The 134861-nt window shown below is 48.9% G+C and overlaps 4 protein-coding genes and 3 pseudogenes across 7 annotated transcripts; 3 read left to right on the forward strand and 4 right to left on the reverse strand.

Annotated features, from left to right (window-relative positions):
- Nucleotides 1-6041: 6041 nt before the first annotated feature.
- LOC129030011 (olfactory receptor 7E24-like) lies at nucleotides 6042-6681 on the reverse strand (annotated as a pseudogene).
- A 20260-nt stretch (nucleotides 6682-26941) lies between these two features.
- TEX261 (testis expressed 261) lies at nucleotides 26942-35898 on the forward strand. The gene is made up of 6 exons (XM_054474957.1): nucleotides 26942-27167; nucleotides 28079-28158; nucleotides 29876-30029; nucleotides 32026-32093; nucleotides 32825-32927; nucleotides 33131-35898. Exons 1-6 carry the CDS (start codon nucleotides 27098-27100, stop codon nucleotides 33244-33246), a joined length of 591 nt encoding a protein of 196 aa, XP_054330932.1. The 5' UTR covers nucleotides 26942-27097; the 3' UTR covers nucleotides 33247-35898.
- On the reverse strand, nucleotides 35118-43533 carry ANKRD53 (ankyrin repeat domain 53). Of its 3 annotated transcripts, none has more exons than XM_054474953.2 (6): nucleotides 42948-43533; nucleotides 42501-42747; nucleotides 41984-42183; nucleotides 39746-39910; nucleotides 39148-39268; nucleotides 35118-37236 (listed from the first exon to the last, which is right to left on the reverse strand). In XM_054474953.2, the coding sequence occupies exons 1-6, from the start codon at nucleotides 43112-43114 to the stop codon at nucleotides 36502-36504; spliced, it is 1635 nt and encodes a 544-aa protein (XP_054330928.1). In that variant the 5' UTR covers nucleotides 43115-43533; the 3' UTR covers nucleotides 35118-36501. The 3 variants fall into 3 exon arrangements, with proteins under 3 accessions (XP_054330928.1, XP_054330931.1, XP_054330930.1); XM_054474956.2 differs by having other exon boundaries at nucleotides 35118-37701; nucleotides 42948-43369; XM_054474955.1 differs by lacking the exon at nucleotides 39746-39910 and having other exon boundaries at nucleotides 35899-37236; nucleotides 42948-43327.
- Nucleotides 43534-56340: 12807 nt separating this feature from the next.
- ATP6V1B1 (ATPase H+ transporting V1 subunit B1) lies at nucleotides 56341-85740 on the reverse strand. The gene is made up of 14 exons (XM_054476297.2): nucleotides 85554-85740; nucleotides 77957-78012; nucleotides 63647-63745; nucleotides 63365-63458; nucleotides 62693-62770; nucleotides 61722-61861; nucleotides 60776-60877; nucleotides 60104-60201; nucleotides 58858-58981; nucleotides 58446-58596; nucleotides 58105-58187; nucleotides 57224-57328; nucleotides 56902-57031; nucleotides 56341-56809 (listed from the first exon to the last, which is right to left on the reverse strand). Exons 1-14 carry the CDS (start codon nucleotides 85657-85659, stop codon nucleotides 56646-56648), a joined length of 1530 nt encoding a protein of 509 aa, XP_054332272.1. The 5' UTR covers nucleotides 85660-85740; the 3' UTR covers nucleotides 56341-56645.
- LOC129030682 (elongin-C-like) lies at nucleotides 65494-65887 on the forward strand (annotated as a pseudogene).
- A 2423-nt stretch (nucleotides 85741-88163) lies between the features above and the next one.
- VAX2 (ventral anterior homeobox 2) lies at nucleotides 88164-120972 on the reverse strand. Of its 2 annotated transcripts, none has more exons than XM_054476299.2 (3): nucleotides 120641-120972; nucleotides 100282-100469; nucleotides 88164-88843 (listed from the first exon to the last, which is right to left on the reverse strand). In XM_054476299.2, exons 1-3 carry the CDS (start codon nucleotides 120885-120887, stop codon nucleotides 88406-88408), a joined length of 873 nt encoding a protein of 290 aa, XP_054332274.1. In that variant the 5' UTR covers nucleotides 120888-120972; the 3' UTR covers nucleotides 88164-88405. The 2 variants fall into 2 exon arrangements, with proteins under 2 accessions (XP_054332274.1, XP_063504663.1); XM_063648593.1 differs by lacking the exon at nucleotides 120641-120972 and adding an exon at nucleotides 119623-120554.
- Nucleotides 91195-91307, forward strand: LOC129031007 (small nucleolar RNA U13; annotated as a pseudogene).
- Nucleotides 120973-134861: the final 13889 nt, after the last annotated feature.

The following is a 134861-nucleotide window of genomic DNA, read 5'->3' on the forward strand; positions in this document are numbered from 1 at the left end:
CATGTTAAGAATAAATGAGGAATAATTCATACTACTATTATGCCCAATACCTCAGTGGGTGTACACCCACGTGTGATATTGCTCCTAATAATGTCCAGGGAGGGAGAGAGCATGATATTACGTTCAATATCGCAGTAGGTGTACACCCAGCCGGTGATATTGATCCAAATATAATCTCCAGGGGTTGGAGTATGACGTTACTCCCAGTATAGCACTGGGTGTGCATCCACCCGGTGATTTTGCTCCTAATATTCACGGAAGAAGAGAATGCTATTACTCCCAGTATCCCAGAAAGTGTACAACCCTTCTGTGACATTGTTCCTAATATCCGGAGGGGGAGAGGGGATACTACTCGCAATATCGCAGGCTGTGGACCCCCACCCTCTGAAATTGTTCCTAGCAGCCAGGAAGGGAGAGGACGATATGACTCCCCATACAGCAGGAGGTGTACACCCATCCTGGGATATTCTTCCTAATATCCATGGAGAGGAGAGGCTGATATGACTCCCAATATCGCAGGGGGTGTACATCCAGTCTGTGATATTGTTCTTAATATTCAAAGGTAGAGAGGTTGATATTACTCCCAATATCACAGAAAGTGTACAAACCCGTGTACTATTGTTGCTATTATGCAGAAGAAGACAAGATGATATCACCCCCCCATCGCAGGAGGTGTACACCCACTCTGTGATATTTTTTCCAATGTGCAGGGGGATAATATTCTTCTTAATAGTACAGGGTGTGTACAGCCCCACTGTGATATGGTCCTTAATATTCCAAAGCGGAGAGGATGATCTTACTCCCAATACCGCAGAAAGCGTACACCACCCCAGTGATATGGTTCCCATGATCCAGGAGAGAAGAGGATGATGTTACTTTCAATATCGCACGGGGTGGACACACCCCCAGTGATATTGTTCCTAATTTCAACGTGGGAGAGGATGATACTACACGGAATGCCCCTAGGGGTAAAAACACTCCTGTGATATTGTTCTTAATATCAAGGGGAAAGAGGATGCTATTACTCCAAAGAGTGCAGAGGATGTGCACCCGTCTGTGACATAGTTGGTAATTTCCACAGGCGGAGAAGATATTACTGACAATAACGTGAACACGCTGTGTGCCCACCGTGGATCGTCATATCCAGGGGGGGAGAGGAGGGTGATATGACTCCCCGCATCGTGGGGGCCTCACCCCCTTGCGATGGGGGTCCTAAGAGCCAGGGGGGGATAGGGGCTGGCTCTTACTCCCCGTATCGCAGGAGGTGTGTACAACCCCTGCGATATTGGGAGTAATATCATCCTCTCCCCCTGAATATAAGAAACAATATCACAGGAGGATGTACACCCCCTGCGATGTTGGAGGTAACATCATTTTCTCCCCCTGGGGATATTCGGAACAATATCACAGTGGGTGTGTACAGCCCCTGCGACATTGCCGCTAGTATCTTCCTCTCCCTCCCAGGATATAAGGAAGAATGTCTCAAGGGGGTGTACACCCCCTGCGATATTGGCTGTAATATCTTCCTCTCCCCGGCTGCCCTTTAGGAGCAATGTCACAGAAGGGGTGTACACCCCTTGCTATATTGGGAGTGATATCATCCTCTCCGTCCCTGGATATTAGGAACAATATCCCTAGGGAGTGTACACCTCCTGCAATGTTCAGACTAATATCATCCTCTCGCCGCCTGGCTATTAGGATCAATATCACAAGGGTGGTGTGCACCCCCGGCGAAATTGGAAGAAATATTCTCTCCACCTTTGGATGTTAGGGACAGTATCACGGGGGACGTCTCCACCCCCTGCGATATTGGGAGTCATATCATCCGCTCCCACCCAGGATATTAGGATGAAGATGACCGAAGGGATGTACACCCACTGCGATATTTTCAATAATGACATCCTCTACCCCCTGGCTATTAGGAGTAACATCATAGAGGGGTGTACACTTTCTGCGATATTGGGAGTAATATCCTCTCCCCCACGGATATCGGGAACAGTTATATTAATTATTAATATTAATAAATATAATAACAATTAATAGTAATCATCGAGATTAATAATTACAGTAGAGACAGTAAAACTTAGGACGGATTAAAAATATTAACGGTTACTATTAATAATTAATAGCAATATCACCATTAATAATAAAATAATGATATCAGTAATTAATGTTATGTCAATCACAAGTGATGTTGGTAATAAAACAATAATTAATATTAAGATTAATAACTATATTAAAAGTGACATTAATATTAATTCATTTTAATCATGCATAATCATATCTTGAAAATAATCATTAATGATTAATAACGTTATACTATTAATTAATATTACCATTGATAATTATTAATAAGACTGATGTTTAATATTTCATAATATTATTACTGCTAATACCGCAGGGGGTGTACACCTACCTGTGATATTGTTCCTAATATCCAGGGATGGAGAGCATGATATTAGTTTTCATATCGCAGTAGGTGTACACTCACCCTGTGACACCGATCCTAATACCCAGCGGGTAGAGTATGACATGACTGCCAACATAGCAATGAATGTACAGCCACCCGGTGATATTGCTCCTAATATTCACAGAAGCAGCATATGATATTACTCCCAATATCGCAGGGAGTGTACACCTCTTCTGTGATATTGTGCCTAGTATCCCGAGGGGGAGAGGATGATAATAATTCCAGCATCACAGGCTGTGTTCACCCAGCCTGTGAAATTGTTATTAATCTCCTGAAAGGGAGAGGATGATATTACTCCCCATAATAGATAGATATGACTCCCCCTGATAGAGCAGGAGGTGTACACCCACCCTGTGATATTCTTCCTAATATTCAGAGGCCGAGAGGTTGATATTACTCCCAATATCGCAGGAAGTGTACACCCCTGTGTGAGATGGTCCTTAATAATATTCCAAGGTGGAGGGGGTGATATGACTACATATATGGCAGAAAGTGGACACCCCTCAGGGATATTGTTCCCATGATCCTGGAGGGAAGAGGATGATATTACTTTCAATACGACAGAAGGTGGACACGCCCTCACTAATATTGTTTCTAATTGCAACGTGGGAGAGGAGGATATGACACGCGATATCGCAGGGAGTAGAAACACCCCTGTGATACCGCTCTTAATATTCAGGGAGGAAGAGGATGATATCACTCCCAGTAGAGACGGGTGTACTCCCTCTGTACACCGAGGGAGTACACCTGTCTGTGAAACAGTTCATAATCTCCAGAGGGGGAGATGATATTACCCACAATATAGTAAACAGGCTGTGAGACCACCGCGGATCCTAAGAGCCAGGGGGGGAGAGGGGGCTGGCTCTTAGGACCCCGCATCGCGGGGGGTGCCTCACCCCCCTGCCATGTGGATCGTCATATCCGGGGGGGGATGGGGGGTGATATTACTCCCCGATTTTTCCTAGGATCCTTTCTATACTGCCACCCTCAGTTCACACCCTGGGACGTTATCTTCCATATTCTAGCAAGATGTGGCTGCTAAAGTCGCAGGGGGTATACACCCTTCAATATTATTCGTAACTTTGTAGGGGAATGTTAAACCTGATGTCACAGGACTCTGTACACTGTGATGTTATTCCCAATATCCTAGCTTTACCTTAATAATAATGTCACATTGTGTGTACACCTTGTGGTGTTATTCTTATTCTCCTAAGGGGAGGTTGCTTTTATTGTCACATGGGGTATGTTCCTTTTGATATTATTCATAATGTCCTAGAGAGATATCACTCCTTATGTCACAGGGTTTGTACACCTTGTCAAATTACTCATATTATCCTCATAAGATGTCACTCCTCATATCAAATAGGGTGTACACTCCATGATATTGTCGTCATATTCTAGGGAAATGTTACTTTTAATGTCACAGAGGGTGCACACCTTGTGAAATTATTCGTTATAATTTTGTGGGATGTTACCCCTAATGTCACACGGCATGTATACACAGTGATGTTATGTGCAATATGCTATGGAAATGTTACTCGTAATTCACAGGTCCTGTACACCCTTTAATATTCTTCGTAATCTTCTAGGAAAACGTTACTGCTAATGTCCCAAGGCCTGTAGACCCTGTCATAAAATTCCTAATATCCTAGAGGGAGTTCACTACTAATTTCACAATGCGTGTACACCCTTTGATATTATTCGTATTGTCCTGAAGAGATGTTACTACTGATGTCCCAATGCAGGTACATTCTCTGATCTTATTGGTTATATCCTCAGGGGATGTTACTTCTAATGTCACACGGGGTGAACTCCCTGTGTTCTATTTCATAATATCCTAGGGCAATTTTACTTTTAATGATGCAGGGGGTGTACACATTGTGATATTATTCGTGATATTCTAGAAAGATGTTACTCCTAATGTCACAGTGCTGTACACCCTGTGATAGTATTCATAATTTCCCAGGGGTCTGTACTCCTATTGGCACAGACAATAACACCCTGTGACATTATTCGTAATATTCTAGCGAGATGATACTCCTCATGTCACAGGGGGTGTACACCCCGTGTTATTATTCTTACTATTCTAGGGGGATGTTACTCCTAATGTCACAGGGATGTACGCCCTCTGATATTATTCATAGTGTACCAGAGGGATATTAGCACTAATGTCACGATGCGTGTACACCTTGTGATATTATTTGTCATATCCTAATGTCACAGGGGGTGTGTTCCGTGTGACAGTCTTCCTAACATCCTAGACGGATATTGCTCCTAACGTCACAGGGTGTGTACACCTTGTCACATCATTCATAATATCCTAAAACTACGTTATTCCTCAGGTCACAGGGGGTGTTCACCCTGTGATATTTTTCGTCATAGTTTTGTGGGATGTTACTCCTAAAGTCACACGGGGTGTACACAGAGTCACACAGTGATATGAGTTGTAATATTCTATAGACAAGTTACTCGTAAGTCACAGGGGCTGTACCTCCTGTGATATTATTCGTAATATTCTAGGGGAATGTTGCTACTATTCTCACGGGGGTGTACACCGTGTGATATGACTCGTCATATCCCAGCGGGATGTTACTACTAATGTCACAGTGCCTGTACACCCTGTGATATTATTTGTAATATCCTAAAGAGATGTTACTACTAAGGTCACAATGCATGTACGCCCTCTGATATTATTCGTTATATCCTCAGGGGATGGTACTCCTAATGTCACACGGGGCGTACTCCCTGTCATATTATTCGTAATATCCAAGGGGGATGTTATTTTTAATGTCACCGGGGGTGACATTACACATTAAAAATGTGTATTCAATGCCTGTGATACTATTCCTAATATCCTAGGGGCATGCTCTTCCGAATGTCACATGGGGTGTACACCATGTGTGTACACCTGCTGTGATATTATTCGTAATATCCTAGGGGAATGTTACTCCTGATGACGCAGGTGGTGTACACCATGTGTGTACCCCTCCTGTGTTATTATTCATAATATCCTAGGGGGATGTTTCTTTTAATGTCACCAAGAGTGTACAAAACGTCACAGAAGGTGTACATTTTGTGACGTTATCTGTAATACCCTAGAAGGATGTTACTCCTAATATGTCACAGGGGTGTACACACTTTGATGTTATTTATAATCTCATTGAGAGATATTACTTCAAATATCACAGTGGATGTACACATAGTGTATACCCTGTGGTAGTATTCATAATATCCTAGGGAGATACAACTCCTGATATCACAGTGCGTGTACACCGTGTGTGTACACCCTTGATATTAGTCGTAATATCCAGGGTAAATATTACTCCTCATATCACACAGTGTGCACACCCTGTGATATTTTTCATCATACTTTAGGGAGATATTGCTTCTAATATCACAGTGGGTGTACCCGATGTATGTATACTCTGTGACAGTATATTCTATATCCTAGGGAGGTATTACTCCTAATATCACAGTGGGTGTTCACCCTGTGATATCATTCTTATTTGACCTTGCTGCCTTTTTTAACCCCCACTACAAAAGGAATGGAACAGATAAGAAGATATTGAGATTAGACCGTGCTGCCGTGTGGCCGCCGCAGGACACTTTTAATATCCCTGTTTCTCAGGCTGTAGATGAAGGGGTTCAGCATGGGGGTGAGCACCATGTACATCATTGAGGCCACTGCAGACTTTCTCGGGGAAGATGACACATCTGAACTGAGGTACCCTCCAACGCCTGTTCCATAAAATCCGCAAACAACTGACAGGTGAGACCCACAGGTGGAGAAGGCCTTATACTTCCCACCTGATGATGAAACCCTCAGAATGGAGGAAACAATTTTATAGTAAGAGAAAAGGGTCCCCGAGATGGGAAGAAAATCAAATATGGCAGCAGGGAAATACATGCTTATGTTATCGGTAAAGGTGTCACAACATGCAAGATGGGGGAGTTGAGAAGGGTCACAGAAGAAATTAGGAATTTCCACATCCTTGAAGCAGGTCATTTGTAAGGCAATCAAGTTGTGCAGCTGGGCATCTAAAAGACTGAGAAAAAAAAAAAAGACGACAAAACTGGAAAGCCACAGAAACACGGGTTCATGATGGCTGAATGATATAGAGGGTGACAGATGGCTACAAACCGGTCATAGACCATCACACTCAGGAGCATGTCTCTCTTCCATGCCTCCAAAAATGGCAAAGAGAGACATCTGAGTCAGGCAGCCTGCCTAGGAGATGACTCTGCTGTGAGATTAGATGTCCACAATCATCTTGGGGACCGTGGTGGAGGTGAAACTGATGTCAGGCAAGGACAGGTTGGAGAGGAAGAAGTACATGGGGGTGTGGAGGTGGGAGTCAGGGCTGATGGCCAGGATGATCAGCAGGTTCCCCAGCACCGTGACCAGGCACACGGACAGGAACAGCCCAGCAAGGCCCAGCTGCCGTTCTGGATCCTCTGAGGTTCTAGGAGGAGGAATATCGAGACATCTGTTAGACTCTGTGGGTCTGTAGAGATTGGACACCTTTTGCCTAGAAAAGAGGGTTGAGAAATCGGAAACAAGTAAACCAACACCCAGCATCGTGTCTGCATTTTGGATAGAAGCAATTCACAAGTAATGTTTTCAGATTTCAGAGCAATCCACACTCAGTAATATTTTGCAGTTCTGACAAACTCAATTGTCTTCTAATGCTTTCATCATTGATTTCTGTGTTATTCACTTCTTGCTGTACACACCTGCCTCGGAGACATTAGATTCAAGAATGTTCCAAGAACCAGATCATCATATATAACAAATTCCTAATTGCTAGAAAAGACAGCCTATCTTTACCAAAGGAAGCTATGTAATAAAACCATTCTCTTCACTTTAAGAAAAAGGTTATCCTAATTAAAGGAAATTAAGAACTTAAATATTTTATTTTATTCGAATAGATTGATACGAATTCCCTTGATTTAGAACATCTGTAAACACTGTATAACTGCTGAGACCATGCCATCTGGAAATGAAATTAAAGTTGATAGTTCATAAGCAGAAAATAGTTCCACAGGCCAGTTAGGTCCTAGTGATTTCATCATTATGTTTTCTGACTTTTCTCCTTCAAGAGAGTAATTGCTTACTCAAATCGGTGGGTCTTGTTTTAAAATTCATGTAAGCTATAACTCCTGTCCTTAGCTTCGGTGGACTTAGAGTTTTCATCAGAACGTTTGGCTGGATGCGGTGGCTCACGCCTGTGATCCCAGCATTTTGGGAGGCCGAGGAGGGCGGATCACGAGGTCAGGAGATCAAGACCATCCCGGCCAACATGGTGAAACTCTGCCTCTACTGAAAATACAAAAACTTCGCCCAGTATGGCGGCGTGCACCTGTAGTCCCAGCTACTCGGGAGGCTGAGGCAGGAGAATGGCTTGAACCTGGGAGGCAGAGGCTACAGTGAGCCGAGATCACACCACTGCACTCCAGCCTGGGCAACAAGAGCAAAACTCCGTCTCGAAAAACAAAAAAACAAAAACACACGTTCTGTCACACTGACGTCACACTGATGACAGCCAATTTTTGTGAACCAAGGCAGTGTCAATTCAATAATTCACATAGATGTTTACTTTTGCTATCTCCTTTGTGCCAAGCAAGATATAGGCTCTGGGGAATCAGAAACAAAAGAGACTCACTTGTTCCTCTCACAATACTCAGTACTTACTGAGATAAGGACAAAATAAAATGTCCTGTCTGGAATGCAGGGAAACCAGAACTTCAGGTCAGGGGATATTTCCGTTGAACCGTATGGAGTTTAAGCTTAAAATATTAATGAATGTAACTAAAATTCACTTTGCCTTTACTTTATGCATCCATCACGTAGAGATCACGCAGCGGGCACCCACGATCGGTTAATCATCGCTCACTTCCATTGGATCAACTAGAAATCAACTCAGATGAGAGCGCTGAGTCTCAGAGGATGGACGTCTCACCCCTTGCCATACAGATAAGTAGAAAGGGTGGTATTGAAAATTAATGGCCAGACTCTAAGTCCTGGACACCTTACTTGATGGTCTCCCAACCCTCACAATGTTGTGGGTTCTTTTTTGTTTGTGTTTTTGTTTTTGGTTTTGTTTTTGAGACGGAGTCTCGTTCTGTTGCCCAGGCTGGAGTGCAGTGGAGTGATCTCGGCTCACTGCAACCTCCGCATCCCAGGTTCAAGCTATTCTCTTGCCTCAGCCTGCCGAGTAGCTGAGATGACAGGTGCCCGCCACTACGCCCGGCTGATATTTTTCTCTTTTTAGGAGAGACGGGGTTTCACCATGTTGGCCAGGCTGGTCTCGAACACCTGACCTTGTGATTCGCCTGCCTCAGCCTCCCAAAGTGCTGGGATTACAGGCGTGAGCCACTGTGCCCAGCTTCCAAAAGTTTTCAACAGAGCTCAGAGGTCTTAACCACGGGCACATCTGAGGAGCATTTTTGAAATGGTTTCCAGCTTCCTCAATTGGAATGGAAGCCAAACCCTGAATTGATGACTCCTTTGAGGAAGTCGAGAGCTGTAAGGAAAGCCAGGAACAGGGGCAAGGGAGAGATGCATCCCGAATGATCCTGTGCCAATTCTTTCTGGAATCTTTGATGTGATCTCAGCTGCCCTTGCCATACTTGAGACAGTGATTGTGGCACCCACTGGTCTAGCTGTGCTCTACAAGGAACCCCCAAAGGGAAGGGCACAGTGAGCAGGGGCATCGGCCTGAGTGACAAGGATTTGAGAGAGCAGGTTGGATGCAGGGAGAGGACTGGCCAAATGCCATGTGTCTGGCCTTAGACTGCCTGGTTCAAATTGGGCTTCACCCTTTTTGACTTCATGATCTGGTACAAGTTATACGAAAATGTGTTGCTCTTTTTCTAATCTGTAAAATAATCATGAAATGTGCACCAATAACTGGGAGACTATGCAGATGAAATGAAACAAGCTGCATAGAGCACAGAGCTCAGAGTCTGGCCTTTAGGAAGCCCTCAGTAAGGGTTCATGATGCCATGGTGTCTGTCATCATCCTCTTTATCCTCATCATCACCTTCATCATCTTTTTGTTGTTCTGAGGGAATAGTTTAGAGGGACTCATTCCCTGCTATCGTGGGTGAGATGTCTATGAAAAGGACAACCAGTGGGGCAGGGAAGCAAAATTTTGAAGAAGATTCCTGAGAGAGACCCCCCACCACAACCAAGAACAGAAACTCCACAGTCCGCTGAGCTGACAGTTTGCATATTGGTCTCCTCCCATCTGCCCACGGCACTCTCCTGTTTGTCCTGAGGATGAGGAAACAAACAGGGCTCCCGACCGTCCCTCAGCACTCACTGAACTGCCCTTCCCCTCTGTTGGGCCATGACCACGGAGAACAGGTCCACTGTCCTCCCTGCGTGGTGCACATTGGAGGCTCAGACTCCGTCCTCAAGGCTGGCCAGAAGACAGGGTGAGACATGAGCCTCCTGATACAGGTGACGGTTGTGGAGCCCACAGGACTGCAACCTCACACTGCAGGGCTGGAGGCACAGACGAGTATTTACTATTCTATGGCCTGGGGGGCTCAAGGCACAGAGCTCCTCATTAGCCAGAGTAACCCAAGTTCCCCAAGCTCTAAGGATTTCCTCATCATCATGCAAGAAGAAGAGAAAAGTGAGTGTCCATAGAAGCTCTGGGGCTCTTCCTCTAATCAGGAGAAAGCTTGTGTGTATTATTCGCTTCTTTCTTTTCTTTTACAAGATCCAAGTGCTTTAATTTTCATCTTTTATTATGGGAAAATATACCACGTATAAATGTTAAAAATTATAAATATAGATTATTTCATATAGAATGGCCAGTATAAACATTTACAATTTCCACTCTTTTTCAGTTTACAGTTTAATCACATTAGGTACATTCACATTGTTTAGCAACCATCACTGCCATCATCTCCAGAACAGTTTTATCCTTGAAAATGGAAATTGCACCCATTAACCAAACTCTCCATGCCTCTCTCTCTCGCCCACCCCTGAGGGCCACCATTCTATTTTGCAACTCCATAAGTTTAACTACTCTAGACATGTGATATAAGTGGAATCATACTGTGTTTAATTTTTTTGGTTTGTTTGTTTTGGAGACAGAGTCTTTCTCTGTCACCCAGGCTGGAGTGCAGTGGCGTGGTCTCGGCTGACTGCAACCTCCACATCGTGGGTTCAAGCGATTCTTGTGTCTCAGTCTCCCGAGTAGCTGGGATTACAGGCGTGCGCCACCACGCCCAGTGAATTGTTGTATTTTTAATAGAGATGAGCTTTCACCTTATTGGCCAGGCTGGTCTCGAACTCCTGACCTTAAGTGATCTGCTTGCCTCAGCCTCCCAAAGTGCTGGGGTTACAGGTGCGAGCCACTGAGGCTGGTCGTCTTTATCCTTTTGGGATTTATTTATTTCACTGATGAAGATGTCTTCAAGGTTCATCCGTGTTGCAGCCTGTGTCAGAAGTGCCTGTCTGGTTGTTTGGGTGTTTTTTTTTTTTTTTGGTTTTGTTTTGTTTTGTGTTCACATGGAGTCTCACTCTGTCGCACAGGCTGGAGTGCAGTCACACAGGCTGGAGTGCACAGGCACAATCTGGGCTCACTGCAACCTCCGCCTCCTGGGTTCCAGCGATTCTTGTGCCTCAGCCTCCCGAGTAGCTGGGACTATAGGCACACGCCACCACGCTCGTCTAATTTTTTGCATTTTCAGTAGAGACAGGGTTTCACCAAGATGGCCAGGCTGGTCTTGAATTCCTGACCTCAGGTGACCCGCCCACCTCGGTCTTCCAAGATGCTGGGATTACAGGCGTGAACCACCGCACCGGCCAGAAGTGCCTGCCTTTTTAAGGCTGAATAGTCTTCCATCGCATGAATGAACTGCAGTGTGCTTTTTCATTCATCTGTCCATGAACCCTTGGGTTGCTTCCACATTTTAGCTGTTGTGAATAATGCTGCTATGAATATGGGTGTACAAATCTCTCTTCCACTCCTGGCTTCTAATTCTTTTTGGCAGGAACCCACAAGTGCAACTGGGGGAACATCTGATAATCCTGTTTCTACTCTTTCCAGTACACGCCATGCTATTTTCCCTGTTCCTTCACGGTTTTACATTCCCTCCAATCAGATTGGAGCATTCCTACTTCCCTCTAGTTTCACCAGTGCTTGTTTGTTTATCATATCCATCCTAATGCGTGGTATCACATTCTTGGTTTGATTTGCGCTTCCCTATGATTAGTGATTTTGAACATCATTTTAGATGCTTATTGGCCATTGCTATATCTTCTTTAGGGACACGTCTACTTGAGTCTTCTGACCGTTGTGAATGGGATGCTTTGGGTTTCTTGTTGTTCAGTTCTAGCTGTTCTTTGTATATGATGCATATCAGCCTCTTTTCAGAGATATGATTTGCAAATATTTTTCCTAATCCATGGGTTATCTTTTCACTCAGTTCACAGTGTTTGCTGATGCACAAAAGTGTCTGTCATTTAGATGTAATCCAAGGAATCTAATTTTCTTTTGTTGCCTATGCTTTTGGTGTCATATCCCCGAAAGCATTGCCCAATCTGATGTCATAAAAGTGTGGCCAATGTTTTCTTTTAGGCATATTATACTTTTAGCACTTGGGGCTAGGTCTTTGATCCAGTTTGTGTTAATTTTTGCACCTGGTGTGACATAGAGTCCACCTTCATTCTTCTGCATGTGGAAATCAAGTTTCTCCAACACCATTTCTTGAAAAGGCTGCTTTTCCACCAATGGACTTTCTTAGCACTCATGTTAAAAATCATTTGAACATATAGGTGAGAAGTTATTTCTGGGCTCAAAAACAAACAAACAACAACAGACAACAGATAAGGATACAGCATGGGCCGGGCGCGGTTGCTCACGCCTGTAATCCCAGCATTTTGGGAGGCTGAGGCGGGCGGGTCAGCTGAGGTCAGGATTTCAAGACCAGCCTGACCGACAGGGAGAAACCCCCATCTCTACTACAAATACAACATTAGCTGGGCGTGCTGGCGCGTGCCTGTAATCCCAGCGACTCGGAAGATGGAGGCAGGAGACTCGCTTGAACCCAGGAGGCAGAGGTTGCGGTGAGCCAAGATTGCACCATTACACTCCAGCCTGGGCAACAAGAGCGAAACTCCATCTGAAAACAAAAAACCAGCATGATTTCAAGAGCAGAAAGAGAATAGCTGAAAAACCAGCATAATGAGAAAGTTAGGAAGCTTCTTACCAAATCATCTGGAAATATGCAAGAAATTCTTGTGAACTAAAATTTTCATACTGTACTATGAAACACTAGAACTCACTTATTCCATCTTTCTGTATTGTGGGACTCAATTATCCACTTCTCTTCATTCCCCATCCCACCCCTTTTCTTCCTAGCATCTGCTAACCACCTTTATACTCTCCACCTTCCTGAGATTCCTTTTGTGTGTAGGTGTGTGATGGAGGGGCACCGTGACAGGTTATGCACAGATGCTGGGCTTGGGCCCTTCATCATACCCTCTTTATTACACTACATCCGTGGGCAACAACTCAGCCCAGGGCCAGTCTTGTTGCTGAGCTGTCTCTGCTCTCTCTCAAGAATGAGAGGGGCTGGAGCCATCATCCAAAAGCCTGGCTGGCCCAGTTGGTCCCATGTGGCCAGGCATGTGCGGTTCAGTGGCCTGCTGAGGACTAAGTGGAGGGGACAGCAGCGCCTTTCCTGAGACAAGTGGGAAGAAGGTATCAGCCATGGCTGACCGAGCGATGACCCACGGCCCAACACAGAGCCAATTAGCAGCCACCACAATGGCGGTGGGCTCGCTGCAGCTTCCACAGGAGGTCCCATGTGCAACCGGCGTGTCAGGCCGAGTTAGCACCAGGAGGGCTGAGCGGAGTCTGACTGGAGGCTGCCTGAGTGGGAGAGTGTGGGTGATAACGCTTCTCTCAGGCTCTCAGGAGCTGAGCCAAGTGAGACTTGTGAAGGCCTGGGCTCACGAGTGCGTGCGGGGGTGCATGCATGCATGTGTGTTGTGTGTCTGCGTGTGCACATGTTTGTCGTGTGTCAGTTGCATGTGCATGCTTGCTCATGTTCATCGAACATATTTAGTGCATGCCTACTTTGTTTGCACTGGGAATTCTGGGACTAGACAGGCCAAAGTCCCTGCCCTCATGGAGTTCACATTCCAGTGGGAGAGACAGAGAATAAATGAACATTGACTATATTGTCTTGTAGTGATAAGTGCTATGAGGAAAGGTAAAGTGGGGAATGGGCTGGGGGCTGCTGTTTAGCTAGTGTGATCAGGGAGGGCCCCCCTGAGGAGGTGATCTTGGCCTGAATGATGCGGAAGCAGCCTGTTGAATATCTGAAAGAGGAGGGCTATAGACAGAGGGCAGAGAGCAGGGCCAGAGTGAGAGAAGCTGGAATTCTACTCTGCTGTGTGTAGTGTGGACAGGAGGAGAAGGGAGATACCATATCTGGGGTGGCATCTGACAGCCCAGATGGGGGCAGCCCTCAGTGAGAACCTACTTGCCCAGCTCAGCCCTGAGAGGCAGCTCCGACCCCCTCCCTAGGCTCAGCTCCTCTGCCTGGCACACATGGGCCTCCCCTGCTTGTGTAGTCAGTGCCTGGGACCGCCCCTGTGGGTACCCCTGGCTCTGCAGATCCAGCTATGTCCACATGGTGTCTAGCTCCAAGGGATGCCCAGGAAGAGTGATCAGGGCTCACACAGCCAGGCTTGACCCTGGGACCAGAGCCTGAAGCTGTTCTTGAAGCTGCATTCTAGTGGCCAGAGTCACAGCTGCCCGTGGATGTTCTGGTATATAGGACCCGCTGGCAAATGATGGGATGGGCCTGCCCAGAGGCCTCAGGGGACCCTGGAGACTCCAGACCAGGCTCTTCCAGCCCCCGCCCCCAGACTTTCTCTAGGGGGTCAGAGGCCTGATGTGGTGTGCAATTCCAGCAAGTGAAGCAGCCAGGGCTGGGGCCTGGGAAAGCTGGGAGGCCTTGCCTGCCCTCACTGTCCCAACCACCTCCCCTCCATGGAAAGGGCAGGCTCCAGCCCCCAGCAGAGGGGTGGAAAGCCAGTTTCCAACTTTGACCTCCAATCTCCCAAACCCCACAACCCTGGGACAGAGAACCTCTTAGGACTAGGGCAGGGGAAGCTCAGCTGGCCCCACTTCAGGTGACCTCAAAAAAACTGGGTAGATGCAAAGAAAGGGAGGTGAGATGGGTATGACAAACTGCTGTCACTGCACCAAACCAGCCAAAGGCTGCCTTTGACTGAGGAAGATTGATTTGGGTGTCTCAGGAGGATGTCAGTTGTGAAGCTGTGTCTGTGGGCATGGTACCTGTGTGTATTTGGTGTCTAGGTTGGTCTGATACCTTCCTGCTTGCTTAAGTGTCTGTGAGTGAGTCCTCATGTGCCCACATGTTTACCTGTGCACTCCCTGGGACCCCTGCAGTGCCAGCTTGTATGTGCCTTTCTTTGTGTGAGATGTCCCGAGGTTTGTGCCTGTCAGCCTCTGATGTCTGTAACACTCTGTTCCCCAGCCTTGCCCTGAGGCTCTCTGGGGAGAAGCTGCCTGCTCAGCTCTCACCAACACTGCATATGCGGATGGCAAGGAGACTCAAGAAGCTCTCGGGAGATGCAATTCTGCTGCTGTTGGCTGACAGAGGTTTGCACTTAGCTTTGTCTTCACTGTCATTACACACACACACACACACACACACGCACACACACTACATGCAGCCAGTCAAGCCAGCAGCCCTAAAAAAGTCATGCATTGATTTTGGTCTCTTACTGGCCTCTGGCTGTGGTTTCAGACTCACATCACTGCCATTGCCCACCCCCAGCCCCCTCCCCCTGAAGGTGCATGGAGAATGGTGGTGAGTAAAGACAGGCAGCTTGGGTGGGACAGGCAGTGTGGCTGACACAGGAAGCTGATCTGGTGTGCTGGGCTCAGAGATTTCAGATTTGGGATGAAATTAAGAGGTAATCTAGCCTTTCCCATCCCTCTACCATCTACTGGTGCCATTAGCCACAGTTGTGTGTGTGTGAGAGAGAGAGGGAGCCTGTTCCCATCCAACCTGATTCTCCAAGGACCCTTCTTAGGATGGGCCCCTCATTCCCCACTCCAGACTGGGGAAGTGGGAAAGTGGGGTGGGAGTATCCACTGGTGCATGGACTCCTGAGCATCTCCCTCATGCCCGGCTCAATATTTGGCCAGGGTGTGGTGAGCAGACAAGGGTCTCACAGACTGGTCAGTGAGGCAAGGTGTTAAAGACCTGGAAAGTCAGAAAAGAAGCAAGAGAAGTCACAGGGAGTCAGTGAGTATGTCCCATGAGGACCGTGAATGCTGGGTGCAAAGAGGAAGCTAGAGAAGAAAGGGTTAGAATGGACTGGAACAGTCAGGAAGGCTTCCTGGAGGCAGGGATGTTACCTAGGTCTTGAAAGACTGATAACTGGATAGGCAGAGAGAAGGGGCAGGAAGGGCGCGTGGAGTGATCACGGGTGGCATGGAGGAGGGGTTTGTGCAGGAGGCAGGGACACAGGATGGACAGGGCTCTTCAGAGTTTCAGAGCCATGACTCAGAGTGTCATGGCTGACTCTGACCCTGTGTAAGACCTGGGGGGAGCTGCACCAGGAGGGATGGACATGCTGCCCAGGAAACTCTGGCAAAAAAGAGAGGAGGCTGGCAAAGAGACTGACACTTGTCTCATATGAAGAATGGCTGTGAAAAGACATGGTCTGGAAGAAGACTTGGGGGCTATGTGTGTGTGTGTGTGCCTGCATGCGTGAGCATGTGAGAAACATTTGAAGAGTGGACGTTCCGAGGCAGTGTATTTCAGTGGGTAAGCATGTGGATGCTATTGCCAGGAAGACTGGGGCCTGGAGTGACCAACTTGTGCCAGTATGCCGTGGCTTTCCTGGCGGTAGCACTGAAAGTCCAGTGTCATGAGTATACTAGTATGGATTGCCCTATCTGGGACTTGCTAGCTGCTACCTAACCTCTCTGTCCCTCAGATTCCTCCTCTGTAAAATGGATCTAATGGATACCTATTTTGGCTGGGTCTGGTGGCTCACACCTGTAATTCCAATATGTCATGCATGCGAGTGGTGGGTGGGACCAAGACAGCTCCAGGGCTCACCTTTGCTGGGTAGGGTTAGGAGGAAGAGGAGGAAGGGCAGGCTGGGCAGGGCTGGCCTCACTTGCAGCCCCCTCCACTGCCGTCATCTCTGTAGCTATGCATAGAAGTTGGGTGTTGGTGCTCAGGACTCTAGTGGCCCAGTGTTCTCCTGTGCTTCTCCTTCTCTAGGGCTGTGTTCCATCCTGGCTGCCTTGTGGAAACCCTGAAGAAATGGGACGTGGCCCTGTGGAAGTAGGTTGACTTGAAGAGCTGCTGATGCTTGAGCCCATCCTGGAGAGTCTGATTCAACCTGTCTGAGTTAACTACAATGTACAGCCTCAGCTGAGAGCTACCGGACTGGGAGTTGGGGGACAATGAGGGGACATCGGTATGGCTGGCTGTGGGACAGGTAGGCCCTAGACTCCAGGTCAGCATCTGTTGACCCCTGGGAACCTCCTCTCCTGGAGCAGTTAGGACTCTTGAGTTGCAAGAAATAGAAACTAAGTAGTGCCTCAAAGAACCCAAGGGTGCTGGGAGCAGCCGGAACAGGAAGGGTCTGTAAGGCTGAGGTCACACCCCACTGACTGTACCCTCCTCACAAGCATCAGCTAGGGCCTTTTCACCATAGACTGGCTTCCTCTCTCATTGCCACATGGCATGAATGTCCACCAAGGGGCTCACAAGCTGCCATCGAGATGGCTCAGTGCCACACACTGCACACAGGCCAATCCGGCCTCGCTCATGTCCGCTCTCCAGTTGTGGGAAAGAGCCCATTTAGCCAGCTTGGGTCAAGGATCTCCACCTCTAATGGAGGGAGGGTGACCTGGCAGAAATATGGCTTCAGAGGCCATCCCCATAGGCAGGATAACTCCTGCCCACCTCACGTACCTCTTTATGCCAGGACATGTGCTGGGAACTGTGGACACAGAGGTGAAGACACTCCATGGCCTACTCAGGAAATATTTGAGCTGGGCTTTGAGAAATGGGTGGGTGTTTTTCAGGTGGAGAGGTGGGCAAGCGGTAATGCGTGAGGGGGGATGCTGTGTCTGAAGATGCTGTGTCAGAAAGAGAAGATAGCGCCCAGCTCTCTCTCCTCTGTCTGGGTGGAGTGGAGAATGCCAAGGCATGGAGGGACACCCAAGGGAGACCATCCTAACGTGTTGTTTGGATTTGAGATTCACTGTGCATTTTCCTCCTCCTGCCACCACCCACTGCCCCAGAATCAGACCTTCCTCCTCCAGTGGTTGGGCTGAGGGTGATATGTTCTATTTTGTGTTTGTTTTTTTAAAAGCAGGGCACACTGCTGCTCTAGACAAAATAGAGGCTCTGCTGGGAAGGAAAAAAGGAAAATAGGACTTTGGGCACAAACCCTCAACCTACGGACATGGTCCCCTTGATTGTCAGCATCTGACTCTGACTCTGCACAAGACCTGGGGGAAGCTGCACCAGGAGGGACGGACATGCTGCCCAGGAAACACTGGTGAGAGAGGGAGGAGGCTGGCAAAGGGACTGGCACTTGTCTTAAATGAAGAATGGCTGTGAAAAGGTGAGACATGGTCCAGAAGAAGACTTGGGGGCTATGTGTGTGTGTGTGTCTGCGTGCGTGTGTGTGTGAGAAACATTTGAAGAGTGGACGTTCCACGGCAGTGTATTTCAGTGGGTAAGCATGTGGATGCTATTGCCAGGAAGACTGGGGCGTGGGGTGACCATCTTGTCCCAGTATGCCATGGCTTTCCTGGCGGTAGCACTGAAAGTCCAGTGTCATGAGTATACTAGTACGGATTGCCCTACCTGGGACTTGCTAGCTGCTACCTAACCTCTCTGTGCCTCAGATTCCTCCTCTGTAAAATGGATCTAATGGATACCGATTTTGGCTGGGTGTGGTGGCTAATGCCTGTAATTCCAGCATTACATGCCTGTAATGCCTGGAGGCCGATGTAGGCAGATTGCTTGAGTCCCAGGAGTTCAAGACCAGCCTGGGAAACATGGCAAAATCTTGTCTTTATGAAAAAATACAAAAATCAGCCAGGCATGGTGGCATACTCCTGTAGTCCCAGCTTCTCAGGAGGCTGAGGTAGGAGAATCACCTGAGCCTGGGAATGTCAACACTGCAGTGAGCCGTGATCATGCTACTACACTCCATGCACTCCAGCCTGGGCGACAGAGTGAGACTCTGTCTCAATGATAATAATAATAATAATAATAATATCTACTTTATAGAATTATTGTGGGTGTTAAACAAGAGAGTGTATAAAGATCCTAACCCAGTGCCTGGCAAAAGACACGTCCAACCAATATCATCTATTTATAATAAATTATATTAGACATATAGGCTTTTTCTGGGCAGTCCCAAGTGTGGAAACTGGACCAATCTGTTTAGTGTAAGGAAAAATTTCCTCACAGATCGTGGGGTAGTGAATTGTCATGGTGTTCAAATATAGGCTGATGTAGGGCCTGGTCGTGAAGTGGAATGTAGAGCTAGCATCCCCCTGATCCAGAAATTTCTTTTTTCGTTTGTTTGTTTTTTTGAGACATGGTCTTGTTCTGTCGCCCCGGCTGGAGAAGTTGCTCAGGCTGGCAGAAGTTTCTTAGTTCCCTGATACATTCAATGTCATCCTCTTCTCTTTGTTTCTTTCTTTTTTCTGAGGAGAGGAGCTAGCTTGTCAGAGAGAGCTGCACCTTTTCTTCTCATCAGGAATTCCTGTCATGGGAGGACTCCCTGGAGCTGCTTGGATAAAGACAGAGAGACACTTCAGCCGAGATTCCAGTGATCCGTGTTATGCTAATGACAGGAGTGACCATGAATGGCTCTCTGCTGTCCTGGCTAATGGGGCTGCCTCAGGAGAGGAGCTGCTAGCCCAGGGTGGCTGGACTTCCATCAGCCAGCTGCCCGCCTCTCTGCGCCCCAGGCTGTGGGACTAGAGCAGCCCTGCCCAGGGGCTCTGCTGCATGCATGTACGTGCATGTGTATGTGCGTGTGTGTGCATGCATGTGTGTGTGTTCTTCCCTCCCCACCCGTTCCTTCTTGTCATTCCCCAGCCCCACCCCTTCACCCCCGCCCCACCCCCTACCCTTTATCCTCTAGTGGTGTAACTGAAGACAATGCTGAGGCAATTAATAGTGCCCTTTGAGGACTTGTCACTAGAAAGCTTTTTAACCCAGCCACCTGAGTTGGGGCCCCAGGCATGTGACAAGGATGGGGGGGGGGGGTGCCAGGACTGTGTGGCAGCTGCTTGGGTGAGGCACAGGCACCGTGTAGAAACCAGGTTGGGAGGCCTAGGTTCTCTGGATGTATAGATTATGTGGACATAGCAGGGGTCATTGTTTTTCATTGTAGTTGGTCTCTCACTAGAATTTTGGTCTTGCTAGCCGGCTGCAGAACCAAGATCTTAGAGGTGGAGTGCCAAGCAACACACCTGCCAACTACAGGGGCCATCACAGGAAAAATTTCCCCCGGCATATGGCACCTTAAAGAGGGGATATCGTGTGGTGGATGTCATGTGTTAGGGTGCAGTGGGGCGGGCGGTAACCTCTCCTCAGCTCTTCCTACCCCAAAGCTGTGCTCCTGGGAGGCCTGGGGAGCTGGTGGGGAAGGAGTTCAGGTCCAGGTAAGAGCCACACAGCGGGAGGAGAAGACTAGGCGGAGGGAGGGCCCTGGGCCTCCAGGCCTGTCTCTGCCATGTCTGATTTCACAGTGTCTCTCACACAACAACCATCGTCTGTAGCCAGACCATGCCGGGGCAGCAGGAGCCCCGATGCCGAGGTGGACCCTGTCTACAATTTTGTGTACTCTGTGTGTGTAGTGGGTGGGTGTCTGCTGTGTGTACTCTCGGGGCCTGCCCACCTGGCCTTCATGAGCCGGGTGGTGGGATCCCCACTGTCTCTCAAAACTCCTTTCCATAAGCGATGAACCTGGCTTTGGTCCTCGCCAGCTCCTCTGGTCGCCACTAGAGGGCAGCAGCCAACACAGCCTGGCAAGGGGAACTTTGGCGACCGACTTCTGGCCCTACCGCCTCCGACTTCCACCTGTCCGCACCTTCCTAGCCCCTGGGGATGTGCAGGTCCCCAGCGTGTGGGTGGACCACTGGGACCACAGGTCCTACTAAGGATGTCCTTGGCCTCAGGTATAGTGAATGTGTAAGTCTGTTAGAATGAGAAGGGGAGTGGGTGAAGACAGTGGAGGGGACCAGGGATGGTCAAAGCCAGAACCCTGAGGTGTATTCATTTGTTCCTGCAAGGATAAAGGCAGGGGAGAAGAGGAGAAGAGGCTGCCCGGGGGACCAGGCAGCCTGCGGGGAGATGAGGCAGGACCCAGCCCACTGGCCAAATGGCACCTGATGACAAGGCAGGCAGAATCACCCTAACTGCAAAGTCAGGTGACTCAACTCAGAAAGACCAGAGAAAACCATGTGGACTCTGGAGCCAGCCTGCCCCGGTTTGAGCCCCGGCTGCTTAAAATATTAGCGGTATGACTTTGGACATGATATTGAACCTCTCTATGCCTTGGTTTCTTAGCTGTGATGGAGACAATAATAGTATCACCTGTGCTAGATGTGTGTATTAAATAGGTTAGTACATACAAATCACTTAGAACAGTGTCTGACACAGAGAAAGAACACTATAAATGCTAGCAGTTGTTGCTTTCTGCACTTCATCTTAGCCAAAAACCTGAAAAGCAATTTGGTCTTTGTTTTCTGAAGTAGAGACACCTATTATGTTGAAATAACTAGTTTCCCCTAGAACCCTCTCATGAAATATATGGAGTTGGTCCCTCACCCTACAAACATTAAACGGTAACATTTGTGTTTTTTGTTTCTTTTTCCTTTTCTTTCTTTTTCTTTTTTTTTTTTTTTCCTTGAGACGGAGTTTCGCTCTTGTTGCCCAGGCTGTAGTGCAATGGCTCGATCTTGGCTCACCTCAACCTCCGCCTCCCAGGTTCAAGTGATTCTCCTGCCTCAGCCTCCTGAGTACCTGGGATTACAGGCATGCACCACCAAGCCGGCTAATTTTTTGTGTTTTTAGTAGAGACGGGGATTTCTCCATGTTGGTCAGGCTGGTCTCGAACTCCCGACCTCAGGTGATCCGCCCGCTTCGGCCTCTCAAAGTGCTGGGATTACAGGCATGAGCCATCGCGCCCAGCCCTTGTGGGGTTTTTTGGAGACAAGGTCTCACTCTGTCACTCAGGCTGGAGGGCAGTGGTGCAAACATGGCTCATTGCAGGCTCGACCCCCTGGGCTCAAGGGATCCTCCCACCTGAGCCTCTCAAGTAGCTAGGACCACAAGTGTGTGCCATCATGCCCAGCTAATTTTTTTTATTTCTTGTAGAGATGGGGTCCCACTATGTTGCCCAGGCTAGTCTTGAACTCCTGGGCTCGAGCAATCCTCCTGCCTCAGTGCCCAAATTGCTGGGATTACAGATGTGAGCCACTATGCCTGGCCACCTGTCAATATTTAAATCAACAAACTGGTCAGTCACCTTTGAACCTCCAAACCCTTTCACTCTTGAAATGAGTCCCTTGAATTGAGTGTGGGGACCTGCTATCCTTCCTTCCCTCCTTCAGGCAAGGCCTGGGTTTGCTCCCCTTGTAACTCCTTCCCCAAACACAGCCCAAGGATCCTCCCTGAGCCCCGCCCTGTCCTGTTTGGTCCGGTGGACCTGACTTCTCACCACTCTCAGGAAATGGTGGCTTCTCTCTTCCTGCCATTGGAGGAAATTTGAATCCTCAGCCTTACCTCTCTCAGGCTACTTTTGGCTTTAAAACTGTGGGAAGTGAAAGTGCCCAGCCCTGGAAAAACAAGGCTGGTTCAAAGGTGAAAGCACTTAACCTTTTGGGGCCTCCAGTTTCCCCTATCTACAATTCTGGAGAGGGATGGGGGATATTTTTATAGTTTCCTCCTTCCCTGGGAAGATGTTTAGGGAAAAAAGAATACCAATTGAGACTTTACTGGTTGGGTGTGGTGGCTCATGCTTGTAATCCCAGCACTTTGGGAGGCTGAGGCAGGCGCATCACTTGAGGCCAGCCTGGCCATCATGACAAAACTCCATCTCTACTAAAAATTTAAAAATTATCTGGGCATGGTGGTGAATGCCTGTAATCCCAGCTGCTTGGGAGGCTGAGGCAGGAGAATTGCTTGAACCCAGGAAGCGGAGGTTGCAGTGAGCTGAGATTGTGCCACTGCACTCCAGCCTGGGCAACAGAGCAAGACTCTGTGTCAAATAAGTAAATAAATGAGAGAGACAGAGAGAGAGAGAGAGAGAGATACTTTACTGTGCCTCTACTCACTGATGCTTCTGTGTCTCCAGTACAAACTCCTCAATAGAAAAGATCTGGACATGAAGCTCCCCTATTGGAACAATCAGGGATGACCAAGTCCCATGACCTAAGGTTAGCAAACTTACTAGTAAGGCACCACTCAATGGTTTTTCCTCACATAGGGACTGGGTAACAACAGGAAATTGGAGACATCCTAGCAGGCTCATCATATTATGAATATTTTAATTGTAAACTTCATTTATGAATAGGTAACACCTTTCCATATCTTTACATAGTTCAATATTTTAAGGATATAAAAAGACGTACAGTGGGAATGCTGTTTCCTACTCTCAAACCCCACCCCTTCTCTTCCTAGGAAGCAAGCAATATTACTGTTTTCTAATGTATCCTTCCAGAGATATTTTATAGAAAGAAATGTGTAGCCTGGGTGATGTGGCTCATGCCTGTATTCCCAAAGTACTACTTTGGGTGGCTGTGGCAGGAGGATTGCTTGAGCCCAGGAGTTCAAGACCAGCCTGGACAGCATAATGAGACCTCATCTGTACAAAAAATAAAAATAAAAAAATCAGCCAGGTGTTATGGCATGCACTTGTAGTCCCAGCTACTTGAGAGGCTGAGGTGGGAGGATCTCTTGAGCCCTGTGTGTCGAGGGTACAGTGAGCCATGATCTTGTCACTGTGCTGCAGCCTGGGTGACAGAGTGAGACCCTGTCCCTCCCTGCAAAAAATGTGTATATAGATTCTTTTCCCCATTCTTTTGCTTTTTTTCAAAAATAGTCCTATATAGGTACATAAAGAACACCCTCATTGGCTTTTAGGGCTAAATATACTTAACCAGTTTCCTATCAATGAACACTTAGGTTGTTTTCAGTCTCTTACAGTGCTGCAATGAAAAGCCTTGTAAATAAGCATATGGTGAGGCCAGGTGCAGCGGCTCATACCTGTAATCCCAGTACTTTGGGAGGCCAAGGTGTGTGGATTACTTGAGGTCAGGAGTTTAAGACCAGCCTGGCCAACATGGCGAAATCCCATCTCTACAAAAATACAAAAATTAGCTGGGTGTGGTGGTGGGCACCTGTAATCCTAACTGCTCAGGAGGCTGGGGCAGGAGAATCGATTGAACTCAGGAGGCAGAGGTTGCAGTGAGCTGAAATAGTGCCACTGCACTCCAGCCTGGGCAACAGAACAAGACTGCATCTCAAAAAAGAAAAAAAAAAGCATATAGCCCTTTAAGGTCTCACTCTGTCACCCAGGCTGGAGTGCAGTGGTGTGATCCTGGTTCACTGCAACCTTGAACTCCCAGGCTCAAGCAATCTCCCACCTCAGACTCCCGAGTAGCCAGGACTACAGGCACCATTGCACCTGGATAATTTCTAAATTTTTTGTAGAGATGGGGTCTCACTTTGTTGTCTAGGTCAATCTTGAACTCCTAGGCTCAAGTAATCCTCCTGCCTAGGCCTCCCAAAGTGCTAGGATTATAGGCGTGAGCCACCCCACCATGCCCCATATACATATCTCTCAGGTATTCTTAACTGGGGGTACAGGGACCCCTTAGAAGTCAGCAGGTATAGAATTTAGGGAGACAATTTCAAGATGCCTGGAAACTTGGAAGGAGAAGGATAAAAATATATATTTTTATCTATAACTCTCTCATATGATTAATGATATCTTGAAATATCATTTACACTCACTCCTACTTTGTCATTGTGGTAGGTAGCTATTAGATTTTGCAATAGGCCTGCTTATGTCATATATTAATAGAGAAGCACATAAATTACAGAATACATTTGGTTTTCTAAAAATAGTTTAATACTTGCATTTCAATATAATTGGTTTGCTTTGTAATCTTTTTTATTTTTGTTTTGTTTTTGTTTTTGTTTTTATTTTGAGACAGAGTCTCGCTCTGTCTCCAAGGCTGAAGTGCAGTGGCGCGATCTCGGCTCACTGCAAGCTCCGCCTCCCGGGTTCACGCCATTCTCCTGCCTCAGCCTCCTGAGTAGCTGGGACTACAGGCGCCCGCCACCATGACCGGCTAATTTTTTTTTTTTGTATTTTTTAGTGGAGACAGAGTTTCACCGTGTTAGCCAGGATGGTCTCGATCTCCTGACCTCGTGATCCTCCCGCCTCGGCCTCCCAAAGTGCTGGGATTACAGGCGTGAGCCACCGCGCCCGGCAACTGCAATTTTTTTTTTTTTTTTTTTGAGACAGGTTTTAATTCTGTCATCCCAGCTGGAATGCAGTGGCCCAATCATAGCCCACTACAGCCGCCATCTCCTGGACTCATGTAATCCTCCTGCCTCAGCCCAGAGTAACTGCGACTACAGGTACGCACCACCATGCTTGGCCATTTTAAAATTTTTCGTTGCCCAGGCTGCTCTTGAATTCCTGGCCTCAAGTGATCCTCCTACCTCAGCCTCCCAAAGTACTGGGATTACAGGCATGAGCCACTGTGCGCAGCCTGCTTTGTAATCTTTTTTTTTTTTTTTTTTTTCTTGAGACGGAGTCTCGCTCTGTCGCCCAGACTGGAGTGCAGTGGCGCAATCTCGGCTCACTGCAACTTCCGCCTCCCGGGTTCACGCTCTTCTCCTGCCTCAGTTTCTTGAGTAGCTGGGACTACAGGCGCCCGCCACCAAGCCTGGCTAATTTTTTGTATTTTTAGTAGAGACTGGGTTTCACCGTGTTAGCCAGGATGGGCTTTGTAATCTTATGTATTTTGTTGGGGGGAGGCGGGAGCTATGCATAACATAAAATTTACCGTTTTAACCATTTTACAATTCTGTAACACTGTATACAATTCAGTGACATTAAGCACATTCACACTGTTGTGATGCCATCAGCACCATCCATCTTCCCAAACTGAAACCCTGTATCCACTAAAAAGTAACTCCCCATTCTTTGTCCCCCAGACCCTGGCAAGCACCATTTAACTTTCTGCCCATGATTTTGACTACTCTGGGTACCTCATATAAGCGGAATCATACAATGTGTGTCCTTCCCTATTTGGCTTATTTCACTTAGCATCATGCCTTCAAGGTTCATTGATGTTGTAGCATGTGTCAGAATTTCACTTCATTTTAAGGCTAGATAATATTCCATTGTACGTTTATAGCACTTTGTGTCTATCTTTTCGTCAACCGATGGACATTTGGGTTGTTTCCCTCTTCTGACCATTGTGAATAATGCTATGAATATTGGTATACAAATGTCTCTGCTTTCTCAGTTCTTTTGGGTATATTCTACCCAGAAGTAGAATTGCTAAATCATATGGTAATTGTTTTTTTAGGAATACGTATTTTTATGCAGGAAAAATATGATTCTGAAATAAGCCTACTAGACTCTTGTTCTACATACTTTATTTTGCATGCCTGTCTCGGCCACTAGATGGGAGACTTGTTGACAAGGACTAACCGGTTCCAGGTGCCCCTCAGGAACCCTCCAAGAGGTGTAGTAAATGCATCCAGTGCCTAGCGGACGCCCTGCGTGCCCGGCACGGGGTGAGGTGCAGGCGATACAAAGGTGCAGAATGTACCCCAAAAGAACAGCCTAGAGGGGAATTAGGCCGGAGGATGACCGATTGAAATCACCCCAATTCCTGATTATGCCGCTTCCTATGTGCATGACCCAGGGCAACTTCCTTTGGCCCCAGCTTCCCCATCTATAAAATGATTTACATCATCTACTCAAATTTCCGACAAGAACACACCTCACCTTTATCATAGAGTGTGGCACATATTAGGAATTCAATAATTTTATCCCTGTCACCTGCGATAGCAAGACACAGACTTGTCCGCAACCTGCCGGGAGGCAGGTTCTGGGGAGGTTGCTGGGTCGCGGTCGGGCGGCCCTGTCCCGCCCTGGACCACCTCCAGGCTGGTGCGGGAGTGCACAGGGAGGGGCTGGAGGCTGCACTCCGAGCCCCAGTATGGGCGCCTGGTCGTCTCCGTCCCTGGGGACCGTCCCGCCTCCCCCTGGCTGCAGCCGTCTGCATTCGTTCCCCTCAGTTGAGCGGGGGATCCTGGAGGGGCAGCGGCGGTTGGCCCTCCTCTCCGGCGGGCGGCGCTAGCGCGAGCCTGGCCCCGGGCAACGCTCGGGCCGGGCTCCTCTCGGCGGCGGCTCACCGTCGTCCTGCCGTCCGCGGGGCGGGGACGCGGCGGCGGCGGCGGCGGTGGCGGCTGTGTGTCGCCGGAGCCGAAGCGCGCAGGCCCGTCCCGGTGGCCGGGGAGCGGGCGGGTGGGGGCGCCATGTGGTTCATGTACCTGCTGAGCTGGCTGTCGCTCTTCATCCAGGTGGCCTTCATCACGCTGGCCGTCGGTGAGACTGCACGACCCCTGCCCGCGCGGGCTCCCGCCCCGGCATCGGTGCTCGTAGGGGGTCGCATCGCGGGGGTTTCGGAGCCACTCGGGGGACCACTGCCTGGCGCTCCCGGCCTTCGCCGCCCCAATCCCATCCCGCTGATCCTGCCCCTCCTGTCGAGCCTGGCAGCCCGGCCTGACCGCGGCTCCTTCCAGGTGTCACAAAGTCCGCTCCGGCAGTGCCCGAGAAAGCGTGACTCGAGTCCCGCGCCCGCGCCTGCGGACCGCTAACCGCTGCGGCTCCCACTCTTCGCGAGCCTGCCGCGCGGAACTTTTCCCCAACGCGTACCGCCGCCTTTGCGCCTCTGGCCCTTCATACTTCCTGCTCTCTCCACCTTTGACACTTCTCCTCTGGCTAGTTCCCATTCGGCCTCAGTTGAGATGTCATCTTTTCCGGGAAGTCCACAGAGGTTGATGGTCCAGCAGTGCCCTGTCCTTTCCCTAAAGTAGCATTTCTCACACTGAACTCGTCTGTCTGTCCCTACTGTTCCCCTTCCCTTTCCCAAGCTGGGTCAGGGAAGGACCTTTGTCTGTCTTGTTCAGCTGTATTCTCAGCCCAAGGACCTGGTTCATGCCAAGTGCCCAGCAGGTGTTTATTGAATACGTGAAATTCCGTTTTCTGAGCCAGAGGTTATCATTGTACTGTGGCATCAAATGCAGACTTTCATTGATTTTTATGAGATTTGTCCTTAGTTGCCCTAAGAAAGTTTTACTTCTCCAGACTTGGAAGGGCAACACATGGGATGTTTGGTTTGTTCTTGACCTTCTGGGGTCCATGAAGGGTGGATGGGGACTGGGCTGCAGAGAGAGCGGTGACCAGGATGGTGGGAGTGACCCTGACTGATTGTCTCCCTGCCTCCCACCCTGCAGCGGCTGGACTCTATTACCTGGCAGAACTGATAGAAGAATACACAGTGGCCACCAGCAGGATCATAAAATACATGATCTGGGTAAGTGGCATCTTTCTCCAGGAGTCCTCCTCACTCTTTTGCCCTGCCTCAAAAGCAGGAAGTGGGGAGAGTTTGGCATGGATGATGAGGCCTGTGTCTCTGCTGTTTCCTGAGCATACACTCTTACCTCCTTGCCCTGAACGCTGTCTTTTGGGTCTGCACTCCTGGGCCCAGATCTTCCCTGGCCACCTTCCCCAAGTGGCATTGTTTCACTGCAGGCCTTGTCCTCTAGTCCTTAAGGTGACAGCCAAGTGTACTTCTCTGTTGACAAGGCCATAGATTTGACTTTGCTTAGCTCTCTCCCGCTGTCTTTAGCCCTTTGCTCTGCTCACAGCATTTAAAACTTAGAGGAGCCACAAGACAGTTTTGCATATATGTTCATTGCCATCTTTCTAATCGGATCAAGTGATTTGTCCTAAGATCGGCAAAGCTTCGCTGTTCTCGCCCCTCCCTGGTCTCATGGGAGGCTTCTCTTACTGAAGACACAGTCCTTGCCACTGATGTCAAAGCCATAGGGGTGACTGCTGGTGGACAGACTTCCTTCAGCTGCAGGAAAGGCTGGGGGTAGGGCTGCCATTGGAGAGAAAGCGTCCACAGCCCCTCAAGTCGCCTAGTGTCAGCAGCCACTTGCACTCTGGGCATGGCTGAGGTTGGGAGTTCACAGTGGAGGCAAGACTATAGCCCTCAGCTCTGGTCCAGAGGTCCAGCTTGTGGGTGTTGGCACAGTAATTAGCCCTTCATTCAGCCAACTGTCATCTGCTAAGCACTGACAACTGTAGGTCCTTATCAGCAGTGTTTTTCAAACTGTAGGCATGATTCCTTATTTGGCTGTATATTTAATTCAGTAGGTCACAATCAGCATTTTTTAAAAAAAGGAACATAAATAGAATTGAAATTTGAGCTTTGAATCATATATATGTATATATGTGTTGGGGTCACAGTGTAAAATGTTTTTCTTTTTTTTTTTTTTTGAGATGGAGTTTCGCTCTTATTACCCAGGCTTGAGTGCAGTGGTACAATCTCGGCTCACCGCAACCTCTGCCTCCTGGGTCCAAGAGATTCTCCTGCCTCAGCCTCCTGAGTAGCTGGGATTATAGGCATGCGCCACCACGCCTGGCTAATTTTGTATTTTTAGTAGAGATGAGGTTTCTCCATGTTGGTCAGGCTGGTCTCAAACTCCCAACCTCAGGTGATCTGCCTGCCTTGGCCTCCCAAAGTGCTGGGATTCCAGGCGTGAGCCACCACGCCTGGCAGATGTTTTTCTTACTGTGGGTTGTTGTCAAAAAGTTTGAGAAATGGGCTGGGTGCGGTGGCTCACACCTATAATCCCAGCACTTTGGGAGGCCGTCAGAAGTTCAAGACCAGCCTGGCCAACATGGTGAAACCCCGTCTCTACTAAAGACACAAAAATTAGCTGGGTGTGGTTGTGCATGCCTGTAGTCCCAACTACTCAGGAGGCTGAGGCAGGAGGATTGCTTGAATCCAGGAGATCGCGCCACTGCACTCCAGCCTGGATGACAGAGTGAGACTCCTTCTCAAAAAAAAAAAAAAAAATGTTGCCTTTTGGGAGCAGATAACCTAGCTGGGGAGGCCAGACCTGTGAAATGAGGAGATTGAAGCATGAACCTAGTGCTGCCCAGAGCGGGCTGGGGGTTGGTGAGTCCAGGAAAGTTGCCTGGAAGAAGCGCCCTGCACTGTCTGCCTCTGGTTGTTTCAGTTCTCCACCGCTGTACTGATCGGCCTCTACGTCTTTGAGCGCTTCCCCACCAGCATGATTGGAGTGGGCCTATTCACCAACCTCGTCTACTTTGGCCTCCTCCAGACCTTCCCCTTCATCATGCTGACCTCGCCTAACTTCATCCTGTCGTGTGGTGAGAGGGGACAGAGTTGGGGAGGCAGCTGATGTGGTTGGGTGTGCCCATCTCCATCCTGGGCACTAAAGGGGATACAGAAAAAGCCAGCTATTGAAGTCCTCCAGGAAGCCAGGCTAGTTGGGAAGATGCGGTTCTTACTGCTGAGGACTCTAGAGCCCACCTTGGCTCTAGTGAATAGAATTTGTTGGGGCTGGGGGCTCAGACAGGGAGGGCTTTCCCAGAGAGGTAAGTTGGAAGGAGAGTTTGGGAAAGAAGAGGTTGTGGATTGGCTGAGGCAGGGCCCCCAACTGAGCAGTTCCAGCCTCAAAAAAACCACTTGGCCAGAAAAAGCCCAAAGCCCTTCCGGTAGGCAGGCAGGCAGGCAGCTGTCCGTCCAGTCCTCTGACCCAAAGTCATGGTTGGGACTGGAGCCTCGTGGGGCTGTGAGCACCTTGCAGACTCTGGCCTGTGAATGCCTCCTGGGGGCTGCAGCTTCTCATCTCATTCTTACTGGCTGCCGCTGCCTCGGGCTTGAGCCCGGATGTGGAGGATCCAGTCTTCTTGGCGTTGTCCTGCCACTACTTTCTGACCTTGGGGAATCATTGGCCCTCTCTGGGCCTTAGCTTCTCCATCTATTCAGAGAGGATGTTTCTGAAAGAACTATTAGGAGACTCAATGGGCATATAGTAGGTGCATATAGGTATTTACAGATATTCCTGGAAAAGGCTTCGGAAAATATTTTGGTTGCCAAGATTGCCATTGCTCCTGTTCATCATTGCTGGCTACCCTAGCTTTCAGTCAGGGTATCAGATGGAGTTAGGGGTTTTTTAGAGTGATTTTTCTATTTTCTATGAGAGAGCCTAGAGAGTGAATATTATCCACACAAAGGGCATATTGTTAAAGCCAAAACTGGTTTCTTCCTTGGGTGTTGGCATGATTTCACCAAAGAATTTGTTCAGCAGAGGTTTGTTTAGGGAGCCCTTCCATGGAGACCAGGCCCCTCTGTCCCAGGGAAGAAGTCCTGCCCCCAGCCCCTCAGCAGCAGGCTCCCCTGACTTCACTCCCTTGATCTGCCCTTTGATGCCTAAAAGAGTATTTCCAAAAGATCTTGTGGGCACCAGGCACTATCCTACCTCCCATTATCTCTTAGCCCTAGAGTGTGGCTAGGCATAGCAGAACTGTAGTCTTTGCCTTAGAATGGGAGAGGCAGGAGAGAAGAAAGGAGACATGGGAATTGCTGTGAGGTATGTGTGAGGGGACAGTCAGTTTCAGGGGACATGTTCTTTCTGGTGCCTCCCCTTCATCTCACCAAGGGAACCGGCAGGATGACTGTGTCTTGAGCAGCCTGTGTCCAGGATATGCACACGTGCCCTCTTTTATAAATTCAGTTACACACCAAGGAGGGGTGGCTGTGTGTGTGTGTGTGTGTGTGTGTGTCCAGAACGTATCAGTTCACACCGGTATGCCTTACCTGGGGGCAGGATGGGGAGGGACCCCCTCCCCCAGAATGTTGAGGAACCTGAAGACTGCACCTCAAAGCATCTAGCAAGTCTTGCCCTTTTATTCCTGAGGAGTGAGAGCCTTTTTATTTGAGCAGGACTTCTCCTTGCTGCCCAGTTTGGAGTAGAGCCTCTTAGGGGCATCTAGTCTGCACACCCATGATTTCTCCCCACCTGTCACTGTGGGAGAGCTTTCTTTAGCACTCACATCCACTAAAAACGAGGTTCATTATCATGATGCTTTGGATTATGTAACATAGAAGTCTAATTTTTATAACATGCAAAGAGCCTTCTTCTAATTTTACTCGGAATGCCCTGTGCAGTGGGCAGGTTGAAGCTCATTCTCCCATTTTAGCAGATGGGAAACAGTTCTAGGCAGTAGCCTACTCTGAGTTGAGTGTAAAGTCAGGCCTAAGACTCCATGGAGGCTCCCAACTTCTGAGGGCCTTTTGAAGTTAAAAGTACAGCTTTCTGTTATTCCCCTTAAACTGACTGACTCTTCATTCCCTCAACAGGACTAGTGGTGGTGAATCATTACCTAGCATTTCAGTTTTTTGCAGAAGAATATTATCCCTTCTCAGAGGTAAGAAGTGTCCGGCGCATTCAGCTGTTAACAGGGACAGGGTAGTAAAAGGGAACTTGCATGGTTTACTTTGTGAACTTAGCTATGATTTGAAACTGAATCTGTTCAAGGATTACACGTTGGAAAAAAACAAAACATAGATGGTTTGAGAAAGCAGTGTGGATGGGGACAGACTGTGCTCCTTTGGCCGAGGTGGGGAGGACACTGCTCTTCCTCAGTGAGTCATTTGGGTCCCCCTGGAGGGGTCATCCTGAGGTCAGGAAGGGGTCCTAGGGTGACCTTCTCTGACACAGTCCTCACAGGGCAGGGATGGACTGCACCCCTGAGCCCCAGCTTTTCCCAGTGACTGCCAAGGTTTTCTTCTCCCACGATTTCTCCACACCCTGCTGCTCCAGTTTGAACTTCTGGGAAGAGCAAGGTCACTTCTTTGGGGAGTGTGGGTCAGTCAGTCATGGCTTAGCACTTTGTCTGCCTCCTTCAGTCCAGGGGAGTTGCTTGTCCTAGTGACCAAGATGTGGGGTTTGTGGCCACATTCAGTCATTTTCAGCCTCCACCTTTCCCCACAGAAGGATTTCCATGTCTGAGGGTGGCGTTCCCTGCTTCGCAGGCCTGGGCCGCCTTCGGAGATCAGGTGTGGCCCCCTGTGCACTCTTGACCAACACGCAGTCACCACACCCAGCCCACTCTTGGCACCTCCGGGGCACCCTCTTCTCAGTCTCTCTTGTTGCCAGGTCCTGGCCTATTTCACTTTCTGCCTGTGGATAATTCCGTTTGCATTTTTTGTGTCACTTTCGGCTGGGGAGAACGTCCTGCCCTCTACCATGCAGCCAGGAGGTGAGAAGGGATTTGTAAGGGGCTGAGGTGGGGGCAAGCCAGCAAGGCCTGGGTTGGCAGGGGTCCACTGAGGGAACTGGAGTCTAGCCCTGTGTTGGAGACACCTGGACTCGGGGTTGGGAGGGCCGTGTTCACACACACACATGCGCACACACACACACTCTGTCTCTCTCTCTCTCATATTCTTGCCTGTGTTTCCACAGATGATGTCGTCTCCAATTATTTCACCAAAGGCAAGCGGGGCAAACGCTTAGGGATCCTGGTTGTCTTCTCCTTCATCAAAGAGGCCATTCTACCCAGTCGTCAGAAGATATACTGACCCCCATGCGGGCAGGATGTGGGGGCAAGATCAGGAGAGTCAGGCCCCTGGGCCTCTATGCCAGGTGGGGACCGGAAGTCGGGAAGGCACCTACCACCTGCCCTGGATTTCCTCCCCTCAACTCTGAAGCCCCATCCCCACCCTCCTTGGGGGGCTCAGCTTGGCTCAGATCTGATGCTGCAAGAGGCTGTAACCTCAAAGGGCACCAAGGAGGGTGGCAGAGCCTGCTTAGCCAGGAGGCCGAGGTCCCTCAGTCCTCCCCTGTCCCTTCCAAGGTGGGTCAGGAGGTTCTGGCCCTGCTGGGGCAGGCAGGGCAGGGTTTGTGAATCTTAAGAGCAGATGGTGACAAGTTCTCTGGGCAGGTGGCCATGGGGAGGGGCCATGGCTTGGCATGTCCAACAGAAATAGTTTTTGCTGTTGAATGGTGATTTCTGTCCAAGTGCGGATTTCCATTTGAATAAAGCTTCTAGGTGGCACTGTTTGCCTTAATACCCTGACAGTTCATCTTCCTTTCTTCCTGCTAACCTTCTGCTCTGGACTGGACTCACTTTTCTGCTCCAGGGACTCCTTTTCTGGGTTTGGGTCTTGCCCTTCCCAAGGGGCTGTTCTTGTGGCCCTTAATGGGAAGGGGACAGGGGTGAGGAGCTGAGCCTGCTCAAGGAGTGGGAAGTGGGGCTATAGGCAGCCTCTCTGATGCACTCTCTTCCATCTCTTTCCCCAAGGCTCCATGACTGTCAAACTGGGAGTAGGAGAGGGGACAATTTAGGACTGGGCTAGATTTTCAGAAGAACATCTACAATATCCTATTTATAAATCTTCCTCTGGGAAAAGGAGTGGTTTCTGGCTGAATACTATCTTAGGCTCAAGGAGAAACAAAATAAAAATTAGCTTCCAGGCAGCCTGTTTTTAAAGAAATGGGACTAATGGGAGAAGCTGTTTGTCACTCTAAGAGCATCCAAGGCCTGGCCCTCTTCTGTGCACTCTTGGCTCCTGGGGAGATATATCTGCCTTCTAAGAAGGCAGGCCAGGTCTTGGGCACAGACCTGCATTTGTTGACCTTGCACTCCAACTATAGTGCCTTGCAAGTGCTCAACAGTACATATTGGAATGAAGTCCCCATGAGAGCCATTTCTGGCCATGTTCTATACCTCAAAGTGAGGCTGGCAGGTACAGAGATGAACTGTACACGTGATACATTTAAGCCACTGGAAAAACCCCTGTGCTTGAAAATATTTCCTCTATATCATGCCTGGAGTTCCATCATAGCCCTTCATTTCCTTGGCTTTAGCATTTACCTTCTCTTAAGAATACCAGCTTTCCCCTTTCCCTGAGAGGAAGAGCACATGTTGGTCTTCTCTTAGTGTGAATGAGATTGCCAGGCCCTTTTCTCCTATGCACACCAGGATGGACAAGGCAGGGGATACTGGCAGCCTGCACCATCCTGCCATTGGGCTGACAGCTGGCCCTACTCTCCTCCCTCTGCTGCTTGGTTCCTCACCTTGATGATGTGGCTTCGCCCCCTCCACTCTACTGCCAGTGTTCTCCCAGGGGTTGCTAAATCCAGCAGACCCCTTTCCTGTCTTACTAGATCTGGGCAGCATTTGACATGGCTGATCACCCCTTGCTTCTTGGATGGCACTTCCCTGGCACCTCTGTGGCTAGTTGTCCTGCCTCCCTGGCTGTTCCTTTCAGGCTTCCATGAAGGCTTCTCCACTTGCCCATGCACAGTAGGGTCTTTCAGGGTTCTGCTGTGGGCTCCCTAGGGAAGTCCATCCATCTGGATGGTTTCAAGGACGGTGAGGAATTTAGAGTTGACCTCCAGCCCCAACATCCTTCCTGATCACCTGAACCACAGTTTTGCTGCCTTCTAGGTGCACAGACAATTCAGGTCCATGGCCCAGATGGTACTTGCTGTCTTCTGCAAACCTGCCCCTTCTGGGTACTTCCCTTGACCCCGAGATCACTCAGGAGTCAGACAGGAAACTTCTTCTATTCCTGTTTTCTCTTTCTGCCCACCATATCCAATCTCTCAAAACGGTCAGGTCTACCTTAACATCTCTTGATTTGAGCCACTCCCACCGTCATCAGCTTTCACCTGGATTATCGTGACAGCCTCCTACTGCTTCTCTATCCCGTGGCCAGAGCTATCTTCCTAAAATGCATTGCATAGTTGATCAAGTCACTCTCTGGCCTAAAACCTTCCTTGGCTCCCTGCTGCCCTCAGGATAAAGTCTGGACCCCTCAGCATGGCTTGTGAGACTCATGGTGTCCTTGTCCCTGCTCACCTCTCTGGTCTCATCATTTGCCTTCTTGCATTCTGGGTCCCAGCCTCCTGTATCCAGAGATGCAGTGGCTCTCCATTGCCACTCTGATTCCTCCTTTCTTTTGGTCACAGAGAAAGGGTACTTTCTCTGTCAAATCTCAACTTACACTTGACTTCCTCCAAGGAGCTTTGGCTATACCCTCTCCTCCCGACCCCCACCCTGGCATACTACACAGATCACTCTGGGCTCACTTGCCTGCCTAATGGTCATCTCCCCAGTAGACTGTAAGCTCCTTGAGGGCAAGGATTGTGTTGGAATTTTTGTATTAACAGTGCCTGGCTTGGTGCCTGGCACCTAGAAAGCACTCAATAAATGTTTGTTTAATGAATGAATTGTAGTGATTTGTACAAGGGGATACAGGGAAGCCAGTTAACTTCCTGGAGGAAGTACAAGTGCTTTCATAGACTCAAATGGAAACCACACATCCCTCCCCTCCCTTGATGTACTGCCCATGCCTCCCTGAACTGCAGAAACCTCAGTGGCCGCTGGGAATAAGGATGGCAGCCCAGAGTAGCAGGGAAGCCCGTACCAGGGGGACATATTAGCTGCCCTCCACCCCATTCTGGGTCTCAGCTTAGAGCCTGCAGCAGGAAGGGCTTAATCTGAAAAAGAAACAGAATTTCCCAGTGGGTCCTTCCATCCTGGAAGCCTGGGCCCTTAGGGCTGGGAGGGCAGTGGGGGTGCCAAAATGTGACAACTTCTACAATGCCAAGGTGAAGGATAGTGTCTGACCACCCACTCTGAACCTAACTTGGATTTCCTGGTGGCGGCGGGGGAGGGGGTGCCAAGAGATTTATTTGCAGAGAAAAGGGAGGCCTGGGGTCTGGGCTTTTGATTGGGAAGGGGGACTTCTATTCTCAAGCTTGGGAGTGGGAAGCCCATAGGCACCCCTCCCCCTTTCCTCGCCACCCACAACGCGAATTTCCACACTTCAGCCTTCACTGGGCTGCCTCGGGGGAGAGGTAGCCGTAAGAACTTTTGGGTTGGTTTGTGGGGAGGGCAGGGTGGGGAGTCCTTGATGAGATCGCACAGCTGCCAGGAAGGCTTCATCAAATGTGTCACGCAGGTTCATGGCCAGAGTGTCGGTCCAGAAGGTGTTGTCACCCAGGTGCCGCTTCCTGGGCACTTCCCTCATGCCGATGGGGTAAAAGCCCTGGGGCACCTTCATTCTGTACGGCGATACTCGCGGGTACAGCATGCGGAGCAGCACCTCAAAAGGCAGCCGCGGCACGGGCGCCACCCAGTGGCCGTCCACTGTGTGCAGCTGCGCACCGCCGTGCCCATCAGGCCTCACCTCCAGGAAGCTGCTGAAGTCGTGCTCCGGAGTGGGGTCTGGATGCACGCCCAGGCGGATGCCCTGCGAGTGGCTGATCTGGGTGGTGGGGGGTCTGGTGGGGTTGTTGCTAACATTCCACATCGTGGGCCGCTTGACCGTGGGCTTCCTGTAGATGGGCTTGGGCATCTCCGTGGGCTGTGGAATGCATTGCAGGCGCGCCTCCACAGAGGGGTGGAAGCTCCTGGAACGCTGCGATCCCCGTTGCTCTGGGGTCTTAGAGAGGGCGGTGGCCCGGGCTTGCTTGGTATTAGAGACCAGAGAGTGGCCTGGGTGCAGCTTGCCGTGGAGCCACTTTCTGATAGCAGCTTCTCTGAGAATTTTGTGCTCTTTCTGCAACAACAGAGGGCACAAGAGAGTCATGGAGGCCTGCTGCCCTCTGCTTCTGTGCAAGGAGGTCCTGTGGCTGTAGCTTTCAGAAACCACGGTCTGAAGGATGAGGGAAACTCTGAGTCTGATGGGAGCAACACCTACCTTATGGGAGCCAGTGTTCCGATGGGGGAGACAACTTTTTCCATAAGGGAGCCCCTGGGCTGAGTGGGGAGACAAAGCACCTCTCCCAAAGGGGAGATCTCCAATCTGATGGGAGAGATATAGCCTCTGCCCTAGGTGAGACTCCAGCTTGACATGGGAGACACAGTCCCTGCCCTAGGGAAAATCTCAAGTCTTACAGAAAGACAATTCCCTTCTTCTCCAAAGGAATCCACAGTCTGATAGTAGAGACATGTCCTGCCATAAGAGAGTCTCTGGTGTAATGGGAGAAAAGGAAAATGGGAAGTGCACACTGCATCCTTGACCCTGGAAAGAGAAAGCAGAAAGGACCGGATGGCCTGATGTGGACACACTTCTTGGAAGTGGTGGGCCTTGAGAAGTCATGTAGGGAGGATACAGTTGGCTGGCTCTCCAGGCCCAGTGGCAGCAACTCAATCTAGCTCTGTCCTTGCCTCCACGGAGCCTTCCATATATTGTCATAGAACCTGCCCCACCGCCATTGTCTCACTATCTCACTCCCAGACTGCTGCTAAGCAATCAGAGGCTTCGGAGATTGACCCAGCTCCAGGCGCAGGCTCTGACTGGGCTAAGCCAATCATAATAATTCCATCAGACCTTGCCCCAGACCTAAGTCAGTCAGCATATGGCTTTCCTTTAGTTCTAGCTAAAGGAATGAGAATGGACACTTGATCGAATTGAGGCCATAAGAGATGAGGGGAGATGCAAGGAGCTTCTGGAAAAGGTTAGAGCTACAGGAAACAGATGGGCCTTGCCTCCTCTGGACAGTGTGTGACTCTGAGGACTGGTGACCCTGACATCAGAGGAGGAGAGGGCTGAGAAATGGAGAGAAATGGAGCTGAAACAGACCTGGTGTGCCAGATTCAGCAGCCCCAAAGCCCTCCCCACTTCAGGATTCACTTAAGATTCCCAGTATCTTCTGAGTTTTCTGGGTTTTGCACCCTATGTAATTACACCTGCTTAAAATCCCCTTTCTTCCCCAGCCAAGGTCCTTCACTGATGTGGGCCCCTGCCAAATCTTGTCAGCCTCCAACTTACATCTGATCCCTAGCTGCTCTGAGTTTTCATTCTCTGCATACATCATGTTCCCAGGTGCCTCTATGCCTTTCCATGCGGCTGCTCTTTATGCCTGGTTAGCCCTTCCCTCCTTCATATAGCCAACTGCTGCGCATCTTTCAAGACTCTTCTTAAGCATCATGCCTCCTGACACCCTCCTGGACCCTCTCCTCCTTGATGGGCCTGTAACCTGCCTCCTCTGCTAGACTCTAAGCTCCTTGAGCATGGGGACCACATATTGTTCATCTTTAGACCTCAGGGTCTAGCAGGTTCCTAGCACAGAGTGAATGCCCAGTGCCTGCTGGAAGGAAGGGTGGATCTTTTTAACCAGAGTGTGAGCCCCAGTTACTGGCAGGGCCTTGGTCTCATTGAAGGTTCTCATCCTGAAAGAGGCTGTACACTAGGAGGGGCCCAGAAATACTTGCGAATTTAAGCTTGCTTAAACTGGCTTTCTAACACAGGATAAGACTTTTGACCAAAAGACTGGCTTATTTAAAAGAGCGGAATTTCAGAGTACACGGTGGGAGTACAGGCGAAAGGGTGGCTCTTTCAGGGTGGGAGTGCTTCTAGCCACTCCTCCACAATATGTGGGTCACTGCCCCCTCTGCTCACATGCCTGGATAGCAGCTGTCCCCTGGCCCCCCTGCTGTCCCCCGGCCCCCCTGCTGTCCCCCTTACTTGATACTCAATCAGGTAGTTGTGCTCCATGAGGGTCAGCTGGATCTTGAGCATCTTCATTTTCCTCATCTCATGGGCAAAGTCCTTCTTGTCCTTTTTCCACATGGCATCCTTCAAGAACCTGGTGCCAAGGTCAGGGCGGGGGTGTCATCCCACAGTGACAGAGCTTCCACCTGGGCTGGGAAGACTGGCTGCTGCTGAGGGCTTGGATGGGGATGAGGGGAGTGGCCAGAGGGAGATGAGCAAGATGAGCCATCCCCATTGCCCGGGGCCCTCTGGCTCTCTACTTCCTTTAGGTGAAAGAGGAAAGTCCTTGATGACCTGGTCACCACCCTCCTGCTGAGAAGCCAGGGGCCCCAGGGCAGGAAAGGAGGGCAATGATCAACCCAGAGAGCTGGGGACCTGGGCAGACTTACCCCCCAGCCCAGGTGATGAGGTGATTGCCTCATCCAAAATATCCTGGACAGTAGACACATCCTCCAGCTGTCTGGCTTCCCAACCCTCCCCTTAAAGGCTCAGCTGTGGTGAGGGCCCTAGGGAAAAGGCTGGGGGGAGGGGAAGGGGGTGGGCAGGCTCCAGGTGGTTCTCACACTCTCACCGGGCACAGGCACGGTGGTTCCATATTTTGCAGAAGTCAATGGGTTTGTAGCCCATGGCATCTTGGGCATGGACGTTGGCGCCACTCTGCACCAGGACCTTCACACAGTCCAGCAGGCCGTCACAGGCTGCCAGGTGCAGGGGCGTGGAGCCGTTGCATGTCTGACTGTGGAAGGCCCCGCCAGTGGGGATGAGGGCAGAAAGGAAAGACAAAGAGCATCTGCCCATCAGATAGATGGACACACCAGTTTCCAAGCCCTGCTCTACCATCAGTCCACTGGGTGATCCTAGCTATGTCTCTCCCTTTCGGCACCTCAATTTCCTTTACTGTAGAGGGAGGAATTGGACTAAGAACAGTAAAAATCTGACTTTAGAAGGCATGTGACAGTTAAGAACTGGTGGAAGGAGAGCTGGCTTGGTTCAGAGACCACTAACCTCATCCGCTCTTAAACCAACCAGCCCCCTGCCCTTTCCCTATGCCTCACCAGATTCCGTATGCCCACAAGATCTGCATGACCTGGGCCTAATCTCCTCGATCTTATCCTTTGACTTTGCCCACTCTTTCCCAACACATGGTCTTTGCATATGATGTTACCTCTACCTGGAACACTTTTCCCTGGCTCTTTGCATGGTTGGCTCACTTTGTCTTCAGGTTCCAATTTAAATGTCACCTCCTTAGAGGTGATTGCTTCATCCAAAATAGATCCTCTCCCTACCTGCTTTACCCCCTACACCATCACCCTGTTTATTTTTTTCATAACCACTTCCCATGCTCTGTCAGGATTCTGTTCATTTATTTGTTTGCTAATTCACTGTCTGCTCCTGCACTAGAATGTCAGCTTCATGAGGAGAGGGACCATTTCTGTGACTCTAGCATAGTGCTTAGCACATAGTGCATACTTCATACTTTGAATGAATGCAGTCTTCTATATGCCATGCACTTTTTTCAGTGATCACAGTAGTCCCATGTGATAGGTACTGCTACTCTCCCAAGTTTCAGTTGAAGACACTGAGATGGAGGTTCCCAAACTTAGCTGCAAGTTAGAAGCACCTGGGGATCTTTTCTGACTTCCAAAGCCCAGGTCACACCACAGACCCATTAAATCACAGCCTTTGGATTGGAACACAAGTGTTTATATTTTTTAATTTTTTTTTTTTTTTTTTAGCTGGTGTCTCACTCTGTCACCCAGGCTGGAGTGCAGTGGTGCGATCTCGGCTCACTGCAAGCTGTGCCTCCCAGGTTCACGCCATTCTCCTGCCTCAGCCTCCCAAGTAGCTGGGACAACAGGCACCCGCCACTACGCCCAGTTAACTTTTTTGTATTTTTAGTAGAGATGGGGTTTCACTGTGTTAGCCAGGATGGTCTTGATCTCCTGACCTCATGATCTGCCCGCCCAGCCTCCCAAAGTGCTGGGATTACAGGTGTAAGCCACGGCGCCCAGCCTAATTTTTTTTATTTTTTATTTTTTGAGACGGAGTCTCGCTCTATTGCCAGGCTGGAGTGCATTGGTGCAATCTCGGCTTACTGCAACCTCCACCTCCCAGGTTCAAGCAATTCTCCTGCCTCAGCCTCCCAAGTAGCTGGGACTATGCCACCATGCCACCCGGCCAGGTGTTCATATTTTTTAAGCTCCCTAGGTAATTCCAATGTACACCTAAGTTTGGGAGCCAGAGTACTGGAGCTTAAAGGTTAAGTGACTTGCCTAAGGTCCTGCTGTCTGCTACCAAGTTGCAGAGCTGGGATGTAGACTAGGTCTGTTAAAGGCCAATCTTTTTTTTTTTTTTTTTTTGAGACGGAGTCTCGCTCTTGTTGCCCGGGCTAAAGTGCAATGGCACCGTCTCGGCTCACCGCAACCTCCACCTCCCAGGTTCAAGCAATTCTCCTGCCTCAGCCTCCCAAATAGCTGGGATTACAGGCATGCACCACCACGCCCTGCTAATTTTGTATTTTTAGTAGAGATGGGGTTTCTCCATGTTGGTCATGCTGGTGTCGAACTCCTGACCTCAGGTGATCCGCCTGCCTCAGCCTTCCAAAGTGTTGGGATTACAGGCGTGAGCCACCATGCCTGGCTAAAGCCCAGTCTCTTTACTACACCATGTGGATTCCTGACTGCTTTATGTGGGACCCAATCCTTGTGACCCCCAGCAGCCCCTCTGCTTGTCCTGCATGGATTTGCCTGCCTGGAAGTGGGGCTGTGCCCGTGCCCAAAGCCTCCCTCCTGAAGTAGGCTGGACTCACGCATTGAGGGCTGCGCCTTTCTCCAGCAGGTAGTAGATGCAGGGGAGGGCCATGGTGGTGTTGTCCCTGTGGATGACTAGGTGCAGGGGTGTCTGGTTATTGTTGGTCAGCAGGTCCACGGGAAACTTGTACTCCTCTACCAGGACCTGCAGGCATGCAAGCTTACCCCGTCGGGCGGCGAAGTGGATGGCAGTGAAGCCCTGTAAGGTCCAGAGCAGGCAGGAGGAGGCTGAGTGGGACTGAGGTTCCAGGGTCCACAATTTATATAAATTTATTAGGGTTACCTTCACTCTCTTCCCTGTGTCCCCAGGAATGCTCACACCCTTTTGCTAATTAACCAGTGTGTGTTCATCAGCCCACCCAACCTCCCTGCCCCCAAAATGGTCCTTCCACAGCCAGAAGATGAGTTAAATTAGGAAGATCTACCCAGAAAAGGACATCTTTTCTCCAGGTGACCACTCCGAGCAGGGTAGCGGGAGAGGGACCTCTGTCTTTGCCCCCACCCTCAAGACCCTACCTTGTCGTCGGTGGGGATTTCCCTGAGGCTCTGGTTCAGACAGAATCGCAGCCATTCCACGTTGCCCACAGCCGCCGCGAACAGCTGGTAGTAGCTCCCGATCGCGGTCTGGTCGATCACCGTCTGGTCGGACTCCTCGCTGGGGCTGGGGTCAGCGCGGGGCAGGGTGAGCGAGGTAGGGCGGCGCGGCGTGTCGAGGGCAGTCGCCTGCGCACGGAGGTGGTCGGCGAGGTCGGGCTGGGGCTGGCTGGTGGGCAGGGCAGTGGGTAAGCGACTCTGGGCCACGGCCCAGGCACCTCTCGGGAGGCGATCCCTGGCCCCCGCCTGGCTCTCCGGGCTTCTCTGGCCGCAGCCTCCGCCCCCGCCCGCTCCAGGCCGTGCCCACCAGGGAGGCGCTGGGCCGGGTTCTCGCTCCCCGCAGCCAGGACACCTTCTCCCGCTACCCACCTGGGCTGCTTGGACTTCGCGTCAGTCCAGGTGGCCTTCAAGGAGACTTTGTTCGCCCGCTGCATGGAGCCACGTGGAGTTGGCTGCGGCCGAGCACCTCTCCCTTCCCTTTCTGAGTGCCAGCTTCCCGAGCCCGCCCGCCGAGTGGTGCTGCCCGTAGAGGCCATCACGGGACTGGAACTCGGACCCGGGCCGGGCAGGCTGCTCACAAACCCGCCGGCGCCCCGCCCTCGGGGGCCGCTTCTTGCCCGCCGGCAGCGGTTTCCTGGCCCCTTCCAGGCCGCTAGAGTTCGACCCCCTCTCTAGCTGGAGGGGCAGAGCCCGGGCGCCTCCGGGGACCCTGCCCGCCTGCCGCTCCCCACCCGCTGCTCTGCTCCCGGCCTGAGCCAAAACCCCCACTCAACCTTCCAGTCCTGCTGCCCGGGAAACTCAGCATCAAACACACAAACAACAAAGACACTTAGCTTTTGTTTCCGATTATCAAACTAGTAAGTAGAAAACAGAAATATTCAATTTGGAAATTAAAAATTACCATCCCACCACCCACAGAAATCATGGTTTATTGCAATATATATGCATATCATGACTATTTTTTGTATCTCTTTTCGTTTATTAATAGCATTATATTATGAGCGAGCGCCCATTGTCACTCCACATACTAAACGTACATTATGACGCAACCAGAGCCCAGCGTCATAATGGATGTGCCATTGTTTCACATGTGCTGCCGAGAACGAAATGGCTCAACTCTGGTTGTTTTCTTAGAATGGATTCCTGGGAGTCGAATCACTAGGTGAAAGGGAATGAATATTTTTCAGCTGTCAATATGGGATTGCAGACTGCCTTCCAGGAAGGTTATTATTCACTTCCACTTCCACCTGCAGTGAAGCGGGTGTGCTGCACATCAGCAGTGTGGCTTTGGGCAAGTTATCTGACTTAGTCTCTGCGGGCGGCAAGCCACCCAGGTGCCGAGGCAAGAGACCGAGGGCACGAGCTGTTCCAGTATAATAAAATATATAAAACAACAAGAGTTATACTAGATCTAGATCATAGACATGATTATATATGAATATCGTTAATCGTTAGTTTGTAGCAATTACTCTTTATTCCAATATTGTAATAATCCTCGCTCTATAATCATAACCTAGGAAAAACCAGGCCATACAGATAGGAACCAAACGGACATAGTGAGAAGTGACCGGAAGAGTGCGAGCCTTCTGTTATGCCCGGACAGGGCCACCAGAGGGCTCCTTGGTCTAGCAGTAATGCCAGCGTCTAGGAAGACGCGGGTTACCAAGTGGACCGTGGTCTAGCGGACCGTCGTCTAGCGGTAGCATCAATGCAAAGAAAAAGCACCCGCTACTTAGCAGACTGGGAAAGGGAGTCTCCCTTTCCTGGGGGTTTTTAGGGAAGACTCTACTCCACCACCTTTTGTGGAGGGCCTGACATCAGTCAGGCCCGCCCACAGTTATCTGGAGGCCTAAACGTCTCCCTGTGATGCTGTGCTTCAGCGGTCACACTCCTGTTTCACTTTCGTGTTCCATCCTGTACACCTGGCTCTGCCTTCTAGATAGCAGTAGCAAAATTAGTGAAAGTACTAAAAGTCTCTGATATGCAGAAATAATGGCGTAAGCTGTCCTCTCTCTCTCTCTCCCCCAGCCTTGGCTGCCAAACAAGGAAGGGCCCCCTGTCCGGTGGACACGTGACTCACGTGACCTTATCAATCATTGGAGATGACTCACACTCCTTACCCTGCCCCTTTTGCCTTGTATCCAATAAATAACAGCACAGCCAGGCATTTGGGGCCACTACTGATCTCTGCCCTCTTGGTGGTAGTGGTCCCCCGGGCCCAGCTGTCTTTTATCTCTTTGTCTTGTGTCTTTATTTCTACAATTTCTCGTCTCCATACACAGGGAGAAAAACCCACCCACCCTGTGGGGCTGGTCCCTACAAGTTTCTACAGCAGCAAAATGGGGATAATAGCACCTACTTTACAAGGAATGAAGGAATGTAAACAATGAGAACGGTGCTAGCAGAGAAGCACTACCTGTGAATCTGCTATTACTCAGAGAAGAACTATTCCAACCATTGCTAGCATCGGATGTTAGGATTTTAAGTAAATGTTCACTAATTTGGTAGTGGAAATGATGTTCTAGTGTGGCTCTTTGATTACCAACAAGGGTTAAACATTTAATTATCAGTGGTTTTGTCTTCTAGGAATTCTTTTACTCTCATGGTTCTTTGAAGGCCTTAATATGTTTCTTACTGATCTGTAAAACTTATTAGCATAGTGACCCTTTATGTATGTTACATTTGTTGTCAATATTTTCCTCAGTTTGCTTTTGACTTTTTAGAATATATAGTAGCTAAGCAATAACTGTTGCTTGAATCAGTGTTGTCTTACTGAGCCATCCACATTCTCATCCCTTCTCAACAGGAATGAATGACCCCAAGTTTATCAGAAGGCTCCTGTGGCTCCAGGGTCAACTCTGGGCATATCTGACTACGTCACTCCACCCCTACCATGGTCTTTCCGCTGTACCCCAACATTCCAGGTATTTCCCCTAAGAAAAGCACAGAAAGTCCCCTAAGACCACAGTGACCTGCAGAGAGGGACAAGAATACAGATTATCCACCCAGAATCACCTTTCTCCCTTTCCAGGGTACTGTCTTCTGAGAGCGCACTTGTCCCCCAACCCCAGTAGCCAGGACTCAGCATACCTGGCAAACACCTTCAAAACTAGCAAATCATGCTGGCTATCTGCCCCAGGTAGGGCCTTAGCAACTGGCTTCAAGTTGAGATAAAGTGTCAGTGCTTTTCAGGGATAAAGTTTGAGGATTTCCTGGGCTGTTGGTGCTTCTGGGATGTTAGGATTCTAATAATGACAACAGGACCCTGTGTATGTGGTGGGGTTGGAGAGAGCATCTCAGTACCTCTCCAAGTACATCCTCACTATCTTGACCTGAGGTATCTTACATCTCTATACTAGTGTTTTGCAATCCCGGCTGTACAAACACCAGTGCAGGGGACTTACCCCTACAGATTCTGATTAATTCATCTGGTTTGGGGCCTGGGCATTGGTATTTGTAAAGTTCTCCAGGTGATTCTCATGTGTAGCCAGGGTTGAGAACCACTTTAAGGCCTTTCTGCCTCAGTCAGGGAGGCAAGAGGCTGCAGGTGATTTTGAGGGAGAAGGGTCAATAGAGTAAGGAAGGAAGAAACAGGAAACTAGCAGAGTCCCCGGGAGGAGAGAATGTGTTATCCTAAAGACCCCTTGGCCACAGCCACGCAGCTGGGCAAACAGATAATGCCTGGTGGAACAACAGAAGCTGGACCATGAGAAGGGCAGACAGCAGAAAATGCCCAGAGAAAGGTTCGATTTCTTCTTTGGAAGGTGATGGTAAAGGTGTGGCTCCAGATTAACTGGTTCTACAGCTCTAGGCAAGTGAGATGGAAGGCTGAGGGGAGCAGGCCCATCAGGGAGAAGTTGGGGGAGAACCTAGAGAGGCGCTGTCTGCACGCTCCAGGGCCAGTGCCCAAGGCCAGATGCTCTGCATCTATTCTCTAAACCACCCCAGGATCCTCTTGAAGCTTAAGCTAGTTTAGATTGAGCTTCTGTCACTTTCAACTGAAGCCTGACTAGTAAAAACTCCTGAGGTTAAAGCCTCTATTGGGTAAAAGAATTAGGACCAGTGGGATAGTCCCAGAAAAGAGCTGTGTGGGCACTGTGAAGACCCAGGGGACATTGGAACCTGGCCCTGTGCTGTCTTCCGGGAGGAGGAGTGGTATACCCCAGAGAAATGGCCAGGTACGTGAAACTAAAGAATTATGCTTGGAGTGCTGAGATCCATTTGTTTGAGCAGGGACACACCCTAAGATGGGCCTAGGCTGTGGGAGTTGACACTTTCACTGTGGCCAGGCAGCGTGCTCGCCCATGAATGGGAGCAGGGTGGGGGAACTTGGCTGTGAGAATTGGGCGTCCTCCAGTGGTGAGTCTGGGTTCTGGCTGTGGTGGTAATGGGGTAGGAAACAGGACTTTCAGAACAGCACCCTGGAGTATCCATTTGGAAGGAAGTGGATAATGCTTTTGGGGGAGAAAGAAAAATTTGAAAGACAGGTTCTAACGGGTGGGAGAGGGAATGTCTGCCTCTTGGGACCAGATTTGGAGGAAGGCAGGTATCTGGGTGCTCACTATATTGTAGGGGTGGGGAGGTCTGCTCAGGACAGGAACCCTAAAGAACAAGTCATACCCCTTAAATCAGATTTACATTGAGGGCAAAAAGGACTTCACTACGAGAGCCTATCCAAGTCCCTAAACAAACAAGCAAACAACAAAAACAAGCCGGAGAGGGGGGAAGGGAAATCAGAATTCAGAGTTACTACAATATATTTCCTAAAAAGTTTAATTTTCAACAAAAAACCATGAGATATGCAAATAAACAGGAAAGTATGACCCATACATAGGGGAAAAAAAGCAGACAACAGAAACTGCCTATGAAAGAGGCCAGATATCAGATTTAACAGACCAAGACTTCAAAGCAGCCATTAAAGCTATGTTTAAAGAACTAAAGGAAACTATGATTTAAAAAAGTAGAAGAAGGTATGGTGACAATTTCTCAACAAATAGAGACTATCGATAAGATAAACCATTAAAAAATAATCCAATGAATTCTGGAATTGCAGAGTATAATAATTGAAATGAAAAATTCACTAGAGAGGAACAACAGCGGATTTGAACTTTCGGAAGAAAGGATCAGCAAGCTTGAAGATAGGCAGTAGAGATTATGCAGTCCAAAGAGCAAAGAGAAAAAAGAATGAAGGAAAACAGAGCCTCAAAAAATGTCGGGGGGCACCATTAGGCACACCAACATACTCATAATGGGAATTCCAGAAGGAGAGATGAGAGAAAAGAGCAGAGAAAGTAATTGAAGAAGCAATGGCTGAAAATTAGCCAAGTTTGTTGGAAAAGATTAATCTACACATTTAAGAAAGCTCAGCAAACTCCAAGTAAGTTAAACACAAATATATCCACACCTAAGCTCATCATACTAAAAATGCTGAGAGACAAATTTTTCAAAGCAGCAAGAGAAAAAGAACTAATCACATTCAAGGGAACCTCAATAAGATTAATAGCTGAATTCTCATCAGAAACAATGGAGGCCAAAAGGCAATGGGTAACATATTCAAAATGCTGAACAAAAAACAACTCTCAAGAATTTTATATCCAGAAAAGCTATCTTTGAAAATAAAGGCAAAATAAAGACATTGCCTGACAAACAAAAACTCAGAAAATTTGTTGCTAGCATCCCTGCCTTACAAGAATTACTAATGGAAGTTCTTCAGACTAGAAGTAAGTGAACCCACACCATAATCTGAATCTTCACAAAATAAAAACAAAACAAATCCAAAGAGCACTGGTAAAGATGACTATGTAATTATAAAAACAATATAAATGTATATTTCTTCTGCTCTTAACTGACTTAAAAATAAATTGTATAAAACAACATATATGATTGTATTGTTGGGCCTATAATGTTTAGAAGTATAATCTATTTGACAATAACAACACAAATGAGGTGGGTGGGAGCAAAGCTGTATTGGAGTAAAGACGTAACAGCAGATGGTAACTCATACCCATGAGAACAAATAACAAGAACCAGAAATAGTATAGAAGATTAATATAATATACTCTATAAATATATATTTACTATCCTTCTCAGCTTCTTTAAATGACATAAAACTATACAAGGCAATATTATAACAATGTATTATTTGCATATTATATATGCGGTATGTATAACAATAGCACAAAAAGTTAGAAAAGGGAATTGAGTAATAGAAGAATAATGTTTCAGTATCTCACTGGAATTAAGTTAGTATAAATCTGAAATAGATTCTGATAAGCTAAAATGAATATAGTAAGCTCTAGAGTAACCACTAAGAAAACAACTGAAAAAAATAGAATGGAAAATGATTAAAGGAATTAAAATGTTACATTATAAAATATTCACTTAATGCAAAAGAAAGATTAAAAGAGAAACAGAGGAATGAAAAAGACATGACATATACAGAAAATGAAAAGTAATGAAGTCAGAAATAAATAAAAAGAAAAGAAAAGTAAAATGACAGATGTATATACTACCATATCAGTAATAACACTCAGTCAGACTGGATAAAAATCAATATTCAACTATATGCTGTCTATGGGAGACATTTTATTTTTTATTTATTTATATTTTTTGTAGTGATAGGGTCTTACTATGTTGCCCAGGCTGATCTCAAACTACTAGCTTCAAATGATTCTCCCACCTTGGCCTCCAAAAGTGTTGAGATTACAGGCATGATCCACTGCACCCAGCCCAGAAGACACTTTAGATTCAAAGACACAGGTAGGTTGAAAAGGAAATAGATATATTATGCAAACAGTAAACGTAAGAAAGATGGAGTGGCTACACTAATGTCAGACAAAATAGACTTGAACATCAAAACAAAATAAAACAAAATCCACAATCAAAACATGTTACTAGAGACAAAGGAGGACATTTTATAATGAAAACAGGGTCAAGGAATCTTTCTGATCTTATATCTTTCTGATGGCAGAAAGATATAACAATTATAAACATATATGCACCTAACACCAGAGTCCAAAAATATAGGAAGTAAAAACTGACAGAATTGAAAGAAAAAATAGATAATTCAACAATAATAGTTGAAGACGTCAATATCCCACTTTCAGTAATGGATAGAACAAGTACCCAGAAGTACAACAAGGAAGTAGAAGTCTTGAACAATACTATCAACCAACTAAACCTGAAAGACATCTGTTGTACTCTTCATCCAACAACAGCAGAGTACACATTCCTCTCAAGTGCACATGAAACATTCTGTAGAATAGACAATATGCTGGATCATAAAACAAGACTCAATACATTTAAAATAATTGAAATGTTCTCTGACCACATGGGAATGAAATTAGAAATGAATAAGAAATTAACTTGAGAAATTCACAAATCTGTGGAAATTAAACAATTCACTCCTAAATAACAAATGGGTCAAAGTAGAAGCCACAAGGAAAATTAGAAACTGCTTTGAGATTGATGAAAATAATAGGGAAAATTAACTAAACTCAAAATTGGTTTTTATTTTTTATTTATTTATTTTTTTGAGACAGGATCTCACTCTGTCACCCAGGCTGGAGTATAATGGCACAATCTTGGCTCACTGCAGCCTCAACCTCCCAGGCTCAAGTGATCCTCCCACCTCAGCCTCCTGAGTAGCTAGGACTACAGGAACATACCACCATGCCCAGCTAATTTTGTTTAATTTTTTGTAGAAATAAGATCTCACTATGTTGCCCAGGCTGGTCTCGAACTCCTGAGCTCAAGTGATCCTTCCACCTTGTCCTCCCAAAGTGATGGGATTACAGACATGAGCCACCATGCCTGGCCTCAAAGTTGGTTTTTAAAAAAGGTCAACAAATTTGGCAAACTTGAAGAAATAAGACCTAGTGTTTGATAGATCAGTAGGGTGACTATGGTTTACAGCAATCTATTGTACATTTCAAAATATCCAGGAGAGGATAATTTGAGTGTTTCTAGCATAAAGACAAGACAAATATTTAAGGTGATGAATGTCCCAAGTACACTGATTTGATCTTTAAAAATTATATGAATCTATTAAATTATCACATGTACTCTGAAATTATGTACATCTATTATGCATCAGTAAAATAATTATTTTTAAAAAATTGGCAAACCTTTAGCTAGACTGACCAAAAAAAAAGAGAGAAGACTAAATTTATTAAAATAAGAGATGAAGGGGGACATTACTATATACTTTACAGAAATAAAAAGTAGTACAAGGGAATATTATTAAAATAAGAGATGAAGGGGGACATTACTATATACTTTACAGAAATAAAAAGGAGTACAAGGGAATATTATGAACAATTACTTGCCAACAATTTAGATAACTTAGGTAACAAGGGAAAAAATTCCATAATAACACAGCCTACCAAAATGGACTCAGGAAGAAATGGAAAATCTGAATAGACATATAATAATTAAAGATAATCAATTAGTAGTAGTAGTAGTTAATAGTAAAAACTGCCGACAAAGAAGAGTCCAAGTCCAGATGTTTGGTGAATTTTACCAAACATTTAAAGAAGAATTAATACGAATTATTCACAAAGTCTTCCCAAAATATAAATGAAATATGAACAATTTCAACTCATTCTATTAGGCTAGTATTACCCTGCTACTAAAATCAGACAAAGACATCACAAGAAAAAAAAATTACAGACCAATATCTCTTGTGAATATAGATGCAAAAATCCTCCATAAAACACTAGCAAATCACATCCAATAACATATTAAAAGAGATTATGCACCATGACAAAGGGAATTTATCCCAAGAATATAGGTTTTGTTTGATATCTGAAAATCAATATAATGCACTATATCAATGGAATAAAGGATAAAAAACCATGATCATTTCAGTAGCCAAAAAAAGATCATTTGACAAAATTCTACACCTCTTATTATAAAACACTCAACAAACTTGGAATAGATTGAACTTCCTCAACTTGATAAAGGAAATCTATGAAAAACCCACAGCTAACATCATGCTTAATGGTGAACAGCTGAATGACTTCCCTTTAAGATCAGGAACAAGACAATGGTGTCCACTCTTGCCACCTCTATTCAACACTGCTAGAGGTTCTAGCCGGGGAAATTAGGTAAGAAAATGAAACGAAAGGCATCCAGATTCAAAAGGAATAAGTAATACTATCTCTATAGATTACATGATCTTGTATACTGAAAACCCTAAGGAATTCATTTAAAAACGATTCAAAGTAATAAATTAGTTTAGCAAGATTACAGAATACAAGATCAATATCAAAAATCATTTGTATTTCTATACACTAGCAATGAGCAATCTGAAAATGGAATTATGAAAACAATCCCATTTACAATGGCATCAAAAAGCATAAAATACTTAGAAATAAATTTAAGAGAAGAACAAAACTTATTCCCTGAAAATTATAAAACTTAGTTGAAAGAAATTAAAGAATACCAGAATAAATAGAAAAATACTCCCTGTCCATGGATCAGAAGATTTAATATTGCTAAGATGGCAATACTCCCCAAATCAATCTACAGATTTAATGCAGTCCTCCTCGTAATTCAGGCTGGCTTCCTTTTAGGAACTGACAGGTTGATCCTAAAATTCATGTGGAAATTCAAGGGATCCAGAATAGCCAAAACCATCTTGGAAAAGTGGGAGCACATCCACTTCCCAATCAAAACTTATTACAAATCTACAGTAACTAAGAAAGTGTAGTAATAACATAATAATAGACATATAGATCGATGGAATAAATTTGGAGTCCAGAAATAACTTGTCACATTAATGGTCAACTGATTTTTGCTAAGACAATTCAATGGGAGAAAGAATAGTCTCTCCAAACATGAGACACTGGAACATCCATATGCAAAAGAATGAAACTGGAACCCTGGCTCACATAATATAAAAGATTGCAGTGGATGAAAGACTTAAATATAACAGTTAAAACTGTAAAACTTGGCCAGGCGCAGTGGCTTACCCCTGTAATCCCAGCACTTGGGAGACCAAGGCGGACGGATCACGAGGTCAGGTGATCCAGACCATCCTGGCTAACACGGTGAAACCCCGTCTCTACTAAAAATACAAAAAATTAGTCGGGCGTGGTGGCGGGCGCCTGTAGTCCCAGCTACTCGGGAGGCTGAGGCAGGAGAATGGCATGAACCTCGGAGGCAGAGCTTGCAGTGAGCCGAGATGGCACCACTGCACTCCAGCCTGGGCGACAGAGCAAGACTCTGTCTCAGAACAAAACAAAACTGTAAAACTCGGCTGGGCGTGGTGGCTCACACCTGTAATCCAGCACTTTGGGAGGCCGAGGAGGGCGGATCACTTGAGGGCAGGAGTTTGAGACCAGCCTGGCCAACATGGCAAAACCCCGTGTCTACTAAAAGTGCAAAAATTAGCCCGGTGTGGTGGTGCGTGCCTGTAGTCCCAGCTACTCAGGTAGCTGAGACAGGAGAATCACTTGAACCCGGGAGGCAGAGGTTGCAGTGAGCTGAGATCATGCCACTGCACTCCAGCCTGGGTGACAGAGTGAGACTCGGTCTCAAAACAAAAACAAAAACAAAAAACTATAAAACTCTTAGAAGAAAACATAAGCATAAATCATTGTGACCTTGGATTAGGCAATAGGTTCTTAGATATGACACCAAAAGAAAAAATAAACAAGACATCATCAAAATTAAAATTTTTTTGCTTTAAAGGACATCATCAAGAAGGTGAACAGACAACGCACACACAGAATGAGAGAAAATATTTGCAAATCATTGGTAAAGGACTAGAATTGGTATGTTAAATATGTGAACAAGTCTTACAACTCAATAATAGAATGACAACCCAACTTAAAATGGGCAAAGGATGTGAATAGGTATTTCTCCAAAGAAGATATACAAATGATCAATAAACATGGGAAAAGATGGCCAACATCATTCATTGTTAGGAAAATGAAAATCAAAACCACAATGAGATACCGCTTTGTGCCCACTAATATGGCTATAATAAAAAGGACAGATAATAAGGGTTGCTGAAGATGTGGAGAAATTGGAACCCTCATCCACTGCTGGGGGAAATGGAAAATGGTGCACCCACTTTGGAAAGCAGCTGGCAGTTCTTCAAAACATTAAACTGAGTTACCATCCAACCAAGCAATTCCACTGCTAGTTATCTACCTAACAGAAATGAAAACATGTCCTCATAACAACTTTCACAGGAATGTTCATAGTAGCATTATGCATAATAGCAAAAAAGTGGAAAGAACTCATATGTCCATAAACTGCTGGATAAACAAAAGGTGGTATATCTATTCTGTGAAATATTATTTGGCAATAAAAAGAAATGAAGTACTGATGCATGCATGGATGAACCTTGAAAATATTTTGCTAAGAAGCCAGTCACAAAAGACCACATATTGTATGTTTCCATTTATATGAAATAAAACAGACAAATCCATAGACAGAAAGTAGGTTAGTAGTTGCCTAGGGCTGAGGAGTGAATGGATTGTGGGGAGGTGTTGAGAGGTGAAAGCTAAAGGTGTAGGGTTTCTTTTTGTGGTAATGATGATGTTCTAAAATTGATTGTGGCCATGGATGCGCAACTCTGTGACTATACCAAAAACTTAACTCTTACAATTATAAATAAATTGTATAGTATGGGAATTATATTTCAATAAAGCTGTTATTAAATAAAAACAACTCTTTGCCTGGCGGACACCCAAACCTTTCCCCAAGATGGCTGTAAATTATCTTGGGATGGGAATGGGGAGGGCCTCCTTTGGTCCTAGCTCTTGATCCAATAATTCTGACGTCATCTACAACACATTTACCTAGAAATGAAACTCAGCTCTTTACTGAAGTTCTATCCTCCCAAACCACCCTTCTTTCCCTTCCTAGGAAGCATTCATGATTTCACTGGAGATGGGGCAGAGGAGACAGAGGAGGGATTCATATTACAAAAAAGTTGGCAGCTTTCAAAGAACATCAGGCAGCCTAATTTACAGAATACTCTTCATCCGTTTCTTAACTGGGGATCTTCAGTCTTCTGCACTCATACCCCCGATGTCCTTCAGGCCCTCTCCCTAGCAACTCTCCTCCCTTCCTGTCTGGAGCAAACCAGATTCTACCTAGCTTCTCTCAGGCAGAGCTGTTTAGAGTCACACACATCTTTTGTGGCCTTAGTTGTCCCTTCCAAGGCTCCTGAGCTCATGTTCCACCTGAAATTTATCAAGATATTTGTGTGTTTATTTGTTTGTTATTGAGACAGGGGGTGACCCTGTCTCACTCTGCCACCCAGGCTGGAGTGCAGTGGTGCCATCATGGCTCACTGCGGCGTTGACCTCCCAGGCTCAAGTAATCCTCCCGCTTCAGCCTTCTGGGTAGCTGGGACTACAGGTGTGTGCCACCTAGGTGATCTTTTAAAATTATTTTAGTAGTAGATACAGGGATCTCACTATGTTGCCCAGGCTGGTCTTGAACTCCTGGGCTCAAGCAATCCTATCTCAGCCTCCCAAAGTGCTGGGATTATAGGCTTGAACTCTCACACCCAGCCTGTCAAGCTATTTCTTTCTTTCTTTCTTTTTTTTTTTTTTTTTGAGATGGAGTCTCACTCTTATTGCCCAGGCTGGAGGGCAATGGTGCGATCTTGGCACACCGCAACCACTGCCTCCCAGGTTCAAGCGATTCTCCTGCCTCAGCCTCCCATGTAGCTGGGATTACAGGCATGTGCCACCACACCCGGCTATTTTTTTTTTTTTTTGTATTTTTAGTAGAGACGTGTTTTCTCCATGTTGGTCAGGCTGGTCTCGAACTCTCGATCTCAAGTGATCCGCCCGCCTCGGCCTCCCAAAGTGCTGGGATTACAGGTGTGAGCCACCGCTCCCAGCCCAAGCTATTTCTTAAGGAAGATGATTATCTCCCTAAGAAAAATTCTATTGGCAACTGTTAAGACATTAATGCAGCTTTTTAAAAATTTATTTATTTATTTATTTATTTATTTATTTATTTATTTATTTATTTATATGAGATGGAGTCTCACTCTGTCGCCCAGGCTGGAGTGCAGTGGTGCAATGTCAGCTCACTGCAACCTCTGCCCCCCGAGTTCAAGTGATTCTCCTGCCTCAGCCTCCCTAGTAGCTGGGATTACAGGCGTGTGATATCACACCTAGCTAATTTTTTTTGTATTAGTAGAGACGGGGGTTTTGCCATGTTGACCAGGCTGGTCTCGCACTCCTGACCTCAAGTGACCCCCGCCTCGGCCTCCCAAAGTGCTTGGATTACAGGCGTGAGCCACCACGCCGGGCTTAAATTTAATTTTTATTTATTTTTTTTAAGAGACAGAGTCTCGCTAGGTTGCCCAGGCTGGAGTGCAGTGGCTAATCCCAGGCATGATTCCGCTATTGATCAGCACTGGAGTTATGACCTGTTTGGTTTCAGACCTGGACTTGTTCACCCCTCCTTAGGGAACCTGCTGGCCCCCGTCTCCAGGAGGTCACCATATTGATGCCCAACTTACTGTGGATACCACATCAGCATAGCGCACGACAGACCAGAACTCCTGAGCTCAAGCGATCCTCCCGTCTCAGCCTCCAGAGTAGCTGGGACAACAGGCTCAGCCTCTGCGCTGGGTTTGTTTTTGTTTGTTTGTTTGTTTGTTTTAAATAGGGAGAATAGTTTAATGAACTCCATGTACTCATAACCCCAGCCCCCAGCTTCAGTAATTATGTGTTCCTTTCATTTTTATCTTTCTTTTGTCAATCTTGTTTTCAACGAAGATAAATTCATCTCAGTTACTTTTTATTTTTATTTTGTGGGCTTTTAACATAAAAATACAGATGCTCCCGTCAGAGCAAGGCATCGCAACCTTCGGTTCTTCCGTAGCACCGGGAGTGGAGGGGGAGGCATGGAGCGCGGGAAAAGGAACCCACGAGGGAAAGGGATGGAACGTGCGGCCCCCCCACCACCTCGGAGCCAGCGGAGGGCGGAGGGCGGCGCAGAAGCCGCTGGTTGGGGTGGCGCGGGAGGGGAGGCCCGGGAGCCGAGGGCAGGTTCCCTGCCGGTGTTGGGGTGCCACGGCGCGCGGGGCTAGAGCGCAGTGTCAGGCGCGAGGTCCTGCATCGCCCCCTCGCGGGAGTAGAACTCGTTGATCACGGCCTGCGGAATGCGCTTCAGCATCTCCTTGGGGAAGATGCGCAGCAGCTTCCAGCCCAGGTCCAGCGACTCGAACACCGAGCGGTTCTCGTAGGGTCCTAGGGACAGAGCAGGAGGGAGTGTTAGGAATGTGTGTGGGTCGGAAGGAGGGTGAAGAGGTTACTGGCTCCACACCAGCGACGCGCCTTACCCTGGTTGATGAAGTTCTTCTCAAACTTCTGCAGGAATTCCAGGTAGAGCAGGTCCTCAGAGGTGAGCGCCTCCTCCCCAACTACTGCCTTCATGGACTGCACGTCCTTCCCGATGGCATAGCAGGCGTACTGGGGGAGGGGCAAGGCGTCGGTGGCCGCTGCGGGGTTACCACGGAGTCCAGTAGCCCCCAACCTGGCCACACTCGGACCCCGTTCAGAAAGGAATTTTGCCAGGAGAAAAGCTTGTCCTTCAGATGGGGCTCAGGCCTTCAGCTTCGGAAACTAGAGGACCTACCAGCCCCCGGACCCTCTCCTCCTTACCAGCTGGTTGGAGACATCTCCATGGTCCTTTCTTGTCATGCCCTCCCCAATGGCTGACTTCATCAGCCGCGACAGGGAAGGGAGCACGTTGATGGGGGGGTAGATCTGAGGGAGAAGAAAAAGGGAGTGGTAGACAGCAGGACTCAAGCTTTGCTCCTCCTGTCCCCAAATTGTTCTCAGAAGCTCCTCACTTATCCTACATTCTGAGGGGTCAACAGCCACACCCACCCTCTCTTATCTCCCACAAATTCTAGGGCTTGGGCATGCAGCTGTCTTATATGTGGCCCTAGACAGAACAGTGGAGGGGGAAGATGACATGGCATTAGTTAATAAAAGGCTCAGTATTTCAAAACTTTGGATAATGTGGACAAAAACCACTTTGAAGCTTAATGGTTAATAGCTGCAAAAAAAAAAAAAAAAAAGCCTGCCAAGCAAAGAGAAAAACGTCATAGGGGTCGCCTTTAACCTACGCACAGGACGGATGTGTGTCAGTTAGCCGTTGTTTTCTGCCCACCAAAGCAAATAACTGGAAAGGGAAGGCAAATAGCATTTACTATCTGCCAGATGCTTTCTATATGCCAACTTATTTTTATCCTCCACAATGTGTCTGGGTGATATATTTGATTATTCCCATTTTATGGATGAGGAAACCTAGGATCCAAGAGATGAAATTATCTTCTCAAGATCCCAGAGCCAGGTAAACCAGATTCTGCTCAGGCCTGTCTTCCGTCTGTGAACCACGCAGTCTTCCGTGTGGCTGTCTCCTGTTTGGGGTTCGCTTTGGCTGGCCCCTCCTAATTCATGCCTGGGGGCAGTGAAACATCTGTTCCTCAGTGTTTCTCTGGGCTGAGAGCAGGAAGTGGGCAGGGACAGGGCAGTACCTGTCTGTTGTGAAGCTGTCTGTCCACGTAGATCTGTCCCTCTGTGATGAAGCCCGTCAAGTCTGGGATAGGGTGGGTGATATCTACAAGAAAACACACTGGCCTCAGTGTGGGTGGCGCCCAGGTCTCCAACCACTCAGGGCCACCTGGGTTCTGTTTCCCTCATGGGAGTGATAGGGATGTGTGGGGGGCATGGATGGTGGAGGAAAGGGCAGTGTCTACTTCGATGGAGGAAAAGCGCTGCTGCACGTCTGTGCAAAACAACGTGGGCCCTTTAAGTGTCTGGTTGGAAAAGGGAGGGCAGGGGAGCTCTGGAGGGTAGTGGGCTGTGAGGAGGCTACCGTCATTGGGCATGGTGAGGATGGGGATCTGCGTGATGGATCCTCCCCGACCCTCCACGCGGCCTGCCCGCTCGTAGATGGTGGCCAGGTCTGTGTACATATATCCAGGAAACCCTCGGCGCCCAGGCACCTCCTCTCTAGCAGCAGAGACCTGCAATATCCATGGGCACTGGGGTAAGAAAGGGGGTGACAGGCTGAAGCTAGGAAGGGTGGGTGGGAGGTTCAGTGACCCTGTGAGAAATGGAGTGGCAGGCAGGGGAGGAGTGGCCAGGCTGAGACCAAGCCCTGGAACTCATGGGAGTGGGGCAGGCTTGGGTGGACCAGCTCCCCTCTATTTGCAGGGTGACCCTCTGGGGTGTCAGGCTTAGGGAGGGGTAGGGAGGAATCTGACACCCCTTGCTAGCCAGCTCACCTCCCGCAAGGCCTCTGCATAGGAACTCATGTCCGTCAGTATGACCAGCACGTGCTTCTCACACTGGTAGGCAAGGAATTCAGCAGTGGTCAGCGCCAGGCGCGGGGTGATGATCCGCTCGATCCTGGAGGTGTGGCCAGGTGTTTAGAGAGCCCGGAGGCCTGGGCTAATGCACCACATAGCCTGGGGGCTGAGCACAAGGTGAACTGGGAAGCTGGTGTTGTGCACAGTGGCAGAGGAATGGATAAGATGAGCCCTTGCCCCCATCCCCTAGGCCAGGGCCATGGTTCCTGGGAGTAGGCAGACTCCAACACACACCTCGCCTACTGTCCAAGGTAGGAAAGGGGACAGAGGCTGAGGCCAGGAGGCAAGTTGGGTGGGAAAAGCCAGGCAGGGCCAGGAGTGCCTGATGAAGATGAGAGTGGCTTTTGTCCCCTGTGGAATGAAGGGGAAGGACTCTGACATATCACCCTGTAGATGAGTTGGGGGCACCTGCTTTAGCTCTGTTTTATCCTAGGGCACCCACACTTGGGTCAGCTGGAGCACCCTCACTCGGTGTCCTCTGGATGGTTTCGTCCCTCTCACTGCTCCTCTCACTGTCCCTTTCACTGCTCCAAGCACACCTAATGTGCTCGTCCCTATGCTTGCCAGCCCTATGAACCCTTCCCACGTGGAGTGTTCCTGAATACCGTACCTCAGCTTCAGACATTCTCAGTTCCCAGCTCTGGAGCTGTGGCTCCTCCCCTTGGGGATGTCACCAAAACCTCCAGAATTCTATTATCTGCTTTCTGGAGTACCCTCCAGAAATACCCAGGATAGTTTATTAGAATTGTTTTCATCCACCTGACCCCCAGATTTAAACTCCCATTTTCTACATTTTTTCTATTATTTAGAAAAAATAGCAGTTTTTCTAAATAAATGTTTAGGGAAATGATCTTCTTGGGGTGACTTTGTGGACGTGACACAGAGATGAGGAGCCCTGAGTTGGAATGGTGGCTGGACACGGGTTGTGGGAAGAGCAGAGGGCACAGGCAGCAGACAGAGTCATGGTCTGGCTCCCTCTGTCTGTGAGTTTTCCCTAGCCCTTCCCAGGCCTCAGTTTCTCTATCAACACAATGAGGGTTGTTCTCCCAGCTCTGGCCTATGGCTGTAGTTCTGGGATGCCCTGGAGCCCTGATACTGTAGGTCTTGGAAGGGGACGGGGTCTGCCCACCTGAGGGCAGTTTGGGCATCAGGGAAAGCTCACGTGGGGTCGTTGGCCAAGTTCAGAAAGAGGCAGACGTTCCCCATGGTTCCATTCTGCTCAAAGTCAGACTTGAAGAATCTGGCTGTCTCCATGTTCACCTGGATACACAGCAGGGTGGGCTGGAGGTAGGGCCCTGTGGCCTGAGGGCAAGGCCTGGCCCCTCCCAGCTGTCCTCAGGAAAGCCTGTGGACTGACCAGCTACCAGTTGCTGGGGGTGAAGGCACCATGGCCATGGGGTGACCCCGAGGCTGGAAAGGGCAGGCACTGAGTTTGCTGCCCCAGTCCTCATAGGGCCTTGTCAGATCCCCCTGGAGAGGCTGAGACTTCTTTAAGTCCAGCTCTGCTCAGTGCCATCCCTGCCCCTCCTGTCGCCAGCTGCTGCTCTGCCCACCTCCCTGGCCTCCCAGGCCCTCCCTTCCTGAAGCTATCTTTTTTTCCCCCAATCCCCTGGCTTCCCCTCCTTCAGGCCACCCAGGGCCCATCCTACCACTGTGATTGCCTTTGGGACACCCTGAGGGACACATGGCCCTGGTCACTGCTCCCATCCTCACCCCTCCTGGTTGGCCGGGACACTGATGGCTTCCCCATCAGATCAGGTCATGCCAGGGGCTGAGGGAGACAGGCTGCCTGCTCACAGCCTCCAGAACTTGCCAGTCTGCTAAGTCTCCTCACCCCCATGGCTGCAAAGACGATGGCGAAGTTGTCGTCATGGTAATCCAGCACAGCCTTGGACTTCTTCACCAGACCCGCCTGGCGGCAGATCTGAGCGGCAATCTAGGGCAGAGTGGATTGGGCAGGAGGATGTCAGAGTAGGAGCTGACCCCTGCCCCACTGAGCACCACTGGCTCATGGCCTTTGGTGGGAGGGATCCAAGCCCAGAGAGGTGAGGGGCCTGCCCCAGATGCTACAGTCTTTCTTGGGGTGGGGGGTGGGAGTTATTGTGGGCTGCTAGTGGGCTGGGGGTGCCTGACACGAGAGGCAGGACGCAGTAACGGTCCCAAAGAGCAACTGCCTCCTTATGGGTCTGGGCACCTTGGCATAGGGCAGCTCCATACCCCTCCACAGCCTGCTGGGGGTGCTATCTGGACACAGAGTTGCCCTGGGCCTGCAGTCTGTGGGCCTCCAAGACACCATGTCCAGAGCCGGGAAGGAACGGTCACAGCAGGTTGGGGACACTTATGCGCTCCGATCACTCAGGCCATTTTGAGTGATCAGGGTGCTGGGTGGCTGGAGGAGCATCTAGAGATCTTGTCACACCAGCTGCTCTGAGAGGAAGCGGCTGTTCACTGTTGGTGGTTGAGAGAAGCAGGAGTGTGTGAGTAAAGATGAGTGCAGGGACAGTGGTAGGGGCTGTGGGCTCCCCCAAGCAGGACTTTCTACTCTGGGAGCTCCTCATGGGCTCCCTCGTTTGGGGCAGCCTGAAGATTGGACCTGGAGGAAATCTTGTGCAGTCCTGAGTCCCTGAGCTGCCCGGGGACAGCTGCCAGTCTCAATGCTGGCGACCCCAGCCCTGCCAGCCCCTGCCTGCTTGGCACAGGAGCTGTCCTCACTGGCCCAGCAGCCCCAGCCTCTGCTCTGTCCCTCTGCCAGCCATGCCTGCTGGCCCTGCAGGCCTCACCTCATTGTGGGGGAGCCCGGCTGCTGAGAAGATGGGGATCTTCTGGCCGCGGGCAATGCTGTTCATGACGTCAATAGGAGAAATGCCCGTCTGAATCATCTCCTCGGGGTAGATGCGGGAGTGCGGGTTGATGGGCTGGCCTGGGAGAGGGCGATCACAGAGCCATGCTCAGGGGTTCAAACCCTTCCCTGCCCTCCTCAACACTGACCCCAGACTCCAGGGCAGCACTGTTTGACGGAACTTTCTGTGATGATAGAAACGTGCTCTGGCCGTGCTGCCTGATGTAGCCCTAGATACAAATGGCTATTGAGCACATGACATGTGACTCTGAAATGGGACTTTCTTTCTGTTTGAATTAGTTTAAATTTAAATAGCCACAGGCCCAGTGCTACCTTGGACAGAGCTGCTCTTGTGCTTTGGAAGCGGCAGGCAGGTGGAAACTCAGGCTGAGGCTTTGGGGCCCAAGAGGGCAGAGGCCTCATCACCACCTCCAGGGTTCAGAGGGCCTGTGGGTGACTCAGACTCCTGTCTGAGAAGATGAGTCTTCTGTGCTCTGCCACTGACTTTCTGTGTGGCCTGGGGCAAGCCACAGGCTCCCACAGGCCTCCCAGTATGTCCTCAGTAAACAGGTAGGATAGGGTTTGAGGCCTGGGGAAGGTGCCCACTTGAATGGACGACAGCCAGCAGAGCACCGCAGCCCATTCTCAGGATTGTGGACAGGAAGCCAAAGGCAGGGGCATGATGGCCTTGGGGCAGGCGTGGAACACTGCCCAACGATGATGGCATTTTACAGGGGATGGACATGGAGTGCTGACAGCAGTGTTGGGGTTTAGTGGAAGATTTGGGGATAGAGAGGCCTTTGCTGGTCTCCCATCACATCTGATCTGCTTGTGAGTCTGGGCAGAACTTCCAAGAGTGGGGAAGGTTTTAGGGCTGGGTCCTGAAGGCATCCAGAACCTCCAGTCACTCACCATTGATATCCAGAAAGTCCTCCGCCATGACCACTGGCCCCTTGTCAATGGGCTTGCCGGAGCCATTGAAAACGCGACCTGAGGGTGGACGAGGAGTGTTGCAGGGTGCTCAGGCTAGCCCTGTGTCCCTCACTACTGTCTACCCTCCACACCACCACCAGCTCCTACCCACTCCCCACAGGAGTGCCCTGTGTCCCCCTCCCCGGCAGCCCACAGGTAACCCAGAGAGCCAGCTACAAGGACTGTCCTGTGAGAGTCTTTCTTCCTCTCCTGGAAACCTTTACAGGCAAGGCCTTGGCCCAGGACAATGACTCTAATGGGGGATTCCAGGACTAGAGAGAGGAGAGGGCCAGGCCAGGTCTTGGGAGAGAATTAGGGGATATTCAAGGCTTAGCAGTCCCTTTCAGCCTGGCTCCAAATAGGTGGCTACCTACTGTGTCTCTAGTTTATTGAACCCACCTTCCTCATTTATTGAACACCTGTATGTCAGACCCTGAGCTGGGGTCAGGAATCAGAGAGAAGAAGACATACCCCAGACCTCAAAGAGCCCACCAGGGAGACAGGCAGGAAGTAAACAGGAAGTGACAGTGTAGTGTGCTGAAGGCTTGGTCAGAGAAGCTGGGCTGGGAGGGCAGAAGAGCACCCCCACCCCTGACCCTCCCTGTCCCTCACCCAGCATGTCCTCTGACACCGGAGTTCGTAGGATGTCCCCTGTAAATTCGCAAGTGGTCTTCCTGGCATCGATCCCTGATGTCCCTTCAAACACCTGTGGGAACAAGAGGGCGTTTCTCCACTAAGGGGCCTGCTGGAGGGAATGGGGCTACCCATTCTGGGCACGTTTTGTGCTCTCAGGGAAATAGACCATTTCCTGCCTTCAGAGTTTGTAGATAGTGTGGGAACTTTATGGGTTAATTCATTGATTTAACTAGCCAATGTCCCATTGACCCCACTCACCTGAACAATCGCCTTGGTGCCAGCCACCTCAAGCACCTGCCCGCTCCTCTGAGTCCCATCTGGGAGGGTGAAGTGGACGATCTCCGCATACTGGGCAAACTGGCAGGAGGGGAGAGCAGCCATGTGACAGTGAGACCGGAGGCAAAGTCCCTTCTCCTCCTCCAGCCCTCCCTGACCCAGTCCCAAACTGTTCTCTCCCCTCTAGTGTCCAGACACTTGTGGAAATGAACTCAAGGGGCTGAGAAGTGAAAGTTTGAATTCTGTTTGGGAGGCAGTTGCACCCACTTCAGAGTTGCAAAACCAGGTTAGAATTGAAACTCTGAAGCTTAGTAGCTGCCTGACCTTGTGGAAGTTACTTTACGATTTCAGTAACTCATTAAATACGTAAGTCATAAGTAATGAGCTTTAGCTTCCTCATCTTTAAAATGGGGATAATAATACCTACTTCCCACGGCTGCTGCAGCGAGGAAATGAGATAACATATGCAGATCCATTAGCATGGCGCCTGGCACTTTGTAAAACCTCAATAAAGATGTAGTAATGACTGGGCTGCCTCGGGATCCTGGACAGCATATCTGTTTCTGCCCCTGTGGACTAGGGGTAAACACAATGGCAAAGTGCTTCCCTCTGCTCAGGCGTCCTTCAGTACCAGTGGCATGGGACTAGAATTGACTCATGCAGTCCTTCCAGGGATCAGGGATTTTAAAAATCAGGCTAATATCCAGAATATATACAGAACTCTTAGGCTGGGTGTGGTGGCTCATGCCTGTAATTCCAGCAATTTGGGAGGCCGAGGCAGGCAGATCACTTGAGGTCAGGAGTTTGAGACCAGCCTGGGCAACATGGTGAAACCCTGTTTCTACTGAAAATGCGATATATATATATCCAGGTGTGGTGGTGCACACCTGTAGTCCCAGCTACTCGGAAGGATGAGGCAGGAGAATCACTGAACCCAGGAGGCAGAGGTTGCAGTGAGCCGACATCACGCCACTGCACTCCAGCCTGGGTGATAGAGTGAGACTCCATCCAAAAAAAAAAAAAAAAAAAAGAAGAAGAACTTTTAAAACATAATAATCAAAAGGATTTGATCAAAGGATTTGAAAAAACTTTCTACAAAGACGACATACAAATGGCCAATAGCCACAAGATAAGATACTCAACATCAATAGTTATTAGGGAAACGAAAATCAAAACCACAATGAGATAGATGCCACTTCACACACTCTAGGATGGCTATAATAAAAAAGATAGGCCAGACAAGGTGGTTCATGCCTGTAATCCCAGCACTTTGGGAGGCTGAGGCACGTGGATCACATGAGGAGTTTGAGATCAGCCTGGGGAACATGGTGAAACCCTGTCTCTACAAAAATACAAAAATTAGCCAGCCATGGTGGCGGGCACCTGCTTGGGAGGCTGAGCAGGAGAATCCCTTGAGCCGGGAAGGCAGAGGTTGCAGTGAGCCAAGATCATGCAACTTGTACTCCAGCCTGGCCAACAGAGAAAGACTCCGTCTCAAAAAAATAAAATAAAATAATAATAACAAGTGTTGAGGATGTGAAGAAATTTGAATGCTCATACAGTGCTGGGAGGAATAGAAAATAGTGCAGCCACTTTGGAAAGCAGTCTGGCAATATTCGTAATAGCCAAAAGTGAAAATAACTCAATGTCCATCAACTGATGAATGGATAAACAAAATATGATGTATTCATACAATAGAATATCATTTAGCATTAAAAAGGAAGGGACTGCCCTGGAACCCATGGGGGCAGGCAGCCGGGTCAGGGGGCGGCCCTGGAATGGGGCTATGGCGGTACATGGGGACCTGGCTATGGTGGCTGTGGGGCTAATGAAAAACTTCTCAAGTTCCTTGGGAAGCAAAGGAGGATTTCATAAGAACAAAATGGATGGAGAGGAGAAAACCTATGGTGGCTGTGAAAAGTCCCTGATGCCATGTATGTCAAATTGATATTATCTAATGGTCATGAATGTATTGTAAAAAGAGAACATGCATCAACACCAGGCACAATAGAAGCTATGTTGAATGGCCCGGATCAGTTTGCTGAGAACAAAACCAATGAGGTCAATTTTAGAGAGATTCCTTCACATGTGCTATTAAAAGTATGCTCGTATTTTGTGAACAAGTTTTGCTACACTAACAGCTCCACCAAGATTCCCGAATTCCCAATAGCACCCGAAATTGTGTTAGAACTGCTGCTGGCTGCCAGCTTCCTAGATTGTTAAAAAAATAAAAATTATAATAAACTGTTAACTCTTTTCAGTAGTTAATATCCATAATTCAGTTAGTAACTTTTTTCATATATAGTGTGTTGCCTATATGCAGTTGAATTATATGAAGTTCGTTGCAAAGCAGATTTGTTTTTTTGCCTAGCAATCAGAGTTGAAATTTGTTCGCTACATCGACAAATTAAGGACATTTTCACAAATTGAGAAATAAACAAATATGTCAATTCATAAAAAAAGAAGCACTGATAGATGCCGCAACATGAATGAACCTTGAAAATATTATGCTAAGTGAAAAAAGTCAGGCACAGCAGGCCACATATTACACAGTTCTATTAATAGAAAATGTCCAGAATAGGCAATTCCATAAAGACAGAAAGTAGATTAGTTGCTGCTCAGGGGCTGGGAGAGGGAGGACTGGAGTGAGGACTAATGGGCGTGGGGTTTCTTTTTGAGGTGATGACAATGTTTTGGAGTTTAATCATGATGATGTTTGCATAACTCTGTGAATATACTAAAAGCCACTGAATTAACAGTATGTGAGTTATATTTCAATTTTTATAACACATCAGTGTCCCAGATACTCAGGTGGCTGAGAAAGGAAGATCACTTGAGCCCAGGAGGTCGAACTTGCAATGACCCATGATCATGCCACTGCATGCCACTGCGTGATCATGTCCCACTTCAGCCTGGGCGACAGAGTGAAACCCTGTCTCAGAAAACCAAACCAAACTAAACCAAAAACCAAACCAACAAACCATCAGGCTGTTCCTCCAGGACCACAGGCAGCACATGGGCAGGTAGAGCTTTGCCCCAGGGAATCCCTGAGCTCTGCTGTCTGTGCATGCTCTGGAAGCCACCAAGTCCCAGTCTTTACCTACAGCTAGAGGAGGTCACAGACTTGGCCTGGGAAACTGGGCTAGCAGAGCACACCATCCCCATTGACACTCATCGTCAGCTGTCATCAGCACCAAGAGATCTAAGCCCCATACCTGCACCTTCTTCCCGGAAAAAGTCCTGGAGCAAACACATTGCATCCCCTAGGCTCCCTCACCTCACTTCCCAGGTGGGTGATTTACCAGGGAGTAAGCCATAATCATAATCCAACTAAAATTAATGGGGCCAGGCACAGTGGCTCACGCCTGTAATCCCAGCACTTTGGGAGGCTGAGGTGAGAGGATCACTTGAACCTAGGAGGTTGAGATCAGCCTGGGCAACACAGCAAGACCCATCTCTACAAAAAACCAAACCAAACCAAACAAAAACCCAAAGCAACAAACAAACAAACAAAATATTGATGGTAAAAAGACAACACTTTCCTCCCAAATTCCTCATATTCTGGGAAATTAAAGCACTCTTCTGAATTATTCCTCGTCATTAGAGGCAATCAAAACTGAAATAACAGTTTATCTGGAAAAGAATGAGGAAGTCATCATTTTGTGCCATTACCTATGAAAGATATAAAGCTGTGCCATACTCTCTGACCATAAAAGTAAGTTAGAAATCAATAACAACAGCAAAAAAATAGTTAGAAATACCTCTTACATTTGGAAAGAAAAGCATTCTAGGTATAGAAGCATTTATAATCAGAACTAGAAAACATTTAGCTCCCGTAATAGTGAAAAGCTGTATGTCAATATATGTGTGATGCATTTAAAGCTTTAAATGATTATATTAGATAAGAAAAATAGTTGAAGAAGCTAAAAGTATGCAATGTGAGAAGTCAGAAAAAAGAACAGCATTAAAACCCCAAAGAAAGTAGAGGAAATAAGAGGAGAAATTATTAAAACAGAAAACAAATATATAATAGAGAAGACCAACAAAGCCAATTGGTTTTTTGAAAAGCTGAATAGACAAATTTCTGGCAACACAGATTAAGAAATAAGAAAGGCATGAATAAATAATTGTTGGAATAAAGTCACAACTAGATAAACTGATAATATTAAAAAGATAATTAAAGGAACTATGAACAATTTTAAGCAACATATTTGAGAAATTAGGTGAAATGAATAAATATAACCCAAACCAGAACCAACTGAAAATGATATTGAAAGCCAGAATAATCCTGAAATCTTTAAGATATTAAATAAGCAGTCCCAGATAGTTTTACCAGTGAGTTCTAACAGTCAAGGAATAAATAATTTGAAACTTAAGCTCTTCAAAGCCAGGAAGAGAAGGTACTGTATTTAACTCATTTTATGAGGCAATTATAGCCTTGATACAAAAATAAAATAATTATGGGAAACTTGTAGGCAATTTCACTCATGAACATGGATACACAAATCCTAACAAAATATTAACCCAATCTAGCAATGTATAAAAAAGACCAAGTTATAAGCCAAAATAGTAAAGAAAAGAAATGAAGGTAAACATATACACATAAACAGAAATTTTAAAAAACCAAGTTGGGATTATTTTAGGGATATAAGGCTAGTCTAATATGAGAAAATCTATTCATGTAATTCACCTTATTAACAAATTAAAATATTAAAAACTATGAACATCTAAAAACATTTTGAAAAAAGTTAAAAAAAAAAAAACCCATCCATGATTAAAACCAAAACAAAAGAGAACAAAAGTACTCTTTGAAAACAGGAAATGAAAGGGAAATTTCTTAACTCCAAAAAGAATATCCTCAAAAAACCCTACATAGGCCGGGTGCAGTGGCTCATGCCTTTAACCCCAGCATTTTAGGAGGCTGAGGTGGGCGGATCGCTTGAGGTCAGGAGTTTGAGACCAGCCTGGCCAACGTGGCGAAACCCCATCTCTACTAAAAATACAAAATTAGCCAGGTGTGGTAGCAGGTGCCTGTAATCCTAGCTACTGGGGAAGCTGAGGCAAGAGAATCACTTGAACCCGGGAGGCAGAGGTTGCAGTGAGCTGAGATTGCGCCACTGCACTGGGTGACAGAACGAGACCCTGTCTCAACAAAAAACAAACAAACAAACAAACCCTACAGAAAATATTATATTCAATGATATGATGCCTAAAGCATTCCCTTTAAAATTAGGAGCAAAGCAAGAATCCCTACTATTCTCATTCTATTTGGCTTTGTACTGGAGGAACTAGCTAAACTAATAAAATAAAATGAATAACAATTAGAAGGAAACAACTACCAAATAGAAAGCCCCCAATTCCCAAATACATTAAAGATAGAGCCAAAAGGAAAACTATAGATCAATTTCTCTTATTAATATAGATGCAGAAATAAATTATTAGTCTAATCAAGCAATGCATTAAATAAACATGTATGACCAAGTAGGATTTAATCCAAGAATGCAAGACTAGAGCAATCAACATTAGGGAATTTGTCAACATTTGATAACAAAATTCATAATAATAGAGAGTTCGTCAACACAGATTTTAAAAGAATCCTATAAGATTACATAAATAGAAGCCAAAAGCCTTCTGATAAAATTCAGCATCTGTTTTTTGTGTTTTTTTTTTTTTTTTTTTTGAGACAGAGTCTTGCTCTGTCCCCCAGGCTGGAGTGCAGTGGTGAGATCTCGGCTCACTGCAACCTCCGCCTCCCAGGTTCAAGCGATTCTCTTTCCTCAGCTTCTTAATTAGCTGGGATTACAGGTGCGCGCCATCACGCCCAGCTGATTTTTTGTATTTTTAGTAGAGACAGGGTTTCACCATGTTGGCCAGGCTGGTCTCGAACTCCTGACCTTAGGTGATCTGCCCACCTTGGTCTCCCAAAGTGCTGGGATTACAGGCGTGAGCTACGGTGCCTGGCCAAGCATCTGTCTCTAATACAATTCTATAGAAAACAGGAATGAAAGGCAACTACTTGAACACTAAACTATTAACCAAAACCAACATCAACATCCTTGTGCATGGTAAAATGCTAACGTTACTTTCATTTCCAATGAAAATCAGCAACAGAGATGCCTAGATTTCAATTGTTACCTAAGATTGTTTTGGAAGTTTTTGTTTATACAGTAAGACCATAAAAAGAAAAAAGAAAATTAAACATAAACAGAGAATGTTCTATTTATTTTTATTTATCTTTTTTTTTCAGACAGAGTTTCACTGGTTGCCCAGGCTGGAGTGCAATAGTGCGATCTCGGCTCACTGCAACCTCTGCCTCCTGGGTTCAAGCGATTCTCCTACCTCAGCCTCCTGAGTAGCTGGGATTACAGGCATGCGCCACCACACCCAGCTAATGTTTTGTATTTTTAGTAGAGACGGGGTTTCTCCATGTTGGTCAGGCTGGTCTCAAACTCCTGACCTCAGATGACCTGCCTGCCTTGAAGTCCTAAAGTGCTGGGATTACAGGCATGAGCCACCGCGCCTGGCCGAATGTTCTATTTTTTTAAAGGTGGTGGTGGAAGGTGACTGTATTCTTCAAAAATGTCAAAGAAAGCCTGTGGGAAAATTTTCCAGATATCGGGTAAGCTGATAAATTGGAATGTGGATGGTAGATTCAAGTATTGTATCAGTATAAATTTAAGAAGTTGATAGCTCTACTGTAGTTATATAAAAGAATATCTTAATTCTTCGGAAATATACACTGAAGTACTTGAGCTTAGCGTACTCTCAAAAGATTCAGGAAGCCCGGGCACAGTGGCTCATGCCTGTAATACCTGCACTTTGGGAGGCCGAAGCGGGCAGATCACTGAGGTCAGAAGTTCGAGACCAGCCTGGTCAAAATGGTGAACCCTGTCTCTACTAAAAATACAAAAATTAGCCAGGCATGGTAGAGGGCACCTGTAATCTCAGCTTGTCAGGAGGCTGAGGCAGAAGAATCTCTTGATCCGGGGAGGTGGAGATTGCAGTGAGCCAAGATTGTGCCACTGCACTCCAGCCTGGGCAACAAGAGTGAAACTCCGTATCAAAAAAAAAAAAAAAAAAAAAATCAGGAAAAAATTATGCACACACAGTTACACATGGAGAGCAAATGATAGCGGAGATGAGATAATATATTAACCGTTGGTGACATGGATGTTCCTACTACTATTTTTATCTTTGCAAATTTTTATAAAATTGAAATTGTTTCAAAATAAAAAGTAAAGTAAAAGTCTGCTGATGGAAAAAGAGACATAATTCCCTTTATTTGCAGATTATATTATACATCTAGAAAAACTCAAGAGGCTCTGGTTTAGAAAAAAGGTTTTAGAATGAATAAGATAATTTGGCTGTTTATAAGATAAATATATAAAAATCATTCCTCCCCCTTTTTTTTCTATTTTAGTAGTAACCAGTTAGAAGAGGCAATGGAGAAAACCATCCCATCTGCAATAGGGCCAAAACTCATAAAATAGCTAGAAATAAATATAACAAGAAAGGTACAAGAAAAAAATATTATGGAATGACATAAAACAAGTCCTAAACAATGAAGAACATTATTGGCTTAATGTTCTTAGTTACTAGCATAAAAACATGAATCCTTTTAAAAAGTATATAAATTTAATCCAACCCTAATGGATTATTGTTTATTTTAAAATTTGATAAACTTATTTTAAAGTTCACATAAATGTCTGAGAATAGCCAAAGTAGTTATGAAAAAGATCAGAGATAGAGGACTTGCCTTTTCATATATTAAAACTTGCTATAAAGCTACTGAAATCAAGCAGTAAATTGATATGAGGTAGACAAATGGATCAGTAGGAAAGAAAAAAAGTCCAGAAAAAGATCCCAGGTTTTATAGGACTATTATAGAACAAATGTTGTATATTAATTAATTCTCAGAGGGGAAATAATATATAGAACATAAGAGGATATCTAGTTAGAAGATAACCACATCATAAACCCAAATACATTCCAGGCATGTAAAAAAAAATTAAATATAAAGTAAAAACAATTTTTAAAAAATACTGGAAGAGCTTTTCTTCTTTCCTATCTTTCTGAATAATCCAATTAAAAGACAGATGAGCAATGTCTTTAAGCAAGACAAGAAATTCAGAAGCTATAAACAAAAAATATTTGATCATATGAGTATTTCAAACTTCTGTATGGCAGAGACACAATAGATGAAATCTTTGTTTCATTTATTGTTGCAAAAGATAGCCTGTGAGCAATAAACAAGGGGCTCCCGTATGCACAACTTGCTTCGTAGGAAGATTTCACGGAGAAGGAAGCAAAATCAAAATGGTAAACATATAGACAGACACTCAACTTCCTAGTTATCAGAGAAATGTAGATAAAAGCGAGACAATACTAGTTTTCATTTACTAGATAGGTAAAACTACAGAGAGAACATATTCAGGGCCAGCAAGGATGTGGGGAAGTGGCTCCTCTCATACCTGGTTGGTGGAAATGTGAATTACCACAACTCTTCTGGGCAAGCCACCTTGCCCCACATTGTCAATATCTAATTTGAAATTAAAAAGTACTTGAACCATCAATTCCACTTCTGGGAATCTATCTTATAACCACAAAAGCGTCCATTTAAAAGGGATACAATATTGTACTATTTGTAATGGCAAAACCTGAGAACATACGAATGTCTATCAATAATGAGACTATTGAGTAAGTTACAGTACATCCATACTATCGCCTGCTATGCCAGTATCCAAAAGAATGCGTAAAATGTGTATCCGCTGACACTGTCAGTGGATCCACTGTCAGTCCCTTGGCTCTCAAGGGACTGACCCCAAGGTCAACCTCTAACATATTTGCCTGTGTTTGAGCGTATACAGCAGGGTCTTTCGGGGCTGAGAATAAAGCGGTTAGGGGCAGATAGTTAACTTTATGTGTCTTTTCTCTTTTTCACTAAGTTACAAGGAGCATGTATTATTTTTGCAATTAAAATATAATACTTTTTAGGACATGTTACAGCACAGTGCTGGTGATTATCATCATCATTACTATCGTTATATCACCTACTGGCCACAAACTAGTGACCTTAAGAGCTTGGGGGTTGGGGCGGAGGGTCCAATTCCCCAGCAAGGTGTGACCAAGGTAGTGGCCACTCCGCCAGGGAACCCCTGCTGGTCGAACTTGAGACTAGAAGGTTTGCAGCCCTGACAATCACACGGAAGGAAGCTCTACCTTGAGTCCTTCCTTATCCTGTGAAGAGGATGCCAGGAAGGTGACCTGTGGTTCCCCAAACCACCCCTCAGCCTTGCGGAGTGGGAGCCTCAGCACTAGGCCGGCCCGGGAGGAGGGCTCCGAGGTGGGAGGAGCTGCGAACACCCAGGCGTCTTGGGTTCTCAACCACAAGAGGGAGCGCAGGAGCACGGACAGCGAGCGCCTGGGAAACGCGTGGAACACATGTCCCGGCTCATTTTCCTCTCCCACTCTGATAACCTGTGTTTCGATACGAAACGGGCCCTGCCTCATTGTTTGTCACCTCCCTGGAGGTGACGGAGGGCTGTTTTAACCTCAGGGGAAAAGTTGCTGTGCAGAACACAGGCCAGAGTGTGCCCCAAAGAAATCAGGCGATGGAGTGATTTAAAAGTGATCATTTTCTGTAGTCCTAGCTACTCGGGAGGCTGAGGCAGGAAAATCGCTTGAACCCGGGAGGCGAAGGATGCAGTAAGCCGAGATCATGCCGCTGCACGCCAGCCTGGCGACAGAGCAAGACACCATCTCCAAAAAAAAAAAAAAGATCATTTTCATATGGGTTTATGCGGGTGAGGGAGGGAGGGTGGCAGGAGACGAGAGTGGAGAGGAGAGTCGTGCGTTCTGTGTCCCTGAAGGACAAAATCAGAGAAAATGAACTTTAAATGGCAGAAATTATGGTCAGATCTGGGGAAGGGCCATCAGGTTTTCACACTCAGGCATGGAGGGTGTAGTGTCTGGAACCTTTAGGAAGAGCCCCAGGCTCTAAGTGTGTGCTGGATGTTCGTCGTTATTGTTGGTGGTGGTGGGATCTCATGACCAATTATGGCAGTGGGTGCCTGGGAGAATTCCCGTGGGGGGATAGCGAGTCCAGGAGCTTGTATCTTAAGGGGCCATATTTCCCAACCGCATACTGAGCAGGCCTGATCCCAACAACTCTCACTGTCGGTTACTAAGAGGGCTGCAGGAAGAGGGCATGACTCAGTGCAATATAACCCCGTGCTGGAGATTCAACTGAGCTCTCAACCAGCAAGTGGCCAGGCACAGGGGAGCTGCTGCGTACACACGGAGGACTGGAAGTTCTTAGCAAGCCTGTCGGGATTTGTGCACAGGAATGCTGCCTCTAAGGTCCCTCCTGCTGACAATGGCCAGGGCAGTGCGGGAGCTCCTCTTTGGAAATTGTCTTCAGAGCTGATGCAGACTCTTTTGAAAGCAACCACAGACACTGGGGATCGAGTTTGGTGGTTAAGGTGAGTGCTTACTCCAATTCTCAAACAGGGACCAATTTGAATCACAGAATACAGGAGTCAGAAGATTCTCTAGAACAGAGGTTCTCCGTGTGGTCTCCATAACAGCAGCATCACCTAAGAACTTGATAGAAATGTACATTCTTGGGCCTCCTACCCCAGACATGCTGAATCAGAGCTCTGGGGTGGGGCCCAGCAATCTGCCTGTTAACAAGCCGCCTGAACCCCTGATATTCTGATGCTTATTTAACTTATACAAATCAGAGAGTTAGCCTTTTCTGGGTCACAAGCCCTGGAAAATCAGACGAAACTGTAGAAACTCCTACCAGAAAAATGCATAGGCGCATTCATGCATACCTTCAAAGGTCTGCACACAATTTCAAGGGCCTAATTCCCTGGGCTAAGAACCTCTGATCTACACAAAATTCTTCCCTCAAATGTTCTTACATCTGAGGACGGAAGCAAGAGTAATTGCCTGTGTGATTCAATGTGGGCAGAAGGTGGCGCTGTAGAAACAGAATTGTAGCATTTGCCAAATCCTGGAAGAGGGAAAGTGGGTAGGGCCAACGGAGAGGGATGCGGAGAGGTGCCTCCACCACCCAATTATTTTTCTCTGCCAAAGCTACAGATGCATCCGATAGTCGCAAAACCACAGGTCTGGGGACCTAGTTCTGGTTTCCTAGATCGGCCCCATTTTACAGTGGAGAAAGTGAACACCTGTATAGGTTCCGACTCCATGCCACACTGGGTCCCATGGAGAATGGCAGGTCTGGTGGAGAGTGTGGTGGAGGTGGAGAGGAGGCAGGAGGTGGCACCAACTGTTTAATCAGGCTTATTAGCATTTCTGCATTCCAGGCAGAAATATTGCTGGCTGTTCTCAAGGAGGAATAATACTACATTTGTCTGATGTGACCCTCACAATAATTCTATTATTATTTAATAGATGAGGAAACTGGGATTTAAAATCCTAGATTGATGGTTCTCTAACTTGAGCATCAGTTCACCTGGAAGGCTTGTGAGGACAGACTTCTGGGCCGTACCCCCAGAGCTTCTGATTCTGTCAGTCTGAGGTGGAGCCCAAGAATTTGTATTTCTAACACGTTCCTGGGCGGTGCTAATGCTGTTGATCTAGGGTTGGCAGGTAGCTAGTAGAAAAGAGTGGGATGGATCTGGGATTAAAATCCAGACCCAGTGTGCTACACTTAACTACTCAGCCATACTTCCTCCTGGGGCGTCCCTTACACTGGGGGGTCAAGCGGTAATGTCCGTATGAACTCAGAATCTGTTTGTTAGCAAAGAATGGGTCTGATTTATTTAATATTGTTGGCTCAGGTTTTGACAGGTCCATAGCTAGTCATGCTAACATTTATTCATTCATTTATCTCATTGATGTACTCACCTTTCCTTTGAGCAAACATGCTGAGCATCCACTATAGCCTATGTGTTCAGTAAAAATGCTGTGTTGGGCTTCTGAAGATGAACAAAACACAGTTCATGGCCAATAGCAGGGCATGGTGTGTGTGGGGAAGGGCAGGGAGGAGATACATGGCCAGATCTTGACCAAATACCTCAGCGGATGCCACTAATAGAACCGCAAAAAGTAGAGAAGAGGGAGAGGCATCCAGGAGAAGGTGACCTCTCAACCCCGGGGATGAGTCAGAGGGAGGGAATAGGGGGAAGTGTAGTCTAGGAGGCAGAGGGAAAAATCTGTGCACAAAATTACAGCTAGCCAGGAGCAATAAGTTCTAGTGTTCTATACCACAATAGGATGACTGTAGTTAACAACTATATATATATATATATATATATATGTATATCTTCAAATAGCCAGAAAGAGGATACTAATATTCCCAACACAAAGAAAGGATGCTGGAGATGATGGATATGCTAATTGCCCTGACCTGATCACTATGCATTATATGTATCAAAACATCATTGTGTACCCCAGGAATATGTACAATTATTTTGTGTCTTTTATAAAATGCACAGACACAAGCCCCCAATCTTTGTCATTCCTTTCTACATACTCTATCCTCTTGTCCAACTAATTGTAAGAAGGGTTCTTTGCCTGGAACCTATCTCAGAGTCTACAGAGAGAACTCAGGGCTTCTGTGATCTTGAGTGGGAAAGTTACATTTTTACATTCATTAACGTTTACACAAATTTAGTGTTTCCTCTAGTTCTGAATGTAAGGAACAAACCACAGTAGAATTAGCAGTTCCACGGTACCTGTGACTTTGTTACCATCAGAAATCACAGATATTTTCATACCACATTACAGTCGTTGCAGGTATCTCAAAATAGTATTTGTGCTCATCACTACTTTAAAATTATAGCAGTGAAACTGGCGGTGAGATCTCGTTATTTAATTTGTTAATAAACATACATTACTGATCACATTTTAAAAAAATGATATGCAAGTGCCCAGAGATCTCAAATGGCAGCCCCATGCAGACACTATTTCAGGTGTTGGTTTCTACACAGGGAAGGGAGAGTGATGAGAGTGAGTGGAAAGGCTTGCAGCCACCCTCATAGAAAAGCCCTGTAAGCAGCTGGGCGCGGTGGCTCACGCCTGTAATCCCAGCATTTTGGGAGGCCGAGGCGGGCGGATCACCAGGTCAAGAGATCGAGACCATCCTGGCTAACACGGGGAAACCCCGTCTCTACTAAAAATACAAACAATCAGCCAGGCGTGGTGGCGGGCGCCTGTAGTCCCAGCTACTCAGGAGGCTGAGGCAGGAGAATGGCATGAACCCGGAGGGCGGAGCTTGCAGTGAGTCGAGATTGCGCCACTGCACTCCAGCCTGGGGGACAGAGTGAGACTCCGTCTCAGGAAAAAAAAAAAAAAAAAAAAGAAAAGAAAAGACCTGTAAGCTGAGGGCACTGGAGAGCCCTGGGCAAATTTGATGCAAGGGTCGGGTCTGAAGGGCTGGAGGATAGAGACAGGGTAGGAGGGTGCCAGGCTGGGAGCCCAAGGCCATCACCGTAACAAGGTAGCAGTGGGGTGGGAGGAAGCTACAGACGTGGGCGCTGGCAGATGTGGGGTCTGGGACAAGAGGGGTCAAAGAGGCATTGAGACTTCCAGTTTGCTCAGCTAGGAGGTGGGGTGGGTGGCTGAGGGAGTGGGGCTGGTTGGTGGAGGGAGGATAAGAGAGTGATCTTGTACCTTTGCAGGGCTCTTTATGGCTCAAGAATTCCCAACCCCAGGACTCAAGATACTGTCAGTGTCTGCCAGTTTCCCAGGGGCTACAAAATAGCCCACAGCCCACTTACCTTTGGTGGGGCCCACTTCACTTCCCACCCATGTTGCTGAGACTGAGATATTCCAAAGGCCTTTGGAGGCCATCAGGATCCCTAGAAAATTTAGTTGGCATTGACTTGCCACCTCCTCCTCTTTCCCCTTAAAAGAAGACCCTGTGAGAGTTGAGGGTGGGAAGAATCTAGCCCTCGAGGAGGTTAGGTACAGCCGTGCTGTGATCCAGCCTTCCTCTGAGGAGGTTAGGTACGTCCATGCCACTGATGGGGAAACGGAGGCAGGACAGCTTGTTAGGGATAGTAGGAGGTTTCCCAAGGCCCAGGGCTGGGCCTCCATGGGGTTTTTATGGTTTTTACTGAAAAGGCAGGGAGGAGAAAGCTTGGACGGCTGGGGATACAGCTAGGGAAGGAGAGTGGGAGTGGGTGCCTGGATGGAGAGAACAGAGCAGGCCCTGGGGGCCATGGAGGGAAAGGGTAATTTAGAAGAAATCCTGCAGGGCAAGGGAGAGGCGCCCTGGGATTTGGCCTTAGTGCCAGGGAGGTGGCGGAAGAGTCTTACCTTGACCCGGTCCAGCACCACCAGGGGCCCGTTCACACTGCACACAGTCCTGTAGGCTGGGGGAGGGGCGGGGGTGAGTAGGGGTCTCACCCCAAACACCCTGCTCACACACACAGAGGCATCCTCTGCCTTCCCTTCCTCTCCACACCCCACCTCCTTCCCAGCCTGGGCCGTCAGGGTCATTAGCTGTGACAGGGCCAGCCACCATTGCTGTAAGGGTCATGCCCCTGCCCGCAGGGCCCCTGCTGCTCGGACACCTGCAGGAGGCTGGGGGAGGGCCAGGCAGGGGGCAGAGGCCTCCTCAGAGTCTGCCCCCACCACATAGAGGCCTCTCATCCCTGAGGCTGCTTCCCCTCTGGCTTCAACCCCCACCTCACCCACTCCCTCCTCTCTCACTCCAAGCATTTTCCAAAAGCTCCTGGCCCCCCAGCTGTGGCCGAAAAGTGCCCTCCTCTGCCCTCACCAGGACCGCATTTCCCTCCATTCATCCCACACTGATTGAGCAGTGTGTGTGTATGTGTGTGTGGTGTGTAGGGGGTGCAGGCGTCAGTGAGAAAAACCAAACGGGGCCTCTGCTCTCATCACAAGGTTCCTGGACTCCCCAGGCTCACTGGGTGCTCAGCATGGGAGGGGAGGGAGTGAAAAGGCAAGGCAAGGAGGGAAATGCCTGCAGATGTGGCAGCTGCAGAGACCCACACATGGAAAATGAGCTCAGCTTGCAGAGGGAATTGGGTTAGATGTCAAGAAATACTTGCTAACTCCCATAGAAGAAGCTGTGGACTTGCAGGAGGCAAGCCTAGTTTTGGTTCTGCTAGAGGCTGGCTGAGAGACCTGGGACAGTCCCTTGCCCATAGTCCTGGGATACCAGTGCCCTTCTCTGAGGTTCTTGTGATGCACCAATGAGATGAGACACCTGAGATGAAGGCATTTGGCAAGGTGGGCAGGGGGTCTGTGAGGCCCCTGGGTCAGCCACAGGCTGGCAGGATGCAGAGGGGAGTGGCCCAACCCCTCTTTCACAGGCAAGGAAAATAGGATCCAGAAGTGTGAGAAGCCTTGCCCAGGGCCACACAGCACATCTGTAGCAGAACTGGGGCTGGGAACCCACCCTGTGCTTCTCACTGGACCACACTGGTTCTCGGCTTACTTACCCTTCTGCTTTGGGCAAGCCTGGCCCCGAGCCACCCCATGCCAAAGAAAAACCAAAAGTCCCTCCCCTTCCCAGTCTGCATATGTGCGGTCAAGCTTCTTGTTTTTGTTTGATCTAAGCTCTTTTCACCAGGACTTGGACTAGGAAGATCAACTGGGCACGGTGATTCTTGCACAGATTTTTATAAGGATCCTCCAAGTGTAATAACCATTTGGAAAACTCCGGGCCTCGAGTACAGCCAGAGAAGATAAGTTCAACTTGCACTTTGCCAGAGCAGGGGAACTCCCTCAGCTCCCTGTCTTCAAACCTACCTTACAGACCTGCCTGCCCTGCACCTGAGCCACCCTCGTCTTCCTTCCTATTCCCACTAAGGAGGTGTCCCTGCTTCTTCATAGCGGGTCCTTCCCCTGCACCGGGAAACAGGCCCCAGAGATGACTCCATGGGGTGAAGGACCAGAGCCTCCTTGCCTCTCTCTCTGTCTCTCTCTCCCTCTCTTGTCTTCCCATGAAGCTCTGATGTTTCCAGTACAAAAGAAACCTCGCTCAGTCCCAGTCCTTCTCCAGCAACTCCCCTCACAAGCATGGCCCCTCACTGCTGGCTTTCCTTCCCCACCTTCCACCCTCTCCTTGGCCTTCTCCACTCTGGCTTCAGTGGCCTCCGATGGCTACACTCAGAGCCTGGGCGCACTGCTCTTTGGAAGCTCCCCTCTGGGGCTGCCCGTCAGCCTCCTCTGAAGACTCACACTCCTCGCTCTCAGACCTCTGGGTGCTGGAGGACTTCAAGGTTTGGCCTGGCTCTCCACTTCTGCCTCTCCTTTCCTCTGAGATCTGCTTCTTTCTTTCCCTCCTTTCCCTCCCTGCTTCCTTTCTTCAAGCATATCTACTGCATGGATGCCTTCTATGTACTAAGCTAGGCAAATGAAAGTGACAAATGAAAATGTGAAGTGCCTACAGGCTAAAAGAAGGATACAGAGCAAATAACATAATTACAAACTGCAGTAGGTGCTCCTAAGGGAAAGATCAGGATGGGTGAACGAGAGTGGGAGGGAAGACCAGACTGGGTGCGCTTGGAGGAAGCATCTTATGGGAAGGGCCATTTGAGCTGAGCCTTCAGGGTCAAGGGGTGCCAGCCCCCAGGGAGCTGGGGAAAGGGCACTTCTGGCAGAGGAGAGAAAGAACTCATCCAGGGCCTTCGGGGAACAGAAAGAGGGGCAGTGGGCTGGCATGCACAGGCTCGCTTCAGGTGCAATAAGACCTGTCACCTCCAGGAGGACAAGACATCATCTGTGTTTCTCATCGTTGTGTCCCACTTTGTGGAATAGTGCCACGGGAATATGGTACACACTCAAGAAATATTTGGACAGGTACAGTGGCTCACGCCTGTAATCCCAGCACTTTGGGAGGCTGAGGTGGGTGGATCACTTGAGCCCAGGAGTTCGAGACCAGCCTGGGCAATGTGGTGAAGCCTCGTCTCTACAGAAAAATTAAAAAATTAGCTGGGCATGGTGGAACGTGCCTGTGGTTCCAGCTCTCAGGGGGCTGTGGTGGGAGGATCACCTGAGCCCAGGGAGGTTGAGGCTGCAGTGAGCTCTGATCATGCTATTGTTGCACTCCAGCCTGGGTGACAGAGTAAGATCCTGTCTCAAAAAAAAAAAAAAAAGAAAAGAAAAGAAAAAGAAAAAGAAATCTTTGTGGATGGATTATGAAAGGTGTTAACTGACCCCATCTGCTCCTTCCCATACTTCCCACATCAGAACCGTTGCATGCCCCCTCCCGACCTTCCCAAGCCTCCAAACCAAATGAGAGTCCCATTGACCAGCCTAAAGGGTTGCACCCCTAGCACCAGCCATACTTTCTGAGAAGGCAGAGAGTAGAAGAGAAAGAGGATGTACTGGGGTAAGGGGCTGTTGGGCATAGGAAGACTCCTCAACAAGAAAGGGTAGGAGACAGAGACTTGGGCATTACCCTTCCCACCAATTAAAAAAAACTCCAAACAGCCACAGCACTCCCACACCCACATGGTGTTTGGATCGGATTGTCTGGATTGCTAGTGGATTGTGCAAGCAGACAGATGTGGGGCAGGCAGGAGAGACCCTCATTTTTATAAGCCCCCGGGAGAGCTGGCATCTTGCATGCCACACCTGCCAAAGGGCTGCGCTGGGGGAAGAAAGCAGTGATGAAAAGATGCAGGGTGGGTGGGCTGGATAGGGAGGTGGGGGTGTGGGAGGGGATGGGGCCCAAGGACCAGAAAAGTCCAGGGAATCATTTCTAATTCCACCGCCTCCGGAGACAAGTCTTTCAACTTCCTCTCTTCCTTCACAGCTGCTCCCCCACTTCACAGCCCCTGTCATGTAGAATCCCCATTAACCCTGACATCCAGCAACTCCACCTGGGAGTGGGGGCAGCAGCAGAGTGGGGGACAGAGGATTAGGGGATCCACACAGCCCTTCCCTCAGGAGGAGGGGCTGGGCTGGAAGGGGCCTAGAGGCAGCTGCAAAGTGCTTGCTGCAGGTCCTCTGGGAGTCAGATGCCTTCCCCAGCCAGGCCGCTCAGGTGACCGGGGTGAGATATTGAAGCTCAACATCTTAGCACATCAGCCTCAGCTGTGAGTTGCCTTCCTGGGCTTCTCGCAGCCTCCAGGCCTGGCTCTGGGTGAACATATCGCTTCATGGCCTGGACCCTTCATTGCAGATAATCCACTTACTCAGCTGTTTCTGTTCAGCATTGGACTATGCACATGCTTCAAGGCCTTGCCCTTGACTGACTACTGCAGCCCACTGGGTCTTCTCCCCACTGCTGTCTGTCCCACAGTACTATAGACAGGGACCCTAGAGGGATGATGTCTCTCCCCTCAGACGTCTTAGTGCTCTGCCTCTCCCCTGTTAAGCCAGCCTGATCTTTTCTTCTAGGCTGTTTGGTTTGGACACAGCCAAAATGGGGGCTGAGCAACAGAGGTGTCCTTGACTGCAAGCCGGTCCTTTTGTTTGTACACTGCCGCCCCTACCTCCGTGTGTCCCTCGCATGGAGTGGCAAAACGAGGCCCAGAAAGTGGGCTAGTTTCTGGTAGGACGCACCACAGTTCAAGACGGTATCCTGCAGCCCTCAGCGATTATGGGCCACTCTGCAACCCTGGGATGTTCGCCTTGACCTTGGAGAGGGAAGCGGGTGCATTGCCACAGGCAGAGGGCTGGATCAGAAGACCCGAGGGGCGCTCCTTCCATGGGCCTTCCAGAGACTTTGCAGACACTCCGTCCAGCTGCCCGGCCCACCCCCTCTCCATTGTCTTAGCTGACACTTTGGGTTGCGCTCCGGACTTCTGGCTGGTGGAGGGCCTCCCTGCCCCCACCTCCCTACCGCCTTTTCTGTCAAAGGCTCAGCGGGGCTCCCGCGCGGCCCACTAATTAGCGCTGGCCCAGCCACACCTGCAGCGTCCTGGGAGAGGGCTGAGACAGGCGCCCATGCGTGAGGCCGGGGTGGGGGCAAGCCCGGGGCAGCAGGTCCCGCACCTCCTCCCTGATCCCGCTGGAGGGATTAGGGGAGGGAGGGCAGGGGCTGGAAGCTGAGGGCTCTTTAGCCCAAGACCCTGCTTGTTGGGACTCTCTCCGTGTGACTCCTTCCGCTTCCAGTTGAGGAAACCGAGGTGGCGAGGCAAAGCCAGTGGTTTGGCACTCAAGCTCCTGGGGGATCTGCGGGGATCTGACCTGGCTTCATCCCTCCAACCAGGCTGCCAGCTTGTCCTTCCTGATCTTTGCTCCTTCTGGGCACCTCCACCCTCCAAGCCCAACATCTTCTGCCCAAACAGATGAAGCTCCAGGATACCTCCTCCCCAGCCGGGAGCCAAGGCCCTTGGGGAACAATTCTAGCTCCACGGGAGGCATAGGGGACCCTTCTTTCCCAAGGTGGATGTTGGCAGGGTCAGCTCCCCAGGCTGCCTCCACTCTTTCTGGTGTCTCCTCCTTTCTGGCCAGTCCTCTCTCAGCCACTGCAGTGAAATCACCCTTAAAGTCTCAGGCCTCTTTAGCCCACCTCCCCGGGGGAAGGGAGTGCCTCTTAAGTCACCTGGACTCACCTCCACCCGTGGCCTCCCTGCCCTTAGGCACCCCCAGCTTTCTCCCAGAGTTCTCCTTTCTGGGAGTGCTTACAGACCCAGGGTAGGAGGCCAGGCTGGGGAGGAGACAGGTGGAGAGGGACAGAGCAGCCCTGCCTCCAGTGTACTGAGGGTGCAGCCCTAAATTTCCAAACCCTTGACAGCCCTGTGCCTGTCCACAGGCCCCAGGGAGAACCACCCACCCCCCATCCCTCCCACTCCCAGAGCCTGAGGAGGAAGCCAGTGAGGCGGGGAGGGGATTGGGAGACACTGTGGATGAAGGGACACACCAAGGAATCCCAGCCTTCCCCTGGGGGTGGGAGGATATCTGGGCTGGGCTAGGCTGAGGCTGGTCCGGTGCATCCTGTGAGGACACTTGATAGGCAGCAAAAGTAAAGGTGCTGGCAGGGAGCAGAGCCTAGAGGGGCTCCCCTGCACTGACCTTTGCTCTGGGTCCGCTGTTGGGTTGTTGGGTGTGAACACATTCTCCTGGGTGGAGGCCATATAGAGCCAGCATCGAGGGAAACATGCAAACATGGCGGGGGATGGGGGCACTGCCATCCCTGGGTTCCAGCCTGGGTCAGAACCTCCAGGGCATGTTGACTATACATAAGGGGCTGGGTGGGAAAGAGCTGGCTGAGTGGGAAAGAGGTGGCTCCAGGCTTGGGCCAACCTGCCCACAGGAGTGTGGGGTTAGATGGTACCTATAGGGTCCCTGAGCATCAGGAGGTGGGGGCACTTTCCAGGAAGAAGGAAAGCAGAGCATGAAGATGCAGATCACACACCACTCTCAGCACCCAGCAGCTCCCCAGTGCCTGCAGGGAGGAGGGACGGCCTGCAGGGAGTGGGGCTCATCACAACAGACTGGCAAGAGTCACACATGCCAGCTCAGGGCTCCAGGCCTAGGCTCTGGACCCAAGGGGACCCAGTCACTGCATATTTCTGGCCCTTGGTGACCCTAGCTTTGGCCTAGGGAGAATCTGGACCTCCTATCCTCCCCCCAGCTCCATGGGGCGCGGCCTACAGGCCTTCTTTGAGAAATCTGACCCACCCCATTCTCACCATTTCTTCTTAGCTGGAATGTGCTCCACCCTCAGCACCTGCCTCAGGCCTCAGGAGGTGCCCCACACCCCAGGGCTCTCCTCCCATGTGCCCCTGGGCCCCTTTACTCTGATCTCACCCCTCAGCTACCCTCGGAGTTCACTCCACCTCCTCTCCTGGCCTGGATAGCAACAGAGGAACAGAGGGAGGTGGGGTGGCTGTGTCAGGCTCACTTCCCCTCACACCACACGCCCTGTTAGGAGCCTCTGGCTCTGCATAGCTGTGGCGGGCCATGCTGGTTTACTCCAGTGAGCCTCTGGCTTTGCATAGCTGTGGCGGGCCACGCTGGTTTACTCCAGTGAGCAGGGCGGCCTGAGAATTCACCAGGCCAGGGAGAGTGACCTTGGACAAGGAGATGCAGGGGTTCCCTTTGGTCCTCTGGACCTTGCCCCAGACATCTGGGCCACCCTTGCAGGACAGGCACAGGAGCCACAAGTAGGGCCTCCCCTCTGAAATTGACAAGGGTACATCCCAGTGCCTGTAGACACTTCCATGCTCCACACCTGGATACTCGTTCTTATCCCAGCTGTACACACACTCACCATACTCAGATATGTGACACTGCCAGAACACACACACAAGTGTTCTCTCCATGAGCGCACATGCACACGTGTACATCACATCTAAGTGCACACACACACACCTTTGCCCTGAGTGCATAAGCATGCAGTCACACATTTCCTTACCCCAAGTGAAGGTGGGAGCACCCCCTAGACACATGCTCCTACCTGCTTATTCACACAGCCACCCTCCCCAGAACACACACACGACATGCACCCATTGATGTGACGCACACGGGGCACCTATTTCCTCAGGCTGAGAGCGCTGACACTCTACACTGCCACACACGCCACTCCAAGTACACTTAATCACACCCCACCTGACTCTGAGTGCTTGGGTGCACACTCCTCACACAGGCACGGTTACACAAAAGCAGGTGCACAGCACACCCCACTCTCAGGGGCAACTGGAAGCTGTCTCTGGACTTGGGGTGTTACAGCAGGATTGGGCTGATGACAACTACTCCCCAGCCCTCTCTTCTGGGGTAGGCTGGGCTGGGGACCTGCAACCCTTCACCTGCAGAGGTGGCCCCTGGTCCAGGTGGCCCCACTGCGTCACTCTGCTGGACAGAGAGCCCTCCAGGTCTCCCCAGGTCTTGGGTCCTCCTCCTTTTCTGAGTCAAGAAGCGGGGCCCGGGAACCTGGCAGCCCACCCCAGCTCCCCAACCTGACCTCACCCACCATGGTGGAGGGGCTACTCACTGACACGGGGGTGAGTGATGTAGTTTCGGGTGACCGCCTGCATGTGTTCTCGGTTGCAGCCACTGCTGGGGAGCCCCCCAGGCCTGCTGTCTATCTCCATGGCCATGGAGCAGTGCCCAGCTGGGAGCCCAGTGCCTGAGCCTGTTGCTGGTGGCAGCTCTGAGACTTCAGGTCCAGCTGGAGCTGGAGAGAACCGCTCAGCCTTCCCCTGCAGCCACCCCTCCCCTCTCCCCCTCCACTCCCTCTCCTCCTCCTCTAGATTGACAGTAAACAAGGAAGCCCGGGGCTCTGGCTCCCAAGCTTTCCCCCCACCAAGTTGTGCTGTGCAGGTCTGGGAGGGGCCCCGGTCACCTGAGAGCTGGAGGATGTGGAGGGAGAAGGGCAGAGGGGAGGGTTGGCTTTTTCCTTCTTCTGTGCTAGGCAGTTCCTCCCCACCAACCCCAAACTGTATGAATTCAATTCCTCCCCCTGGACCATCAGGTGCTGTCAACATTCCCACACTCGTCCCTCACCACAGCTCTTTCTGGTCTCTCCACACCCAACTTCTGGCAGGCTGCCCTCTCTTCACTGTTCTCGCAACCTGACCTTACCCTGCACTCCTTGTCCTGACTATACCTGGATACTTCTGCCCCCCGACAATTCCATTGACATCTTTTTGAACATCTGTAGAGAATTATTTCCTGGTCAGCCTCAGTGCCACCTCCTACATGAAGTCTTCTCTGGATTCTCTAGCAGCCAAGATTTACTACACATCTAGCCTCTTTCCTAAGTCATGCCCTTTAGGAGAGGCCTCTCTTGTCCCTGCCACTGGGCTGTGAACCCCCAAAAGCTGAGCCTGTGTCTCGACCCACAGACCTGGGCCTCCTGAAGCCCGTCTGTCTCATACATACTATTGAGAGTTCTTGAGAACGAGGGCTGGTCTCTCTCCATCTGATCATAGAACCATGTCTCATCTTCTCACATTCACCTCCAGATTTCTATACAGCAGACCTGCCCTGACCTTTCCAGCCCAGGTCAGAAAGGAAAATGGAGGTCCCTGTATTGTATAACTAAATACCTGGAGTTATAAATCAAGCTATGTGCACAGCCTGGCCTGGGTTCCACCCAAGACCTCACCACTGCTTCCCAAGAACTCTCTCCTCATGTCATGAAACTAAGAGTTGTGGTTTCTCCTGGTGAGTGGAGTGTGGTACAGGTCCGCTGGGCAAGGCAGGGTGGAGCCTGGGTGGTAGCTGGACCTGCCCAGCCCAAGGTCTTTTGTCACCCCCATGCCTCATTCTAGGCTCGGGATTTCTGCATTTCTAAGCTCCTCCCCAAACCATACCACTGAGCAGAGAGCAGGGCAGAAGTACGTTTGCCTAGGGATCACTGTCCCCAAGCACCCACTCCAGGTGACTCAGGACAGCCAATTTGAAACCAAAGCAGCAGCTACTACGTTTCTCAGAGCAGACTGGAGGAGACTGTGCTTGTTATTTCTGTTCACAGAGTCAAAATCTTACCCCGCATCCTCCCGCCTGAGGACCCATTTCAGATCTCTGGTTCCTAATGCCCATCCTTTCAAAGAACTCTCCTGTGGAGGGCGGGGGTGGGTGTGACCATCAAGGAGCAGCATGAGGAAGATCTCTGTGGTGATGGAACAGGTCTGCATCTGGATTGCAGCGGTGAGTCCACGAATCTATAAAATGACATGGCACTATGCACACACACAGTACCAATGCCAATTTCCTAGTTTTCATATTGTACTATAGTTAGGGAAGATGAAGCCTATCTGTCTCATACTATTGAGTTTCTGCCAATAGAAGGAACTTCTCTGTCCTATCTCTGCAGCTTCCTGTAAATCTATAATTACTGCAAAATAAAAAGTTAAATAAAAGAGTCTTGAGCAAGACTCTTATTTAACTTTAAAAAATTTTATATTGTTTGAGCAATATGAAATATATATTATATATATGTGTATATATATATATATATATTTTTTTTTTTTTTTTTTTTTTGAGGCAGAGTCTCCCTCTGTTGTCAGGCTGGAGTGCAGAGGCATGATCTTGGCTCACTGCAGTCTCCACCTCCTGGGTTCAAGCGATTCTCCTGCTTCAGCCTCCTGAGTGGCTGAGATTACAAGCACCCACCATCACACCCAGCTAATTTTTGTATTTTGAGTAGAGATGGGGTTTCCCCACATTGGCCAGGCTGTGTATAGATATTGTAAAGGGTTTCATGTTGCAGTTTGTGATGGGTAGGCCCTCTCTAAACATCTGGACTCTTGCTTGGGTTTACCTTTGATGCTCTCTCTCCCTCTCTCTCGACCTGGTCTCCCCTTTCACCATTCACCCTCTTCAAGGTGACAATGTTTCCCTCTCTCAAGTATTTTTATGTTTGAAAGAGAGCTTGTAAAGGGCAACATTTAACCAAAGAATTCGTGTTGGTGCCATGGGCCTCTATTGACTGGGAGTCAGGTGCCTACTGACGCACACATGTGAGTCCCCTGGCCCCCAGAATCCCAGTTTCTGCCCTCTCCCATCTGAGGTCCCTCTGACTCTAAGCCCATTTTCCCTTCCAGTGACAAGAGGGATAGAAGGGATTGAGGGGTAAGTAGTTGTGCTGTGGGCACCATTTCCCTTCTTGTCATTGTTTTCCTTTTATTTCAGTGAGAGACACACACACGCACACTGCACTCACGCACACAAGCTGCGGGACCAAGGCCATTTGGCCGTGAGTCTCTGAGCTGGGGGGCAGGTGGGAAGGAGCGTGTGGCTGTTGCCCCTCCTCTCCGGGGCCTGCTCAGTGCTGTCCGCTGGGGCACAGGAGACTGGGAAGGTGCTGTGCTCGGGACTCAGTGTCACAGGGTGGGAGTCTTAAGTGTTAGCTTTCTTGCAGCTGCTGGCGCTGCCCACTTTCCGTTCTAGCCAGTTGTATGGCTCGAAGGCTGAGGAACCGAGTTCGTAGCCGGCAGGCAGGTCCAGGAGCGGGGCCGAGGAAAAGCAGACAGCTGGCAGAGGGGGCGGCAGTGGGGGGGACGCTGAGGCCGAGGACAGCGGGTTGAGGCGTGGGGAGGAGTTCCTGGGGTCACCTAAGGAGGTGCCCCTGTGGCTAGCAGGTAGGCCTGGCAGGCTAGGGGTCAGCGCCAGGAGGCTGGGGGCCCTGGGCACAGAGAGCAGCCGGCCCTGCTCCAGCAGCCGCAGAATGTTGGAGGTGGCAAAGGCCTCGGAGGCTGAGGAGGACGCCCGCTTCTCCAGGTCTCTGCTCTGGTCTTTCTTCTGCTTGGTGCGGCGGTTCTGGAACCAGACCTTCACCTTGGGGTGGGGGAGGGGGTGTCAAGGAGGGAGATGGGACAGGCAAAGCAAAGTGGGGGCAGGTGGCAGGAGGAAAGGAGAGGAAGGGCATGGGGTTGGGGCAGGTGGTGGATGGGATGGGGGTGGGGTGTGAGGGTGGAGCAAGAGGGAAAGAAGAGCAGATTGTTGTTAAGGTCTCCCCACAACCATCCTGCTCTAGGCAAACTGATTAGGGACTCTGGTCCCCCAAATTATGAAGGCCCCTCTACTGCTAAACTGACTCTGGCCTAGGATGGAGGAATGGATCGACAGACAGAGAATGGAGTTTGGGAGTACAGCTGATGTTCTCCTCTTGGCCCACATGCCCTTGGCTCACAGTCAAGTTCACAGCCTCAGCCACCATTTATGTGCTGGTAATTCCAACTCTACCTCAGGCCCAGAGCTCTGAACTGAGATCCAAGCCATGTATCCACCTGCCTGCTAGACATCTCCCCATGGATATCTCAAAAAACACCCCAAACCCCACATGTGCAGCTCTGTCCTCCAAACAGAGGCTTCCCACGCTCCCTGTTCCATCATGGCTGCCCCCACTCACTCATGCAGGAACCCGTCTCCCAGCTCCCTAGAGCAGACCCTCCTCTCTCCCTTTGTTCTCTCTGACCTGGACCATGGCATTGTCTCTACAGCAGCACCTCTCGACCCTGGCTGCCCATGAGAACATGGGGGGCTTTAAGCCCTTAACTCACTTCTCACCTTGGACCAATAAACTCAGAACGGGGGAACCTGGGACCCAGACTCTAGTAATTTTTAAAGCTCACCAGGTTATTTCAAGGTGAAGAAACCAGTGTTTTAAAGGTGTCTCTGCCCCAGGTCTAAACTGTAACATCTAGAGGGCTGGGGGCAAGAGAAAAAATGGAAGCCTCTGGCTCATGGCCCACCCTGGCTCTGACCCACATGTGTGTGGCTGCCCCAGCCTGTTCACACTCTGCAAATAGCCCCCCATTGGCCGCTTCTTGGGCCTGGAGTGCTGAATAATGTCTGTGGTCTGCCTTTGGGAAGACTGACCCTGGAGAGGCCCGGGCAGGTGCCGGATGTTGCTCAGGGCCATTTGGCAGGGAATTCTGAAACTGGACACTTTGATGGCAGGGATGGGTGGTCTCGAAGGTGGGCACAGGCTTCTGGCAGGTGAGACCCCTTGGCTTCGCAGAGTCCTCATCCCGTAGGGAGGGGCATGGCCAGAGGAGGGGCCAGATGCCCGTCTGAGGATGGTGAGGTCTCTGCCTCCATGCTGGCCGCCACGCTGCCTTTGGCGGGAGCTCTTTCTAACCCAATCTGGCCATTGCCTGGTTTGAAGTTTTTAGCGGCACCCTCCCACCCCATCACCTATAAAGGCCAAGTTTCTCAGCGTGACACCAAGTGTGACTGGATGTGGCAGGTTGTTGAGGGGGACTTCTGATGGCCACACATTCAAAGATGAGGACAAAGAGGTGCCACAGTCTGAAGAAAGTCACCAGAATCATGGAAGAGGCCTTTTTCAGGGCCTCTGAGAGGAGGCAGAACTGGCCCTGCCTCTACTACCCAACACCCGGTGCTCCAAACCCCTTCCTAGTCTACATGAGGAAAGGGAACTGGGCAGGAAGCTGAGGCTCAGTCCCCTGGGGGCCATAAAACCTCATGGGAGGAAGGGTGTGCTGCCCTGCAGATGCAAGTTGGGGGAGGGCCCAAAACAATCACTTGTAGGCACTAGAAGGAGAGACTGGCATTCATGCCCCAGTCCAGAAACTCATCAGGCCACAGCATCTACAGGCCCATATCATGGGGGCCACCATGGGAGCACCCAGACTTGTTTCCCTGGGAACATAGAGGCCAACCCTGCTCCTCGCCTGGAGCTGGGGCAGGTGTACCGGCAGGGAGGGTAAGAACCTTGGAGGGGAGGGCCCAATAAGAAAAGGTCAGGAAGACCTTGCTGGTTCCTTCCAGCCTTTGGAAGATCTAATAGTCCAGCAACTGCTGTGGTTTTGAGAAGTTGCCAAGAGATGGGTGGAGGAGAAGGCTGGAGCCAGAGGGCTGCCCAGGTTAAGAAGACAGGCAGAGCCAAGACAGACTGGGCCACCTGGGCCATGCCAGACATCACCACCTGCTAGGAGTGACTGGCCCTTCAGCAAAGGCCTTCAGAAAGTGAGGCCTTGGTGCCTCCCCTCCTCACACCAGAAGATGTCCAGTCTTTTAAAAAGATCTCTGCCTCCTTGAAGCCACCCCCTGCCCTCTGATCCTGGAGGAGGTGGCTGTTGGGGGAAGAGGGAGCAAGTGACTGAGACAGATCACAATCCCCTCCAGAGGCTGCACTGGGAGGAGGTAAAGAGTGGGCAGGGGTCCTTTTGTAGTTCTTCAGCAGGATGACTGGGTGTTCATGCTCCTGTGTGAGATATGCTTTCCTCAAACCTCAAACCTTGCTGGCAAGCAGTGAGTCAAGGCTGTTCTGAGTGGGGAAGCAGGCGTGGGGCTTCAGGAGATGAGATTTAAACTAGATGTGAGTTTGGTGTTTTGAAGGACATTGGATTGAGTTTATTTCTTTATTTTTGTTTTTAGAGACAAAGTGTTGGTTTTCTGCCCGGGCTGGAGTACACTGGTGTGATGAGAGCGCACGGCAGCCTCAAAATCCTGGCCTCGAGCGATCCTCTTGCCTCAGCCTCCCAAGTTCTGGGACTACAGGTGCACATCACCGCACCTGGCAGATGCAGATTCAATAACCAAAAGTGACCAGAAAGTTATGAGATCTACTTGAGGTTGATTGCTTCATTTATCCATTCATTCACTCATCAGATATACATTGAGGCCCAGGGAATCAGCAGTGAACAAAGCCCAGTGAATCCTTGCCATGTGGAGTGGGCAGTGGAGTTGGGGAGGCAGAGGATGAACAACAAACACAAACAAGCCTGTCTGTCAATTGGCAGCGAGGGCTTTGAGCCGTGTTTCTCAAATGATTTGAGGTGAGGACCACTTTATAAAGTGTCCAATTTTGTTGAGGACCAATACTTTAAAAAATACAATTAAAATTAATTACTGGAAAGATTGCTATATACATTTGGTTTTTTTTTGAGATGGAGTCTCACTCTGTAGCCCAGGCTGGAGTGCGGTGGCATGATCTCGGCTCACTGCAATTTCCACCTCCGGGGTTCAAGTGATTCTCCTGCCTCAGCTTCCTGAGTAGCTGGGATTATAGGCATGTGCCATCACACCCAACTAATTTTTGTATTTTTGCTAGAGACAGGGTTTCACCATGTTGGCCAGGCTGGTCTCGAACTCCTGACCTTGTGATCTGCCCACCTCAGCCTCCTAAAGTGCTGGGATTACAGGCATGAGCCACTGCTCCAGGCCTTTTCTAAATATCTATTCTTTATTTCTGTACTTACCATGTCATAGACAGGTAACAGTTTATGGGCTGGCAGTGGCCCAAGGGCCATACTCTGGGGGGCACTGCTTTAGAGAAAGGTGGCAGGATAGCGGAAAGGAAGGAGGGGGGTGACTGTTTTGTTAATGGAATGGCACATACAGCCTCCCTGAAGAGGGGACATTTGAAGAAGATATCAGTAAGGGATGGTCAAGGAAGATTCAGCCAAGTCTAGCTAAAGGCAATGACTGGAAAGAAGAAAACCCTTTCCCATTTGTCACCTCTGGAATCTGACTGCTGAGGGAAGCAGTCCCACCAGATCCTCAAGGACCATAGCGCTGCACACTGCTGCATTCCCCCTCCCTGCTGGGAAGCTTCCTGACCTCTTAGCCAAGCCAGCACCTCTCCATCCTAGGACCTGAGGCCAGGCACCACCTCCAGGAACCCCTGAGCCTCAGTGTCTTATCTTTAAAATGGGGACAATAATACTTGGCTATTGCAGAGATGAAAGAAGAAAACCCATTTACAGAGCTTAGCATCACGCCGTCCCACAGGAAATGTGAGTAGTTATTTATCGCTCGCTTTCTCTGTTTCTAGCTCTGTTTCTGAACTAGAGGGAGAGGAGACACAGATGTCATGATTCCAGTCCTTGGGAAGCTGAAGGTCTAGTAGGGGAGTGGCACTAACTCATTCCCAAAAAACAGATGGCAATTCGCACTCAGGGAGTGGCAGCAATGGGGTGTGACAGATGAGGAATGACCAGGCATTTACAAGGTGCTCTCCCACATATCCCATCTTCCTGCAGCTCTGGGTGTAGCAAGGAGAGGCGGGTGTGGGCTGGTGCTGGGTTTGGGCGTCTCCTGAGAAGGTGAGCCTGGACCCTAGGAGAGGAGAAGTCAGAGGCAGATGGAGCAGGGGCTGGGACCAGGGGTGCTTGTTTCTTGGCCACATACGGACTAGGTCAGGAATTCTCAACCTTGGCCACACATTGGAATTTTCTGGGATGATGCCCAGGCCTCATGCCTCACCCATATTAAACCAGAATCTCTAGGGAATGCGGCTGAGGCCTGGGTATTCTTCTAAAGCTCTGTGGGTGATTCTAATGTGCTTCCCAGCATTGCAAACTTCAAGGGTGAGAGTAAGAAGGGTCAACTCTCTACTTCCCACCATCAAGCCCATCAGGCCCATCAAGCCCATCAGGCCCTTCAGGCCCTAGTGGGTAGGTTCACAGGGCCCTGCAAATGTTGTCTCTCTGTCTCTCTGAAGAACAGACAGGCTCAGAGCCCTCTGAATGTGTCCTCCTTCCCCAGGAAACCTTCATTTCCACCTCAGGTTCATCCTCTTCTCAAGGTTAAATCCAAAGTGACTGGTCCATATCTGCTTCTGGGAAACCATTCCTAGCTGACTTCACAGGGTGGCGGGGCCAGCACACCTCCTGAGCTGTGCCTCTCCCCTCACCTGCCCAGTGCACCTTCTGGGCTGTCTCCCTCCTCTGTCTTTTCAGGGTCCCGTGTGGCCTCCTGGAGGCTGCCATCTTGACTCTCTGGGACTCAGTGAGTGCTTGGTGGCTGCCCCGCCCCCCTCCGCAATCTCTTGCTGGGCCACACTGTGACCCATGGCTGTGCACCAGGGGATGGGCACGGTTTCCACTTGGCTGCCAGGACTACAGAGGAATTTTTCAGGAGATTATCCACCAGCTTCTTTGGGCTCACGGTCAATATCAAATTCCAAGATTCATTGTTGATCTGGAAATGGCACTCATCTTTTAAATACTGTTTTCTGTGACCATGGGCCCATACTTAATCTGAGGTGAGTGGTATCTGTGTATCTAGGATGGCCTGGTTTTTGTAATCTGCACTAGGAAGGTACCATCTATTGTGCTGTTCTGGAAGAAGCCATCTGAGGCAGAGGCATCAAGCATGAGGCTGAGGACAATGCTGAAGGGCTGGAGCAGCTCTTATCCAAGCTAGGTGGGAATCCTGGGGGGGTACTGGGACTTGGCAGTTTGTTCTCCACCTAGCTCCTGGGCTCCTGGCCCTGAGAACGTCCTCCAGTCCAGCTGCAGGAGGGGAGTCCTGAGCCAGCTTCTCACCTTCCTTTCCTCTGCAGCCACATCCTCTTATGTCCTACTTGGACCCTGGTACTCTGGTCATTCATTCAGGCAACACAGAAATATCAAGCATTTGATGCAAGCCAGGCATTGCCAGGTGCTGAAAAAACAAAAATAAATAAAACTCCATTTTGACCCTCTTGGCTGTCAGACACTAGCAGGGTAGGTCATGGGCAGGCAGTAAGTGTTACAACACGGTAAGTGTTTTGGTTGAAGTAGCAAACAATATAGTGGAGACAATATATAGTAGCAAACTATCATGGAGAATCAGCAGTCAGACAGCCACTGATTCAATTCTGGTTCCCTTAACTAGCTAGATGACTTAGGACAAGTTACTTAACTTCTTGGAGCCTCAGTTTCCCCATCAGTAAAATGGGGTTCATAACTCTTCCTCATAGTGTTGTTGTGATGACTTGGTGGGCTAATAATCATGGACTTAGTAAAGTGCCTGGCAGTTGATGAAGTCTTTTAAGCAACATGGTGATCACATCATCTGGTCAGATTTGCTCACTTTTCCATAAGCCAGTGATTCTCAGACATCACTGTGCATTAAATCACCTGGAACGAAAAATATATAGGTTGTGGGGTCTTCCCTAGAAATCTGACTGGGAACCTCTAGGCTGAGGGTGGCACAGGCATCTGTATTTTACCCCAGGGGAGCTGTACGTACAGCTGGTCTCCAGAGCATACCTTGAGAAATGCTGTTTTAATCAAACACCAAACTTTCTTTTTCAAACAAAGCATGGTGACAAGGTGTATCAGAAGGTTTCTAAAACCAAGGAGAACTGGACTAAGTGGGGCTGTCCATGTTCTCTGACATGAGAAGAACTTTGAGTGCATGCTACCCTTGGGCTGATAAAGGTGGGCAGAGGGTTCTGTTGATAGTCTTGAGAGAGAGATTCCTCTGAGGCTGCCCCTGCTCTCCAGGGCAGCCATGCTTAGCCTCCATTGCACAGCCATGGAGTCTGGGCAAGGCTGGGACAGAGGTCAGCTGCACTGTGTCTTGTTCACTGTTCCTACTTTGGTGGACCCTTTGTCCTGTAGAGCCCTGTGGGTGGTGGAGAGCCAAGGAAAGGGCTTCACCATTCTGCCTGCCCAATCCTGTAAGTGGGTTTCAGATTAAAATCTGCAGACAACTCAACTGAATTGGTCATGCTAGATTAAAGAAGAGACTAGCCATGGAAATGGGCCCTGAGCAAGCTCTGTGCTTTCTCTGCCTGAATTGGGAACATGCCTCGGTCCTCTGAGTATCCAGGGAAGAAGGTAGAGATGCTATTTGGCAGAAGGAAGAGAAGAGAAAAAAGAGAGAAGAGAAGAGAAAAGATAAAAAGAGAGGAGAGGAGAGGAAGAAACAGAGAGAGAAGCAGATATTTTGGAGGGCAGTTGGAGCACATACTCAGCAGAGCACTGGGAGGAAGGTCTGTGAGTAGCTGGTGCTGAATCCCTCGGGCCCAAAAGAACATTTGGCTTCCAGTCTCTTCCAATTCCTGGCTGCACCATGGTTCCTGTTATTGAATTTCAACAAGGCTATGGCTTCTGTTTTTTATCCCTGGGGAGTCCATCCATTATCTGAGGGCACCTGAAGGAATTTCTTATCTTTTCCCCCAAAAGAGCTAGACAGAGACTCTCAGATAACTTAAACCAGAGAAAAACCAGCCCTCCACCCAAAATCTGACATGCTTTCCTGACATCTCCACTGGGATCTCAAACTTAACTGATCCAAAACAAAATTCTTGATTATGCTCCCACCATCTTGCTTCTCCCCTACTTTCTCAACTCATTATATAGTGTCACCATTCTCCCAGTTGTTCTACCCAAACCACTTCCTTTTCCCTCGCCCTGTGCGTGTAATCCATGAGCAAGTCCTAACAGGTTCCAGCACTAAATTAGAGTGCCTCTCACATCAGTACGCTTCTCTCCTCCACCACTGCTCTGTTCAGGACCCATGTCAATAGTTCCTACCTGTCCACACCTGTCCACTCCTTTCCCCTGTGGTCCCTTCCCCAAGTGGCAGCCAGAGAACCTCTGTAAAATGCCAATCATCTCCTGTCACTTTCTCTTCAATTTATTACCGTAGTCTCTAAGCATTGCATGATCTTCCCCTACCTACTTACCCAATTACCCTGTAGCTCCAGCCACTCTGGCCTTCTGATACTTCTAGAACATTCTATGCTAGTTCCTGCCCCTCAGGTCTTCATAGTTACCCTCTGCCTTGACGTCTCCTTCTGGCTCCTCATCTGGCTGTTTCTCCCTTATCACTCAGGCCTAAGCTCAATGTCATCTTCTCAAAGAGGCCTTCCCTGAACACCCCAGTAAAACACTTCCTTCTAGTCTCTCTCCTATGACCCCATTTGAGCTCCCTCACAACACTCATCACTCTTGGAAATGCGGTTTGTCTTTGTCTCTGTGGATCTTAGCTGCACGAGGGCAGGTGCCTGGTCTATTTTGTTCTAAGCCAAAGCCCCAGTGCCTAGAAGAGTACCTGCTATATAGTAGGTATTCAACAATATTTTTGAACAAAAGTATGGGTGAACATACTGAGAATGCCACAGAATTCTAGCTACAAGTTAGTTAACCCCTCTGAGGCTCAGTTTGCTTAAATGGGGATAATAGTACCCATAAAGCCATCTTCATGGGTACTATTACCCATGAATGCACCTGCTGCAAGTCTTGAGCAAGTTATCTATTTAACTTTTCTATGCCTCAGTTTCCTTCTTTTAAAGCAGAAACAATGTACTCTTATTGGCTGGGCATGGTGGCTCACACCTATAATCCCAGCACTTTGGAAGGCCGAGGAGGGAGGATTATTTGAGACCAGGAGTTCCAGGCCAGCCTAGGAAACAAAGCAAGACCCCATCTCTACAGTAAACATAAATAAATAAATAAATAAGACTTACTGTTGTATGCTAATGAGGTGATTCAGGGTGGATCTCTAGGTAGTTTCAGGACTGGGGCTGGTTCTAGAAAGACCATACCTGTGATTAGAGGGTGGAAACTTTCAGCCGCCCCCATTCTTTCCTTCTAGGGAAGGGAGGGGAATGGAGATTGGATTATAGTCTTTTTTTGTTTGTTTTTGAGATAGGGTCTTGCTCTGTCATCCAGGCTGGAGTGCAGTGAAGCTAACATGGCTCACTGTAGCCTTGACCTCCTGGGCTCAAACAATCCTCCCACCTCAGCCTCCCAAGTAGCTGGGACTACAGGTGTGTGCCACCACACCCTGCAGTTTACAGTGTAAACTGTAAAAAATGTTTTAAAAAACTTTTTTTTAGAGATAAGGCCTCCCTGTGCTGCCCAGGCTGGTCTTGAACTCCTGGGCTCCTGAGTGATCCTCCCTCCTTGGCCTCCCAAAGTGCTGGGACTACAGGCGTGAGCCACTGTGCCAGGCCGGCCTGGATTTAGTCTTGAACAAGGAGACCAGGAGAACTTCTGGTTGGCGAACATGTGGAAGCGCTGGGAATGGGGACACTGGAAAGGGCATGGGAGCTCCACGCACCTCCCTCTTACCTTGCCCTTTGTGTCTCTTCCATCTGGCTGTTCCTCACTTATGTCATTTGTAATAAACCAGCAAGTGTAGGGGAGGTGTTTCCTGAGTTCTGTGCATCATTCTAGTGAATTGTCAAACCTGCAGAGGGTGATGTGGGAGCCCCCAGTTTTAGGCCAGTCCATTTAGAAGCACAGGTGGCTCCTGGAACTTGCGTCTGCTGTGGCACTGTCTTGTGGGACTGAGCCCTTAACTTGTATGGTCCGTGCTAGCTCTGGGAATTAGTGTCAGTATTGAACTGTTGAATATACTCAGTGATGCTGGAGAATTGGAGCACTGCCTGCTGGTGATTGGAACATACCATACACTTGGTGTTGGAAGAAAAATCTCACACATATCCCATAAGGTTGTGGTGAGGACTAAACTAGTTAGACTATGTCACGCCCTTGGAACAGGACCTGGTGCATGGGAAGCGCTCAATAAGCATTAGCTGTCCATTACTTTTACTTTTACTACTTTTACAGATAGTAAAAGTAGGACCGGGGACAGAGAAAGAAGGGTCATGAGTGAGAACAGTGCGGAGGACTCACTGAGGGCCTAGTATGTGTCCAGCTGTGTTCTGGGCTCCTTGTGGAGCACAATGAGGAGCCATGGCCTATAAATACATTCTTGTCCTAGGGAAGCAAATACTGGTGGACATCCAACACCATGCACATGTACACATGCACACACGTGCATACACACACACACACACACTCTCTCTCTCTCTCTCTCTCTCCAGGTCAAGCCATGTGAAAAGGTCTCTTGGGAAGAGGGTAAGATGCCTGCAGAAGGCTTCCTGGAAGAGGGGGGGCTTGGGCTTGACCTCCAAGGGCAGCTCAGTGTAGGGAATACGGGCCTCGGTGACTGCCCCAGGAGTTCTGGCCTGGCCCTGCCACTGCAGCCTCCTGTCTGAGCACAGGCCTGGCTTCCCAGCCCCCTGTTGAGCCCAGCTGGAGGGAGGCCCCGCGGGGTTGTTTGGGAGCTCTGCAGTGGCAGCTGGGGAAAAACAAGTGCAGGTGGAGATGACCCGGCCTTGCAGGACAGCAGCTGCTGTCCTTCCCCGGCCTTCCCCTCCTCCCCGCCTGCCCCTCCTCTGCCTCTCACCCCTTCTTGCCTCTTCCTCTGCCCTACTCTCAGTGTACCCCAGGAGGAACCTGCTCACCTCTCAGGGGACCAGGACTTCCAGGCGCATCTGACTACCCCCTCCCCAGGGGTGGGCTGCACAGCACTCTGTTGGTGGGATTTGAGGGGCTGGAGGAATTATGCTGAGGGAAACAGAGAGAGCTGACCTCACTGAGGCAGGGACACAGGGGAGGACAGCAGCCACACAGCACAGACGGGAAGCCCTCACTCCAGCACAGCCTCCCGCCTCGCTCCCAGGAAGGAAATCAGCACACTGCTCCAGACCAGCGCTTCCTCACTGCCCTCCTCCCTTCCTCTCCACTTTATCAATCCTGTTTTGGCCGTTGTTTACAATACATGTATTGATTGATCTCCCTCATATATGAGAGCAAACTACTAGAGCTCTGGCTGAAAGAAGGGTCTCTGAGTTATTCTTTGACAATCTCAAGGAAGGTTGCCCAGTTTATAGGCAGCATAAAGATGACAGACTGCTTGTCCAAAGCCCAGCTCTGGAACTAATTAGTTGTCTGACCTTGGGCATAACTTCCTCTCACCTGTAACATGGGAATGACATCATCTGCTTCTTGGGAGGGATTAGTTACTTAACACAGGCAAAGCACTTAGTGCCTGACACGTGTAAGTACTAAGTATTATTATTAGTAGTAGCGGTAGTATTTTGTAGCTCTAGTACCAGCTTGAAGGGTCTCCATCCATACAGGGTAGGTGCTTAATTTACAAAAGTTTTTTTTCTTTTGAGTTAAGCATACTACTGTTAAAATGCCAGTCCTACCCAGGTGAAGGGGGTGTGCAGACCCCTCCTTTCCAACAAGAGACTGAGCCACCCTGAGATGAAGGGAAGGTGATGGAGGGTGGGAAAGGGCCAGAAATGGAGAAGCGAGAGGTCCCCAGCCCAATTTTATAATGTTTCATCTTTCCCAGAATCTTTATTTCCAACCAGCCAAGCCCTCACCATCCCTTCTTGTCGCTCCTCTTACATGCTAACACCCCCCCAAGCCACTCCCTGTGCCCCGAGGGCTGCTCTCCCCCAGTTTCTCTGAACTTTTTCTGTATTCTATCCAAAAGTGCCTGATGTATCCAGAAGGCCCCCATTGGCATTTCCTGACTGTCTGTGGTCGGCGCTATATTTATTTGCTCTTTCACTCTGGTTTACCTATAGCTTAAAGTCTTTCCCTCATGCTTGTCTGAACTCCTCCAAAGTTGGGTCTCCCTGTGGCAGCTCACAAGGCCTCATATCCCCAGGAGTTCCCAGGCTGCCAGGACAAGAGTGGAGTGGCCTGGCCCTGGTCTCTTACCTGGGTCTCGGAGAGGTTCAGCTGGCGGGCCAGCTCAGTGCGCTCGCGGCCCACCACATACTGGCAGCGCTGGAACTCCATCTCCAGGCGGTACAGCTGCTCAGCAGTGAAGGATGTACGTGTCCGCTTGGGCCGGTCCAGGTCCAGGCCCTTAGGCAGGACAATTTCCCGAATTGTCCCTTTGGCATCTGCAGAGGCCATGAAAGGAGCCAGGTTAGTTCATTAGCTAGGGAGTTAGATCACCAGAAAGCATCTTAATAAAAGGTGATGTGATCTATCGCAGAGCTCCTCCGGCCTGGATCTGGTTGCATGACCTGTGACAAGTTGCTCACCCTCTCTGGGCCCAGATTCTTTAACCACCCAATGCAGGATATTGTATCTAATGGGTGGCTAAATGTATGTGAATAGGCCTCATTACAACTGTCAGGTCTACCACTGTGGTCTGGGAAGAAAGGACTCACTCTGTCCCAGCCAGGATTCTGGGCCTTTGCAGAGTAAGGAACAGATGGGAAAAATATGCTGGGTCCTCAAGTACATAGGGGATGATGGGTTAGAATTGAATGTGATCAATCAGGTGAGGCTTACTGGAGAGGTCAGAGCCAGGTCCTAAGCTGTGTGTGTGTGTATGTGTGTGAGTGTGTGTGCGCGCGCACGCGTGCATGCATGCATGAAGGAGTGTCATGCAACCACAGACCTGGGACCTGGGGTCAATGAGGAGGAGGCTAGCTGATGAGCGGTAGAGGACAGTCTGGGGAGCTGAGGTCCCTATGAGGAGCCCAAGGACAACTGCTACCATATCAGGCTGCTGGATGCCTTCCAGAGGGGGGCTGCTGCCACTCCCCATGTGCCTAGCCCTGAACAGCAGGGCCACTCCTGGGCTCTGACCAATGCCCTCCACACATAGGGCCTCCAAGATTTTGGAGCCCACCGAAGAGTGATTTGGAGCCCATGTTCCCCACACATTCCTGATAAAGAACTTAGTAACATTTAACTACAGGGGTGGAGATGATCCATGTTTGACCCACACATACTGATGGCTTGAAATCTAGTTATTAGAACATTTTATATTACAAATTAGATTGTGGAAATATGCAGCATCACATCCTGTAGGATTTACAAAATCACTCCCTACAAATGATGTCCATGATAACGAAGCTAAACTAACAGGAATTTCCATTACTTAACATTGGCAGTGGGAAGCTTACCAACTCAAGGCCGCCCTGAGGAAGCCCAAGGAAGAAAGCAACCCTCCACAGGTGCAGGAATTCCAATACCCTCCAGGGGGCGCACGCAGTCGCAGTTTGCAACGCGGCCAGAATGGGCAGCGGCTGTTGACATTCCAGCCGTAACAAAGGCTGACAAACGTCTGCAGTACTTACTCTGGGCCAGTCACTGTTCTAAGCACTTAATTAAATTTAATTTTGTTTTGTTTATTTATTTTTTGAGACAGGGTCTCATTCTCACGCCCAGGCTGTAATGCAGTGGCGCGTCTCAGCTTACTGCAGTCTCGACATCTCGGGTTCAATCAATCCTCCGACTTCAGCCTCCCGAGTCGCTGGGACTACAGGAGCGCACCACCACGCCCAGCTAATTTTTGTATTTTTTGTAGAGACAGGGGGCATAGGGGATTTCACCGTGTTGCCCAGGCTAGTCTGTAACTTCTGGGTTCAAGTGATCTGCCCGCCTCAGCCTCCCAAAGTGCTGGGATTACAGGTGTGAGCCATTGTGCCTGGCCTTATTTTATTTTTTAATTATTTTTTTCTTTGTTTTTAAAAAATGAGATGGTGTCTCACTCAGGCTGGTTTTGAACTCCTGGGCTCAAGTGATTCTCTTGTCTCAGCCTCCCAAAGTGCTGGGATTATAGGTGTGATCCACCACACCCCACTGTTTTAAGCACTTTAACCTTCTCAATGTCTCCATGAATTTGGAACTATTATGATCCCCATTTTACAGATGAGGAAATGGAGTAACAAAATTTAAGTAATTTACTCAAGGTCCTACTGGCAGTGTCCAAGAAACTCTTGAAACACCGTCTTTTTTTTTTTTTTTTTTGTGGAGACACACTCTGTTGCTTAGGCTGAAGTACAGTGGCACCATCTCAGCTCACCACAACCTCCGCCTCCCAGGTTCAAGTGATTCTCCTGCCTCAGCCTCCCAAGTAACTGGGACTACAGGCGTGCGCCACCATGCCTGGCTAATTTTTGTATTTTTAGTAGAGACAGGGTTTCGCTATGTTGGCCAGGCTGGCCTTGAACTCCTGACTTCATGATCTGCCCACCTTGACCTCCCAAAGTGCTGGGATTACAGGCATGAACCACTGCGCCCAGCTCCATCATTTTACTTTATGTCTACCCTCAGTTGGTAATTCTTTTTTTTTTGAGACGAGTCTTGCTTTGTTGCCCAGGCTGGAGTGCAGTGGTGCAATTTCGGCTCACTGCAAGCTCTGCCTCCTGGGTTAACACCATTCTCCTGCCTCAGCCTCCCAAGTAGCTGGGACTACAGGCGCCCACCACCACGCCTGGCTAATTTTTTGTATTTTTAGTAAAGATGGAGTTTCACCATGTTAGCCAGGATAGTCTCCATCACCTGACCTCGTGATCTGCCCACCTCGGCCACCCAAAGTGCTGGGATTACAGGCGTGAGCCACCGCGCCCGGCCCTCAGTTGATAATTCTTAATAATTCAATTAATAGGTTGAAATGAAGAGGACCTGGTCATGAGTAAAAATGGAATCTTCTGGATGGGTTCATCGCTCCCCTGGAGAACATAATGGAAAGAGCTGTATTTGGGATGTGCTGTCTGGCAGGGGGCTCCTTGTGATCCACAGGGACTGTGGGACCTACCTTGAGAATCCCTGCTCTAGAGGGTTACCCTGAGCCCCTCCCTCCAAGTGTCCCACCCCAGGAGACTGACTCTTTCTGGGTCCTGCCAGTGCAAATTGACACTCCCCTTCCAGGGTACGCTCTGGCTCCTGGCTCAAGAGCCCTGGCTCAGATCTCACAGGTTCTCAAGCACCGTCCTGTTCATAGTCAGCCTCAGGGAAAAGGTGAGCCAGGGTGGAGGATGTGTCACTGCTCAGAGGTGGCCTCCCTCCCCATCCCAGGCCAGGTCCTGCCAAGCTGCTGGGCAGAGCCTATCAAAAGGATGTGTTCTAGAAACTACAGGCCTCTTAGGACAACTCAAGCTCCCCAGCTCCAATTCTGTTCACATTCCAAAAAGATAGAGTAATATGTGTGACCCCACTGTGACTGGATCAGTCTCCTTTGCTCAGGTTCCATAATTTCCAATTGTGAGAGGAGACTCAGAACTTTGTCGCAACACTCCCAAGTGAATCCATCTCAAAGGCACTGATTTTATCAAACATGTTTTGTGGGGTATGAATAGGAGGAAGGGTGCTGTTACAGCTGCTGTCTTACCCTCCCCTTAATAAGCCTCCTCAAGCCCACCCTGTAGCATCTGATCCTGAGTCCCTAAACATGAGATCAAACCATCCCTCCCTCTTTATACAAGACCTAAAAGGGGGATTGCCACCTCAGGGAGCAGCCAAGTGCAACTGTCTCCCTCAGGGTCAGGGAGGCATGAACCAGATGAGAAAGGCAACCTCAGACTTGCCACCAAATATTAAAACATGCCATACAAATAAGCACATGAAAAATGTTCAACATTGCTGGCCATCAGGGAAAGGCAAATTAAAGCCGCAATAAGAAACAACTATCAGAACAGCGAAAAGAAAAAATACTGAGAGTGGAAAAGCTGGTGAGGATGCGCGGAAGCTGGATCTCTCTTACATTGCTGGTGGGAATGGAAAATGGTACTACTAGCCAGGCAGTTTCTTAAAGAGTTAAAAATATACTTACCCTACAACCCAGAATAAATGCCCAGAATAAATGGCCATTTATTCTAGAGAAATGAAATATTTGTTTTTGATTTATTTATTTATTTATTTATTTATTTGGAGATAGAGTCTCGCTCTATCCCCCAGGCTGGAGTGCAGTGGTGCAATCTCAGCTCACTGCAACCTCCACCTCCCAGGTTCAAACGATTCTCATGTCTCAGCCTCCTGAGTAGCTGGGGTTACAGGCACCTGCCACCATGCGCGGCTGATTTTTTTTTTTTTGAGACAGAGTTTCACTCTTGTTGCCCAGGCTGGAGTGCAATGGCATGATCTCGGCTCACTGCAACCTCCGCCTTCTGGTTTCAAGTGATTTTCCTGCCTCAGCCTCCTGAGTAGCTGGGATTACAGGTGCCTGCCACCACACCCAGCTAATTGTTGTATTTTTAGTAGAGATGGGGTTTCACCATGTTGGCCAGGCTGGTCTCGAACTCCTGACCTCAGGTGATCCACCTGCCTGGGCCTCCCAAACTGTTGGGATTACAGGCATAAGCTGTAATCCCATTTCAGCCCAGCTGAAATCTTATGTTCACACAAAAACCTGTAAACAAATGATCATAGCAGCTTTATTTGTAATAGCCCCCTAATGGAAACAAATCAGACGTCCTTCAATGGGTGAATGGTTAAACAAACTGTGGTGTAACTGTACTCTGGGATACTACTTAGGAAAAAAACGAATAACGATTGATACACACAACAATGTACACAGGAAATTATACTGAGGGGAAAAAACAGTTCCCAAAATTATACACTACATGATTCCATTTATTTAATATAAAAGTAACAAAATTATAGAGGTGGAGACCAGATCAGTGGTTGCCAGGATTTGGGGATGGAGGAAGGACCTGGCCATCAATGAGTAGTAAGAGGAAGTTCCTTTGTGGTGACACCACAGTACTGTATCATGGCTGTGGTGGTGGTGACATGGATCTATAAATGTAATAAAATGTCATAGAACTATATAGAAAAACCGAAAAAACAGTGCAAGGGAAAACAGGTGAAGTCTGAGGAAGGTCTGTAGTCTAGTTAATTATATTGTATCAATGTCAATTTTCTGGTTTTGATAATGTACTATAGGTTTGTAAAATGCCATCTACAGAGAAGCTAGGTGATGGATACACAGGACCTCTCTGTACTATTTTTATAACTCCTTGTGAGTCTATAATTATTTCAAAGTAAAAAGTTGACAACAAAAGCATGCCACAAAGCTAGAGCGATGTGTTGTCACAGAAATTGACAAATCCATTAGTAGAAAAAACACAATAGTGTCTCTGTATTCCACTTATGGTTTGTAAGATGATTTAAAATTGTACATAAATAGGCATATGTCATTTCAAAAGTTAGGCATTTATTTTAATGTTTACTAGAAAAAAATTTAAACCTATAATTTTATAAGCTTAGGGTGAGGCTAAAGTAGAAATTAATCTTAAAATGCATTATGCTAAAATATTAAGAAAATAAATGGAATATGAATATAACAAATGAAGATGGGACTGAAATGACTGCATATGGGGAAACAATAGCATGGAAAGTACAAGATAAGGGGATATTAGACACATGTATCTATAGTCATAGAGTTTACCATAAAAGGGCATTCGACATGGGAAAAGAGTGATTTCGTCAATAAGTCACGTTAAGCAGATTGGTGAGCATAAATTGTACGTTCGGAATAAAATTAAGTTAAATTCCTATCTCGCTCTATAAATAACAACACATTTCAAGTGGATTAAAGAGCAAATCATAGATGATAAAATTATAAGGGCATTACAAAAAAATATAGGAGGATGTTTTTAGAATGCTAGGCTTGGGATGAAATTTCTAAGCAAGCTACAAAACTGGAGGCTGTAGGCTAGGCGTGGTGGCTCATGCCTGTAATCCCAGCACTTTGGGAGGCTGAGGCAGGTGGATCACCTGAGGTCAGGAGTTCAAGACCAGCCTGGCCAACGTGGCGAAACTCCATCTCTACTAAAAAGTACAAAAATTAACTGGATGTGGTGGCAGGTATCTGTAATCCCAGCTACTTGGGAGGCTGAGGCAGGGAAGGGGAGGTTGCAGTGAGCTGAGATTGTGCCATTGCACTCCAGCCTGTGAGACAGAGCAAGACTCGGTCTCAAAAAAACAAAAAACAAACAGCAAAAAAACTGGAGGCTGTAAGGGAAACACAAAGGATGTATTTGACTATATTAAAGCTAAAAACTTGGATGACAAAAGCACAAAAATCAAGGTAAAGTACAAGAAACAGATTTGAAAAAAAAAATACATTTAAGAGTCAAAGAGGCTGCTTGTGGTAACTCATGCCTGTAACCCCAGCACTTTGGGAGGCCGAGGTGGGCAGATCACTTGAGGCCAGGCATTGGAGACCAGCCTGGGCAACATGGTGAAACCTCTTCTCTACTAAAAATACAAAACTTAGCTGGGCGTGGTGGCGTGCGCCTCTAATCCCAGCTACTCAGGAGGCTGAGGCATGAGAATCGCTTGAACCTGGGAAGTAGAGGTTGCGGTGAGCAGAGATCGCACCACTGCACTCCAGCCTGGCGATACTGTGAGACTCTGTCTCAAAAAAAAAAAAAAAAAAATTAAAGTAAATAGCCTGATAAAATAAATGGTCAAGTAATTTATCTGGGTCGTTCACAGAAAAAGACAGCTAAATGGCCAATAAACATATGAAAGGATAAGCATAGCTTTATAGTAATCAATATAATACAAGTTCCAGCAACAATGGAAAGCTCTTTATATCCCATAAGGTTGAAAGGACATTAACAGGTGATTAAAAACAATGATGACAATTAATAACAATCGTGCACTGTAGGGAAATCTACACTCCTATACGATATTAATAGAACCATAATTGAGTCCATCTTTTAAGGCTGCATTTATCAAAATTAAAGATGCACATAACTTTTGCTCCAATTAGTTTATTTTATTTATTTTTTTGAGATAGATTCTCACTCTGTTGCCCAGGCTGGAGTGCAGTGGTGCGATATCAGCTCACTGCAACCTCCGCCTCCCGAGTTCAAGTGATTCTCCTGCCTCAGCCTCCCAAGTAGCTGGGATTACAGTGCCCATCACCACGCCCCCTAATTTTTGTAATTTTTTAGTGGGAACAGGGTTTCACCATGTTGTCCAGGCTGGTCTCAAACTCTTGACCTCAAGTGATCCACCCACCTCGGCCTCCCAAAATGCTGGGATTACAGGCATGAGCCACTGCTCCTGGCCTGATTTTATTTTCGTTGGTATTTGTCCTAGAGAAACACAGGCTCAGGTGCTCCAAAGTATATACAACAATGATGTGTGTTGCTGCACTGCTCAAAACACCAAAAACTTGAAAGCATCCTCAATATTTTCCACAAGATAAATGGCTGAACAGATAGTGGTACATGCGTATTATAAAATACCATGTAATAATTGAAAAGAATGAGGCAATAAGCTATGTGAACAGACATTAGTGTATGAAAGTAAGTTACAGAATAACATGTGTAGTTTAATCTCATTTACGTAGATTAAAACAACTGAATATATTCAACCATTCAACATGTATTTAATAAGCCCTTATGTGTCAAATATTATTCTAGGGCCTGGGGATACAGAAATGAGCGAAAGAGAAAAGCACTTGTTCCCATAAACCTTGTACTGGGGAGGGAGACAGATAATAAATGTAAAGTTATTTATTTATTTATTTATTTATTTATTTATTTATTTATTTATTTTGAGTCGGAGTCTCGCTCTGTCACCCAGGCTGGAGTGCAGTGACGTGATCTCAGCTCACGGCAACCTCTGCCTCCTGGGTTCGAACGATTCTCCTGCCTCCACCTCCTGAGTAGTTGAGATTACAGGCACCCACCACCATGCCCACTAATTTTTGTATTTTTAGTAGAGGCAGGGTTTCACCATGTTGGCCAGACTGGTCTCAAAAGGCTCAAGTGATCCCCCCCGCCTCAGCCTCCCAAAGTGCTGGGATTACAGGCATAAGCCACTGCACCTGGCCTTCAAGCAATTTATTTCTAAAAAAAATAAATTTTAAAAATATGTAAGGCAATGATGAGTGCTGGGAAGGCAATAAAATAAGATAAGGGGATATTACCATCCCTGCCCTAAATAACAAAACCCAATAACCAGAGAGTGTGTGTGTGTTGCCACACCCTTTCTACTGTGATGGTCTCGGAAGCAGGAGTGAAGAAGCTTTACCAGCCTGGGTTTCTGAGTATCAAGATGAGCTCCTGTCCGCTTGTGATGGACTTATGTGAGTGATAAATGCATTTGTGTTTTGTTAAGCCTCTAAAATTTGGGGTTGTCTCTGCAGCAAAATATAGCCTATCTTACAAAAGTAGTCCTCTTTTTTTGAATTGCTCCTTTTCTGGGAGGAGTTTGGGAGGAGCATCAGGAAAGAGGAACAGCTTTCATTCCAGGGCTTCCTTGCAGGTAGGCACTTATTAGGGTGAAATGGAATGAGTCTTGCATTTTGCTACCCCTCAAGTCTCCTCAAAGAGCAGTGAGCTCTGGGGGTATGTGAGAGGGTGAATTCTGCCCAAGAGTCTTTTCTTGGGAGAGGTGGTGACCCCTGGCCTGATAGTAGTTAGCTTATGCTTCTGACCTCCGGTGCCCCTCTGGCACCTCTCCCAGTAGACACTGGCTCCCCCACCTCCAAAGCCCTATCTCACTTCCTTTCCTACCTAGAACCAGGTAGTCTCTTTGCACAATAAGCTGATCATGTGCTGACTTCTTTTCTGAAACGGAGTCTTGCTCTGTCACCCAGGCTGGAGTGCAACGGTGTGATCTCGGCTCACTGCAACCTCCGCCTCCCGGGTTCAAGCGATTCTCCTCCCTCAGCCTCCTGAGTAGCTGGGATTACAGGCGCCCACCACCGCACCTGGCTAATTTTTGTATTTTTAGTAGATATGGGGTTTCGCCATGTTGGCCAGGCTGGTTTCAAGCTCCTGACCTCAAGTGATCTGCCCGCCTCGGCCTCCCAAAGTGCTGGGATTACAGGCATGAGCCACCATGCCTGGCCAATAATATGCTGACTTTTAAGTGTGCAAGGCCCTTCCTGCCCCCACCTACAAATATAATGTGATTGCTATAAAAATTCCTTATGGAAAATTCATTCTCAAGTTTATTGGGAACATTGAAAATGCAAGAATAGTCAATAAAAAAAGTTAAACAATAGTAGTGAATGCTTGCATTACCATACAGCAAATATATTACAAATCTACAGCAACTAAAATGGTATAATGCTACACAAGAGTTATGAAGCAAATTCATGTGTCTATGTGGATCTGGTATGTTAGGAAGACAGTATTTTGAATTAGTTGGAGGAAAAACAGGGTTATTAGAGACATAGCTTTTGAACAATTAGTTCATTATTTGGAATAAAGCTATTTATCTCACACTGTGTGCAAAAATAAACACAAATTTAAATGTAAATAAAGCTCTAAAAATTGAAGAACGAATATAAAATGACTTTCTAAAAAGGAAAATAAATGACATATTTGAGTACCTAAAAATAAACGCTTCTGCAGGGTAAGAGAAAGTTAAAACACAAATGAAGATGGGGAGAAAATATTCATAATGAATTCTTAACAGAGTCCTAATGTCTGGTATACACACAGCCTCTGTAAACCACTGAGTAAAGTCAAGCTGTCCAGTGGGAAACCGAACAAATTATTCAGAGAAGAAGAAATACATGTGGTTAATAAATATGAAACAACACTCGGGCTAGAGGAATCAGAAAAATGAAAGTTATAACAGCAATGAGACAGCCCTTTTTTTTTTTTGAGATGCCATATTTTATCTATCAGACTTGGAAAACTGTACTGGCAAGGCTGAGCAGAATTAGGTTCTCTCAAGTTCTGACAGTAAGAACATAAATTGATATAATGTATGGTTTTTGAAGAGAAATAATGCCCAGCTAAACTTAAAATGCACAGTTCCTTTGTCCCAGAATTTTTATAGAGCTTTCTATCACACAGAAAGTTTGGCATAGTTGATAAATACAGACCCACTGTTTGTAGCATAGTTTGCAAGAGGGAAAAAATGGGAAAAAGCTGAAGGTTTATCAATAGGAAAATTGTCAATAAAATCACAGTCTAGTAATAACTTTGGCTATATGTAGACATTAACAAGAATGAGACACATAACCTGGATGGGTGTTTATTGTACACTACTAACTGAAATGGCAAGTGTGCATAAACCCATTTTTATATTAAAAAAACAGTAAAAGTAAACTCTCTGTGTGTGTCTGTGTTTTTGTAACCACATAGGAACAAGTCTGGCAAAAGAAGCACCTCACTCTTCTCTTGCCTCTGAGGAGTGCAAACTGATCAGGGAGGAAAGATTCGACTCATTTTTTGTCTTTCTTTATTATTTCTTTTGGTGAAAAGACTAGGTAATGAAATTTTTTTGGTAATAAACATTTCAATATGTTTGTGTAGGCATATATAATGTTTTAAACGCTGGATGAAGATTTTTCTAACTAGGAGGTAGAATCTAGAAGCCCAAAAAGAAACAACCATTAAATGTGGTTAGAGTTTAAATTTCAGTTTAAAAAAAAAAAAAAACCCCACAAAGAAAGTTTTTTGTTGCTGTTTTTTGTTGTTTTTTTTTTAGAAAGTGACCTGGGAGTTGTTTGCAATACATGTCACAGAAAAAGGGCTCATTTCCTTACTAGGTAAGTAGCACTTACAAAGATGAGAAAACAATTAGTGATCCAATAGAGAAATGGCTAAATATATGAATAATTCACAGAAAAGAATATTAAAATGAAGAATAACTACATAAAAACATGCTTAACCTCACTAGCAATTTAAACTACTAATAAAATGAGATTATTCTGTCACTTGAAAAGATTTCACTCTAAAAAATTAAGTATATCCTGAGTTGGGAGGACATAGAGAAATGGTACTTTTATACAAGATGGCTAAGAGTATAAATCAATATAAGATTTTTGGCATAAAATTTGGAAATACTATCATAACTTTCAATGTATATCCTTGGATTTTAAAAGTTTGCTTCTAGGAATTTATCGTGTAATTATAGTCATACCATGTATATGTAAAATGATTCTTGTTACTTTAAACAGTTTATTACAACAAATTTCAAACATTTACAAAATCAGGGAGAGCAGTACAATGAGCTCCGATATACCTATCCCCCAATTTCAACTATTATAAACTCAGGAATAATCTTATTTCTTCCATTCTGCTGTAATTATTAGCAAATTCTAGAAGTCATAACATTTCACTTATGAGTATTTCAACATGTATCTCTAAAAAAGGGGGACTCTTTAAAAAGTCACCTACAATACTATTATCACAATAAAAATTGCAATTATCCTTAATATAATAAAATATCCCACCTGGTTTTACATGTTCCAAATTGTCTCATAAATGAGATTTTAAAAAAACCATTTGATCAAGGGAGCACTCATTCTATGGTATAAATAAAGTGTTGCCTGGGATAAAAAGATAAGAATAATTAAAAATAAACAAACCATTTGTTCAAATTAGGATACAAAGATGTTCACTACAGCATTGTTTGTAATAATGAAAAAATACAACCAACCTAAATATCCATTAACAGAGGACCAGTTAAATAAGTTACATGATATCTTCATAACGGAATCCTATGTAGTGGTGAAAAAGAATGAGGGAGTTCTAGAAAGAAAGATTTCCACAAATATTCTTTTACTCTACTTGCAAGCTAAGGCAATTTGTTTAATTTTAAAAAAAAGCCATTGCAAAAAAATCCGATTTTTGTAATATATAACTTACATATTTATATTTTTCAATTACTAGGTAAAGTTTGGAAGGTAAATCTTAAGAGTGGAAGTATATCATGTAAGGGAAATTAGAAACTTAAATTTTACTTGACATAGCAATATAGTATGGATTGCTTTTGTAATTAAAAAGATATTTTATGAGAGGCCCAGGTGGGAGGATTGCTTGAGGCCAAGAGTTTGAGACTGGCCTCCTCAATATGGTGAAACCCTGTCTCTACTAAAAAAAATTAAAAATAAAAAATTAAAGAAAATAAATAAAAAATTAAAGCTAGGCCAGCATTGTGGGGAGTGCCTGTAGTCTCAGCTACTCCAGAGGCTGAGGTGGGGGGACTGCTTGAGGCCAGGAGTTCAAGGTTACAGTGCGCTATTGTTGGGCCACTGCACTCCAGCCTGGGTGACAGAGTGAGCCGTTGTCTCTAAAAAATAAAATATAATGACATAATAAAAATAAAAAGATATTTTATACTTCTGAAAACAAAAGACCATCCTAAACAAAATCAAAGGATAAATTGTAAACTAAAACGTTGCAGCACATATTGAAAGCAATACATAGAGTTTCTACAAATCAATAAGGAAACAGTATATTTGCAAATTAAACTGGTCAAAGGAAATGAATCAATAGATAGAAGAAATACAACTGGCTAATGAATATGAAGATTGACAAAGATGAAATGATACAAAATGTCCAATGTGGGGACAGGGCAAAGGGGTGGGCATAAGTAACTAAACTTCTCCTGCAGAATAACTTGACTGTATTTATCAAGATGTAAAATGTGAACTGTGCTGGCAAATTTTGGAGAAACAACCACTTTCAGACATCGCTGGTGGCAGTGTAAATTGCTACCATCTTACAGGATAAACAATTTGGCATTATCTTGCAAATTTCAAACACAGATACCATTTGACCCAGTAATTCACTTTTAGGAACTTCTCTGACAGATATATTAACACATGTGGAAATGACCAAGACACAAATTTATTTATTTCAAGATTACATATAATAGCAACAGATAAGAAAATAACCAAATGTCCACAAATAGGGTACTGGTTATATGATATACATTATGATCCACCTAGTCTACTTAAATGGAATATTATGCATCTATAAAAAAACAAACAAAAAGTTATTTACACCCCAAGATATATTGGAAGAAAAACATTATATAACTGCACTGATTTCCATAGGCGTAAACATTATCTGGAAGGACATATTAGAAAGTCCTTGAACCAGGTGGGAAGTGGGTGATGGGGACAGGGATGGGAGAGGTTTTTCACCGGATACTTTTTAAAAAGTGCAGTGGCTCCCACCTGTAATCCCAGCTATGTGAGCGTTTGAGTCCAGCTTAAACCCAAAATAGTGAGACCCCCATCTCCTGATGTCTGAAAAAAAAGATGTTTTGATGAATTAATTATCTATTTTACAATTACCTATTACAGTAAATGAAATATATTTAAATTGTGTGTGTAAATCTTTTGAAGCAGTAATTACACTGCTAGAAACTTATCCCACAGAAACAGTCAAAGGTCGAGAAGACCCCTGCCTTCGGAGCTTACTTCACAGTGTTTATATTAAGGAAAAACAATCCCAAGGTCCCTCCAGTCTTTAGGGGAATTAGGCTTTCCCCAACTAAAGGAATATTTAATTCTACAGTCAAGGGACAGCAAGAACTAGTTCAGCAGAAAAGATGATCACTGCAGATTAAAATTTTTTTGAAATGCTAAATTGCAAAACAGCCTATGAAATATAGTTCTGCTTTTATTTATTTGTTCGTATATAAGAGCGTGGAAAAATCGCCTGGAAGGGCTCGCCCAGAATTGAAAACAATGGCTGTTCCTGAGATCCTTCTTTGCTTCCGGTTTTTAAAAAAATCGAGCTCGTATTACTTTTTGAATTTAAATCCGCTATTTACCTGTCTACATTGTAAGCGTGACCCTGCCGGAGGCTGTGCCTCGTAGAGTGTCCTTTGCCCGGCCCTGGCTCCCGCAGCTCCGCGGGTGGACGCGGTGGGCTGCCAAGTAGTGGGGAATGGAAGGAGGGACAGGGGCTCTGAAAGTCAATGTCTCCAGCAAGACGCTAAAGAAACCGTGGCGTCAACTGCGCGGTTATTTTTGGCTCCAGCCGTGGGCTGCAGCCGTGTGAGCTGGCAGGGGCAGAGGCACAGATTTATCCAGTTATTTCTGTCAACCTTCTGGCTGGCTTTGCCCGTGGAACCTCACACCCGGCAGCCGCCGAAAGCCAGGAGACTCACCATTGACTTTATGAGCCGCCCAGCGCTTCCCAAGACCTCCGCTCCAGCCTGGGCCAGCCTCTAAGCCGCCACATATGTGAAGGTTTCCAGGTTTTGTAATTCAGTGCTTCCCAAAGCTGCGGATTGCAGAAACAAAATTCCAAAACCATGGGATTGTCAACTTCATGTTTTAACAATTATTCTATGTTCTGCCATGATCACTGTTTCAAATAAGAAGGACATTGCAACGTCAAAAAATAAGATAATATTAGAACACACGTTCTTCCGGGAGAAGGCGTTGGCCGCCTAATACCTACAGAATTATGCCATGTTGATGAAATTTGTCTCGTTTAAGTTATTCGAGAAGTATTTACTGAGTGCCTACTGTGCACTAAAAGCATCCGGGAAGATCGCCTGGATTTGGTGGGCACAGTGACCACCCTCCTACGTGGTCTTTGCCTGGCTTCAAGGGAACCCGGCTGGGGGAGACCGCCCCCTCGACTTCAGCGGGGAAGTCTCTACCCACCTGTTCCTGGCCTGGCTGTGGGAGCTGGGTAGAAACAGCTTACATTTATGGGAAGCTGCATGCCGGCAGCTTCAGCCAGGATCAGTCTGGCACAAAGTGGGTACGCATTAATGTTTGTGGAATAAGTTAAAGAACAAGAAACGCGCGGTAGCTCAGTCCTGTAATCCAGCACTTTGGGAGGTCGAGGAGGGAGGATCGCTTGAGCCCAGAGGTTCAAGGTTGCAGTGAACTATGATTGCACCCTTGCACTCTAGTCTGGGAATGCTCTGGGCAACAGAGCAACCACTCTATCTAAAAAAAAAAAAAAAAGAAAAGAAAAAGAAAAGAAAAAAAAGAAGAACAAAAGATGTTAAGGCCACAGGGGAGATGGTTCAAGGAGGGCCCTGAGCCTTTACAAGCCCAAGCCCCCACCAGGACCTTATAGCGCACTCCTCCAGTCTTGCACTCACCCTGACTTTCCAGGTGCATTCACCCTGGCTCTGTAGGCCACATCCAAGCCTGGGGCTGCTACCTCTTTCTGTAGCGCTGGATGTCCGCAGTCAGCATCCACCAACAGTGGGAGAACCCAGGACACTGAAACCCCCAACCGCCTTCCCGGATGAGCTGAGTTGGGCGTATGAGGAATGAACCAGGCTCCTAGACCTGTCTCGCCCCAGGGATTGGTGGGCAGGCCCATGCAGCCTTGGTGTCCTCTATCAGAGTATCTTGAACTGGGGTACAGAATCTGCAGATGCACAGCCAGGTAACCGGCTACTGGCTCTCCAAGGGTAGTCAGGTCTAGCATTACTTGTGATTTTATATTAAGCAAAGAGCAAATAGGCAAAATTCATATGCTCCACCTCCCACCATTAAAATAGAAATCAAAGAAATGTAGCCAACAAGAAGGGAGCCTGCAGCCAAGGGGTAATTGGGGAAATGGCACCCAGGCCAACATGATGCATAGACACCCTCTCTCCTTACAGGTGGTGCGCAAAAGAGGAAGACTTGAGCCCGGTGGCTTTGACTGACTGCGGGTGCGTGCCACTGTCGTCTCCTCCCTTTCCTGTAGCCCCAGGTACCCACTCCTTGTCTGGGCTTCCAAAGGATTTGGCCTCCTTGCCCCTCGGACTCCCCAGAAGCTACCTGGGGGACTGTCCCTGAAGATGCAGGTGTGTGGGGCAGGGGATGCGGCGGCGGTTCCATGGGTTCCTGGGTCTACCAGACCAGGCGGGGAACAGAAATCGCCTGAGGAGGGAAGGAGCTGTCTAATCTTCCTGAATGGCTCCCTGAAAATGAAAACTGGGCACACAAGACACACCTACAAGATGATTTTTCGGGTTGCTAGTCTGCTTCAGTGTGTTTGTGGGGGTGAGGGTTATGGAAGGAGGGGGGGAACAAAAGAAGACCCAAATGAGAGGGCCCGGCATAGACCCACTATGGGAATGTGGGCCTCCTGCCGGAAACAAGTAAAGGAAAAAATAACGTAAAGCAACTCCAAGAAAACAAAACAAAACAAAAAAGAAACCCTCTACAAATGCTAAAACCAAAAAATAAAAACAAATACGAATATCTCAAAGTGCAGTTCCTTGCATGAACCATTTACACCTTTCCTCGTCTGCCTGGGGTACTGGCCCTGGGTTATCAGGTCTATTAACAGACTCAGATATTGAGACTAAAGTCCCGTGGTCCTTACTAAACGCCTGCTCAGCAGGGCCAGGCCTGCGGCCGGGCCGATCTCCCCAAGCCCAGTGGCTGTTGGTAATCCAAGCAGAAAGCGAGCAGAGGCCGGCCGGCCCTGAGCCTGGACCCGGCTGCTGGAGGCGAGGCGTCTGTCCCTGCAGTAACCTCCCAGCCAGAGCCCCGAAGCTGCGCTCCCATGCATGGCTTCTTCAGACGCGTCTCTGGGAGTTAGGGCCCCGGCGGCTGCACGCCATTGTGCTGTGTGTACGAGTTCGGACTTGCGAGTTTCCGGAGCGTGGGTCCCGGCTGCCCGCGGATTCTCCGAAGGGCTGGACTCCACTAAGGTCAATCCCACCCGTCCCACGGCGGGAATCGCCCAGCCCAAGCAAGAGGCCTGGGCTTCACGCGTCCCCTCACGGCCCCCAGCCATCCGCGCATCCATCCAGCTCCCAGGTGAAAGCGTTTTTGCTGCTGGTGGTGGGGTTGCAGCGAGTCACTTCTTCAAGGGATCCTGCAGTCATCCCACCCTACTGCTCCCAGACACAGGGGTTCGGAGGGTTTCGAGTGGGGTTTGAGGACCCGCAGGGGTGGCTGTCAACCCGGAGAGGCCGCTTTAGGTGAGCAGGAACGGACGCCACGCACTGTCTGTAAAAGTTGCTGTGTTGGGTGACGCTGGTGGACAGAATTTCCCCGATCTATCAAAATCGGTCGTTAAATTCGCGTCCGGATTAATTTGGGAAACAGATGCGTTTGAGTGTGCAGGTGGAACGTTGATCGCAGGGTTGTAGGGAGTCTGGGGTCAGAGTTGTCCACCTCTTCTGCCTGCTGGGATCCCAGCTCCACCGAAAAGGCTGGTGCTCGGCCACTGCCCTGTGGTGTGAGCCACGGCTCAGGCCGCCTGTTCCTTTGGTTGTTTCCTGCCTGCCTTTGGCGTGCGGTTTCCAATATAAAACAAAAGGATTTCCCCGTCCCCGCCCTCACTGGTCTAGGGACTGTGCACTCAGAGGTGTGGAGCGGCCTTCTCAGGCCTTAGGGTCCAAATGGGAGGGTCCCTGCCTCCGCGGTGCGATGTGTGCGGTGCCTGTTATGCGCCTGGCCTATCGTCTCAGCAGCTCTGGTCCGTGCCCATGTGTGACATGAAGGAGCCTTCATTTTGAGGCAGGAGACAACACCACATTTGGCCTCCTTGGCTCTCTACCCTGTATTCGCAGAGGCTTGAGTCACTGGCCCAAAAAGGGTCCCACCAAGGAGATTGGGGAGGGCTGCACTGTGTGGTCAGCAAGATGGTGCTAATTTTCCTTTACCATTAGTGGGTTCTTAACCCCTAGGTGTTCACCTCCCAGTACAGCCCAGGCCCTGGGCCCAGAGCCAGAAGGAGGGGGAAAGGGGTGACTTGGGAGAGGCTGCGGACAACGAAGGTCCACTGCCCCACCCATCAAAAGTGGTTCGTGGGTCACCTCAGAGCCACACCCTTCCTTCTGTCAACAAATATTTATGGAGATCCTACTGGGTGTTTGCAATTTTACAGACATCACCTCTGATTCTTGGCAAGTCCTTTAAGGTAAGGGCTATGGGTCCCTTTGTAAGATAAGGAAACAAGCAAAGAGAAACAAAGAAACTGGTTTAGGTTTAAAGGGCTGTAAGGTCAGTAATCTAAACCAACTTTGCTTAACTCTGGTGCCCAAGCTCTCCTCCTACTCCCTGTGTCAAAGGACTCCCTCAACAAACCTGCCCCCCTGTGGTATGCCCTTAGGTGGAGGAGTGCAGAATGAAAGGGAGGCAGAAAGGACCCAGAAGGGGTGAGGCCTCCCCAAGAAAGGAGAGGTCCTGGGGAGGCCCCAACCCAACAATGACACAGGACAGCAAGGGCAAATACCTCCCTTTTACCTTTTAGTGGTTTCCTTCCAAAGGAAGGATGTGTTCTCAGAGGTCAAGGGCAAAGTGTATTGAAGGCCTATGGAATGGATGTTCATTCAGGGGCCAAGGCAGTTCAGACTTTCCTTCACCAGTGCCAGGCCTGTTTCATTGATCAGAGCCCTGAGCCATGGCAGGACTGCCAGTAACACAGGTGACCCTGGCTAGGAGAGATTAGTGGTAAATCACATCCTGAGCGTTTCAGACCCATAATAACCTCCCTATCATTAAATGGGGAAGGGCAGAGGGATTTATAAAAGCCCCATTTGCCTTTAATTTCTGTTAGGCGTGTAAATATATCCTCTATGCTTTATATCTAATATTTCGATTATATTTTACAAATGCATTGGCACCTCTGTGTGTGCACATACATTTATAAAAGTACACCCCCTGAAGATGCACACAGGCTGTCTCACATCCAGTGCAAGCCCATCTCTGCCTGGCTGTGGATTGCTCCCAGCTTGGGTGGCCCCACCTCACAGGATGGAGGGTCACTTTTGAATTCCACTTCCTATGAGTTTACCCTGAAGGCTATTTAATTGACATCTGTACACAAAACTTATTTGCTCTACATACAGGGTTAGTAGAGTGGAGAGGATGTTAGGTGGGCACAGAACTCACAATTGTCCTGGGGGGAAGAAAATGTCCACCCATAGGTGGGGTTCAAGGTGATAAGTGTCACAGGCAGGGACTTTAGATCCTCCCCTGGGAATGTGTGGGATTGGGGGACTGATTTCTCCGGCAGTCCTACAGATATTTTTAATGGAACCAAAAGGGTGCTTATTTATGCCTTCACTCAGGACATCCCACAGTCTAAAGAATAAAATCGGATTTAATCCCTGGTGCCCAACAGGTCCACACACCTGCTGGAATTCCTGATGGTATAACTGCCCTGACTCAAGCAGTCAACTGTAAGTGGCAGTGAGCACCCACTGTCCAAGTGACATCTGGCACCAGGAATGTTTCCCAGAGCTAAGGCCCCTGCCTCTGTATTCAAGGCAGTTATCAGTCACCCTCACACTGGGCTGCATGCATGCTCTACCCTCCAGTCCCCAGAGCCACCCACACCCAGCAGCCGCAGAGAGGTCGTGCCCAACTGGCCCAGGGTGCCCCAGTCAGCTTGAGGGTAGCCGAGCTCAGATCAAACATAATCCCCTCGCTGGAACGACCCAGGGCCAGCTTCCAGCCTGTTCCCTTTCCCCAGGCGGAGGCCAAAGAAATCCGCTCGGGCCGGTAGCCTCCAGAGGCCCAGTGGCTCTCCCGAGCGGCGCGTGTGAAGAAGCTGGAAAGAGGCAGCAGGAGGAAGCCGGGAGGAGGGAGCCCAGGAAGGAGCCTGGGGGAGCCATTACCGCTAGTGGCCTCTTCTGGCGCTGGGTCTCCCGGTCCCGGGGCTTCGGGATGGAGGAGGCAACGGACTTCAGGCTCTGGCTGCGGCCTGGGGTCGGGCTGAGGGCAAGACCCCGGAGTCCCCTTTCTCCTCCCATCTCGCCGGGCGAGGCCCGGATCGAGGGAAAGCGGAGCCCTTGGCATTGCGAAAGGCTGGCCCTGGGGACCTGGGGAGCCTCGGCCTCGCGGAGAGGAGGCCGGGAAGAGCTGGGTAATAGGTCGCAGTCCAGATGGCGGAGCTCGCAGGAAGAAGGTGCTGGGAAGGCGCGTTCGGCTGAGAGGAATGGCCAGGAAAGACAAGAGGAGGACGAGGGCCGAGGGAGAAAGGGAAGGACATGAAAGGCCAGGCCGCGGGAAGGCGGCGCCGAGAGCCGGCTGGGCCCAGGCGCCGCGAGGAAGTGGGAACCGAGAGAGTGAAGCACAGCTGGCTAGCGCCGCGCACGCCACCCTCCACGTCCCGGCCGTCTCCCCTGGGCAATCCGTGAGGGTCCCGATTGCCGGGGATGGGAAACGCGGCTGGGCAGGAGGCGAGGAAGCACCCGGGCCGCCCTGCAGAGCCGGGGCCTTTTCCTCCCGCTGTTGCCGACGCTGTTCCCTCCACGTCCTGTCCCCGCGGAATGCGCGTGACGCTTTTCTCCGCACTTGCCTTGAGGATCACGGGACGGAGACCAGGCTCTCAGCATCCCGCACTCCATTTCTGCCCCCGCCACAGTAGCCGTTCCGAGTGGGCCTAGAACTAGGGGACTGGCCCGAGAGGCGGAGAAACGGAGACCACTTCGGTCCCATTCACTGCTTTGTCCCTTGCACTCAGCTCAATGTCCAGCACACAATAGACGCTCAAAATAATATTTGCTGAATGAATGACTGGATGACGAATTAATGAATATATGAATTGGGAGGTGTCAGCTGCAGCTAGGTCGGGGGCCCCAGTACGGGTAGGGTGAGGGTCCAGTGGAGCAGGGCCGCGGGCTGTCCCCTTACCTCGCACCAGGATGCGGCGGCAGTGGTCTGCCTCGCCGGGCCCGGGCTGCCCGTCGCTGTCGGCTCCACTCTCCCTGGAGCCTGCTGGACTGGAGGCTGAGGTCCCGGCCACCTCCGTTGGGCTGTGGCCACCGCCATCAGCTCGCAAGTCCTCCGCTCCGCCGCGGTCTCCGTCGCGCCCACCGCAGCCACCAGACTCCGCCCGGCGCGCGGGGCCCCGGTCGCGCTCGGCGCCCCCATCGCCCATGCCGACCGCCACTGCCAACCCCTCTACGGCGGAGCCAGCCTGGGCTGGCAGGGAGCGCCGCTCCCCGCCCCTCGGGCCCCCGCTCGACTCCTCCTCCTCCGGCCCCGCCCCCGGCCGCTGCTCCTCCCCTCCCTGCTGATTGGGCGGGAGTCAGGGTTCCAAGACTCCCAGCCGCGCTTGGGCTCCGCACCAGGGGGAGAGGGGGAGGGGAGGGGAGCGGTGGTCCCACTCCACCCCTAGTCTAGCCCTGCTCCAAGCCCGGCAGAGGGAGACTGGGGCGGCCCTGAGGAACGCCCTACACCCCCTCCTAAAGTTGATCAACCTCTCCTCCCCTCCACCGTTCCCCTAGCCTATTCACCTCCCCACTCCCTTCTTTCCCAGAGAAGCGCAGCCGCTGCGCTCCGGCGGGTTCAGCAGGATCAATAACCAAAGTGCGCAAAGAAGGCGACCTCAGAGAGACCTAGCAGAGAACAGGAGGTTGGCCTTGCTCGGGCGCTTGGCGGGGTGGGGTCGGTGGGGGTGCTGGAGGCGGGGGCGCAGGCCTGGGCTCAGTGCGCCAACCCCTAGATTTCTACTCCCACCCACACTCATGAACGCAGAACGGAGGACCCCCTCCCCCGGCCCTCCTGGAAGAGCAAGGGCGAGAGTGGGCGAATGAGGCTAGTAAAGTGAGGCAAGGAGACCGACTCACCCTCATCCCTGGGGGAGAGTGAATAGGCACACAGACAGACGGCCGGTTGCAGGCGCCCAGAGGCCCCAGAGTAAGGCTGAGACCGTGGTAGGCGGCAAAGTCCTGGGTTCCCCGCAGGTCAGAGGCCGTCACAGGGGACCGCAACACGAGACAGGGATAGAAGGTGGAGATTTCCTTGTTTCCCTCCGCGGAGCTTTCCGCGTGCTCTGTTGCTGTCCCGGGTCCCGCCTTCTCCGAGGCTGCGGAGAGGTAAAGGGCGGAGATGAGCACGGCTGGAAGTGAAGCAGGGTCAGCCTGTGAGGAGCTGAGCAGCTGGGGTCCCGGGGGCGCAGCCCTCCGAGGCGTGCGAGTCCCCAGCATTTACTGGAGAGGGCAGCGCTCTCCTGAGCCTAGTGTCTCTCTCAACGCACCAGAAGGGGCCTTCTTTGACTCAGAAGGGGGCCTGGGCGAAAGATTGAGAACGAAGGTGTGTGTGCAAATGTGTGCACGCGCAACAAGGCCTGTGACCCTTCCCCTAAAGCACTACAATCTCAGACTTTCCTTCGTTTTTCTGACCTGCTGCCGTGAGCAGGGTGCTTCGGTCTGTCCAATAATCTGGTTAAGGGTGTCTGTGAGAGCGGGCGTGGATATGCCGGTGAAAGTAGCTGTAGCATGGCTGAGTATGTCCCTGGTGTAGCCTCCATTATACCTGTGAGCGGGAAAGCAGGTGTATGAGTGTGTGCGTGTGTCAGTGCCATAGTGTGTGTCCAATGTGCATGTGAATGGTTGCGTGTTTCCGATGCCAGATGTTCCTGGCAGAAGGTGAGGTTGGGGGGGACACACACGGATTATTTAATTGAATGATTAACAACTGCTCCACTTAGGGTATGGAACCTAGGAAAAGGGGAGCGTAAAAAGGGCAGGTCGGGAGGTCTTGCTGGTAATACTAACGGAAAGAAGGGAGGGAGAAAGGAAGAAAAGAAGAAAAGAAGGAAGGAAGGAAAGAAAGGAAGGAAGGGAGGGAGTGAAATGCAGCCACAAAGTGATTTGGGTTGGGGGGCAGGAAAGGTGGGATTGAGCCCAAGGCTTAAGTCAGGGTTCAGAGGGAGAGCAGCGTGGACTACCCGTAGGTGCTGAGAGTTTGTGGGCCCGGGGCAAGGGGCTGTAGGAATGTATATGTATGCAGGAGGGAGGAGTGAGAAAGAGGTTTCAGGAGGGTCCTGGGGAAAGTGTGACCCAGTGGAACCGAGCTCGGCTGAAGGAATCCATGTTGCATTATGTGCGGTGAGCTCTGCACTCTGTTCCTCCCGGCCAGGCCCTGGGAGTGGCAGTGAACTCCTTAATGACCGCCATGAAGGTCAGACCCTCTCCCTCTCCATCCACCAAGCTCCCCAAAAGTCTTGTCTCACCCAACCACCACCTCTACTCTGTACTTCAGTTTTTTGCCTCTCTGGCTCTCTCGAGTTTATTTTTATTACTTGAGTAAGATGCATCTAGTATACAAAAATTATAAACAGAAATATAAGCAAACACTCGGCTTGCCTGGACACCGCACCCCTACCCCCAGCTCTAGAGGTTCTGCTTGCTGCAGATGAGCCCCCAGTTTCTGCGCAGACAAAAACGGAAAAACAGCACTTGCTGGACCGTGCCAGGCTTTGTTTGTTGTCATCGTTTTAATTTTTCATTTCACAAATGGCATCTTTCCACACCAGTAACTCGGTCTCAGTCCCGGAGTCCTCTTCCAGGGCCCATGGATGAGGTCCTAGGTGTCAGCACACTCCTGGGAGAGGTCGGAGGCCTCCCATAGAGTCCTTCGGAGCCAGGAATCCGGAGGTTCTGGCAGCTTTCTCTTCCCCGTCTGCCCCAGGGAGCCCTGCAGGGAGCACTGCCCGGCTTCAAGCCAGCTAGGTGTCGACTCTTGGGTGTTCCAGTCTTCTCCTTTCTCCTGCACCCTTTATTCTTCCTTTCTCACGTTCTCTCTTGGAGGTATAAGATTCGGCCTCCCTCAGGAATCCTGGCTTTCTCTTCTGGGCAGGCCTGGGCAGTGGGGCGCCAGCCCCAGTGCACGTGCATGCGGGGGTGGAGTAAGGAAATCAGGGCTTCTGTGTACGGAGGCGCCTGCGCCGGGGTGTGTATGGAGGAGGAGTGGAGAGGAGGATTGGGTCTCCTCACCGAGCCCTTCCCTGACCAGTCAGACCCCTTTCAGGCCAAGCTGGGAGGCTGGCCAGCCGCTGGAACACAGGTTCTTGAACCCCAGGCCGCCTTGGCCCCCGTGCCTCCCTAAGCTCGCTGCCTGGGCGGTCTAGTTCCCCACTAAGGAGGCGCTTTGTGCAGGAGCCACTAGGCTCCCACCCGCGTCCTCCCCTTCCTAGAGACAGAGGACATCTTGCCTCGCTAAGTCCCCAGGCTCCTTGGTGAGGAAGGCTGGGCCACATGTGCCCGGGTACAGACACATGGTGAGGGTGTACTGGGGGATGTAGGGGTGCGGTACCGCCCCTTCAGAATATGTGCGTGGGTTGGGGAACAAAGCGTGCGTAAGTTGGGTCCCTGCCTGTCTCTAGAGGAAACTTCCTGCCCAGTGCAAGACGGACGCAGAGCTGGAGGAGTGGTGAGTCCGCCTGGCACGAATTCAGTGGGATGAGGGATTCCTCATTCGAAGCTGGGACCTGCCCCGGGCCTGCTGCCCTCCTCTTCACCTTCAGTCTCCACCTGCAGCCTCACTGTGATCTCAACCCGCCAAGACACCAGGAGCTCAGAGAATTTCTTTCGACTCTTTACTTCCTCTCTTTTTTGGTAAGACGATTGAGAAACTTAACCTAGGGGAGTTGGAAGGGGGATGCAAGACGGTGGGGGGAGGGCAATGGTGGTTCAGATCCTTCACTCTCAGTGGGAGGAATGGGAAGACCTTCGGCAGGGAGGGGCACTCCTGCTCCCAGCTCCCCTTAGAACTAGAATCCCCTGGGGTTTCTCCAAAGTCCGGCTGAAGTCGGGTAAAGAGGCCATCCTCTCTGGATTAAGCCTTGCTCAGCATCCTCCGCCATCCTCCAATTCCTGCCGCCTTTTCGGCGCGTGGGCCCGTTCCGGTCATTCCCCGGGGACCCTCCAGCTCCGCACCACCCGCCTTCTCGCCTTCTGGCCGCTCAGCGGGAGGGACGGACCTCCCGAGACTTCGTGGTGCTAAGAACTTGATCCCCGGTGCCTGTGGATAAATACACTCCCCCGCCCCCTACCCCCAACACCACGACCCGCAGCAGCCCTCTCTAGGGTCGGCAATGTGAGGCCTGTGCTGGGTGATAGGGGAGCGAAGGGATGTATGTGAGCGGGTGGAATTCGTAGGCCAGGCTCCCCCAGACACTACCCAGTACCTCTCTGCGGAGCCATTCTGTCCTTCACTGCCAGCGCTCTGGAGCGCTGGCAGAGCCTTCAGTATCCGGTTCAGGTGCTCAGAACCTGTCTCCAGCATTCTTTCTTCTTTCGTATCCCTCGAGATGCTCTGGCCGGTGCACCAGGCCGGCTCTCCAGGCCGGCTTTCCAGGCCTGGACTCTGTCCTGCTCAGCTTGGCTCCTTCCGGTGTGCTTCCCTCTAGCTGAGCCTGGGGCCTGGCCTCTCTCCCGCGGTGCGCAGGCGTCGGGTGCCTTCCCGGGCTCCTCCTGCTTCCTTCCTGTCCTCCCCTTTGACCCCTCTGCCTCTACGACCCCGTTGCCTCTCTCAGCCAGCGCATTCCCCCAGCCATTTCAGACCCAGAGCCCCAGAGGCTCAGGCAGCCTGGGTTCTTCAGCTCTGCTCCACCAACTTTCTTTTTGGGTCTCCTGCCCTCCTCTGTCCTCGCTGGTTTTGGGGCCCACCTTAAGGCCCCTGGGAAATCCTCAGCGGCACTTGCCCTCCTCCCAAAAAATCCAGTCTTCGCCTGCCATTCTGCTCAGTCATCATGCAGGAATGGGAGTTCTTCTGCAGCTAAAGAGAGCTGGGAGCTTGGGATGAACAGAGAGGAACAATCCTCAAAGAAACCACTCAGGGGGCATAAGTGAGTGGGCAGAAAGCCTCTGCACCCCGCTTCCTTCTCCAGCCCCCTGCCTGTGCCCCACATCTAGTGCCTGGGATCCTGACCTCTGCACCAGCCTGTTTGGGAGTGACCCGCTATCCCATCCGCTGCTAGGGAAGGATTGACATTTTAAGATGTGATGGTATTGGATTTTGGTATTTTTACAATGATTATTGTTATTTTTATAAAACAATAAAAATATATTTTTTTTCTGAGAAAAGTAGCAGCAGTGAAAGTGAAGGAGGTAGTTCCAACAGTGAGACCATAGGCAGTTCCTTGGGGTGTCCAGAGAGGTGGGAGAGCTCCTTGAATTCCACAGTGTAGGCCCCTCCTGGATCACTGGCCCCTGCAGGCTCAGTCACTGCTCATTTCAGACAATACAAAATGACTGTGGCATGTCTGTGCTGGATGCCAGTGTTGCACTCTGGGGTTTATGCAGGAGAAGGACCCTTGGGCTGTAGGGGCACTCTCTATGAGCATGGGTGAGAGGTTACCCCTTAGTGGGGAACAGGGAACCCAAGTTTGCTGTGCTGAACCTGCCTGGTTCAGGGTGAGAAGGCAAAGACTCCAGCCACTGCACCACCTCTGGACCCACCACCTATCCAACCTGGCGTTTACCTTCTCTGGCCTAGGCCCACAGGGTCTTCAGTTGGCCTTGTGTGTTCTGGCTGCAGGACAGTAGCTTCAACTGCTGCTGGATCCTTCCCTCTGCCACCTCAGTGTGGGTTTCTGGGCCTAGTTTCCCCTAAGACACCTCTAGGGCACAGCAGGGAGCCCCCTAAGGCAGCACTTACCTGCTTTGCACCCCTTTGCTCCATCTTCTCTGCCCCAGCAGGGATTCCAGCCAAGTGGTGGGAGATCCAGAGCCCGTCAAGATTTGCTGCCTGTGTGCCAGGCCTGATGCAAGGTGCTGGCAACTTTCGTGATCTGCTGAGCCCCAGGGCCTACCCAGGAGGGCTTCCCCCAGGGAGGCTGTGGGTCTAGGCTGGGCTGTAAAGAAGGCCATACTGGAGTGACCACTGCCAACATGCCAGACCTGATGAGGTCCTCTAGGTACCTAACCAGGCAAATATATATCAGGCAGTACTGCCTTGGCTGTGGCCTTGGCCCAGGGTGAGGAACCTTAAGGAAGGAGGCAAACTGGAGTTCTCAACACTTGCCACATACTAAATCACCCAGACAACTTAAAATGACTGGTGCTCAGCTGAAGACCAAATGGCTCCTTAGTGGTTCCTAGTGGCCATCCATATATTTAAAAGCCTTCCAGGTGAAGCCTGGTTAGGAACCACCTGAGGGCTGGGGAAGCTGACAGTTTGCTGGAGCAAAGGCTAGTGGTGATCAGCATGCTGTGGTTCAGGAAATGAGAAATGGTCAGGACTTTAGGTGGGGTCAGGGAGGAGGCAAGCCAGGGGTGGTGGAGTCTAGGAGGTGGGGGAAGTTTTGGGGGAGGAGGTTCATTTGGGGATGGTTGAACAGACCCGGGCAGGACACGATGGGACCCAACCTCCAGGTGTCCAGTTTAATCTGAAAAGCCCTCTCCATCCACAGAACTCAGGATTCTCCAAGGCTGCCCAAGGGGAGGGAGAGGATGGCTGTGTCAGAATAGGGAGAGAGGTCCCAGTCGGCAGCCAATGGAGACCAGTGTCCCCAGGTTCTGGAAGGGGGGCTTTTGGACTCCTGACTTGGTAATCTTCTCGTCTCCAGATTGATCCCAGACTAGTTGGCTTCTTCCTTCTTCTCCCCAGTAGTTCTCTGTGACTCTTCCTTCTCCTCCCCTCTCACCTGATGATTTGGCCACCTCCCCCTCGTTTCTCCTTCTTTTCTTTAGCCTTCCTCCCTCCCCTCAGCCACCCCTTCCCTGGGCAGTTCTGTCCTTCTTGTCCCTTGAGTCTTCGAGGCAGTTTCCCTGGTAACCTCCCCACCAACACTCTCTCCTTCCTTCATCTCCCTTTTCTTGCTTCCTTATTTCCCCTCTTCTCTTCTGCCCTCTCCAGGAGTGCCCTCTTTCATTGTCCATTTCGGGCAATTACAATCCCGCTAGGTGCAGAGTTGAAATGAACGAAAGAGATGCAAGAGACTTGAGACAATCTTCTAAAACTTTTTCTTCTTTCTTAACAAATTAAATCCCTTTACTCCTACCACTCTGATTTTATCTATGTCATCCCCCAAATTCGCTCAATCCTTCATCTGTTTTCTAACATGGAATACACTGGCTAGTGCTGGAAGTTGTGCTAGACTCATAATTTAATGAAATACTCACAAGACTATTTAGGATAAGGGGCTCAGTTGTCTCAGTTTGCAGAAGAGGATACTGAGACCAAGGTCACATAGTTGGTTTGTGTGGGACCTTAAGGGCCCTGCCAAGGCAAAAATCTCTTCCCCTCCCTCCAATTTCACTCTGTGAATGGGGCTCTCTCCCAATCTAAGAGGTTCTCAGTAGGCTGGATTCAGGCTCCTGGCACAGCCCAGGAGGGGCCTTTGGAATTGAGGGGCAGTATCATTCACTGCAGGGGAGCTGCGGCCTCTATAGAGACTGAAGGAAACTTGGACTGCAAGGACATGGACACTTGTAGGGTAGAGCCTGGATCTACCTTGGCTGGGTGGTGGCCTTAAGTTCTAGAACTATGTGTGTATGTTGTGTTGATTTTGTGTTTTGGTAATAGCTTTATTGAGATGTAATTCACATGTCATAAAATTCAACCATTTAAAGTGTATAATTCAATGGTTTTTCGTGTATTTACAGATATGTGCAACCATCACTACTTTCAATTTTAGAACATTTTCATTACCTCAAAAAGAAATCTCGATCTCCCAGCCTTCTATCTCCTCAAAACCCCAGCTCTAAGCAACCACTAATCTACTCTCTGTCTCTATGGATTTCCCTATCCTGGATACTTCATATAAATGGAATCATATCATCTGTGGCTTTCGTGCCTAGCTTCGTTTATTAGCATAATGTTTCAAATTTCATCCATGTTGTAGCATGTATCAGTACTTCATTTCTTTTTCTGACTGAAGAATATTTCATTGTATGATTAGCTCACTTTTTGTCTATCCATTCGTTATTGATGGAAATTTGGATTATTTCTACCTTTTGTGTGAGCACGTCTGTGACTCCCAAACTGGTTTTCAGCCTGCAGGTCAGCAGCTTGACCAAAAGAGCAGGGGAGGTTTCCTGGGAACAGCTAGATGAGCCCCGCAAGGCTTGGGAAATGCCACTGGATGGCTATGGGTCCCCAGCTAATCAGTCACCTTCTGGAAGCATTCTTTCTGGTTTTGTCCAATGGGGAGGAGCCACCTGGACTGCAGCCTTATAGGAATACAGTCTCTGGAGCAATGATTCAGAGTCGTGGCTCTTGGCTAGGTTGGGTTCAGATCCTGGTTCTACCACTTAACTAGTTGCTAACAGGCTGCTGAACCTCTCTATGCTTCAGTGTTCTCATCCATTAAGTGGGAGTAATATTAGTATCAACCTCTGGAAATGTTAAGAGGAGTAAATTAATATATTCAGAGCACTTTACCCAGTACACTTTACCTGGCACTCTGTGGGTGCTGAAGGAAAGATTTAAGCTTGTATCATTTAAGGCTTAAAGCCAAGAACACACTGTAGCCCTAATTGCTCCCTCTCCTCTTCCTGCCAGGGTGAATGAAGAAATGAGGAGGTTACCCATGCCCAAGGGGAGCAGCGGGAGACTGTCTAGCATGAGGGTTGTGAACCCAGATTCCAGGGCCCTCCACACTGACTACCTTAGTGCCTGTCCCAGGTGGTGGGTGCAGGAGAAATGCAACTGGCTGCCAAGGCTGAGGACAGCAATTCTCCTCCCAGTTTGGCTCAACCTTCTTTTTCCCAAAAGTGGCCATTGGGCTCAGAGGACAGTGTGCTGTGAGGCCCAGGCTGGAGCCCTGTCTTTCTTCATCCAACTCAGCCCTGGCACAGACCCTGGGGAGCATTCTAAGTTTATCATTCCAGTCTCATACCCAAAGCCAGATCTTGCATTTTTCCCAACCTGAGAGCCCCAGCCTATCCATCGCCTTTCCTGAGGCCCAGGGAAGAACAATTCAGGGAAAGAACAGCAACTCGACCCCAAGAAAGGTCTGAGTCCTCTGGCAAAGAGGCAAAGGGAGATTGCAAAAGCTGTGTGTGTGTGTGTGTGTGTGTGTGTGTGTGGCGGGGGAGACACGGGAGGGGGCAGGCATCATTTCCCAGGCATTTCCCATGTGGTGCTCCTGGAAAGCTCAGGGTGCAGCTGGGATCACTGGGACTGCTCTCTGGACTGTCTTTGGGGAGGGGCCTGGAGGCCAGCACGGATGGCCTTTATATCCTTTGATACCTTTTGAATTTGTGGTGTGTTAAAAAGTCAGACAAATCCAGTAAAACACAAATTTAATGCCATTGTTAGAATGGATTCGAAGCATTTTGTGTCTGTGTTTCCATCAAGGGCAGTGGCTCACCTTTCCTTCCTGACTGTGCCTCAGAGAGGTTGCCTACAGTGACTTACCACTTAGGCAGGTCTCATTTTTGTCTTTGCCACTAGTCACTACAAAGTAGGCAGGTCTCCTTTTCATCTTTTTGTCCTTTTTGTCTTTGCCATGCCTTCTGTGCAAGCCAGAACACTGTACATTCAAGGTCACTAACCACCTGTCTCCCATGTCCCCAGTGCTAGGAAACCCTCAGGTTTAGGGACCTGTTGCCTCAAGCAATAATCTTTGCAATCAGTGATCTGTGTCACCTGCAAGTGGGTTCCAGACTGAGCTTGGCAATCAGGAGCCAGGCATCTCTGGCACCTCTTCCTAGGTCACCCTCTCTCTGGTTTCCCCTTCACCATGTGAGCCAGAAGCTCTGCTCTCGGGCTCAGGCGGGTCCCAACACAAGCACCCAAGGCCTGTCTGCTGAGTGGCCTATTGTCCACGGTGAATAGGAGGGGTTACCTAGGGACCAGGTCTCTAGGAGCCACCGGCCTGTGTGGGACCAGGCTAGAGGAATTCTCTATCTCTTGACCCTGGGAGAGGACTTTCAAAATGCAAGGGTGAGGAGCTGAATGACAGCCTGTGTTGGGTGACTGTTGGGCCTCTGTGGGAAGGCACTGGCCACCATCCAAGGCCCTCTAGAGGTGGCAGCCTAGGGGGCCCGTCCTCTTACCCCAAGATGCTGCTAGGAATTTATATCTACTGGAAACAGTTCTCCAGGAGCTGTTGCACATTCTTTGAAATATTTGTCATCTAACAAATGTTTATTGAGTTCCTAAAATATGCCAGGCACTAGGGGACAGCTATGAGCTAAACGGAACTTGAACAGTCGGTCATGTAGCCTACATCACTGGAGATGGCCAGCCTTCGCGGGACAGTCAGACTGATACAGGGCCAAGGCTGGAACCCTGGAGTTTGATCTCTGGGGGTGGGTGAAGCATTCTACCTGGTTGTTTACATGTTGTGCACACCAGGGGATAAGTCTAAGTATCCGATTTTTTTTTTTTTTTCCTGGCTAGAAAACAGCCTCTGAAAATAACTCCCCTTAAATAAATGCTTTTTACGAAGCCTCCATGGTCCTGTAATAATGAAACACCAAGAAGGGGAGTACAGTGCCTTGTGTTGGGTTCAGTTCGCTTACAAAACAAAACAAAGCAACCCCAAACAAACATGCAGACCCTTGCCTTGGAGGTGTTTGTGTGTGTGTGTGACCTGTGTTTGTAAATGCGTGTAGTGTGAACTAATTTCATCAACTTTTAAAATAATGACTTTTACCTTTTTTTTTTTTAAGAGACAAGGTCTCACTCTGTCGCCCATGCTGGTTGCAGTGACACGATCACGGCTCACTACAACCTTTTACTCCTAAGCACAAGCTATCCTCCTGCCTCAACCTCCTGGGTAACTAGGACAACAGGCAGGCGCCACCACACTCGCCTAATTTTTTATTTTTATTTTTTTGCAGAGACGAGGGTCTCCTTATGTTGCCCAGGCTGGTCTGGAACTCCTGGCCCCTAGGGCTTCTCCCCCCTTGGCCTCCTAAACTGTTGAGATCACAGGTGTGAGCCACCCCGCTCTGCCTTTTTTTTTCTTTTTCTTTTAAAAGGAAAACATGCATCTGAGAAAAAATTCTAAGCAGCACAAAAGATTAAGAAATGACTGCTAGGTGTCTCTCCAGAATCTCAGCCCCAGCCCTAGAAGATCAAGCTCTCGTGGCATCTCACTCTCCGGTTTTAAAAATGAGATCAAGTCGCCCTGTGCGCGGTTCTTCCTGCCTGCCCGCCTCGCCCGCCTCGCCCGCCTGGCGCTGGCTCCTAGTGGCAGGTCTCCTGCTTACCTTTCCTGCGCCCTCACTGCGCGCCAGCCACGTGGGAGAGTGCTTGCTTCCCCACAGCGTCGCCAGCTTAGTGTGTTACCGAAGATTTTGATCTTTGTGGGTCCGATGAGTTTCTTAAAGAAAGACATGAATTATGCTAGGGAAACAAGAGGAAGCAAGAGAAGGGCAGAATGTTTGAGGCAAGAGACCCTTTGCTTGGGTCCTGGGGGTGCGAGCGCGGGCTGGGGACAATGCGGGGACAGTTGTGGCCTGAGCTCCAGATCACACCTGCACTCAGAGGTGGGAAGCCCTTATCCTGGTCACAGCCGCGCGAGCTGAGAGAGGTGGCGGGGCGGCGGGGTCAGCGGGTATTAGCGCGCCAGGGCCGGGGCGAGGGATTGCCGCGGGGCGAGAGTTCGGGACGGGATTAGCGGGTTCAAAAGCAGGTCAGGGAGAGCTAAGCAAGGCGACGAGGTCCGCGCGAGGTCAAGGTCCCCGAGAGAGGCGGGTTCCGGACCGGGCTCGGGAAAGGCAGCGGGCATTGCGATCGCGGGGAGGCTGCATCGGGAAGCCCGAGTTCCGAGCGCGTGGAGGGCTCGGCAAGCATTGGAGCGTAGGCCGCGCCCTCTGACGGCCACTGGGCGAGGACATCTCTGACCATGGGCCTTGGTCGGGAGGAATGAGCGAGGGGCGAGGTGAACCCGGGTACGGGTGCGCGGCAACTTCAATGAATGTATCCGAGGTCGCCAGGCGCGCGCGCCGCAGATCTGCAGAACCGCGTTTATCTATTCGTCTTTTACATCGTAATCCCGTTTCCTTTTATTTTTATAATACTTTTTTTTTTCTGGCAAGGGAGATCATCTCTTAGGCAAACAGTCAAAAATAAAAATAAAAAAAACTGCACTGAACAATGCAAAGAAATGTTCTTACCGGGAGCCAGTCTCTCTCCCGTCTCCTGGCACCTGTGGCCTCCCTGCGGAACAGATCCCAGAGTGTGACACCTTCTGTGTAAAAATAATCGCAACCCACACTCTACCCTTCTGTGCGTCCTACACATGCACCAAGGGAGAGCTGGAAGGACAGCCGAGGGACACACGCTCTTCCACGAAATAAATAGGTTTTAGGGATGTGTGTGTGTGTGTGTGTGTGTCTGAGCCTCTGACTTGAAGTTATTGGAGAAGATATTCATTTATTATTTGGGTTCTCTCTTAAAGAGCTCTTGGGTTCTCTCTTAAAGAGCTCATGGGAAACACACCTGACGGTACTGTGAGATGCGAAGTGGGCGCCTCACTCAGAAACCCCGGCCTTGGTGGATGATCTAAGAAAAAAAAAAAAAACCCAGATGGACGGATACATGGGCACTTTCGGGATCGCTGGGTGCAGGCCGCCTGGCCGCCGTCGCCATTTCCACCGTCCACCACTCCAGGCACCTGCCTGTCTTCCCCAGCCTTGGCCTTTAGGTCTCCCTTCCCGCAGATGTCGCCTGGAGAAATGGAGCCGGGATGCTCAGGCGCGCGGCGTGGTATCCCCAAACCCGGGACCTCTGTTTTTGATCTGGTTGATTTTCCACGGAGAACCGAAGAGTCCGCTCCGCAGGGGCGAAGTTTGCAAGTCCTTGGGCGAGATGGTGACGGGGGCTGGGGCGCGAGTGTGAAAGGGTAGGAAGGGAAGGAGAGGGGAGAGGGAAGCAGGCTGAGAAGTGGTGGAAGCGGCGGAGGCCGGCCGCGCGGGAGCAGAGGGGCGGGAGCCGGGTAGGGGGAGGGGCGGACTGGGACCAGGGCGAGGGGCGGGGCCGGAAACGGGCGGACTCGCGCCCCAGACAAAGCGCGGCCGGGTAGGCGAGGGCCAGCTGCTCTCCCCGCAAGGTCTCCCGAATCCGGGCGTTCGCTCGGCCAGCCGGCTGGTTCTGGTGGGGACGCTCAGGTTGCTGGTGGGGAAGCCAGTCCAAAGGGATCGATCGCTGGAGAAACCCCACGCATTCACCCAAACGGCCTTCAGCTCCGGGTGTCCAGAGCAGAGCCCAAGGGTCAAGGGCGAGGGGCCCCTTCCCTGCCCTTTTGTCCAGGTGGACTCTGTGGCCGTCGTTTTTTTCTGAGACCCCCCCTCCCAGGAATGCCACTGCCGGGCCCCAACCCCGACTGACAGGTCAAGGTGCAGGAAGTCCCTCCATTAGAAATGCATTCCCCTGGCTGATATTACCTTCTTTTTCTCAGTTTTACAGTCATATACACAATGGTAAGACTCCTCTTGACGCCACTTCCAACCTCTGTGCACTGTTCGCATGTCTAGAACAGCAATCATAGAATTGAAAGCAGGAAAAATATCCCCGTGCTACCCCTAAAAGACTCAGTCTTTTTTTTTTTTTTTTAATGTGCATCCTTATTTTGCATAATGTTAGTCCCGGTGAACATGTAGTTTTGTATTCAGTCTTTTCTACTTGAGACCACACTTCAGTATTTGCTATGTGCTATGATCCTCATAAGTATACTTGTCAATGGCCGAGTAATGCTCTATTATGTTACTGTGTAATTTACTTAACCGTTCAATTACTTGATATTCTTCCGTGTCCAGTTTTTCTGTATGAAAATAATACACAACCTAAAATCTTCGTGTATATAGTTTTCTCCTTTGGGGAGGATTATTTCTTCAAGATTCTTACTGTTACAGCAGGAAGGGGACATTTTCACTACTCTTAATAAATTGCCCAACCGCTTCCCAAAGCAATTTACGCAGGCATTTATTTTCGGATCATTATGGGCGTGGTGCTACCGGTCAGGAATGTCCAGACTAAATCAGTCCCACCCTTAGAGCACTTTCCCTGCACCCCAAGCCTCTGGAAGGCAGGCCCTTGGAGTAAAAATTACCGCGCAAAGTGAGGAGCACCGTAGGGAGAGGAAAGAAGAGGCAATGGGAGCCGGGGAGTGGGTGAGGGGTGTGGGGGTTCTTTCCTCAGCCTGGAGAAAGTTAGGTAAGGCTTCACC

Source organism: Pongo pygmaeus, chromosome 12 (genome assembly GCF_028885625.2).
Source record: "Pongo pygmaeus isolate AG05252 chromosome 12, NHGRI_mPonPyg2-v2.0_pri, whole genome shotgun sequence".
NCBI classification, from domain to species: Eukaryota; Metazoa; Chordata; class Mammalia; order Primates; family Hominidae; genus Pongo; species Pongo pygmaeus.

What these genes read in the sequence shown, in the direction of transcription:
- TEX261 (XM_054474957.1), top strand. Translation starts at nt 27,098, where the DNA reads ATGTGGTTCATGTACCTGCTGAGCTGGCTGTCGCTCTTCATCCAGGTG. An exon ending in TCATAAAATACATGATCTGG is followed by an intron (nt 28,159 to 29,875) that starts GTAAGTGGCATC and finishes TGGTTGTTTCAG; the next exon opens with TTCTCCACCGCTGTACTGAT. An exon ending in CTCTACCATGCAGCCAGGAG is followed by an intron (nt 32,928 to 33,130) that starts GTGAGAAGGGAT and finishes GTGTTTCCACAG; the next exon opens with ATGATGTCGTCTCCAATTAT.
- ANKRD53 (XM_054474953.2), bottom strand. Translation starts at nt 43,114, where the DNA reads ATGGCCTCTACGGGCAGCACCACTCGGCGGGCGGGCTCGGGAAGCTGG. An exon ending in GCGAAGTCCAAGCAGCCCAG is followed by an intron (nt 42,748 to 42,947) that starts GTGGGTAGCGGG and finishes CCTGCCCACCAG; the next exon opens with CCAGCCCCAGCCCGACCTCG. An exon ending in AAATCCCCACCGACGACAAG is followed by an intron (nt 42,184 to 42,500) that starts GTAGGGTCTTGA and finishes TGGACCTTACAG; the next exon opens with GGCTTCACTGCCATCCACTT.
- ATP6V1B1 (XM_054476297.2), bottom strand. Translation starts at nt 85,659, where the DNA reads ATGGCCATGGAGATAGACAGCAGGCCTGGGGGGCTCCCCAGCAGTGGC. An exon ending in CATCACTCACCCCCGTGTCA is followed by an intron (nt 78,013 to 85,553) that starts GTGAGTAGCCCC and finishes CCCCTCCCCCAG; the next exon opens with CCTACAGGACTGTGTGCAGT. An exon ending in GGTGTCAGAGGACATGCTGG is followed by an intron (nt 62,771 to 63,364) that starts GTGAGGGACAGG and finishes GTCCACCCTCAG; the next exon opens with GTCGCGTTTTCAATGGCTCC.
- VAX2 (XM_054476299.2), bottom strand. Translation starts at nt 120,887, where the DNA reads ATGGGCGATGGGGGCGCCGAGCGCGACCGGGGCCCCGCGCGCCGGGCG. An exon ending in CCGCCGCATCCTGGTGCGAG is followed by an intron (nt 100,470 to 120,640) that starts GTAAGGGGACAG and finishes TGGCCTCTGCAG; the next exon opens with ATGCCAAAGGGACAATTCGG. An exon ending in TGAACCTCTCCGAGACCCAG is followed by an intron (nt 88,844 to 100,281) that starts GTAAGAGACCAG and finishes CCCCACCCCAAG; the next exon opens with GTGAAGGTCTGGTTCCAGAA.